Below are 142,091 nucleotides of genomic sequence, written 5' to 3'. Positions count from 1 at the left end.
CTCAAATCCTCCAAGCACATACCTGCTTTAGCACCTCTGCTCTTGCCCTCATCTCTGCTTAACATGTTTTTCCCAGATATCTGCATAGTTAGCTATCTCACTTCATCAGCCTGTCTCTTAAAGTTCATTTCTCTAATGAGGACTTTGTTGACCACTGTACATTCAACAAATATTGCCTACTATACTTCTGGCATTGTGCTAGGTTCCTAGGATGCAGCAGAAAACAAGAAATAGGATGGAATTCTAGTGGGTAGAAATAAATGAACAAGGAACATGACAGGGATGTCCACTCTCACCACTGTTGTTCAATATAGTATTAGAAGTCCGAGCCTCAGCAATCAGACAACAAAAAGAAATAAAAGACATCCGAATAGGCAAAGAAGCCAAACTCTCACTCTTTGCAGATACCATGATACTTTATGGGGAAAACCCAAAAGATTCACCCCAAAATGGCTAGAACTCCTAGAGGAATTCAGCAATATGAAAGCAGGAAGGGAAAAATGAAGGGGGGCAGAATCGGAGGGGGAGACGAACCATGAAAGACTGTGGACTCTGAGAAACAAACTGAGGGTTCTAGAGGGGAGGGGGTGGGGAGATGGGTTAACCTGGTGATGGGTATTAAAGAGGGCACGTACTGAATGGAGCACTGGGTGTTATACGCAAACAATGAATCATAGAACCACTACATCAAAAACTAATGATGTAATGTATGGTGATTAACATAGTAAAATAAAATAAAAGGATAGAAAATCAATGCACAGAAATCAGTTGCATTTCTATACACTAACAATAAGACAGAAGAAAGAGAAATTAAGGAGTTGATCTCATTTACAGTTGCACCCAAAACCATAAGATACCTAGGAATAAACCTAACTGAAGAGGTAAAAGATCTGTACTCTAAAAACTACAGACCACTTATGAAGGAAATGAAGACACAAAGAAATGGAAAAACATCCCATGCTCATGGATTGGAAGAATATTGTTAAAATGTCTATGCTGCCCAGAGCAATCTACACATTGAATGCAATCCCTATCAAAATACCATTGACATTTTTCACAGAGCTGGAACAAACAATGCTAAAATTTGTATGGAACCAGAAAAAGACCCCGAATAGGCAGAGGAATGTTGAAAAAGAAAAACAAAGCTGGTGGCATCACAATTCCGGGGTTCAATCTCTATTACAAAGCTGTAACCATCAAGACAATATGGTACTGGCACAAAAACAGACACCTAGATCAATGGAACAGAATAGCGAGCCTAGAAATGGGCCCTCAACTCTATGGTCAACTAATCTTCGACAAAGCAGGAAAGAATATCCAATGGAAAAAAGACAGTCTCTTCAACAAATGGGTGTTGGGAAAATCAGACAGCCACATGCAGAAGAGTGAAACTGGACCATTTTCTTACACCACACACAAAAATAGACTCAAAATGGATGAAAGACCTCAATGTGAGATAGGAATCCATCAAAAGCCTGGAGGAGAACACAGGCAGTAACCTCTTTGACCTCGGCTGCAACAACCTCTTGCAAGACATGTCTCCAAAGGCAAGGGAAACAAAAGCAAAAATGAACTTTTGGGACTTCATCAAGATAAAAAGCTTCTGCACAGCAAAGGAAACAGTCAACAAAACCAAAAGGCAACCTATGGAATGGGAGAAGATATTTACAAATGACACTACAGATAAAGGGCTGGTATCCAAGATCTATAAAGAACTTCTCAAACTCAATACCCAAAAAACAAATAATCCAGTCAAAAAATGGGCAGAAGACATGAACAGACACTTCTCCAAAGACAACCGACAAATGGCCAACAAACACATGAAAAAATGTTCCACATCACTTGGCATCAGGGAAATACAAATCAAAACCACAATGAGATACCACCTCACACTGGTGAGAATAGCTAAAGTTAACAAGTCAGGAAACGACAGATGTTGGTGAGGATGTGGAGAAAGGGGAACCCTCCTACACTGCTGGGGGGAACACAAGCTGATGCAGCCATTCTGGAAAACAGTATGGAGGTTCCTCAAGAAGCTAAAAATAGAGCTATCCTCTGATGCAGCAATTGCACTACTAGGTATTTACCTGAAAGATACAGATGTAGTGAAGCGAAGGGGCACCTGCACCCCAATGTTTATAGCAGCAATATCCACAATAGCCAAACTGTGGAAAGAGCCACGATGTTCACTGACAGATGAATGGATAAATATATGGTATATATGTGTATACACACACACACACACAATGGAATATTACTCAGCCATCAGAAAGAATGAATACTTACCATTTGTATCAACGTGGTTGGAACTGGAGGGTATTAAGATGAGCGAAATAAGTCAATCAGAGACAGACAATTATATGGTTTCACTCATGTGAAATATAAGAAACACTGCAGAGGATCATAGGGACAGGGATGGAGAACTGAATGGGAAGAAATCAGAGAGGAAGAGAAACCATGAGAGACTCTTGACTCTGGGAAATACACTGAGGGTTGCTGAAGAGGAGGTGGGTGGGGGATGGGGTAAGTGGGTGATGGACATTAAGGAGGGCAGATGATGTGAGAAGTACTAGGGGTTATACACAACTAATGAATTGTTGAACACTACATTAAAAATTAATGATGTACTATATGCTGGCTAAGTGAACATAATAAAAGATAAAAAATAAAGAGAAATGATCAAATGTGTGATGTTTCTACTAGATGGTCAGTTCTATACAAACACTAAAAAAAAATCAGTTGACCATAAAAACAAATATTGCAATATTGAAATTTTTTTAAAAAAGTAAATCAGGGTGAACCATAGAGAAAGGGAAGGAGATATTCTAGTTCTACATGGAGTGGTCAGTGGGAGAAGTGTCAAAAAGGTGGCATTTCGTAGCAATATAAGAGATGGCACATTCAGCCTCTAAGGGAAGAGAATTTGTGGTAGAGGAATTAACTGCAAAGGCTCTGCAGCAGGAGTAGGCTTGGTGGTTCAAAGACCTGCAACAAGCACAATAAGTGAATGGAGGAGTGGAAGACAGGTGACAGGGTTAACCAGGGTCACCCATGGTGAAATGATGCATTTTGAGACTGGAAGCCATTGAAGGTTGGAGGTCAGAGAGCAGAAGAGTGGCAAGATGGGGCTTAAATTGAAAACTAAAGTTGCCCTTCTACGCTCTCTTGCATGTAGCAGGCAAAGGTGGGGACAGGGAGAACATGTAGGAGGGTACTGGAATAGTTCAGATGAGCCATGATAAGGACTTGGTCTACCATGCACAGCAGCAAAGGGAGCAGGAAGTAGCCCAATGGATCCATCATGATTGCAGCCCTAAAAAATTTGTCTAAACCAAGACACATTTGGAATGCCTATATCAAAATAAACATTGAAAAGTTTGTTAGGAGTCTGAAACCAGGAGAAATACATGGTTGTAAATGTACATCTGGGAGTCTTCAGCATATAAAGCTACTTAATGCCATGGAAGCGGATGAGAACTCACACAATGAGTGGACAGAGAATAAGTTTAGGACGACTTTGAAACATCCTAATGATGTATGTAAATCAACTTTTTAAAAGATTTATTAGAGAGGGAGAGAGATAGAAAGCACAAGCAGGGGGGAGTGACAGGCAGAGCGAGAAGCAGGCTCCCCCCGTTGAGCAGGCAGCCTAATGTGGGGCTCGATCCCAGGACCCTGGGATCATGACCGGAGCTGAAGGCAGATACAACCAACTGAGCCACCCAGGAATCTATAAATCAAGTTTTTTAATTGTAGATTTTATAAAGCCAAAATCAAGTGTTTATGATGAAAATTTAGTACCACTCTGACAAATCTTGAGAGAGAAAGAGCGAGGGAGAAAAAGAGAAAGAGAGAAAAAGAGAAAGAAAGATGCCTGGGTGGCTCAGTCTTTTAAGCATCTGTCTTCGGTTCAGGTCATAATCTCAGGGTCCTGGGATCGAGTCCCACATCGGGCTCCCTGCTCAGAGGGGAGCCTGCTTCTCTCTCTGCCTGTGCTGACAAATAAAATCTTGAGGAAAAAAAAAACAAAACTCTGGTACTAAATTTTCTTAAGATTTTATTTCTTTATTTGTCAGAGAGCGACAGAAAGTACACAAGCAGGGGGAGCGGCAGGCAGAGGGAGAAGCAGGGTCCCCTCTGAGCAGGGAGCCCGATGTGGGACTCGATCCTGGGACCCTGGGATCATGACCTGAGCCAAAGACAGATGCTTAACCGACCGAGCCACGCAGGCATCCCATAGTAGAGATGGTCTATAAATGTAAAATACATTCTAGATTGTGAAAACTTAATAGCCCCTAAAAGGAAGGTAAAATATCATTCAACTTTTTACCATTATTTTTTACTGAAGTATAGTTGACATACAATGTTATGTTTCAGGCATGCATCATGGTGATTCAAGAAGTCTATATATTATGCTGTGCTTAGAAGTACAGCTACCATCTGTTACCATACAATGCTATTCCCGTATCACTGGCCATATTCGCTTTCATCCCTGTGACTTACTCATTCCCTAACTGGGAGCCTGTATCTCCCAGTCCCCTTCACCCCTTTTTGCTCATCTCCCCACCCACCTCCCCTCTCTGGCAACCACACCAGTTTGTTCTCTGCAATTATGGGTCTGTTTCTGCTTTTTGATGCCAATGATGTATTGATGTAATTTGGTATGTTAAGATATATTACTGAAATTAATTTTGTCTGTTTTTTAACCTTTTTAATGTGGCTTCTCAAAGGTTTAAAATTACCTCGTGGCTCTATTAGGCAGGCTGTAAGGTTTGATCAGGTTGGTCTATGCCCAAGAATGGGCATAGGGACAAAATGGTTAGAGAAATATGGGTCAAAATGAGAAGCCAAATTCTCGAAAAGATCATCCACATAGGAAGTGAAGTCATTCAAAATGACAGGGATAATGTTGGTGGGAGAGAAACAAGCTGTGTGCTAAAAATCTTCAAGGAGTAAGTTTCATCTTGGAGAAGTTGCAGGTGCTATTACGTGGAGAACACGTCTGCAAACCTACACCCAGCCATTCCCCTCATATACAGTCAACAGTCAGCTCAGCACTAACTCACCTCAGATGCTGTATGTTGGATTGCCCAAGACCTCATGCAGAAGTGAACACATCCTTAGGGAAATGGGCATCCAATTCAGGTTCAGAAATGTGATTCTAGTTAAGAACAATAGCCTCGAATACACTTAAATTTGGTATTGACTGGGAGATAGGTCAACCCGCAGGAGGTAAAATTAGTGGGAGAGTTACAGTCAAGGTCGCACACAGAGTATACACATCTCCTCTGTCATTTTTCCTACCTGCCTTGTTTCATGTTATATGTACTTAGAGGGGGGAAATGTACACATAGAAGCAATAAGCTAAGGTGCAACACCGAAGGACCAAAGACAAATTAGCCTTGATTCAGGAGCTCCATGAATCACCAGGAAAATACTTCCAATTAAATATAGAAATTTGAAATAGAGACAAGAAATTTAACATGGTTAAAATATGCAAAATATTGGCTAAAATATTCAGAGCAGTGTACCTTATAGTTCAGAAAAAGACAATTTTTTCAAGTAATCTGTAAAGCAGCACTGCTCTGTGGTCAGATGGGCATATAGATTATTGGTGTAAAACAGTGATATCCCTTTGGGAAAGTAGACAGTATTCAAAGCTTTTAACAAATTTAAGTACTTTAATTCCATTTCCTCTTTTAAGAGCCTATGAAGCAGAACCACTAGGTATAAAACTTGTCTAATACAGTATTAAGTTGTCCTATGGACTAGTATAAAACCAGAAACTGAAGACTGAGAGCAGAGCATGATTAAATGTATCTAGTTTATCGATGCTGCATTTTAGAAACCCACGTGAGTTTAGGCTTTCAAAGAACACTTAACAAGAGCTCCTATGGCAAGTTTTAGGAAAACTGAAGTAGTGTAAAAGACTAGTGTTTATAAAGTCTCTCCACTTTCTTAGACAAACATATCACTAAAAAGTAAATCTCTTCAACTGCTGTTTGTAAAACACAGATAAGTGCTTTTAAATCTTGGTTTCAAGGTGTTTTTCAATGAATATAAGTGTATTATGCAGTGAGGAAAGTTAAGTCCAATGAAACCTATTCCTTCCCCCTAAATCCCAAGTTATTTCCGTCCTTTGGCTTCTATTTTGCACCATCCCCTTTGAGCTGCCCCCTTGGGACTCAGACTCATTTTAAGAGTTGAGATGGGGTCCAATGCCCACACAAGGTTTCAACAAGGAAAGTCAATGCAGAAGTATCCTGACTGAGTCATGTGGCTGGATAACCAAGGACCCAGCCGGTTGGACGCTCTGAGGAGCTTTGATCAGACCTCAAGCACTGCTACCCAGAGGAATCACTTGAGTTCTTAAAAATTCTGTTCAAGTTGAATACAAAACAGAGACCACACTTGAAAATTCCCTGAGCAAATTCAGCAACACAAGAAACAGGTGTTGGTGAGGATGTGGAGAAAAAGGAACACTTGTGCATTGTTGGTGGGAATGCAAGCTGGTGCAGCCACTCTGGAAAACAGTATGGAGGTTCCTCAGAAAGTTAAAAATAGATACAGCAATTGCACTACTACGTATTTACCCAAAGAACACAAAACTACAGATTCAAAGGGGGCACATGCACCCCAATGTTTATAGCAATGTTATCTGCAATAGCCAAACTATGGAAAGAGCCCAAATGTCCATCTACTGATGAATGGATAGAGAAGGTGGGAGATATATATTATATATATATATACACACACACACACACACACATACAATGGAATATTACTCAGCTATAAGAATGAAATCTTGCCATTTCCAAGGATGTGAATGGAGCTAGAGAGTATAATGCTAGGTGAAATAAGCCAGTCAGAGAAAGACAAATACCATATGCTCTCACTCCTATGTGGAATTAACAAAACAAATGAGCCAAGGGGCAAAAAAAATAGAGAGGCAAACCAAAAAACAGACTTTAAATGATAGAGAACTGATGGTTACCAGAGGGGAGGGGGTGGAGGGATGAATGAAGTAGGTGATGGGGATGAAGGAGTGCACTTGTCATGATGAGCAGAGTGATGTATGGAAGTATTAAATGACTATTGCACACCTGAAACTAATATTACACTGTATGTTAACTGGAATTAAAAACTTTTAAATTTAAATTCAATTAGCCAACTTACAGTATATCATTAGTTTCAGGTGTAGTGTTAAATAAATTATTGGTTGCATGTAATACCCAGGGCTCATAATTTTTTAAAAAGAAATTCCCTGAACAGAAGAAACCATTTAAACCACATTAGCAAAACTAAATCTACCATATTTCATGAACGTAAGTGAAACTTGTTATTTCTTATAAATACCTGATAACCATAAAAGAAACAGATGGTGACTACTTACAGTGAGCACTTAGTTACATACAGAATTGTTGAATCAATATTGTACACCTGAAACTAATATAACATTGTACGTTAATTATATATCAATAAAAAAATGTGAGTTAAGAAACTTCAGCCATCTTCCTAAAAATGTGTAAGATAATCACTTTGAAACAATCCCCTGCCATCTGCAAACCTCCTCTGTAATAACCAACCATTGTGAAGATACACAACCTCCTTGTTTTCACTTTATAAGCCATCCTGTAATGTCATGCCCCTGAGCTTCATATTAGTTCACAAACCACTCTTAAATGCACAATAAGCTCTTACTAAATACTATTTTACTGATCTGGTGGTTTTAGTTTTGCTACTTCTGGGTTGTTTTGTTTTTACAGTCCCAATGCCCAGAAATATCCATATTTGTTAAACAAGAAACTTTGGAAGTTAGACCCTGGAATCCATGTTTTCTTACAATTCCCCCAAAGGACTTCAACATGCATCCAAAATTGAGAGCCAGTGCCTTATAACACTGTTGACCATCCCTAGAAGTAGAGAAGCTGTAGCTCACCCTTAAAACATCTTATTGGGGCGCCTGGGTGGTTCAGTCATTAAGCGTCTGCCTTTGGCTCAGGTCATGATCCCAGGGTCCTGGGATCGAGCCCCGCATCGGGCTCCCTGCTCAGCGGGAAGCCTGCTTCTCCCTCTCCCACTCCTCCTGCTTGTGTTGCCTCTCTCGCCGTGTCTCTGTCAAATAAATAAAATCTTTAAAAAAAAAAATCTTATCGGGGCGCCTGGGTGGCTCAGTCATTAAGCGTCTGCCTTCGGCTCAGGTCATGATCCCAGGGTCTTGGGATCGAGCCCCGCATCAGGCTCCCTGCTCAGCGGGAAGCCTGCTTCTCCCTCTCCCACTCCTCCTGCTTGTGTTGCCTCTCTCGCTGTCTCTCTCTGTCAAATAAATAAATGGGATCTTTAAAAATATATATATTAAAAAAAACATCTTATCTAACATTGCACACACCAAAGAAGGATAGTGTCTGTGACAAGACCACAAGCATAAGTTTCTGGTTAAGAAAGACAGCATGAGGGGCGCCTGGGTGGCCCAGTTGTTAAGCGTCTGCCTTCGGCTCAGGTCATGATCCCAGAGTCCTGGGATCCAGCCCCCTCCCTGCTCAGCGGGAAGCCTGCTTCTCCCTCTCCCACTCGCCCAGCTTGTGTTCCCTCTCTCGCTGTCAAGTAAATAAATAAAATCTATAAAATAAAAAAAAGCCTCCCCTTAAAATATCATGAAAAAAATTAAGAAAATAGAATTTCAGTAACAACATAAACAACAGGATTTTAAAATGAAAAGAAGCAAGTTGCCAAGAATGGTAACTCACCAACCCTGATACCAAGTCTCCAAGTCTCCTGGACCAGTTCCTAAAGCAAGCAAACCAGCAAGTGGGAAGGGAAAGCCTACACCCACCCCAGAGGGGCCATTTAAAAAAGGGCCTCCTTTTTATTGATTAAGGTGGGTTCTGGATGACCGTGTTTACAATGGAAGGGAAACACTGCTTCACCTGGGCTTTTGTGCCTCAACTGTTTTTCTCCACGTAGACCTTTCTTCTCGGGTCTGCTGATTACATAATGGTCCAGACCCAACTTGTGATGTTGGGGCTCCCGGAGTATCTGGCGAAGAACCCCCAAAACAAGTGATTGGGGGCAGTGCCAAAGGAAAAGAACTTCTCCCCTGAGAATCTTAACTTCAGATAATAATACGTACCATGAGCTATGTAAGGTAAACACTCCATGCAGTGCAATCTACATCAGGATCTGGCAAGAGGCCTTTCCAATATAAGTGATTGTGGAATGACGCAATCATGGGTGCTTTCGCCAGGTGATAGGATTCACGGAGGCACTCCTAGGTCCTAAACCCTGAGGTCCCCAGATTTGCTGCTCAGCTGGAATCACCTGACATCTCTCATGCTGATGACCTGCTCCCACCTGCAGGCACCTTGCTTTCATCAGCAGGGAGTGTGCTTTGGGTATGATTGGTAAATGTAACTTCATATTTCACAGATTACAGAAGAAAAAAATATGATCTCTTTATAGATGCAAAAGGGGTAAATCTAGAAGACTCCATGTCTATTCATGCTCTTAGATGTATCTTTGTAAATTAGGAGAGAAAGGAATTTCATTAACCCATTCCAAAAGAGCATTCTGAAAAGGTAGTCAAAACCTCATCATGGAAAAATGATGACAGAAAACCTTTTAGGATACAAGACAAACATGCCTTCTGCCACCAGTCTTATTTCAACGTAGTCCTGAAACAACAGCCAATTCAGTGGAACAAGAGAAAGGATTTGAACAGGCAAGTTTGAAATTATATGAAATAATTTGATATATCTGTGCAAACTCCCTCCCCCCAAATCTATGGCAAAAACTATTAGGATTAATACTATATAGTATGCTTGAAAGTTGCTAAGAGAATAGCTCTTAACTGCTCTCACCAAACACACACACACACTCACAGGAGGTATTTATGAGATGTAATGTAGGTATGAGCTAATCTTCTGATGGAAATTGTTCTGCAAAATATTAGTGTATCATCAACACCCTGTGCCTTTAAACTTACATGTCTTGTGTCATTTATATCTCAATAAAGCTGGGAAAAAAATGTTCCCAAGTTTTTAAAAGGTAATTTGATGAATATAAAAATCCATGTGTATTTCTGTAAATAGATCCAGTTAGAATTTGAAATTTAAAAGGATGTCATATGCAATAAAAGGCATCCCAACTGGTAAGGAAGAAGTAAAACTTTCACTATTTGCAGTTGATGTGATACCATATGTAGAAAATCCTCAAGACTCCACCAAAAAACTACTGAAACTGATAAATGAATTCAGTAAAGTTGCGGGATACAAAATCAATATACGAAAATCTGTTGCATTTCTATACACTGCTAACAAAGTAGCAGAAAGAGAAATTAAGAAAACAATCCCATTTACAACTGCACCAAAAAGAATAAAATACCTATGCATAAACTTAGCCAAGGAGGTGAAAGACCTGTACTCTGAAAACCATAAAACACAGATGAAAGAAATTAAAGATGACACAAATGGAAAGATAGTCCATGCTCATGGATGAAAAGAACAGATATTGTGAAAATGTCCCTACTACTAAAAGCAATCTACAGATTCAGTGCAATCCCTATCAAAATATCAACAGTATTTTTCACAGAACTAGAACAAATAATACTAAAATCTGTAAGGAACGAGAAAAGGCCCCCAATAACCAAAGAAATCTTGGGGGAAAAAAAGAACAAAATGAGAGGGATCACAATCTCAGATTTCAAGGTATACTACAAAGCTATAATAATTAAAACAGTATGGTACTGGCACAAAAATAGACACATAGATCAATGGAATGGAATAGAGAGGCCAGAAATAAACTCATGACTGTATCATGAATTATTCTTCAACAAAGGAAGCAAAAATATGTAATGTGAAAAAGACAGTTTCTTCAACAAATGGTGCTGGGAAAATTAGACAGCTACAAGCAAAAGAATGAAATTGGACCACTTTCTCACACCATACACAAAAATAAATTGAAAAAAATGGATTGAAGACCTAAATGTGAGACCTAAAACCATAAAATTCCTAGAAGAAAACATAGGCAGTAATTTTTTTCACATCAGCCATAGAAACATTTTTCTAGATGTGTCTCCTGAGGCAAGGGAAATAAAAACAAAATTAAACCACAGGGGCTACACCAAAATAAAAAGGTTTTGCACACCACAGGACACCATCAACAAAACAAAAAGACAACCTACTCAGTGGAAGAAGATATTTGCAAATGATGTATCTAATAAGAGGTTAATATCCAAAATATATAAAGAACTTATACAACTCAACACCAAAAAACCCCCAAATAATCTGATTAAAACGGACAGAAGACATGAATAGACATTTTTCCAAAGAAGATATACAGATGGTAATAGACACATGAAAAACGCTCAACATCACTAATCATCAGGGAAATGCAAATCAAAACCAAAATGAGGTATCACCTCACATTAGTCAGAATGGCTAGAATCAAAAAGACAAGAAATAATTAAGTGTGGCACGGATGTGGAGAAAAAGAAATCTTGGTGCACTGTTGGCGGGAATGCAAGCTGGTGCAGTCACTGTGGAAAACAGTATGGAGGTTCCTCAAAAAATTAGAAATAGAATTACCATATGATCCAGTAATTCCACTCTTTGGGTATTTATCCAAAGAAAACAAAAACACCAATTTGAAAAGATATGAGCACCCCTGTGTTTATTGCATTATTATTGTTGTTGTTGTCGTAATAGCCAAGATATGGAAGCAACCCAAGTGTCCACTGATAGACAAATGGGTAAAGAAGATGTGTTGTAGACACACACACACACACACACACAAACACACGGTGGAATATTACTTGGCCATAAACAAAGGATGAGATCTTGCTATTTGCAACAACATAGATGGATCTAGAGGGTAATGCTAAGTAAAATAAGTCAGAGAAAGGTAAATACCATATGATTTCACTCATATGTGGAATTTAAGAAACAAAACGAATAAACAAAGCAAAAAAAGAGACAAACCGGAAAAAAAAACTAAAAAACAAAACCAGACTCTTAAACATGGAGAACTAATGGTTGCCAGAGGGGAGGTGGGTGGGGGGAAATGGGTAAAAGAGGTGAAGGGGGGGCGCCTGGGTGGCTCAGTTGGTTGAGCGTCTGCCTTCGGCTCAGGTCATGATCCCAGGGTCCTGGGATCGAGTGCCGCATCAGGCTCCCTGCTCGGCGGGAAGCCTGCTTCTCCCTCTCCTACTCCCCCAGCTTGTGTTCCCTCTCTCACCATCTCTCTCTCTCTCTGTCAATTAAATAAATAAAATCTTAAAAAAAAAAAAAAAAGGTGAAGGGGATAAGAACACACTTACCGCAACGAGCACTGAGTAATGTATAGAACTGTTGAATCACTATATTGTACACCTGAAACTAACAGAACACTGTATTTAATTATACTTGAATTTAGAAAATAATTGAAAATTAAGAAAGGATGTCCTATGCAAAATGGCAAGAAATATATAAAGTAACTAGAAATAAATCTAATAAAAGATTATAAGCCTTATTGGACCAAGTATGAATTTTTATTGATAGACATATAAAAATGTAAGAAATGAAGAATTATGCTTAGTTCTTGTATAGGAATGATCATTATTATAAAGATGTCCATACTCTCCATATAGATCTCTACATTCAGTACATTGCTAATAAAACCCCAACAAAATTTTTATTTCAAAATATAATCCTAAAGTGTATGCGGGAAACAGAGGTGGTTAGTGTAAATCAAACTACTCCCACAGCACAACATAGTGTGGGGAGGGGATGTTGATTGAATTGGACCTACGTTACAAAGATTTCATTTAAAAGCTATAGTATTTTTCCTTCCCTTCCCCTATGTTCATCTGTTTTCTTAAATTCCACACGACTGAGGGCGCAGGGTGGGGCTTCGGGGGCGCCCGGGGGAGCCCAGGCCGTCGCCATGGACCCGGGGTGGGCAAAGGGGCCTCTGGGAGGGCAAGAGGTCAGGAGAGGCCGTGAGGAGCAGAGCTGCGCCTGCCCGGGCTCTGTCTCCCCAACGTGCGCTGCGCGGAGCAGGGGAGGCATCCTATCAAAAGGCAGATCAGGGGCGCCTGGGTGGCTCAAATGGTTAAGCGTCTGCCTTCGGCTCAGGTCATGGTCCCAGAGTCCTGGGATCGAGTCCCACATTGGGCTCTTGGCTCAGTGGGGAGCCTGCTTCTCCCTCTGACCCTCTCCCCTCTCATGCTGTTTCTCTCTCACTCGCTCTCTAAAAAATAAATAAATAAAATCTTAAAAAAAAAAAAAAGGCAGATCAGCTCATGCCACACGCAGGGTCCTCCTTGAATGCCCCCCATGAGCATGGAAGGAGATCCCAGGGCCTTAGGAGGCCCACAAGGCCCTGACTGGTCTGGCCCACCCACCCTCTGACCTCATCTCTGTGGAGCTGCAACCACAATGCCTGGTCCTGCCTCAGGACCTTTGCACTTGCTATTCCCTCGGCTTGAGATACTTTTCCCTTGGATGTTTATGCAACTGTTTCCTTCTCTTCTTAAAAATATAAACTAAGATGCCCCTCCTCACCAGACAGCCCTTCCTCAGTGACCTAGTTTCAAATATCTTCTCTGAAACATGCACATACACTAGCCACTCTCTATGACATCATCTCGATCCTAAAGCACATTTGAAGTAGCCTGGTTTATTTGCTTGTCTATCATCTGGCTGCCCCACTTAGAGGGTCACATCCATGAGCATTTCTCTGCCTGCTTTGGAGCTGTGTCTGTGGCATGTCAAAGAGTGGCTGGCACATAGTAGGTGCTCGATAAAGTTCAGTCTGTTACATGGTTGAGTCTCCATTCTGTAGACAACAGACATAAGCATGTACTTTCTCCCCACAAAATATGTTCTACCTGTTTGGCTCGAGTCTATTTTATCTCATTTTTTTAAAATGTTGGTTTTGACCACCTAAACCAGCGGTTCTCAACTGGGGATGATTTAGTCCCCCCTCCCCCACCCGGGGACCGTGTATGGTGACATTTTGAGTTGTTATAATTGAGGTGCTACTGGCGTCTATTTGGTAGAAGATAGGGGTGCTGTTAAACATCCTACAACACCCAGAACAGGAGCCCCCATGCACCGCCAAAACAGAAGGATTCTACCCCCAATGTCAGTAGGACCAAGGCTGAGAAACCCTGATATAAATTGATTTCAGGATCCACTAATGAGTCATGACCTGCAGTTTGAAAAGAAAACACCAGGCTTGCAGGAGCAGTGGGACCAGTAGATGAGAAATTAGGGTATAGTGATGTCGTGAGGGAGGAGAGGGTATTGGCTAAGAGATTGCTCTTGAAGGATAGGAAAAATCTCGGGTTATTCCCAGCCCTGCCATGTACAAACTCAGGCAAGTTTCACTGTCTTGAAGCCTGTTTTCTTATCTGTGGTGTGATAAGAGCAGGATTCCCCTCATTTGCAGGATCTCCAGAAATAACCCTACTAAATAAAGCACATAGCACTTTATCTAAAAACACTAAGACAGCCCCAGTGATCTTTTTTTTTTTTTTTACAAAATAAATCATATCATGTCATGTTCTTCTTCAGAATGATGATCATGCTGAGGGCTTGGGATCTTAATTTGTTTTATCCTAAGTGCAATGGGAAGTTATTTGAAGGTGGCAGAATTGTGGCAGGTCTACAAGGAATATTATGTATCCTTTAGAAAAGAATGGGGTCTGGATAAGCAGGATATGCAGGAGGCATTATGCAAAAGTAGCAAGTTACAGAGTGAGGAGGATGGAACCATACAACAGCCATCCTGAGCCATGCTGTACGGCATACGTGGATATAAATGCACAGAAAACGTAGGGAAGGACACTCACCAGTAGGAAGGGTGAGCATTGTAACTGGAGGCAAAAGTCAAGGGGAAATTTCAATGTGTCCCTTCTATGTTTTATTAAGAGAATGTATTCGTCAGTTCCTGCAAAATTAAACACTATGAAGTCTGATTTCATCGACTCTATGAAACTGCAGGATTGGACCCAGAGCCGTGTGCAGCAACAGAGTCCCTGTGTTCCTGAAACCCACACGCACCTCTCTGCCTCCGTTGGGTCTGCAAAGCACGAGTTTTCGCCATCGTTTGCTTTGCCAGCTACAATCGCTACACTACGAACAGGCTGCACCTCAGGGCTCGTCAGTGCTTCAGGCTATGCCTCTCGCTCCTTAAGTTTCCAGAAACTCAAAGACAGTGCAGATTGGCATTCTTTGCCACCGTGCGTTCCAAAACGAGGACTGTGATCCCCTAGCGGATCCTAAGTTTGGTAGGACGTGACCAGAGTTCTTTGAATGAAGTACAGTAGATTTTTAAAAATGAGATCATGGTGTTATACACAAACAATGAGTCATGGATCAATACATCAAATACTCGTGAAGTACTGTATGGTGACTAACACAACATAATAAAATTTTTTTTTACAAAATGAGATCGTGGTTTATGACAAGAGTGAGGACTGTTTCACGACACTTTGGTTTCCGTTGTTGTGTGTGTGTGCATGCGAATATGCATTCTTATCCAGGAAGTAAACTGTATTTCTTCCTAGAGCTCATTGTCAAAAGAAATTTGAGAAATACCCCTATAAAAATGGCCTCTTATTGGGCGCCATTGGTTGGTTCAGCGACTGCCTTCGGCTCAGGTTGTGATCCTGGAGTTCCGGGATCGAGTCCCGCATCGGGCTCCCTGCTCGGCAGGGAGTCTGCTTCTCCCTCTGACCCTCCTCCCTCTCATGCTCTCTGTCTCTCATTCTCTCTCTCTCAAATAAATAAATAAAATCTTTAAAAAAAAATGGCCTCTTATTTAAGAAGACAGGCACACTAGGACCTCCTTTTGTTGGAGCTACGTTTAAGGCTGGGAAACATTGCTTTAGAACATTGCAAAAGGTAACAAAACTCTGGCAGGTGCACAAAATCCCTGGCAGCTCATAATCGTATCGGTTTATATAAAGGACTCGGCAGTTTACCAGATTCCTGTCTGGGGGGGAGTCCCTTTTCTGGACTGTGGAAAGCTCCTGCAGGAAGAGAAGAGCAATGCCATTGGTTCCTCGTCCTGCACCAGTGGACTTCTGATTTTCTTTTTAATACAATCATGTCTGACAGCTTTGGTCTCATTTTCACACAACTTTGGGGAAACTCTCTTCCTTGTTCAATCTTTACCTCCTGGACCATCGCTAGCCTCCCCATCAGCCTTCCCAACTCCCCTCTCCCCTCAACATCCACAGTATCCACACTCAGCAAAATCCACTTCCCTTCCTGTGAAATTCTGTCATTTTCTTTGCCCTCCCAGGAAGGATACAGATAAAGCAGGTATGCCCAGGGAGAAAGAGAGGGACTGATCTCGTACACGCCAAGCACTTACACGGGACTTCGTACCGGGCAAAGTTGCAAGCACTTTACTAATGCACGGACTCCACACAACAGTCTTATAAACTAGGTGCTGCCATCCCCATGTAACCGTGAAGTAACAGCCCGTGTCCCCACAACTCACAGGGGGGACATACCAGCCAGTGTCTGAACCTTGGCCAGAATGATTCACCCTGGCTTCCCAGGAGGGTGTCCACCCTCTGTCAGGAGAGGGGGTCTCGCTTACAAACAATGGCTACCAGTCATAATGCATTAAACACAGAGATACAGACACAGGGACAGAGACACACAGAGAAATCATTAAAATCCTGCTGAATGTTTGGGGGGATGGTTAGGCCATACAGAGGAATTTGACCAATGGTCTCTTGCAACAGTAAGAATGTTTTTAATCTGGTAAAGGGCTCTCAAATTCTTCAGCGAGGCCCACGAAATAAGCAGAGTTCACACAAAACCTCTTGATGACTCTCTTTGAGGGCAGGGACCTTCTCTGCCGCAGTCGTTTTTGAACCCCAGTGCCTGACCTTGCACATGGCGGTGAGTTCTCTATGTGAGGACACCGTCTCTGGATTATTCCTCCTGCAATACGATTCCCAGACAATGGCTGTTAATGTCCCTCCGAAGCCCTCCCACTCCCCCTTCCCTGGCCATGTCAGGGATGATCGGAGCAGAGGGGGCAGAATGACGACTGCCTCCGTTAATGACCCAGAGCCTCCTTCCATGCAGCCCCAGATCACCTAGGATGCTCACCCCTGCACAGGAAAGGAACCTTCTGCCTTGAAGAAACTCCCCTAACTGAGAGGTTTCATGCAAACAGCACTAACAGTGGGATGCTTGCTATAGGAGACTGAGCTCAGAGCTGAGCTACCCTACCAAATACAGGGGTGAGAGCAGCCCCGAGTGAGAGCTCAAGGAAGCTGTGCAACCTTGGGCGAGTGGCTTAGCTGGGATGAGGTCTCCACTCCCTCTTCTACAAAGGGGGAGGGGGTGTAACAAAACCTATGGCTCAGGGCTGGTGGGAGGAGAAAGGCCTGGTAAAGAGTAGACACCCTAAATGTTTCAGGGAGCTGACTTTAAAGCCAGCCAGATGGCAAACCTGAGCTCTGCCATTCATACTGGCTGTTCCAAAACCTCTCTGAGCCTCTGTTTCCTTGCCTGCAAACTGATCGCGTCTACCCAATAAGACTGCTGTGAGAATTCACTGAGATCATACACGACAGTCAGGACACAGTGAGCATTCAATAACTGAGAGCAGTGATCATCTGCCTCGTCACCACGATTATCACCATCCTCTTCATCACCAACTGTCATCACCATCATCACCACCATCAACATCAACATCATCATCAAAGAACGATGGTCACAGGGAACCCCAGCCCTCTCTTCCCCTTGCAGCCTGGAGCCCTTCCTTTCACAGAGGACCCACTTACTTTCTGCTTCTTGGTCTGCCTGGAACTGAGCACAAAGCTCTGACTCTCCCCATTGACCCAGGAGCTCCCAGGGCTGCCCGGGATTGCAGGAACCAGAGATTTCAGTCTTTGGCTCTGGCCACACGATGAGAGCCCTAAGGACTTAACCCACAGAGAATTCTGCTCATTACCAAATTGGCACCTGTATGCTCCAGGTAAAGGCAGAGGGAGCTGGGGAGTGAGGAGTCTCTGCTTCTCTGAAGGCTGTAGTTCCCACTACATTCCCTCCTCCTGGGCTTCTCCATCCCATGTTCCTTCTGACCTCCTGCTTCCAGAATGTTCCAGAGGGGCTGGATACTGTCTGCTCCTACCACCCATGTATGCTCTTCATCTTAGCATCCAAGGCCCCCTGAAATCTGCCCCTGCCCACCTCCCCATCTTCATGTCTTACCATGTCCTCGCCACATGTCCCCCACAGCCCCATAATTCTTGGTTATGTCAGGGGACCCGAGATAAGCTCTGTGCTTCTGATCTGTGCTTTTTCCTGTATGGCCATCCTTCAATCACGGAAGTAAAAATAGCCATTTGAAGGGACTTATTTTAGGAAATGGAAATAGTGGGGCACCTGGGTGGCTCAGATGGTTAAGCATCTGCCTTTGGCTCAGGTCATGATCCCGGGGTCCTGGGATCGAGCCCCACATTGGGCTCCCTGCTGAGCAGGGAGCCTGCCCCTCCCTCTCCCTCTGCCTGCTGCTTCCCCTGCTTGTACTCTCTCTCTCTCTGTCAAAAATAAATAAAATCTTAAAAAGAAAAAAAGGAAACGGAAATAGTAACCCTTGTGTGTTTGGGTGAAGGGTTCGAGCCCTGGGACCCGCAGTTTCCCCTTCTGGAAACAGGGTGTAAAAATAGTGCTGCCTCCCAGTGTTGCAGCCGCATGTGATGACCGAGGATCAACACAAATCCTGCTTCCAAGGGACTAGCACAGCACCTGGCTCTTCCTGTGCCTGCAACAGACAGACGTTCTCTGGTCCCAGTACCACTCCACGTCTAACCACATCGCTGCATCCACAGGGCCCGCGTTAGTTCACGTCTCATTGTGTGCACTTGGTATGTGTTTGCAGAGGGAGGGAGTGAGCAGATGACTGTTGCCATTTGCTGAATCCTCACTTTTACGAGCTGTGAGTCAGCTGCGTAAGTCACAGGCCGCATTGAACACGGGATAGAGCTGAGAATATCAGCATCTCAGGAAACAAGGATAAGCAAGTTTCAGATATATCTGCATCCATGTCCCTTTCTACTTCCATCTCTATTTCTACAGACACATCTGTGTCACGTCCGTACTGGAATCAACGTTGGTGTATCTCTATCTCTATCTCCGTGTCTACATTAACTTTAGATTCCACAGATAAGTGAGATCCTACAGGCATGTGTCTTTGTTTGGCTTCTCTGATTTATCACCAAGCCCTCTGGGTCTACCCATGTTGTCGTAAATGGCTCTGGGACCTGACTGACTGCATGTGACCATCACACATCTCTTACTGGCTGTATGTTACCCAACTCGTTTGTGCTCCCACTTTGTCAGGTTAAGTGTGTAAAGTAAGGATCACAGTACTATCTACCTGATAAGCATATTCTGTAGCTTGAGTTACAAGTGTAAAGTCCTTATAAACAAACGCTATATGAAGTGTTATCTATCTATTGTACCTGGGTGACAATGAATGTTTACACTTGACTGGAATCCAAAAACAAACGAACAAACAAAACCCAAAAAACAAAACATGAAAGTCCATGCCTGACATACCTTATTTACTCCCTCTTTTTTTTTTTTTTAAAGATTTTATTTATTTATTTGACAGAGAGAGAGACAGCGAGAGCAGGAACACAAACAGGGGGAGTGGGAGAGGGAGAAGCAGGCTTCCCGCTGAGCAGGGAGCCCGATGTGGGACTCGATCCCAGGACCCTGGGATCATGACCTGAGCTGAAGGCAGACGCTTAACGACTGAGCCACCCAGGCGCCCTATTTACTCCCTCTTGACGATTGTATCGGGTCAGGCTTTTGCCCTGTATCAGAGGTTGGCAAGCTATGGCTCTTTGCCCATTACCTATGGCCCTCAAGCAAAAAAGAAAGGAAGAGAGAGACAGAGAGAGAGAAAGAAGGAAGGAAGGAAGGAAGGAAGGAAGGAAAGAAAAAGAAAGAAAGAAAGAAAGAAAGAAAGAAAGAAAGAAAGAAAGAAAGAAAGAAAGAAGAAAGAAAGAAAGAAAGAAAAAGAAAGAAAGAAAGAAAGAAAGAAAGAAAGAAAGAAAGAAAGAAAGAAAGAAAGAAAGAAAGAAAAAGAAAGGGAGGAAAGGAGGAAGGTTTTTACATTATTAAATAAATGGTTGGAAAGAATATCAAAAGAAGAATAATATTTTGTGACACATGAGCATTATATATAATTCAAATCTCAGTAAAAGATTTGGGGGGCACAGTCTGTCCCTCATTCATGTATTATCTGTGGCTGCCTTCGGGCTACGTTGGCAGAGCTGAGCAGTTACAACAGAGAGCACGGAGCTGGCAAAGCTGAAAATATTTACTATCTGGCCCTTTTTAGAAAATGTGGTAGGACCTCTGACCCATGCACGGAAATTGGTAGAGACAGAATGCACCAAAAGGTGCACAGAAGGTCAGAGAGAGGGAGTGAGGTGTGCAAGATCCCAGAGCTAAGTGTCCCCAGCTCTGTTTCCAACCCCTCCAGGTCAGCTGAGCACAGTGCCCGACCCCCCAGAGCCGGGCAAGGGCGTAGCGGGCTGCAGCTTGGACCTTGCGGTTTTGAAGGCTGTTGATGAGTGGGTTCAGGACCAAAGTGAGGATGCCATAGCTTGTGGTGCTGGGCAGGGAGGTGCTGGAGCCAGGGGCAGGGCACAGGGACATGGTGGTCACCGCGCCATATGAAAGAGCCGCCAGGGCCAGGTGGAAGCTGCAGGTGGGCAGTGCCGTGAGGCGGCTCTTAGCAGAAGGCAGGTAGCCCACGGCCACCAGAACGAAGGTGTGGGGCGCGAGGATGAAGGCCAGAGGCACCGAGAGAATGGGTGTGCCCAAGCTGAAGACCGCGATTAGCTGCAGGGTTTTCGTGCACCTGATTTTCTCTCTTCTCCCTTGTCTTTCCCTCTGTCCCGACCACTCCTGGCTCCCCAGAGTTCTCCTCTCCCCTCTCCCTGCCTCCAGCAGTCTTTCGCCACCTCCCCTCTGCTGGATTCTTTCCCTTGTGGGCCTGCTCTTCTCTCCCCTCGTCTTTCACCAATCTTCCCCACTTCTCCTCCTCAGTTCAGTGCTGGTGTCCGGGGCAGTGGGAAGCGGAGGCAGCCCTCTGGCCTCCGTCCTGGAATGGGCAAGCATGGGGCTGGCCCAGAACAGATGAGAAGTCTGACCTCCCTGAGGGAAGACCACTCCCAGGAAGTCTCTGCAGGGCACCCAGCCTCCAACAGTCCCGGGAATCTTGCTGGCCTTGCTCCCAGCTGACCACATCCCAGGGCTGACCCCAGAGCCTGGCATTGAAGAGGTGCCCAGATGTATGTGTTGGAAGAATGGAGGATCATGGCTGAGGGTGGAGGTCTCTGCAGTTGATTGCCCCATCATAGAGTAAGGACGTGGACTCTGCGCCTCAGTTTCCTCAGTTGTACGATGCAGACAATTACTGTACTGAACCCACAAACGATTTGAAGAATGTATAAACAGTGTTATAAAGCACTGTACTCGCAGATCACTGTTTCGATGGAGAATGAGTTCCCATCCCTACCGGGGACGGGTCTGTTGGGCTGTCTCTAGTGTGAAAGTTGAAATTGCTGAGTGAGGACCAATGAGACATTTCGAGTCTCTACGGAAGTGCGGCCAGATCTGCTGAAAATAATGTGGAAGCCGGCTGGAGGTGCTTGCTACAACTTTGTAGAAAGAGAAGAATTATGGGGCATCTGGCTGGCTCAGTGGGTCAAGCCCCACGCTGGGTGTACAGATTACTTAAAAATAAAATCTTTTTAAAAAGAGAAAGAGAAGAATTATATAAAGTCGACGTGCATGTCTGTAGTCACGTGTGCTCTTCTCTTTATTTAACAAATATATCTCGTGTGTACACGTCATGGGCTGGATTTGGGGTTAGGTGCTGGAGATACAATGATGAGCCAAATCCCTATACTGCTTTTCATTTAGAGTTACTTCATTTATCTTAAACATGGCCTAGATAGATTTTCAGATCTACCTATATGTCAAAATTCCTGATAAGCTGTTTCTTCAAAATGCTAAAATACCAGCTTTATTTTCTTTTCAAACTAACACTGGAAGATACGATCTCAAAACAACATCTGACAGTTTTCAACCTGTGAATGCCAGATCTCTAATTAAAAAGTGCCCGACAGTCATTTAGTTTCTTACTAAATTGTACGTGTATGACACAACATCCATATCTTAAAAAAATTAAAGGGCGCCTGGGTGGCTCAGTTGGTTAAGCGACTGCCTTCGGCTCAGGTCATGATCCTGGAGTCCCTGGATCAAGTCCCGCATCGGGCTCCCTGCTCGGCAGGGAGTCTGCTTCTCCCTCTGACCCTAACCCCTCTCATGTGCTCTCTCTCATTCTCTCTCTCTCAAATAAATAAATTCTTTAAAAAAAAAATTAAAAAGGCTTAGTAAGTTTAATTCATTTATTTGAAGGAAGGATGCGGATCAGAATCAACCTGATATAAATGATCACAGAGTCACCAATCCCTCGCCCTGCCTCCAACTAAGAAAAAATTAAATGTTCACAAAGATATCAGGTACAACTTACTTAAAAGAAATCTTTACTGTTACCTTAAGAGCATGATCATTGAGCCTTATGTTAATGGGAGAGGTAGCGGTACATTTTAAAAAGCCATTTTTTAAAAATTTTAATTCCAGTAGAGTTAACACAGTGTTATATTAGTTTCAGGTGTACAATATAGTGATTAAAAAGCAAATTTGTTTGGGGCGCCTGGGTGGCTCAGTTGGTTGGGCGACTGCCTTCGGCTCAGGTCATGATCCTGGAGTCCCGGGATCGAGTCCCGCATCGGGCTCCCTCCTCGGCAGGGGGTCTGCTTCTCCCTCTGACCCTCCCCCCTCTCATGTACTCTCTCTCTCTCTCTTTCTCGCTCTCTCAAATAAATAAATAAATCTTTAAAAAAAAAAAAAAAAAAAAAAGCAAATTTGTTTAAAATTAATTACTGTAGAGATTTAGTAATACTGTATTTGGCAAGGTTAGAGAGAAAACCTCAAAAGATTAAAAAGGAGATTTTTGAAACCAATATTATACCACATGCTAACTAGCTAGAATTTAAATAAAAACTTTAAAAAATGCATGTAAATAAAAGCATATCTTGAAAATGGAAAAATAAATAAAAAGGAGATTTTAAAGATCTTCAAATGATTGTGACAAATGCATGTAGAGGTTTTGAAGTTAGAAATTTGTTTTTTTTTTTTAATAAAATGACAAGTTAATTGGTCCCTCATGGAGGGGCGCCTGGGTGGCTCAGTTGGTTAAGCATCTGCCTTCAGCTGAGGTCATGATCCCGGGGTCCTGGGATTGAGCCCCATGTCCAGCTCTCTGCTCAGCAGGAAGCCTGCCTCTCCCACTACCTGATGCTCCCCCTGCTTGTGCTCTCTCTCTCTCTCTCCCTGTCAAGTAAATAATAAATAAAATCTAAAATAATAATAATAATACCTCACGGGGGAACCATTGACTCTCTCTGTGAAGTTTAATAAGCAAGAGTTGAAGAGATGAATATAAAATAGTTATTTGGACCAGCACCGATTCGCGAGGTCAGTCCATGACTATTGCAGGAGAGCACGAGAAACAGAGGAGGACGACCTATGGTGTCCATAAAGTTATTCCACAGATACGTTAGAAATTAAGGCTGTGTTTGGTAAGAGCTTATGCATAGCTCTTTAAGAGAGATCTTTTCTAGGACAAATACTGTATTTTTAAATTACCACACTGAGCTGAGATCAACAGTCAGATTCTCAACTGACTGTGCCCCCCAGGCACCCCTTATCTGGAGTCTTTTAACGGGGCCAGATTGAGAAGCCAGACCCTCCGGCGGCAGCCCTTAACTTACTCGAGTACGTACAGCCTAGTGTTGGGTCTTGGTGCTACTCAGTGTCACTCTCTGTGCTTCCGTGCTCCCCTCTGGCCACACGGGCCCAGGCTGGGGCGGACCGGAGGGTGGGGGTGGGGGGCGGGAAGCAGTTGTCACCGGGTCCCAAGTATCCACACAGATTTCCTACCGGGCAGGACAGCAGTGCCAACCCAACGACCCTCCTCCACCCGGCCACCTGTCAGGGCTGTGTTTGCTGTGAGAAACCCCGTAACGAGAGTAAACCCTCCAAACCCAGCATCCCTGCCCCAAAGCACAGCCCGCGCCGGGCAGCCATCCGCCATGAGCCCCTTGCTCGCCTCCCCGTGGGACTTGGGGCACACGGAGAACAGAACGACCACAAAGTACACCTTCAGCCGTGAGTCCTGACGCTCTGTCCCCGACCCAGAAGCCCCATGTCTTTTCCAGCACTTATCTAACACACGAGGTGCTGAGTAGGTACAATCCCAGGCTTTCGCAGTGCTGGGCAGAAAGACACGGCCCCGGCGGGAAGGTACGGCCATGCAGGGGTCACTGAGACAGCAGCCCCGCGCCTCTGCAGTGCACCAAGGGGTGCAGCTTCCTGGAGGGGCTCCCGAGGCAGCAGAAGCCGCTAGACACACCTCTGGCTGGGGGCTGGCCACCGGGTCCCGAACCAGCGGCGAGAGTCGGTCGACGTGGATCCATCCCTCCTCCCCTTCAGCCATCGAGAACATCTGGGACAGTCTCTTTTGTGTCCGCATCTCACACACACTCACACACACACGGAGAATTGACTCTTGCTTGACTTCCTCAGAGGAAATACTTTTTTAAAATAGGAGTCCGTGTGTGTGTGTCTGTGTGAGATACATCCTCCGTACAATGGTGGCAAAGAAGTAACTCACACTTTACAGCCCAGAGCAGGCAATCCAGAGTATCAATTTATTTCCCCCCTCCTCAGCCCCGCATCTTGGGAGTCAGCCTTTTTCCCCAAGAGCCTCCTGAAGGCGCCTTTCACGTCCTTGTTCCGCAGGCTGTAGATGAGGGGGTTCATCATGAGGGTGAGGACACTGTAGGACATGGAGACGATCTTGTCTCGGTCACAGACGATCTTGTCCTGAGGTATCATGTACATGGAGATGGCCGTGCCACAGAAGAGCGCCACCACCGTGAGGTGAGACCCACACGTGGAAAAGGCCTTGCCGTGGCCCTCTGTGGAGCGCATCCGCAGCATGGCCACCAGGATCCTTCCATAGGAGGCCACGATGAAGGCAAAGGGAACCAGCAGAGCCAGGGCACCGGTGCCCACCATGAGCAGCTCATAGAACTGCAGGTCAGAGCAGGTCAGCTTGAGCAGGGCCAGGAGCTCGCACAAGAAGTGAATGATGATCTGGCGGCCACAGAACTCCAAGGGCATGGTCAGCAGGGACCACGGTCAGCAGGAACGCCGCCGTCCACGAGGTCCCGGCCAACAAGCTGCAAAGCCGGGGCCCCGTACACACGGAGTGGCGCAGGGGGTCCACGATGGCCACACAGCGATCATAGGCCATGGCGGCCAGCAGGAGACACTCCATGACACCCAGATAGAGCCCACGGCCATCTGGGCCAAGCACTGTCCTAGCGAGATGGCAGGAACGGTCACCAAGCAGTTGATGAGGATCTGGGGCACACTGGATGTGGTGTAGCCCACGTCCAGGAAGGACAGGTTGCTGAGGAAGAAGTACATGGGCGTGTGGAGCCGGGGATCATAGCAGATCAGGTGCAGGATGAGGCAGTTCCCGAAAAGGGTGATGACGTAGGATAGGAGGAGCAAGCAGAAGAAGACGGTCTGAGCCCGCAGGTACTGGGAGAGCCCGAGCAGGACGAAGTAGATCTCCCCTGTGTTGTTCTGGCCGTCCATGCCCCTTCCGAAACTCCGGCTGGCTGGGAAAATGTGGATAGTCTTGAGAGGTTGTTCAGAAACTGGCAGCTTTTAATAAATAAAGTTGGGCTCTTTCAAGTCACCAACATTCACGTGATGACCCCTTTACCCCTGCGTTGCTGTGGCCCTTGCTGAAGAATGTTTGCTTAATACATTCCACCATTCAGAAGCACTCACGGACCCATCCAATTATACAGCCATTGATTGGTGGATTGGTGGATTTGTAGACTGGTGGATCGTGGAAGAGATTAGATCATTCCTTCAGTGATTCTTTTACATATTGGCTAGTGGGCTCTTTCATTCATTCATTCATTACCGAGTCATTGACTCATGAATCCCCTTATATGCATGGATTCACTCATTGTTTCTTCAATGCATTTATTCATTCATTCAACAAGCACTTCTGAGCAGCTTCCACGTAGTCCAGACTTGATCCCAGGCAATGAAGTTACAGTGGGGGACGAAAAAACAACAACAAAAAAAACAAGGCCTGAGCTCCCAGGAGGTGATAGACTAAAGAAAAATTTGAAAAGTAACACTAGTGCACTCAGTGCTAAGACCTTGCTCTGTTCCCACCACACTCCCTTCCCTGAAAAACTGTATCTGCACGTGTCCTTTTCCAAGTTCGGCAACTCTAGGAGTTTATCCTGCCAACGGATCACATGTGCAAACTGAGATCAATGGGATTATTTTCAAACAGATTTTTAACATTTTTTAAAATTTTATTTATTCATTTACTTAAGTCATCTCTACACCTAATATGGGGCTTGAACTCACCACCCTGAGATCAAGAGTCATATGCTCTTCCAACTGAGCTAGGCAGGCGCCCCTTAAATTCATGTTTAAAAACATAAATGCCAAGTTGTATTCCAGATGATGGAAAACTATCGCAATGTCTAGAAATACGGGACTGGGTAAAGAAATTGTGGCCCATCCATGGCAAGAACACTGTGTAGAAGTGAAACGAATAAGGAAACTATGTATACTGATATCTATCTATCTATCTAATAGGTATCTAAATAGATAGATAGACAAATTTCTAATACATTGTTAAACTAAAAATGTGGAAGTGAGTTTGGTGGAGGCAGGAATTATATGGGAACACTTGGGTACATGTCAGCGAAGGAGAGAACAGTAGGTACCATTTTTTTTTTTAATGGGAAAGAAAATACGTTTATACCTTTATCTCCTCCTTTGACCAGACACCCAAATTGAACTGTCATTTGAAGATGATGAGAGAGGACATGTCTGAAACTAGGACAAAGGAGCAGTTAGGAACACTATGGTACCCGCCTAGCGCTTGTAGGAATTTGAGTTTCTGACATGAGGGGAAGGGACCCTGTCCTAATGAGGGGATAAAAATGCTTCCTAAGGAAATGACGGGAGAGTGCTGGGAGGAAAAGGGACCTGATTAGCATGGCCAGGAGGCAGAGGGAATAGGACGGATGGATGGAAAGATGGACGGATGGGTGGGTGGATGGAGGGACAGATGGGTGGGTGGGTAGATGGAAGGGTGGAAGGAAGGAAAGACAGATGGAAGGATGGATGGACAGATGAAGCTGTATCAGGTTAAGCATCCTCTTCCCACGCTTCTCCCATACCCAGCCACACACGTGGTTCCAGCAGAGTCTAATCTGGGAACTTCACCCCTTCCTTCCATGAAGAGGCCACACACAAACAGGAATCAGGCTGCTCTCACACTTTGGGGAGAACAAGAAGATCATTCCAAGGAGCCTGTGTACAACATCTTGATCCCCAGCACGTTCCCAAGCAGGATCCCTGAGAATAAGAACGTCTGATCTCCCTCTGTCTGTATCTTTTTCTTCAGTCTCTCACAGAGTTTCCAGAAAGCCCGGTGGGGACGGGTGGAGCCGAGGCGGGGGAGAACTGAAGAAGCAGAGAGAGGTGAGTAATTTAAGTAATCTCTGCACCCAACTACACCCCTGCGGTCTCTGGAGGCTCCTGGGCACCACCTGGGGATGCTTGTTAGCAAAGCTTAGACTACGATATTGGAAAAACAATCCTTACGGATCTCTCAGAGCCATCGGAGGAAAAGTTTGGCTGACGGGATCGCTCCCTCCCTCCAGAATCTGGGCCGCAGATGGAGACTCAGGGTCTGGGTGTGCGGAGGTCGTCCCAGCCACACTGTGGATTGGCTCTGGGGCCTCCCTGAGAGTCACGTTCCCCGGGTGTGAAGTGGACAGAAGAATCCCAGCTGTTGTGGCCCAGGAAGGGGCTCACAGATGGGAAGGGAGAGCCAGACCCCTGTGCTCTCCTGTGGGACACCTGCAATTTCACGGCATACGCACCTCAGACAAGGCTGCTCTGCGACCACCAAGCAGTGAGGCAGAAACAAGACGACCCCGTAATCGTGCATGAACACAGACAAAAATGAGCCTTGGCCAAACAAAGACAAGGCCTCTCCAACTTGCGGGGCGACCCACCCATCCCAGCCTTCCCAAGACTGTCCAGATTTTACGACTGAAAGTCCTGCGTCCCACAAGTTTTCCAGTGCCAGGCAGACCAGGAGGGTTGTCAGGCCTGCTTCTGACCTTGAGACATATGACCTTGAGACAGCACATTGTTATCCTTAGGTCTTCAGTCCGTCCAAAGACAATGAGGGGTTTGGAGTCTGTCACTGATTTTCAAAGCCCCTTTCTATAGAAAGTAGGTTTTTTTGTTTGGTGTCTTGGCCCCAAAGAAAAAACGGCAAAGCTTTCTCAAAAAAAACTGCATGATCTCTGGATGCCTGGGTGGCTCAGTCAGTTAAGCATCTGCCTTTGGCTCAAGTCATGATCCCAGGGTCCTGCAATCGAGTCCTCCATCAGGCTCCCTGCCCAGCGGGGAGCCTGCTTCTCCCTCTCCCTCTGCCCCTCCACCCTGCTCTTGCTCTCTCTCTGACAAATAAATATTTTAAAAATCTTAAAAAAAAAAAAGATTGCATGATCTCACTTGCATGTGGGTCTGAAGCAGTTGAATACTTTGAAGCAGAGAGGAGAACGGTGGTGGCCAGGGGTGGGGAATGGGGAGAAACTGGTCAGCAGGGACAAAGTTGCACTTATACAGGGTAAATAAGTCTGGAGATCTCCAGAACAGCGGGACTACACTTAATCATACGAATACCGGAAACTTGTAGAGAGAGCTTTCGGGCGCTTGCGTCACACAAAACGGCAACTCTGTAGCTGGACTGTCCGAGTCATTTCACTATGTAAATGATTACACATCTAATCATCCCGCTGTGCACCTTAAATATATACATTTTTACTAACAACTAAATGAAAAAGAAGCATGAAAGAGGAACTACACAGATGGGAGCATGTTCTAAATTCAAGTAATCAATGATTTTAGGTTTTCTTTTTGACTGATACTAGTTTATAAATTTTGTGCCGCCTCAGTCTACATCCCACGAGTGTGCGTGAGTGTGTGTGCATGCGTGTGTGAGAAACTGGACAAACCAAATCTGAAGTTTACGTGGGAATATAAAGGAACAATCCAAATGGAAAGCAAAGCTAATCTCAAAGCTACGGAAATGAGCAATAAGGAAATCTGATCAATGAACTCGCAAAGAGAGTGAAGAAACTGACCAACACATACACCTTTGTTTAACTTATAGGAAAAAAAAGGACACTGCAGAAAAATGAAGAAAGAACAGTGTCTTCAATAAATGGCTCTAGTCCAATTCACGACTGTTAAGAGGGAGAAAAATAATTTTTCTCAGTCTCACACTATTCCCTTTTTTTAATGTATGAAAGTTGTTTATTTTTTTTTTTTAAAGTAAACCAACTAAAATACTTTTCTTTCTGAAAACAAAAACATCCTCCTTGGAGAAAACCAGAATAATACAATCACAAAGCAGAAAGTAAAAATTACATTTACTTCGAATGTGCAGAGATCTCCCCTATTTGCAGTCTGGCATGTTTCCCTCAAGTCTTCTCTGTCTTTTCAGTTGAAGTATCGTTGACACACATGTATTACTTTCAGCTGTACAACATAGTGATTCCACTATTCAACTTCTATACGTGGCTCGCGGTGTTCACCGCGGTAAGTGTAATCACTGACTGGCAGCATACGACGTTATTATATTATTAACTATATTCCCTGTGCTGTATTTTTTTTTAAAGATTTTATTTATTTATTTGACAGAGAGCGAGCGAGAGCAGGAACACAAGCAGGGGGAGTGGGAGAGGGAGAAGCAGGCTTCCCGCGAGCAGGGAGCCCGATGTGGGGCTCGATCCCAGGACCCGGGGACCATGACCTGAGCCGAAGGCAGACGCTTAACGACTGAGCCACCCAGGCACCCTCCCTGTGCTGTTATTTTTAATCCTTGAGACTTATTTCTTTTATAACTGTACTCTTAATCCCCTTTATGTATTTCACTCACCCCCACCCACCTTTCCTCTGGCAACCACCAGTTTGTTCTCTGTTTAAGTGCGTTCGCTTTTTCTTTCGTTTTTTTAGATTCCACATATAAGCGAAATCACATGGTATTTGTCTTTCTCCTTCTGACTTACTTCACTTAGCATAATGCCCTCTAGGTCCATCTGTGTTGTCACAAATGGCAAGAAATTCTTTTTTCATGGCAGAGGAATATTCCATTGTGTATATACACCACATCTTCTTTATTCATCTATCAATTGACCTTGCTTCCATATCTTGGCTACTATAAATCATGCTGCAATAAACATAGGGGTGCATGCATCTTTTTGAATCAGCCTTTTCATTTTCTTCAGGTAAATACCCAGCAATGGAATTACTGGATCGTAGGGTAGCTCTATTTTTAATTTTTTGAGGAACCTCCATACTGTTTTCCAGAGGGGCTGCACCAGTTTGCATTCCCACCAACAGTGTAGGAGGGTTCCCCTTTCTCCGTAACTGTCGTTTCTTGTCTTTTTGATACAACCATTTTGACAGATGTGAGGTGACCTCTCACTGTGGTCTCAAACTTAAGTTCCCTCTAAAGGAAAAAGTAAAGGTAAGGTAACAACAACAACAACAAAAACCAACTCTTGGAGGACAAGATGAGATCCATTCTCTGGGGTATGTGTAGACCTCTAACCCAGTGCAACTGATAAACTTGGCTACATTAATACTAAGTACTCTACCCAAAAAGGGGGAATGAAAAGTCAAGGTATCAGGCACCTGGGTGGCTCAGTCAGTTAAGCGTCTTCCTTTGGCTCAGGTCATGATCCCAGGGTCCTGGGATTGAGCCCCGCATCGAGCTCCCTGCTTTGCAAGGAGCCTGCTTCTCCCTCTCCCACTCCCCCTGCTTGTGTTCCCTCTCTCACCGTGTCTCTCTCTGTCAAATAAATTTTAAAAATCTTAAAAAAAGAAAGAAAGAAAGAAAAGTCAAGGTATGACATGGGAAGTTATTTGCAACACATACATTTGAAAAAGAACTCATATCCTGAACACAGAAGTGACTCCTATAGAGCAAGGAGAGAAAAAAAAAACTTGAGTAGAAAACATGGGGGAAGAAACTGAAACGAGTCAGAAAGGGAATATTGAACGGACATTCCATACACGAAAAAACCCACACATTTGTTAACACTCAGGAAAATGCAAGAGAAGCCTTATGAGACATTACCACAAACCCTCGTATGCAGCAAACGTCAAAACAGAGCTTCCAGCCACGGTTTGGGATGGAGGACATCCGGCAGCGTTCATTCACCACCGCGGGGGATGTAAGTCGGTCACCTGCAGCAATGCATTTGGCAGGATCTACGCGTAACGCATCCGGATTCTATGACAAAGCCCGTCCACTCCTACGTGCATGTTTAGTGGTCACGCACGGACTTGAGCACCGTGACACGCACCAGGTCTTAACAACAGAGCCAAACCTGAAACCGCACAAATGTCCTTTAACGTGAGAACACGCGAAACATTCACCCCCCAAAAAAGCAGGAAGAATGACCAAGTGATGCCCACACACAACACAATTAAATCTCACAAACGTGTGGAACAAAGTATCCAAGAACATCTAGTGTATGAATCCATGAATCAAAAGTCCAGAAAGAGGGGCGCCTGGGTGGCTCAGTCAGTTAAGGGTCGGCCTTCAGCTCAGGTCATGATCTCAGGGTCCTGGGATCCTGCCCTGTCTCAACACTCCCCTCGGCCTCTCAGCGTGCCCTCTGCTCCCCTCACCCCTGCTTACACCCAACCCCACCCCCACCCCTGCTCCCAGGAGCTCTCTCTTTCTCTCAAATAAATAAAATCCTTTTTTTTTTTAAAGCTTTTTTAAAAAGGAGCCTGTTTGCTCTTCCGTGATTCGAGACTGCCATCTACTGACCACACGGGTACTTGATGAACTCCGAGGCACCCCCTCAAATTAGAGCAGAGAAAATAAAGGAGATACTTTTATAACGAATGTGTTTACACTTGTGTGGGGTTTTGCTGTGGTTTACAGTAAGACTGCTTCCTCAGGGGCAATAACGGCGCACACACCAGGGTTTGGGCACAGCGGCGCGGGCCCCGCGTGGGGACCCAGCTGCGTGAGTCGTGCAGGCTGGATCCCACACCCGCTCATCTCCCCTTCGCTGCCTACCTGCGAAGTGCCACACAGCTGAGCCAGGCAGCCCTGGCTGCGAGCGAGGGCCCCAGACGGTCTGCACTTGACAGACGGGAACGCTGGGCTCAGAGGGCAGGTCTCCCGCCTGCCTGGCCCGGAGCCCGTGTGTCGCACATCCGCACCCCTTCCTGTCTCTGAACATCAGGGGACTGGGCATTCCAGGCCTGGCTTCTTTCTCTGCCCTCTGCTTGGGTCCTACTAAGGTAAAGATGGGCAGGGAAGGCGGCTTGAGACTGCAGTTTGGTTGATCATGGAGTCATCTCCAAATTCCCCGTCAACACCCACCACACACGCCATGAAGAGAGGCTTCCGGGCTCTGCCGGACTTGCACAAAATGGAAGTGATAATTGCATGACTCACGAAGTTTCACACACAACAGGTAAACAGAACTGTAAATGACAGTCGTTAAAAAAAAGTGTGTTACTTTCCCAAGAAGTGGGGCAGGCCTTGCCTGGAAGGGCCACGTGGGAAAGCATTGGGTGGGTCAGCAGGCGGAGCCTGGGCATGGGAGACGTGGGGCAGGAGTATTTACTGTGCTTTCGGGGGAGGTGAGGGCCGGTGGATGTCGTCCCACCCAGGAGAGCCTGACAGAGCAGAGGGCGGATGTGGGCTCTGGATTGGCTGGTGTGCGTACAAACACACACTCTCAGCCTCTCATTCACGATCTCTAGGCCCGGGCTGGCCCTGGTGAAAAAGGATCAGAAATACAGAAATATACATCTTCACGAAACTCCTCTGTTCCTTATAGGTCTGGACATGGACAGTCACCCTCAGCAAGACCACTTCCCCCGAATTCCAGCTGATCACAATACTCACATAGATGAATAAAAAAGCCACACACCAGCTCTCCTATTCTCAAACCTCTGACTCTAGTCACCATGCCATATGATTCCTTCTTCCCTGACAAAAGTAGCAAAACAAACAGAATATATATATATTTTTTACAAGAAGTTACTTTTGTTCTTTGGACTTTTACATTCCCCATTAACAACCCTGGCACCTGCAGAAAACCAGACCCTTAGCTCCGTTCCTTCTACCACGTGCCAAGGGGCTCCCATTCCGGTGGTGGGAGAAGCAATGAACAAGTGTGGGCATCAAGGAAGTATCAGCACCGTGATGGAAATAAGGCAAGGGAGGTGTGTGGAGGGTCTCTGAGGATGGCAGTCGGCGGGGGGGGGGGGGGGGGGGGGGGGGCTTCCCTGAGGGGGTGACCTCTGAATGGAGAAAGGGTGGAGCCCCATGAACACCCAGGTGAGGAGGGGTAGCAGGAACAGCAGGTGCAAAGGTCCTGGGGTTGGTTCTTTGTAGGTACAGAGAGAGGCCAGTGTGGCTGCAGCCTAGTGACCAAGGGGGAGATAAAATCAGTAGGACCATGATGATAGCAGGACCAGGCAGGCCAAGGGAAAATCTGGGTTTCATTCTGAGGGAACAGGGGGTCCCTGGGGCAGGGGTGGGTGTTTATTTGGGGGAGTGGAGTGACGTAACTGATTCACTCTTTGGTATTTCCCCCAGCTGCCCAGCAGAGATGATGTGAATGGGACTGAAGGTGCTGGGGGGACAGGAGACAAGGGGAGAGGGTCTGCGGCCTTCCAGATGGGGGTGACACTGAAGCTGGAAGTCCCCATCCAAGGACATGGGCAGCCTCTAAGCCCTGCCTCACACATCTGTGCAGGGAGATTACGGACATAAAGAGAGCTCAGTCTGTGGGGTCTCAGGCAGCAGCGGCCCCCCTGTCAATCAGTGAGGAGAGGTATGCTGGGGACCTCACCTCACAGCCTCCACCACCGGCCTCTGATGAAGAGTTAGGAATCCCTTATGTGAGCTCCGGGGGGTAGGGGGGTCTACCTCAACCCAAGAAATCACTGTGTATCTTCCTTCCTCAGAGCCTGAATTCCATTTTCTGACTGAGTCGGGCTTTCCGCTGCAGGTCCCCATGACAACGGGCCCTCCCCCTCCCCCTTCCTGACACTCTGTCCTGATTTTCTGCAGGAGGCGAAGCTGCAGGCATGGCAACTGGTCGGCTGGCTGATGGCGGAAGTGGCAGCATTGAGTCTCTGAATGAGTTAACACTCACAGAGCTGGACAAGACAAAGCCAGTGTTTCCACGAAGCACTGTTAAAACATCAGCCAGAACTGAGGGCTGCTGGAGTGGTGGGGGGTGGCTGGGTGATAGACACTGGGGAGGGTATGTGCTATGGTGAGCGCTGTGAACTGTGTAAGACTGATGAATCACAGACCTGTACCTCTGAAACAAATAATACATTGTATGTTAAAAAAAAAAAAAAGAAGAAGAAGAAGATAGCAGGAGGGGAAGAATGAAGGGGGAAATCGGAGGGGGAGACGAACCATGAGAGACCACGGACTCTGAGAAACAAACTGAGGGTTCTAGAGGGGAGGGGGGTGGGGGGATGGGTTAGCCTGGTGATGGGTATTAAAGAGGGCACGTACTGCATGGAGCACTGGGTGTTATATGCAAACAATGAATCATGGAACACTACATCAAAATAAATAAATAGATGTCCAAAAAATAAAAAAATAAAAATAAAAACAATAAAACATCAGCCAGCCATTGATTATTGTTGTAGGAAACTTAGTGACAAAAAAAAAGGCCCTTTGGATATTTTACACATGCGGGATGCACAGCAATATTCGGTATCTGTCTGACGCCACATGAACTGCTTACTCCCGTGGCTCACATTTTCAACATTCAGTCTCTCTACATGCCTTCCCTTAATGGCAGATCTTTGCGAGCTGGCTTGTCAGTGGCAGCCATTAAAAACTTAAAGTAAGCACCGCGTGAAAGTCAAGGTCAGGAAATGACAGTGAATTGTCCTAATTCCCAGGTTGGAGAAGTTGTGCAGTGCCCAACCTGCACACACATGCCGTTATTAGGTAATTGTCATTGTTCAAGATTGAAAGAAAATCACCATAACGTGAGTGATGCCTCCAATACCCTGATCTTCCTGAGTCTTGACCTCCTCCTTCCAGTGACCTTGTCCTGTAAACTACCTCAGCTGCTCCTTCCCAGGTCACCCCCTCCACCGGGGTGAGCTCCCCTCTCTACAACTTAATCCCAATAATGCCTTGACCCCACTCGTGCCTCAAATACAACGGTCCTTCCGCTTTTCCATTGTTCCTCACTGTCCTCATCTCTTGCTTCCCCTTGTCATTGGTGTACATCCACAGCCCATCTACACAACAAATTCCTCATGCACAACCTAGGGCCCTATCTCTCCTCCTACAAAAGTCCACCCACCCACACTTGAGAACAGCTCCCTGCCTTCTCCGTCCTGTCATCCGCACAGCTGAAGGTGGCTGGGCGAACCCCTTCTTTGGCTTGAATCGTGTCCACCCCCCAGAAGGGTTATGTTAAAATAGAAGTATAGGGTCCTGGCAGATTATCAAATTAATTAAGCTGAGAACGTCAGGCTGGGCTTTGAGCACTAACGGGGTCCTTACAAAAAGGAGAAATTTGGACACAGACACGCACAGGGAGAAGGCCACATGAACACTGGAGTTACACTGCCCCAAGCCCAGAGCACCGGAAGCTAGGAGGGAGGCCACCGAGCACCTGCTGAGGGAGCACGGCCCCGCCCACACTGTGGTCTCAGACTCTGGCCAACACATTTCTGTTGTGTAAGCCACTCAGTTTGTGGGACTTTGCATGACAGTCCTAAAACGAATAGTTTTAAAAATGTGTATGTCCCTGAGCCTCCTTCTCTCCTTCTCTGCTCTCCCCTATTTCTATCTTTAAAGTGAAATGTTAAAAAATATATATATATCAGCTTTGACCTTTTTGAAAAAGCGAAATTAAAATAAATGAATATTTTCTCAAAGATTTTATTTATTTGAGAGAGAGAGCGTGAATGAGGGGAGGGACAGAGGGAGAGAGAGAAGCAGACCCCCTGCTGAGCAGGGAGCCCGATGTCGAACTCAATCCCAGGACCCTGGGATCATAACCTGAGCTGAAGGCAGATGCTTAACAACTGAGCCACCCAGGCGCCCCTGATGTGATGCATTTTAATGGGAGACAGTGTGGTGGGGGGCATCCTATAGGAGGCATGTCCAGGGCCTGTGGATCCGTTTTACCATTTCCTATAGTTTCAGATTCTCTACTATGAGGATGTACTGTAAAGAAAGAAAAATTCACAGAATGTTTTGAGGAAGCACATTAATAAAAAAATCTTAGGAAAGATTCCGAATGAAAAAGCCTGTTTCCTCATCTCAATGAAGGCTTGTGGACTGTCTATAAATAAATACATAAATAAAAATGTTTTATGTCATTTATATTTCAATAAAACTGGCAAAAATCAAAATTTTAAAAAGTAGAAGTTTTCTAGACAACCAGAATTGGTACACAACTCTAGGAACACCATTCTTAGCGTGGCCTTAAGCAAACTGTAGAACCCAGTGGGAAATCATCCAGAAGCCTTGCCTTACACAGTTATTAATGCCTTCCTCCCCTAAATATTTCTTGTTTTTCAGAATATTCATTCCCAGAGTCACAGCTCTTCCAGTCCTCCCCCGCGAAGCTCAGACTCCCCCATTTAACTACCTTCTAGAAACTTCCAGTTGATGCCTGAAAGAGAACTTGAATGGAGCATACCCACTGAAGAGATCCTAAGGAGATCCACCCTACCTGCTTCTCCCACATTTTCTGGCATCTCAATTAACAGTGATTTAGTGGTTTGTTACTCGGTGTTGAAAACTTTGGTGTCATGCTTGCCATCGTTTTGGACGTGTAAATTATAGGCCAATCCTGTTGGCTTTTCTCTTCCAAAAGAGTGGAAATCAAAACACCCTTTAACGACCTCCATCACTGTCATCCTTGTCCAAGCCGCCATCATCCACACGTGGGTTACTTGCCCCCCTCATGCTTGTCACCTGCTACTTTCCTCTCTCACCTTCACTGTCATCTCAACAAAGTCATTCTATTAAAATGTCAATCACATTATGGCTACTCTTCTTAAGACCCTCCATTGGCTCCACATCACACTCAGAGTGAAAGCCAAGGCTTTAGAGGGATGTGGGAAGCCCTGCATGGCCCCAGCCCCATTAGATCTCCTACAATACAGCCGTCCACTCCGCCTGAAGTACACTGTGGGCTCCGCACCAATACTCCAAGGACTGGGTGTTCCCAGCTCAGCTACTCTGCCCCTACCGTACCTTCACTCAAAAACATTTTTCTCCTTCACTTCCTGTATCTTTGCCTAATTGACACCTCCTCAGTGTGGCATTCTCTGAAGAAAGTATTTATAACAAGAATATCCATCCAAAGCCAGCCCCTCCTACCTCTGGACTCTATTTCCCTTCATGGCATTTATCAATTTCTGGCATACTAGGTAATTAATTTATTCACTGGGTAAGAATCTGTCTTCTTCCAATGGAATGGAAGACCCAGGGGGACAGCCATTTTTATTTTGTTGGTAGATGTACCCCAGTGGCTAGAGTGGCTCTGGCACACAGCAGATACTATGAAGATAGATAGATAGATAGACAGACAGACAGACAGATAGATGGATGAGTGGATGGGTGACTAGATGGACGGATAGATGATAGATAGATAGATAGATAGATAGATAGATAGATGGATGAGTGGATGGGTGGATGGATGGATGATGGATGGATGGAGATAAATGAGTGGGTGGGTGGATGGATGGAGAGATAGAGAGAGAGATGAGTGGATGGGTGGATGGATAGATGATAGGATGGGTGGATGGATAGATGATAGATGAGTGGATGGGTGGGTGGGTGGATGCATAGATGATAGATGAGTGGATGGGTGGGTGGGTGGGTGGATGGATGGATGGATAGATGATAGATGAGTGGATGGGTGGATGGATGGAAATAAATGAGTGGGTGGGTGGATGGATAGACAGAGATGAGTGGATGGGTGGATGGATGGATGAATAGATGATAGATGAGTGGATGGGTGGGTGGGTGGATGGATAGATGATAAATAGATGAGTGGATGGGTGGGTGAATGGATGGATAGATGATAGATGAGTGGATGAATGGATAGATGAGTGGATGGTTGCATAGATAGATGAGCGGGTGGATGGATGATGGATGGATGGAGATAGATGAGTGGGTGGATGGATGATGGATGGATGGAGATAGATGAGTGGGTGGATGGATAGATGGATAAATAGATAGATGATAGATAATTTGTTGAATGAATGAATCACCTCTATAATTCTCACTATAGCCTTATGAAGGAAGTACATTGTTTTGTCTGTACTTCACCAATGAAGAAATTGAGTCTTGAGGCATCAGTGGTTTTCAAACATTAAATATTGTATTCCTGGGTCCAAAACTGATCTGGTGAATCTGCTTAGGCTCCATCATCACCATCATCATCCTTGTGGCTCTTATATGGCCCTTCTCCTGCGTCAGACACTGTTCTGGGTACTTTAAATGGCACCACACTCATAAGAGGCGGGCGCCATTCCCAGGATCATCCCCATTTTACACGTCAGAAAAACTAAGGCACGAGAGCTGACGTAGCTCGACCAGAGTCACACAGCTGTTATGGCTTAGCCAGGGGCCAAGGTACAAAAGTCTAGCTCCGCTATGGACACCTTTAACCACAGTGTTTTTCAGCTGTCTCTAAAGGGGACGGTCTATACTAGGAGTAGTGTAATCAGTCCCATTTATCCTGACCAGCATGTTTTTAATGAGATCAAATAGGACAGACTGGAATATAAAGACAGCAGTGTGAACTGCTATGGAGGATTTCATGCCTGAGGACCCCACCCTTTCCTCCCCGTAAGCGGGCAGGCACAGGGGGGCCAAATCGCTGGCCCTGGGACAGGGCGGGGGCGGTGGGGGGAGAGACTCAGCAGAAGCCGGTGAGGTCAAGGCTGGAACCTGGGCCTGCACGGAGCAAGCCAGGGAGCCAGGAAAGCCGGGGGCTTTCTGATCGCCTGTCTCACCAGCACTGCTAGGGTCAAAGACAAGGTCGCACCAGGCTGCGTGGAACCAGTGACACTCCTGGACTGCCATGGGGACACCTTTATATCCCCGGCCCTCCTGCCCACCGAGCCAGGCCCTGGAGAGGTGAGGGGGCAGCAACATATCACACTCCTTTTTGCTCCAACAAAATGTCATGCCCTGCACTTCCAGGAGCCTGTGTGCAAGGGGCTTTCCTGGGTACAGGGACCTAAAACTGCATTTCCTGGGGGGAAGGGACGGAGGACCCCAGCCCCGCCTCCCCCCACCCAGGCTCTCAGCACTGCCCCCCACTGGAATCTTATTTTCCCCTATTTTTTAAGGGAAAGGCTTTGTCTGAGCAGATTTTATCCTTCTTTCTGTGAGGCCACAGCGCCCCCAAGTGATCAACATGGTAGTTTGAGAAAAGAGGACAGGTGTATCTTACTGTGTGTCCTTGGAGGTAACTGCAGAACATAATTATATGTACCGCAGTTTACATTTGGCCTCTTTCCTTTTTATCTTTATAAGACTTCTTGGTGATTTCTCTAATTACACTTAGAACTAACATTTATTTCTGTCGCCTCTCTCTTTATACCCATGTCCTTCCCATTTCCTCTCGAGACTCCTGCCATGCTCAGGTTCACATGCGGGCTTGGCCAGGCTCCAGTCCCTGTGATCAAATCCGATGCTAATTCAGGTGTTTCTGTGCAGAGATCTGGTGGAGGTGGCTGCCATCTGCAGTCGGCACCCTGTGTGTGTGTGCCTCTGTGTTCAAGTGTCCCCTTCTTACAAGGACACCTGTCATGTTTGATGAAGGCCCTGCCCTAAGGACCTCATTTGAACCTGATTATCCGTAACAGATAAAGACTCCGTGTCCCACTAAGGTCACATTCTGAGATACTGGCGGTTCGGACTCCCATGCATCTTTCTTTTCTTGGAGGGGTGTGGCACAATTCAGCCCATAACAGTTCAATATAGCTTTCTAAAGAAAACAGCTTTAAAAATCATATTTAAAGGAAAAGTATGTGTGAGCTGTTTCCACTGTCCATTCTTTGAAGAAAATGTCTCCTTTCGTGATTTCAGAAAGGGTGGACGAGGGTCCTTAAACACTTACGCATGAAGCTAATATATCACTGTAGCGAAAGCATCACTGTCTTCCATCAGAGGAAAAAAAAAATTCCTCCTGGCATAAATTCAGACCATTTCTGCTTTTCTTTGGTAAAATTGCACTTGCTGTTGTTTTCTATAAAAAAACGAGGCGAATTTTAATTACGAACTTTAATTAGGGACTTCTGCTTCTGGCCAAGATGGAGTAATAGGGACCAGATTTCCTCTCTCTGAAACAACCATAAAAGGGGCAAAACACAGTGGTTTTTAAGACAATGGACATCAGGCTACGAAGGATAGTGATTACCGGTATGTGTGGGAAATGAACAAGGTGAGCCCTACGATTGCCCCAACTTACTGTCTTCAGAGAGTTTCCAGGTCATGGTGCAGGGGAGGAATCAGGCAGAGCCTTGTATATCCTGTGAGTTGAAGAGATGGAGCTGTGTGTCCAGGAGGACCACAGGGCCAGGGTTTATGGAAAAGAGTACTCAATAGAAGAGAGCAGCAGAGAGAGAGAAGTCAGGAGATCCATGGAGGGCCCCCCATGATCACTTAGCAGAGCAATGATCTGAGGCTCAGGAAAAGACCACCCAAAAGGACTGGAGTAAACAGTACCCAGTATTCACACTAGGCAGGGATGCATATTAACCTAAATGCAGACTCTCCCAGCTTTAAAAGAAGAAAAAGCACAACAGTGATTCCCAACTATCCTCAGGAAATGTTCTTACTATGGCCCACCAGAAACTGAATTACCTTCATCTTCAGCCTCATCTCTTGGCCCTGCCTCAGTCAGCTATGGCCACTAAGCTACTGTGTAACAAATAGCCCCTCCTCCATTCAGTGGCTTGCTCCTGGATTCCTCCTATTAAAGCCCTGAACCACCCTCTAAGAATTTCTCCTATTCTGTGCCCACTATGCTGTGAGGAAGCCCAAGCTAGCCACATGGAGATGTCTGGCCAGCCCATGGACAAGACACCACATGGACAAGAACCCAGGCCCCATACGGATCACCCTAAATGAGCCAGCCCAGCCATCTCCAGCTGTGTGGGTCACCTCAGATGAAGTCCCACTGTGGAGCAGAGGGGAAGCCTCCCTGCTGTGCCCTGCCCGACTTTCTAAACCACAGAATAATGAAATGAGCATAGTAAAATGTTTTTCCTCATGATATACATGTATTTGAACAATTCCTGCCAGCTTTTTAGTGGTTAAAAAAACAACAACACTTCTGCAGACTTCTGAGCTCTCAACATGGTTTATAAGGAATATGTGAGAGGTATTTTTTAAATCTTCAAATATAAAACTAAACCAGAAAAAAAAAAGCCTTCAGTGGCTTAAAACCACAGTCCTTTATTCTTGAGCCCACAGGTCGGTGCATTAACCTGGGAGGCTCTGCTCCATGAGTCGCAGGCTGGAAAGGACCCTGGGCTGTTCTTACCATGGCAAGGCCAGAAGCTTCCAGAAGGATAAGGGAAAACATGCAATCCCTCTTGAGGTCTACACATAAGATGAAAATTTGAAGTGTAAAGAAAGTGTGTGTGATGGTCTGATGGGCAGCCCTGGGGGCCCATAAAATAATGTGGCATCTCCCAATCAATGGCATGTTGATTTGGGTGAAATACATTTGTCTTCCCATTCTCTGTTCACCCGTTTCTTTGCTTTCCCAGTTACCTAAAGGGCCCGGTTAACAATTTCTGAATGCTAACAGAATTTCTTCATCGGAAGCACTTGAAAATACTGGCTGGCTAAGAGAACACGTCGATGTGCACGTTCGCTCTTACAACCGCTGGCCCGCATAGACGCACCTGTCACCTTCTCGGCTTTGGAGGGGAATTAGATCAAATTCCTCAAATGCTTTCCACTACTTCACGGCGAGCTGTGCGTGGTGAGCGGAGCTCCCGCCCTCGCTGCGCTGTTTGGCCTGTGTTCAGTGACTTAGCGTCTCTGATCCTCAGTTGTCCCCCCCCCCCCCCCCCCGCCGCTAAGCCTGTGGACTGCGCCCCGCCCCTGAGGAGGAGTCCCGCCCCCATGCCCCTGGCCCCGCCCCCACCCCGAACCCCAGGCCGGCTGCCGTCTCTCCGCGCGCAGGGCGGGGAGCTTCCGGGCTCCAGGCGCGGCGCCTCCTGGGAGTTGTAGTTCTGGGGAGACGTGCGGGGCCCCGCGTTGTCCCGCCGCGCACGCGCAGTCCGCCCCGGCCTGGCGCTCAGGCCCACCCGGGTGGTCGCGGCCTTGACCTGTGCGGCTGCTTTGTCCGAGCCACCGCGGGACGCGGAGCTACTGGGGTCCGCGCCGGCCGGGCAGGGCCGGAGACTGAGGAGAACCTGACCCGAACCCACCGAGATCGAGGGTAGCCGCCCACAGCCTTCGGAGCTGGTGCTGGGAGGCGAGGGCATTGGTGTGTGGTGTGCGCGTGCGGGTGTGCGCGCGCGTGTGCGTGTCGCTGTGTCGCTGTACGTTCGTGGCTCCAGCGCGGTGTGCATTTGAGTCCCACCCCGCCTGTCTCCGCATGTCTGCACGTGCATCACTGCAGAACTTTGTGCGTGGAGTCCGTCCCCGCATGTCACGTGTGTTTGCACCTGCGTGCCCGTGCAGGTGTGAGCCGCGCGTGTGAATCCGCCCCGTGTGTTTGCGCGAGGGTGACCACCTCAGTGTGTGCCCTTCAGGTGTGTAACTGTGGGGGCAACTCTGCATGTGAGTCCACCCCCACACACATCTGCCGGCAGGTGCCGGGTAAAGGGGGAACAGCGAGCATGAGTGAGCAGCAGGTGTGGGCACTGCGAGACCCGCGCCCGTGTGTGCCCGTGTGGGGAACCTGTTCTGGGTGTGGACCGTGTGACTCCGTGTCTGTCTGGGGGTGCTGCCATCTGTGGTGTTTTTCGATGGGCGTGGCTGCCAGCCTGAGCATGCCTGTGTCCTGTGTGCCTAAACAGGACTGCAAGTGGAGGTCTGCAGGGGTCACAGGGTGTGTAGGATTTGCTGTGCAAGCCTGGGGTCGCTGCATTTCTGCACACGGGCCAGCCCCTGCATGTGTGTGCCTGCGTGTGCCTGGGTGTGTCGCTGTGGGCCGTGTCCCCGTGCACACCTGTCTGTGTGGAGCACGGCAGCATGTGGGCTTCTGTGTGACCCCGTGTGTGTCCGCGTCTCCCCGATGGCTGCCTGTTTGTCTGCATGCCCGTGCAGGGACTACTCCGCCCTGAACCCACTTATCCTCCCACGCGCACCCAGAGGAAATGCCCTCTGCCCCAGCATCGTCCTTCACGGCTCCCATTTCTTTCTCTCACAGATGATCACTGGACCCACCAGTATGTGGCAGCCAGAGCAGGGGCCCCAAGCTGAGTGACGTGGACAGGACCTGATGCTCCCAAGACCACCAGGTGGGTACCCCTGCCCTCTCTGGGGACACAGGCCTGAGGGCTGCCTGTGGAGACGGCACCAGAACTGGGCCTGGCCCAGCCTGCCTCCCACCAGCAACGTTCTCACTGCTGCACACAGGACCCTGCTCACTCTGACCCTCACCCCCACCACACCTGATCTCCCCTGCTACCTGCCGCGGTTGTTCTGCTCTGCTCCCTCCCCCGATACCCAGCACCTTTGCTTTTCCTCTGTCATCCCAGCCATGGTCCTGCTCAGGACCTTGGCTTCTGCTGCACTCATGGCCCAGAACGCTCACTCCTTCACTTCTAGGTCTACACTCAGAAGTCTTCTCCCTGAGGCCTGGGCTCCGGGGAAGAACATTCCAGGCAAATTCAACAGCCAGTGCAAAGGCCCTGAGTCAGGAGCATGCCTGGAATGTTTGTGGAACGGGGGGAGGCCCATGGTTGGAGCAGTGAACTTTTGCCACACGTTCATAATTCCTAAAAGATAGATGGTTGAGTTCTCCTGTTTTTAACCTAAACAGCATCGTACCCGATCAATTCTTTGCATCTCACTTTGCTTGCGCACACTGTGTATCTGAGGTTCGGAGCTGGTACGGTGGCTGACAGGTGTTCGTGTTTATGCTGTGAGATACTCCACTGTATGAATATACCCTGTTCACTGGACTGCTCCCTTGCTCCTGGACAGCTGGATTGACTTCTAGTATTTGGCTGTTACAAACAGTCTTGGACAAGCCTCCCACGTACACGTGTGCAGTTTCTCCTGCTCACATTCCAGAAAATGTAATTACTGGGCTACAGGGGATGTGTGTCTTTAGCTTTCCTTGAAAATGCCAGTGATTTGTCCAGTGCCTGCTCCCACCAGCAGTATATTATGCATGGAGTTTGGGAGCTCCCTGTTCTTCTATGTATGATTTTTCTCCAGCAAAGAAAACTCAGCTCAGACTGACATAACCTAGTACTACAGACTCGGTGTCTTCGACAACAATTTACTCACAGTTTCGGAGGCTGGAAGTTCAGGATGAAGGCCATCAGCACAGTTGGGGTTCTGGTGAGGACCCTCTTCCTGGCTTGGAGATGGTTTCCTCCTCACTGTGGAGAGAGGGAGCTCTGGTCTCTCTTCCTCTTATGAGGACACCAATCCCATCATGCGGGGGGGGGGGGGGCTCATTATCACTTCAGGCTTTGATCTATGAATGGGGGGGGGCGGGCGGGGAGGAGACACATTCGAGCCTGTAGCACCAGGTTGCAAAGCTATATTTAAGAGCTATCAGGGGCACCTGGGTGGCTCAGTCGGTTAAGTGTCTGCCTTCAGCTCAGGTCATGATCCCAGGGTGCTGGGATTGAGCCTGGAGTCTGCCTCTTTGCTCAGCTGGGAGCCCGCTTCTCCCTCTCCTCCCCGCTCGTTCTCTATCTCTGTCTCTCTCTCTCAAATAAAATAAAGCTGTCAGAGTCTTGTTTTTGCAAGGATCTTTTAAAATGGTTTTCAGTTCGTTAAGTCAGTGGTTCTCAATGAGGGATCATTTTGCCCCCCAGGGGACACTTGGAAATGTCTGGAGACAATTTGGGGGTCACACGGTGGGGGGTGCTACCTGTAATCCACGGGTGGAGGCCCAGGGGTGCTGCTACACGTCCTACGGTGCACAGGACGGCCTGCAACAAAGAATGATCTGACCCCACCTGTCCGGAGTGAGGAGGCTGAGACCGTGCACAAAGTCTTTTCCAGCCCAGGACAAATGACCAACCTGTCTGGTTTTTCTCTTTTCTTTCAGGGCCAGTCAAGAAGATGCGAAAACAGGCAGTGGCTCGGGAAGCGGGGATGGAAGGACCCCTGCGCGAGGCTGGAGAAACCTGGAAACGAGAGGGTCAGGTCAGGGGCCGGCAGGAAAACCAGGAAAGCTGTTTGAAGCAGGAGGCCGTGGCCCACGGGGAAGACCCCGCCGGGGGCGGTGTGCGGGCGCAGGATGAACTGGGCGGGATCCCGGGGGCCGGGTCCAGCCCTCCCCGCGCCCAAACCGACAGCAGGCCCCCGAGGCGCCGGGCGCCGAGAAAGAACGCGAAGCAGAGGAAGGCCGGCTCGGGCGAGGAGGAGCGCGGGGGCGGCCCCCGGAAGCCGTGGAAGTGTGCGGACTGCGGCAAGGCCTTCAGCTACTGCTCGGCGTTCACCCTGCACCAAAGAACGCACACCGGCGAGAAGCCGTTCGCGTGCGCCGACTGCGGCAAGGCCTTCAGCCAGAGCGCGCACCTCACGCTGCACCGGCGCACGCACACGGGCGAGCGGCCCTACGCGTGCGCCGAGTGCGGCAAGGCCTTCAGCCAGGGCTCCTACCTGGCGTCGCACCGGCGCACGCACTCGGGCGAGCGGCCCTACGCGTGCGCCGACTGCGGCAAGGCCTTCGCGCGCCCCACGCACCTGGCCCAGCACCGGCGCGTGCACACGGGCGAGCGGCCGTTCGCGTGCGGCCGGTGCGCCAAGGCCTTCCGCAGCCGCTCGTCCCTGCGGGAGCACCAGCGCATCCACACGGGCGAGAAGCCGTTCGCGTGCGCGCGCTGCGCCAAGGCCTTCCGCTTCTCCTCGGCGCTCCTCCGCCACCAGCGCACGCACACGGCCGAGCGGCCGTACGCGTGCGGCCGGTGCGCCAGGGCCTTCACGCAGATGGCGCACCTGACGCAGCACCGGCGCGTGCACACGGGCGAGCGGCCCTACGCGTGCGCGGACTGCGGCCGCGCCTTCAGCAACCGCTCGCCCCTCGCGCAGCACCAGCTGGTGCACACGGGCGCCAAGCCCTACAAGTGCCTGGAGTGCGCGCTGGCCTTCAGCCACGTGTCCTCCCTCCGCGAGCACCAGAAGCGCCACGCGGGCGAGCGGCCCCACCGGTGCGGGGAGTGCGGCAAGGCCTTCAGCCAGGGCTCCTCGCTCTCGCTGCACCTGCGCACGCACACGGGCGAGCGGCCCCACGCGTGCCCCGAGTGCGGCAAGGCCTTCCGCAGCCGCTCCTACCTCATCCAGCACCACATCGTGCACACCGGCGAGAAGCCGTTCGAGTGCAGCGGCTGCGGCAAGGCCTTCCGCTTCTCCTCCGCGCTCGTCCGACACCAGCGCACGCACGCCGACGGGGAGCCCTACTCGTGCGGCCGCTGCGGCGCCTCCTTCACGCGGCCGCAGCACCTGACGCGACACCTGGGCTCCCACCGCGAGGACGAGCCGGTGGGCAGCCGCGAGCCTGCGGACGCGGCCCCCGGCCGGCGGGGGGACGAGAGCTGACGTTCCGCGGGGGCCTCCCGCAGCGCGGCGGCGCCGGGCGCGTTCACACCCCGCTTCCGGCCTCGCGGCGCCGGGGGCACAGCCGCCGGCCTCCCGGTGCTGCCCGTGAGGACCCCGAGGCTCAGGGAAGCTCGGTGACGCGCCCGGGCCCCACGGGAGGAAGTCCCCGCCGGGGCTCGACCCCGCGCCTGCCGGACTGGACGCCCACCCCCGCCACACACACTCACACACACACACACACACACACACACTCGACCCCACGCCTGCCGGACTGGACGCCCACCCCACCCCCTCCACACACTCACACACACACACACACACACTCGACCCCACGCCTGCCGGACTGGACGCCCACCCCACCCCCGCCACACACTCACACACACACACACACACACTCGACCCCACGCCTGCCGGACTGGACGCCCACCCCACCCCCGCCACACACACACACACACTCACACACACACACTCGACCCCACGTCTGCCGGACTGGACGCCCACCCCACCCCCGCCACACACACACACACACTCACACACACACACTCGACCCCACGCCTGCCGGACTGGACGCCCACCCCACCCCCGCCACACACTCACACACACACACACACACACTCGACCCCACGTCTGCCGGACTGGACGCCCACCCCACCCCCGCCACACACTCACACACTCGACCCCGCGCCTGCCGGACTGGACGCCCACCCCCGCCACACACACTCACACACACACACACACACACTCGACCCCACGCCTGCCGGACTGGACCCCCACCCCACCCCCGCCACACACTCACACACTCGACCCCACGTCTGCCGGACTGGACCCCCAGCCCCGCCACACACACACACACACTCACACACACACACTCGACCCCACGTCTGCCGGACTGGACGCCCACCCCACCCCCGCCACACACTCACACACACACACACTCGACCCCACGTCTGCCGGACTGGACGCCCACCCCACCCCCGCCACACACTCACACACACACACTCGACCCCACGTCTGCCGGACTGGACCCCCACCCCACCCCCGCCACACACTCACACACACACACACACACTCGACCCCACGTCTGCCGGACTGGACCCCCACCCCACCCCCGCCACACACTCACACACACACACACACACACTCGACCCCACGCCTGCCGGACTGGACCCCCACCCCACCCCCGCCACACACTCACACACACACACACACACTCGACCCCACGTCTGCCGGACTGGACCCCCACCCCACCCCCGCCACACACTCACACACACACACTCGACCCCACGCCTGCCGGACTGGACGCCCACCCCACCCCCGCCACACACTCACACACACACACACACACTCGACCCCACGTCTGCCGGACTGGACCCCCACCCCACCCCCGCCACACACTCACACACACTCGACCCCACGCCTGCCGGACTGGACGCCCACCCCCGCCACACACACACACACACTCACACACACTCGACCCCACGCCTGCCGGACTGGACCCCCACCCCCGCCACACACACACACACACTCACACACACTCGACCCCACGCCTGCCGGACTGGACCCCCACCCCCACCCCCGCCACACACTCACACACACTCGACCCCACGCCTGCCGGACTGGACGCCCACCCCACCCCCGCCACACACTCACACACACTCGACCCCACGCCTGCCGGACTGGACGCCCACCCCCGCCACACACACACACACACTCACACACACTCGACCCCACGCCTGCCGGACTGGACCCCCACCCCACCCCCGCCACACACTCACACACACTCGACCCCACGCCTGCCGGACTGGACGCCCACCCCCGCCACACACACACACACACTCACACACACTCGACCCCACGCCTGCCGGACTGGACCCCCACCCCACCCCCGCCACACACTCACACACACTCGACCCCACGCCTGCCGGACTGGACGCCCACCCCCGCCACACACACACACACACTCACACACACTCGACCCCACGCCTGCCGGACTGGACCCCCACCCCCACCCCCGCCACACACACACACACACACACTCGACCCCACGCCTGCCGGACTGGACCCCCCACCCCCACCCCCGCCACACACACACACACACACACTCGACCCCACGCCTGCCGGACTGGACCCCCACCCCCACCCCCGCCACACACACACACACACACACACTCGACCCCACGCCTGCCGGACTGGACCCCCACCCCCACCCCGACACACACTCACACACACTCGACCCCACGCCTGCCGGACTGGACGCCCACCCCCGCCACACACACACACACACTCACACACACTCGACCCCACGCCTGCCGGACTGGACCCCCACCCCACCCCCGCCACACACACACACACACACACACACTCGACCCCACGCCTGCCGGACTGGACGCCCACCCCCGCCACACACACACACACACTCACACACACTCGACCCCACGCCTGCCGGACTGGACCCCCCACCCCCACCCCCGCCACACACACACACACACACTCGACCCCACGTCTGCCGAACTGGACCCCCAACCCCACCCCCACCCCCGCCACACACACACACACACACTCGACCCCACGTCTGCCGGACTGGACCCCCACCCCCACCCCCGCCACACACACACTCACACACACACACACACACACTCGACCCCACGTCTGCCGGACTGCCCCCCCCCCCGCCGCACGCACACACACGCTCGACCCCACGCCTGCCGGACTGGACCCCCAACCCCACCACACACACACACACACACACACACACACTCGACCCCACGTCTGCCGGACTGCCCCCCCCAACCCCACCCCCGCCACACACACACACACTCACACACACACACACACTCGACCCCACGTCTGCCGGACTGGACCCCCAACCCCACCCCGACACACACACACACACACACTCACACACTCGACCCCACGTCTGCCGGACTGGACCCCCAACCCCACCCCGACAAACACACACACACACACACTCACACACTCGACCCCACGTCTGCCGGACTGGACCCCCACCCCCGCCACACACTCACACACACACACACACTCGACCCCACGTCTGCCGGACTGGACCCCCACCCCCACCCCGACACACACACACTCACACACTCGACCCCACGTCTGCCGGACTGGACCCCCACACCCCCCCCCGCCACGCGCGCACACACACACACACACTCGACCCCACGTCTGCCGGACTGGACCCCCAACCCCACCCCCACCCCCGCCACACACACACACACACACACACTCGACCCCACGTCTGCCCAACTGGACCCCCACCCCCACCCCCGCCACACACTCACACTCACACACACACACACTCGACCCCACGTCTGCCGGACTGCCCCCCCCCCGCCGCACACACACACACGCTCGACCCCACGTCTGCCGGACTGGACCCCCAACCCCACCCCCGCCACACACACACACACACACACACACTCGACCCCACGTCTGCCGAACTGGACCCCCAACCCCACCCCCACCCCCGCCACACACACACACACACACACTCGACCCCACGTCTGCCCAACTGGACCCCCACCCCCACCCCCGCCACACACACACACTCACACTCACACACACACACTCGACCCCACGTCTGCCGGACTGCCCCCCCCCCGCCGCACACACACACACGCTCGACCCCACGTCTGCCGGACTGGACCCCCAACCCCACCCCCGCCACACACACACACACACACACACACACACACACACACTCGACCCCACGTCTGCCGGACTGAACCCCCAACCCCCCCACCACACACACACACTCACACACACACACAATCGACCCCACGTCTGCCAGACTGGACCCCCACCCCCACCCCCGCCACACACACACACACACACTCACACTCGACCCCACGTCTGCCGGGCTGCCCCCCCAACCCCACCCATGCTACACACACACCCTCTGCCTCCCGGTGCAAAATTATAAATGTGACCCACAACAGTAGACCCAAAGAAGTGTCTGTGCGTCTCTAGCGAGCCTTTTAATGGTTGAAGGTTTTTATGACAGTAGGTATTTGTTCAATAAATTTAATTGGATAAAAGGTTCGGCTCCTTTGGTGACGTGGGTATATTAACTAAGGGAGCGGGGCCTGAAGAAGAAGTGTAGCTTCTTAGGACTGAAGCATGCTTCCCAAATTAGAACGAGCCAGAGAAATGCAGAGAAGGACAAGTTCTAGAAGAGACTTGCCTCTCCCCTGACAGACCTGCAAAGGGAGATTTTGAGAGTGGACTCCGGCCTTTTTCAGGGTGAGGACACACGTTCCCCTACTCCAGCTTTCTCCCCCCACCCCCCAACCCCAAATCCTGCCTTTAATGATCGTGTCAGCTTTTGCTGTGTAAGTCATGCAGAGCGCAGTTGTCTGTTTAATATTTCCCATGGTGGGTGTTTCTCTTGGTCTGGACCAGGCCCAGGGGATCTTGGCTGGACTCGATTATGCATCTGCGGTCAGCTGAGGTTCGGAGGGGGGCTGGCTGTCCCAGGACTGCTCAGCTGGGCCAACTTCACTGTCTTCCTCAAGACTCGCATCTAACCTGGGTATGCGCTCTTAGCAGTAGCAGGAGTTTGGGAGAGTGGACACACCCAAGCACAGTTTCAAGCCTTTGATAATGTCAGGTTTGCTTCTGGACCTATCAGCAAAGCAAGCACCATAGCTAAGCCTGGGGACAGTGTAGGAAGGGCCTTCCCAATGGTGTGGGAGACAGACGAGAGTAGTTACCCACTATCCCAGTGAGGTAATTTATAGTCCGACAGCACGATCGCTACAAAATTATGTTATGGGTAACACATTTCTTGGGTCCACAGTTAGCAATTAAAAAAAAAAATCCTACCCCTATCCTACTTCATCCCCTCTACCCACCAAGTCCCCCTCCCTAGGAGCAACCATTCTTGAGTTTCCTGGTATCTTTCCAGCATGTTCTATGCATATAGAAGCAAATATTTATGTGACTATTTAAAAAGGTGTACAGCATATCTTTCTACAGAATAGTAGCATATGGCATACAGTTTCCCACCTTGTATTATTTATATTTGGAAGCACTTTGTATCATTAGAGAAGAGAACAGATGTTCTCATTTCACAAAGTTTGGGCATCAGATTTCATAGGTATAGAATCACTTACAGTTGTTTTGATCTCACTGTGATGTGTCCAGCTCCAGAAAAGAAAAAAAATCACGGAAAAATATTTTTCAGTTAGGAATGTCTTTTTTACAAGGTTGACCAAAAAAACTGTCCTGTGTCATGGGACAACATTAACCCCCCCTCTGCATAAAAACGAACCCCCCACGTTAAAACATTTTTGTGAGATTTTTCAGTTATACAAAAAAGTGTAAAGTACAATAAATGCCCATATGCCCATCCAATTTGAATGCCTTAAAAAATATTATTTTAATAGAACAGGAACACAGTACTTAAAAATGTTTTCATAACAAAATCTACCATATTTTATGATACATATTTGCTTTTAAAATAGGTCATGAAAATATGCCTATGTTTTTTTCCTGGTCTATTTTAAAGTAACTTGCAGATATGATATCACTTTACTGCTAAATACCTTAGTTTGCATCTCTTTAAAAAAAAAGTATCTTCTGTACAACCACAATGTTATCACACCCCGTAAAATATTAATTTCTTGATATCATCCAGTGTCTATTCCATATTCAGATTACCTTGGCCCCTGAAAAAGTTTGAAAAAGGTATGTAATTTGTCAGAAAATAATGTCAAGCCTTGAAAATAAACACAAATTATCTTTAATGTGTATAAGGAGGAGGGAAGTTAAGACGGCAACACAGACACAAACACAAAGTCATCTGTCTTCCTGTCCACCAGCTTCCTTGGCTCTCAGTCCTACCAAGGAAGCTGGTGAGGGGCCAAGGAGGACACGATGTGTGCCTTTACTTTTGCCCTGGCATTATCTGCACAGGCCTTGGCACGCAGTAGGTCCTCGGGAAATCTCACATGAATAGACGAATGAGTGAAAAATCCCTGACCTGCCTTACAGAGTCAAGACTCGTGTCTGAGTCTTCTCCGTGCGCCAGACATCACTCAGGCCTCAGCACAGAGTAGGTCCTCATGAAGTACTGGGTGACTAGTTGTACATCCCAGCATCAGCCCTGGAGTCATTCAGGGTCAGAGACCACACAGCTGGTTCCTTCCTGTACCCCAGACATCACCCAGCCCAAGCATCAGCACACAATAGGTCCTTAGGAGATATAAATTAATAGGGCATGTAAATTAATGAATAAGTGAATATCCTTAGCACCAGCCCTGGATCAGAGAGCATGCATCCTGGTTCCTTCCTGTGATCCAAACTGTCTAGCCCAAGCCTCAGCACATAGTAGGTCCTTAAGAAGCTCTAGGTGACTGAACAATCGTACATACCAGCATCAGCCCTGGAGTCATTCAGATTCAGGGAGGACACAGCCTGTTCATCCCTATGCCCCAGACGCCTCCCAATTCAGGTGTCAGCACACGGTAGGTCCTCAAGAAATACTGAATGAGTGAATAGTTGAACATCCCCAGCTCCGACCCTAGAGCCATTCAGGGTCATGGGCCGCACAGTCAGACTCCTCCTTCTGACCTTCGCCCAGCTGAGGTGCTCTGCACACAGTAGGTGCTCAGGGAGTGCTGGGTGAATGGATGAATGAGTGGAATGGGAACCTAGTTGACAGACATGGGGCTGAGTTCCGTCACCGCAGAAGGCAGGGGAAACTGACCCTCTGCGGCGGAAGGGCTGGAGGTCGCTGGGCTCTGCGCGAGTGGGCGGGGCCGTGGGCGGGGCCGTGGGCGGGGCCCGGGGTCCACGGCGGGGGAGGAGCTGAGCTCCGGGAGGCGCGCTGCGGAAGACACCTGTTGCAGAGCTTTCGAAATGCCGGATGGGGTGAGGGGGAAAAGGAACCGGCAATCAAGGAACACCGCGGCGCCGCCAGCCCGCCAGCCTCACACCACGCATGCCAGGTTCCTCCTTAGGGTTTTAGATTGGCCATATTTGCCAACTTACGTGACGCCCCCCCCCACTGTGTTCCCCAGATACTATGTACAGATACCACCCTGGGTCGGTTCCAGGAGGGGACAGGGCAGCTTCAAGCGCATGGGGCAGGGGGTCGGAAAGGGTTGGGGCCCCACCAGCTGGCGTGGAGAGAGTTCCTGGGAAATGCAGGCTGAACTCTCCCCTCCCCCAACTCAACCTTCCTGGACTCAGTTCCTCCAGGGAGACCCGGCAGAGGAGGACAGACCAGAACCTCATGACCCCATAATGGTCAGGTGGTGATACAGTTATGCAGACAGTGACCAGCGGAGGGAGGTGCTGTTTGGGGACGGTGGGGGAGGCCTCTCTGAGGAGACGTTGGAGCGGAGCACTGCAGGAGGTGAGGGAGCCACGTCAGCTTCTGGGGGAAGAGCATTCCGGGCAGAGGTCCGTTCCGGAGGCAGTGCAAAGGTCCGGAGGCAGGCGCATGATGGGCTCGTTCAAACAGCAGAAGGCCAGTGCGGATGCTATAAATTAAGCCAATTTCATCCCGAACTGTGGTGGCGTAACATGAATCAATAATTAGTCACCAACGAGCTTAAGCTCATTTGAATTGAGCTTCTGTTATTTGCAACCAATAAATCCTAATGAATGTAGCAGCTGAGGCTTGTGTTTCTTTTAACTGTCTGTTGTTGCTCGTTGGATGCAATCAGCTGGAGGGAAGGATGGGGAGAGACAGAGTCCCATACTTCTCCCGGCCCTGATTTCTTTGGCAAACTCAGGAGAGGCCACTGGAAGTCCTATTAAAACAAAATGATACAAAGAGTCTAAATACACACACGTACACACACACACACAGATGAATTTAAAAAGAACAGGATGGAAATACCAAACTCTATCAGACAAGGTAAAATAAAAGCCAAAGGATTGAATTGGTTTAAAGACGATCATTTTCTATTTCACAAAGGATTCAGAATCAGGTTTTAACTAACATTTATTGCGTGGCTACCGTCTGCTGGTATTGTGCTTAGTGTCTTGCATGTATTCTTTAATTGGCAAAGACATAACAGTGCTGTAACTATGTGCAGCAGATGACACAGTGGCTGAATACATAAAGCAAAGGTTACAAAAATACATTGACAAACACAGTCATACGAACAGATTTTCACATAACCTTACTGGTTTTTGACAGATAAGGTGAGCCAGAATTAAATAACACATGAATCTAAGCAATATAACTGATAAGACTGAGTTAATTAACAGACATGTAGAGTTTCGAATCCTACAGACTGAAAATACATATTCACCTTAAATGTCCATAAAACATGTACAAACATTGGACGTGTTGCAGGCCACAATAAAAGCTTTTAAAAGGGTGTTGAAAGCAGATATATTAGAGGCCACATTTTCACTGTGCAGTAAATCATTAAAACAAAACTATTTTTAAATAAACCTGATCACTGAGTTTAAAGTACTCTTTATATTGTAGAAACACTACAATATAACATTTAGGCAACAACATAAACAAGAACACAAATTACCAAACTTTAAGATGTGGCCAAGGCTACAATCAGAGAAGTACATTTATTATTAAGTACACTAGTTTAGCAAATAATTTTGTAAGAAGAGATTATAAATGAATTAATTACTCAATGTAAAAACAGACAAGAGATAGAAATAATAAAAAAAAATAAATAAACCCCATACGTATTAATGGAAAACAAATTACAAACTAGAGAAATATGGATATAAATAAATCCCAATGCTAGTTCTTGGAAAAGTAATCGTAGATGAGGTAAAACTTCGATAAATCTAATAGTGGGCCAACCACAAACAGAAGTTGAAAGGAAGAAAGGGGTTAGAACAAAATAAAGAGAAGTTTTTCATTTAATTATAGAATAGTATTCATAATTCAGCCAATAATCTGAAAAGTTCAATGGAATGAAGAATTTCCTAGGGCATTAAAAAAAAAACAAAAACGCTATATAAATCACCAAAATTAATGAGGTAAAAAGTATTCATAAACCGATAACATGGGAAGAAACTGAGAAAGCCCCCCAAGAATTTAGCTGAAACTTTCTCCCCAGAGCTCCAGGCCCTGATTACTGGTAAATTCTTTCAAAATGTCAAGGAAGTGATACTTCTTAAGCTACGGAAACTATTCTAAGGTTTAGACAACAATAAAAGTGACGTCCTTCTATGATGCAAGTCTGGCCATGTTACCAAAACGTGACAAATATAGCACCAATCTTACATATGAAGAGAGAGGCGAGAGTCATACATAAAATATCATGAAGTACAATTCAGGGTCTGGAAAGACTGGTGCACCATGATCCTAAGACTACAAAGATGATGTGATATTAAGAAGTCTACCAGATTTCATCAATCCCAAGTTGCACATTTTTTCGTCCTCTCTGAAGCAGGGATGCATCTTCCGGTTGGTGGCATCTTACGATGAAGCAGCATATTTTCCTTTCTCAGTCGTATATAAAATAATATGTGTTTTACAATCAACAATGTCTTAAGTTCAATGAAATACCATAATGCAAAACCTCACCCCAAAAGGTTAAATACAAAAAAAAATTTTTTTTCTTGATAGATGTTTAAAAGGCATTTGCTAATAACCTATTCCTGATTTTTAACCAAGACATTTCCTTAACAAGAAACAGTGCATCTATTTCAGAACAGTCGTCATCACTGTAGTTAAATGTGGAACATCATAGGCATCCCTGTTAAAACCAGGAACAAAAACAGGACACACACTACCAAGACTATGGTCGTTTGTTGTGGAGCTTTCGACCACTCCACAAAGCCCTGGAACAGAGAAAAAAAAAAGTACAAATATTAGAAACAGAGGGGCCAGCACTGTTTCTTGCCTGGCACAGAGTATGAGCTCTGTAAATCTTTGTCAAATGAACGCAGGAACAGAAAGACATACCATGATGAAGGATGGGAAGACAAAACGGTTAATGGTGACAATTCTTCTCCAAAATAGTGATGAGTAGAGTGCAACAGGTCTTAAAATATCAGGAAAGTTTGGGGAATGGATATGACATAGGGAGTTATCTGGAAAGCCAGGCAGTGGCGACATGAAAAAAAAATCCTGAAAAAGAAGAGAAATGGATGGAGCATATACTATGAAATGTTCAACCTAAGCAGCTCTGAGACCTGGCAAAGCCTCTGAAAAACTTGGAGGATATTTTTCGAATATCGGGGCTCCTCCCTTGGATTTTCTAATGCAGTAGATCTTGGCTAGGACCAGAACATACAGATTTTTATGAAGTTCCTCATAATTCATGCTATAGAAAAATAGGACAACTTGACAAATATTTATTTTTCTGTGGCAATCACAACACCAAAATCTGACAATTCATCAGTTGAGGAAATGGGTATGACACAGCATACCAACCACAAAATATTTGGCAGCTGTAAAAAGTAAATTAAAAAGGGCGCCTGGGTGGCTCAGTCGTTAAGCGTCTGCCTTCGGCTCAGGTCATGATCCCAGGGTCCTGGGATCGAGTCCCACATCGGGCTCCCTCCTCGGGGGGAGGCCTGCTTCTCCCTCTCCCACTCCCGCTGCTTGTGTTCCTGCTCTCGCTATCTCTGTCTCTGTCAAATAAATAAATAAAATCTTTAAAAAAAAAAGTAAATAAAAAAATATATATATATAAATTAAATAAATATATATATGGAAAGTTATCCAGAATATTTATTATGAAGACACCAAATGGCAGGATAATAATTTTGCTATAATCTCTTTTTTGGGTTTTAAGAAATATATGTGAGTTATTGTAGGACTCTATTTATTCGAAGCTCAACAATAGGCAAAACTAATCTATATGAGCCGAAATCAGAAATGTGGTTGTCTTGGGGTGGGGGAGTGAGAGAGACTAGAAAGGAAGATGAAGGAATTTTCTAGGATAATGGCAGCGCTTGATATCTCCATCAGGGTGTTGGTATACATACTCACTGATCTGTGCACTTCATTAGAAATATTTATGGCAACTTTTTAAAGCAGAGTATAAAGTTAAGAAAGCATAATAAATACAGGTCATCTGCAATGCAGAAGTTTTACACACACACACACACACACACACACACACCACGTACCACTAATAATAGACCCAACCCTGCCTCACCTGGTTCCCCTTTGTCGCTCTTCCAACTGCTGTGCATATCGGCTGCTAACTATGGTTCAGCGCTTATATTTATGATTGCCCCCTTCCGGGAAATTCCCCTAGAGAATCACAGGGGAGGTCGTCCACACCAGTGAAGGGACGTAACAGGCTCCCCACCGGCTCAGAGGAGGATGAGGACTATTGTTGCTCCAGAGCTCCCCGTGGGATGGGGCCCAGGCTGGACCCCAATTAAACTCCGTCTCACTCTTTCCAGCTTCCTCACCACCTACAGGTTCCTCCTGAGAGCACAGCACCCTCAACAAATCCCTTGCACAAAAATCCCAACTAGTCTCAGTTTCCAAGGGGAAAAACGTCTACAAGGATATATGGCAATGGAGTGGAGTGACTGCATATGGATGGGTGGGTGGGTGGGTAAGTACACAGTAACTGGATGTATGCATGACGTGCAGGCGAATGAAAGGTTGGGTGGATGAGAGGACAGTAAATGGTTGATGGGTGTTCGATGAGTCGGTGGATGATCAGACGGGTGAGTGGACGGGCGGATCAGTGGGCGGATGGATAAGGAGATAGACACAGGAGGTACATGAATGGACAGACGGACAGAGGGAGGGATGGAATGCGTATATGGATGAGTAGGCAAATGAAAGGTTGGGCAGATGAATGAGGAGGCAGGTGAATGAATGGCTAATTTGAGTTTATGAGTGAAGGGTTGGCGGGTATGTGTGGAGGGAGATCCACATCACATGGAGACCCTCCACTCCATGTCTGACTACCACCAGACTATGTCCTGTTTCCCATGGGACACTGCTTGGTTGGGGAAATTCCAAGCTGAGGAAAGGAATGGACAACCCACTGAGATCTGTGGGGCGGGGCATCTGGGAAAGAGGAGGGAACCCCCAACTTACCTGAGAGTCTTCTGACTCGTCATCTCCCTCCACTGCGTTCCACTCCTGGGCCAGCCCAGGCTCTTGAGAAGACAGACCTGAGCACAGGAGACAGGACCACGAGTCAGTGACCAGGGCAGCTGGGGGGTGGGAGGGAGGGCTCTGCCTGCTCGTCCCACCTGCATCCTACCCTGTTCTCTTTCCTGTCACACTCACGTGCACACACACATTCTGGCCCACGTGGTTCAGGTGGTGCAGAGAGAATACAAGACCTGAATTCTGATCCTGTTTCTGTCATTACCCAGAAGACTTAAAGTGGGTCACCTGATGTGATCTGCCACCTGAGCCTCTGTTCCTTCACCTGTCAAATGGGTAAAACTGTCCCTTCTCTACGTGCCTCCTGCAAAAACTGAGTGAGGGAGCAGAGGAAAAAGTGTGGAATTAAGCCAGGATGAAGCAGGCTTGCCCAGCTTCCAGCCACCAGTGTAGACATCTCCCCATATTTGAACTTCAACAACCTTCTCACCCCTTAGCTGGATAGAACTAGGGGTCAGGCCAAAGATCGGCATTTTCCACTCCTCCTGCACCCAGGCTCCGCTAGGAGCCCCCCAACCTCCTCCTCACTACCAGAACTGACACCCATATCATCCACACCTCCGTCCCAGGCCTGCTTGTCCCCTGTGGGAGAAGGAAAGACCCCGCCCCAAGTAGAAGCTCCAGCCTTTCAGGGATCCCACCCTTGGTCCAGCTGTTTGAGCCCCAACCCCAGGAGTTATCCTGGGAATCTCTCTTGTCCTCCCCTCCGCACATCCATCTGCAAGAACTCCGATTCTCCCTCCCAGATGTGTCCCCAATATCTCTTATGTCCACCAACTGCCACATGTGGGCTTGGTCATCTCTCTCCCAGATGGTTGCAGGAAACTCCTATCTGGCCTCCCAGCTTCCACTCCGACCTCCTAATCCTACAGTTCATCCTCACACACAGCTGGATGCAGGCTTTCTCAACCTGGGCGCCATTGACCTTGCAAGCTGCGTAACTCCTCGTAGTGGGGGTGGGTCCCGGGCCTCGTAGGGTGGGTCCTTGTCCTCTGCCTAGCAGCATTGCCTCGACCCACTTTGTGGCGGTAGCACCTTCGCCATTCAGATAACCCAAACTCCAGACTTTGCCAAACGTCCCCTGGGGAGGGGAGGTGGGATGCAACATGGCCCCCGGTTGAGAGCCACTGAGTTGGCAGAATCTTCTTGAAACACAAATGAGATCCTGTCTTCCTCCTCTGCAAAACCGTCTGGCGGCTTCCCAATATTCAGCTAACATACGCTGTGCGGCGGTCTCCGAGACGCCCATCACTTGCTGGCCCCGGCTGGTCTCTACCTTCTTCCCCCGTGCCTCCGCCGGCTCTTAGAATAAACGACCCCTTCTCCTGCCTCTCTCACCCTCCCTGACCACACTTGGGTCCCTCCCCGTCAATCATCCCATTTTACTGTCTTTGGAACCCTCGTCAGACATTGCTCTTCTTTTTATTTCGTTGCTTGTTTATTGTCTGTTTCTCCACTAAAACCAGCTCTACTGGGGCCATCTTGTTTGCGGCTAGATCCCGAGCACCTGGTACATAGTAGGTGCTTGTGGTGGATTTTTGTTCCAAATGGCCTTCCACTTGTTCACCGATCCCTGTGTCCACACCCCTGGGCAGCCCCCTCCCTCAGTGATACTGAACTTGACCACGCAGCTCACTTTAACCCATGACCTGTGAGCAACTGGGCAGCCAGGACAGCTTAAAAAGTGCTTGCGAATTGAAGTTTTCCCTCCCTTTCCCTGCAACCATCCTCAGGAGAATACGCCTGGGCTCGCCTGCAGGAGACAAGGAGCCCAAAGTCAGCACCCTCAAACCAGCCAGACCCGCAAGTGAGGTCAACCAGCTGCCCCAGCCAGCTCACCGTGGATTTTCGGGCAAATGCAGGCTGTCCCCTGAGGCCGCGTCATATGCTGACCTGCAGAATCCTGAGCAGAGAAATGACTGTTGCTATAAGCCACTAAGTTTCGGGGCCACCTGCTACCCAGCAAAGGCTGATGGACACAGGGCTCCATAAATATCTGTCCACTGAACGAGTGAAGGGATGAGTGTTGTGTCTTTCCAGAGGCTCTGCCACAACCTTCCCCCCACCGCCCATGGGACGCCGGACCCTCACCTTTCTCGTCACCGTCACAGTTGGTGGCCCCAACCTCCACAGCCACCCAGTCTTTGGCGAGGGCGGCACGCTTCTCCCAGGCCCTGCTCTCCCGGGGAAGCAGCGTCTTGGCCCTCTCGGGCTCCAGCAGCCCCCGAATCTGCTCCGGCCTGAGGCTCTGCATCTTCCTGGGATGGAGAGTTTCCAAGGCAAGCCGCTCGTCCTCCTCCTGCTCGCGTTGGGTTCCCTGGGCACAGGATTCAGAACCTGGGGGGCTGACAAACATTTCGTCATTCCACAAATATTTACAGAGTGTCATCTGTGTGCCAGGCACCATCTGTAGGTGCCGGAGACACAGCAGTGATGGAAGCAGGCTCCCTGCTCCCGTGGGGGCTTGCATTCTAGCGGGCCCTGGGCGAGGAGAGACGGCATGCCAAGTGATAAGTGCCCCAGAGACAAATAAAGCAAGAAACTGAAGAGGAATTTCGAGGTGGGGGCCAGAGAACGGCACATTCACACACAGGTTCATTCCACAGCCCAAAGCACATAGCCAGAAGGTTTTAGGAAGACAGAGTTGCCCCCAGATCCCCCCCGGTTGCAGAGAAAAGGGTCACAGTCTTTCCACCAACCCCCAGCAGCCCCAACTTTCTCCTTTGTTGGCATAAAAGAAAACCGAGAAGCATTCCCCAGGTGAGGGGTTAAAAGTCTAATTTAAAACGAGATGTTCTTTAGTATTCTCATTCTAGATCTTGTCAACCCAAACTTCAGGAGGTTGTTTGCAAGGAGCTGTCTGGACTACACTGTGTTACCCTTTACCTTGAGACCCTAAATCTGGTTTATGTTCTTATTCTAGAGATCTGTCTGCATTATCAACCTTGCATTATATTAACCTACCGGCGGCCCTCGTGAATAGTGATCTTTTTTAAAGGAGTAAATTCTCTTGGTATAGGGAAAATAAAAGCTTTTTAAAGCATTTTCTTCTTTAGTTTTATACAAATAAAAATTGTTATATCAAATTTAGAAACCACAGGGCATATAGTCTAGAGTCAAAGAGACATTAGCGACTGAACAATCAAAAGCATGTGGGGACCATGTTTGGAGTCAGAGTCAAAGAAACCTGGTGTGAAACAAAACAAAAAAAAAACTTTTTAAAGACAATCAAGGGAATTGATTATGGACTGGGTATTCGATGACGTCAGGGCACTCTCATCGCTTCTGTTGGGTGTGGAAATGGTCTTATGGACAGGTAAGAAAATATCCATCTTATTTTTTTAGAGATGTTTTTGTAGTGTGTAAGGGTCAACTGACATGATGGCTGAGATTTGCTCTAAAATACTTCTGCGGTGGCGCCTGGAGGGCTCAGTGGGTAGAGCATGACTCTTGGTCCCGGGGGGCATGAGTTCAAGCTCCACATTGGGCGTGGAACCTACTTTAAAAATAGATTAAAATTAAATTAAATTAAATTAAATTAAATTAAATTAAATTAAATTAAATTAAATTAAATTAAAAAAATAAAATAAATAAAATAAAATAAAATAAAATAAAAAACACTTCTACAGTGAAGGAAAAGGACAGACAAAAGGGGGTCAGAGCAAACAAAGGATGATTTCTGAACCTGGAAAAGGGGGAGATGTGGCTCTCAGGGGTATCCCTGTGCCCGTGAGTAGCTCTGAAATGCTTTCATATCAGAAACTAACACATACACTACGGAGATGCAGAATGTGCTCATTGCTTCTACGTTACTCATCATCACGGAGGTCTTCCTTGCGGACAGGGGCAGCTCAAAACCCTCGAAACCCAAATCTGAATGCAATTCCCCAGACACCGGTGCCCTCTGTCCCCAGCCCCCAGCACAGCCTGCCTCCTGGGGCCCCTGCTCTTGACCCGGGCTCCACCATCGTCCCCAACAGTGTCCACAGGCATCACTGTCCTGATTTTTGTCTCGTCACCTGCACATCCAGCGGACCACTAAGCGCACCTGCTCTTGTCTTAGAAAATGCTGCCCCGCTCTGTTCTCCACCCTCTGTCTTCACCCTCTGGCCCACTCCGCCATTGACCCTGCCGATCCCCTTCCCTCGCCGCACTCCCCAGTCCATGCTCCTCAAGAGCCCCTCTGGTCAGGATGCTTTCAATGCTCCACACAGCGGTGCAGGGCAGGCTCCTGACATGGCCTCAAGGCCTCCACCACCACCATCCCTACATTTTCCCTCCTCCTGGACAGCCCAGGAGGTGATCCTAGACGCACCCGGGACTAAACAACAATGAACCCCACCGAGGCAAGGTTCCCCCGCTCTTCGGTACCCTCTTTTATTTCTTTCTAAAAATTGAGTTAAGGGCGCCCAGGTGGCGCAGTGGGTTAAGCGTCCGACTCTTCATTTCGGCTCAAGTCGTGATCAGGGTCCTGGGATCCAGCCCGGGACAGGCTCTGCGCCCAGTGGGGAGTCTGCTTGTCCCTCTCCCTCTGCTCCTCCCCCACTCACACCCTCTCTCTCAAAATAAATTAAATACTTTTTAAAATTTGAGTAAAAATACACCTAACACAAAATCCACCATCTTAGCCATTTTCCAGTGTGCAGCTCAGTGATACTGAATGAATCCATTCACAGTGCCCTGCGGCCACGACCACCATCCAACCTCCTAACTCCTGCTCACCTGAGACTCTGTCCCCATTGAACGCCACGCCCAGCCCCCAGCCCCGGGCACCACCATCCCACTTTCCATCTCTAGGAGTCTGACTACCCTAGCTACCTACATAAGTGGGATCACACAGTATTTGTCCTTTGGTGCCTCGCTAGGTCACGCTGCATAATGTCGTCAGGGTTCATCCACGGTGGAGCTCCTGTCTGAGGTTCCCTCCTTCTTAAGGCTGAATAACACATATTTGCTTGTCCATCCAATGCTGTAGCCACTGTGAATAATGCTGCTATGAATGTGGGTGTGCAAATATCTCTCTGAGACCCTACTTCCATTTCTTTGGGGTATGTGCCCTGCAGTGGAATTGCCGGGTCGTAGGGCAATTCTGTTTTTAGTTTCTTCCAGGAACCTCCACACTGTTTTCCAGAGCAGCCACACCAATTCACGTTCCCAACGGTGCACAAGGGTTCCCTTTTCTCCACATCCTCAACAACACTTGTTTTCTGCGTGTTTTTTTTTTTTTTAAGATTTTATTTATTTATTTGAGAGAGAGAGAGGAGAGCAAGAAAGCACAAGCAGGAGGAGCGGCAGAGGGAGAAGCAGGGTTCCCGCTGAGCAGGGAGCCTAACACGGGGCTCGATCCCAGGACCCTGGGGCCATGATCTGAGCTGAAAGCAGATGCTTAACCAGCTGAGCCACCCAGGCACCCTTGGGTTTTTTGATAGTAGCCATCCTAATGGATGTGAGGTGGTTCCGCTGAAAAAGGAAAAAGTCTGTGTTTGATGCAAATACACCTCACACCCTCCCCCTCTGTCCTCTCTCTCAAAGAGAGAGCAAGCGGCTTCCTGCTCAAAGTATCCAGACAGAAGGTAAGGATATTGGTTTGTTTTCCTGTGCTTATTTTCATGGTTACCCTCAATACTGTTAAAAAAAGGGGGGGGGCGGATAATGGCTTTCCATTTATAACAAAGTTTCCCTTTGAAAATTCATTGAGAAAAGACTTTAAAATTGCAGTGACTCAGGGGTCCTGGTGGGAGTGTATGTTGGCTCAGCCACTTGGAAAACTATCTGACAAACATCTACTAAAGCTGAACGAGCAATTTCCCTCCTAGATACTCACTCAAGAGAAAGGAAAACTCATGTCCACACAGACACTTGTACTCAAATGTTGCTATCAGCTGTATTCATAAAATACAGCTGTTCATATTCACAGACAACCCAGGTGTCTATCAACAAGAGAATGGATAAGTAAGCCACAGTTTATTCATATGATGGAGTATGACTCAGAAATAAAGGGTACAAACAAAAAGGATACATGCAATAACATGGATGAATCTAAAAATATATGTATTAAACTGAGTGAGAAAAGCCAGACACAAAGGAGAACACATGTGTGATCTTATTAATTTAAAAAAAAAAAAGTGTGAAGGAGCGCCTGGGTGGTTCAGTCATTAAGCGTCTGCCTTCGGCTCAGGTCATGATCCCAGGGTCCTGGGATCGAGACCCGCATCGGGCGCCCTGCTCAGCGGGAAGCCTGCTTCTCCCTCTCCCACTCCCCCTGCTTGTGTTTCTGCTCTCGCTATCTCTCTCTCTGTCAAATAAATAAATAAAATCTTTAAAAAAAAAATCTTATCGGGGCGCCTGGGTGGCTCAGTCATTGAACGTCTGCCTTCGGCTCAGGTCATGATCTCAGGTCCTGGGATCCATCCCCGCATCCAGCTCCTGCTCCGCGGGGAAGCCCGCTTCTCCCTCTCCCACTCCCCCTGCTTGTGTTCCCTCTCTCGCTATCTCTCTCTCTCTGTCAAATAAATAAATAAAATCCTTAAAAATAAAAAAGTGTGGTACAGGCAAAGAAATCAATGTTGGTATCAATTATTGGTTGTGTTGGGCTGGGGACAGGGGGAGGGGCAGGGGAACTTTCTCGGGGTGCCAGAGATGTTCTATATCTTGATCTGAGTAGTGGTCCCATGGGTGAAGACATTTGTGCAAATTCACTGAGCTCTCCCTTCACTGAACTGGACACTTCATGCCCATTGCTCTGTGTGTTTTAGACCTCACTAAAACAGAAAACGAAAATAAAATACAAACTGTTTAAATTTCATGGAACTTTATTTGTGGTTTGCTGCACATGCCTGTTTCGGTATATATGTAAATAAATGTTGGTTTTGAGAGTTGCACATTGTGTGTATTTTGTTGTGTTGCTTGAACCCGGTTCTGCGGTATCTTCAATATCAATGTTCATAAAGTTCTGACATTGAAAGGATGCTTTAGATATTGTATTAGTTTCCTAGGGCTACTGCAGCAAATTACCACAAATTGGGTGGCTTAAGACAATGCAAACTTATTATCTTATAGTTCTGCAGCACAGACGTCTGAAATGGGTCCCACTGGGATAAAATCAAGGTGTCTTAGGGCTGCATTCCTCCTGGAGGCTCTGGGAGAGAATCGATTTCCTTGCCTCTTCCAGGATCTTAAGCTACCTGCATTGCTTGGCTCCATGGCTCCTTCCTCCATCTTTAAAGCCTGCATTGGCCACTTGAGTCTTTCTCACACTGCATCACTGTGATTCTGACTCTCCTGCCCCTTCCACTTTTAAGGGTCCTCGTGATTGTTTTGCTCCCACACGAAGAATCCAGGATCACCCCCCATCCTCCAAGTCAGCTGATCAGCAACCTTAATCAGCCCTCACCCTGTATCAACACATTCACAGGTTCTGGGGATGAGGTCATGGGCATCTTTGGGGAACCATCTTTCTGCCTACCACAGGGATTAAATAAAAATGCTAGAAGAGGAACAAGGGAAGGGATGTGAAGGAAAAAGAATAGGGGAATGGTAGAGTGGGTGCTGCTGAGACGACTTACAGAATAGTTGAAGGTGGGGGAAGAATGGTGGTAATAGGATGCTCACGGCTGCCAGCCTGGCAAGGCGTGAATTTTTGGCTCTGACACGCATTCGCTGTGTGACCCTAGGCAGGCCACTTAAATTCTCCACATTTCAATGTGCCCATTCGTAAAGTGGGGGTGTCGACAGAAACGGCGGCTACCTCACCGAGTCATTGTGAGGCTTCTGCTGAGACCAAAGGAGACTTCATACACAGTGAGTACCTGACGAGTGGAGGAACACACAGGTTTTTCCTCTGGCTGGCTCATCCTTGCCCCTCTGTGTTGGCTTCTAGGAACCGTGCCCATACCTCAGGGCTGAGATGAGACATCACTTCCTGTGGGACCCCATTAGCACTTGCCACCCATGAGTGCTTGAACGTAAATGACTTCTTCAAAGCATTTCTCAGCCAGAACCTTGGGCGAGACCTGTGCTGAGTACTGGGGATTTGCAGATGAATTCAACACCTTCAGCGGCTCACATTCTCCTGCAGCAGGAGGATAGCAAGCAGAGAGGAAGGAACAGAGCCGCAGACCTGGTGCTGCCACAGATAGAGATACCAGCAGCAAGGTTCAACCTCCAGGAGCTCGGCAGATCACAAAATTGGGATAGACCTAAAAAGATAAAAGATGTCCCTCCCTGCTTTTACTTCACTGTTTGAAAGTGAAAATGAAATATGGGTCTAGAGAAATACTTCTCTATTGTAAGGAGGACGTGAGCAAATGCCAGCTGATGCCTGGGATGGGCAGAGGTGATAGGGTGTGGTGGGGACTGTGGCAAAGGAGAGATCCGGTCCCTGTCTGAAGAAGCCCAACCAATACTTGCCCGGTGAAAACGTGGGCGCATGGTCTATCTTCTGAATTCACGGGAGAACACTGGAAATCTACAGGTTTAGATGATCTTCAACATTTTAAAATACTTTCCGATGTTTCAAAGGAGGACACATGTCGGCGAGTCAACTAATGCAGGTTGTGGGGCTGTTAGTTTGCAATCTCGGTGTGCGCTGGGAAGTATGTAGAGGGTGCGAGAGGAGGCTGTAAGCATAAACATTTTCCAAGAAAAAAAAACCACTGGTCTTGATGGAAAAGTTCGTGAGGGAGCAGGAGTAGGGGGTTATGTTTTGTTTTTAACATGAGCTGTAATCGTGTGTTTAGACTGAGGGGAAAGAAGGCCAGGGAAGAGAGTGACCGACGGAGAGGACAAGAGCCTGGGGGTCCAGGTCGCAAGAGGCTGTATCTGGCTGGATGGAGAAGGGAGGAGGGGAGGGACAGAGAGAAACCTGAGGGGGCGGGAGGGGTGGGAAGGAATTCACGCCTCGCAGCCTCCGTGTTCTCGGCGAAATCGCCGACGGGTCATCCCCGGGGGAAGCGGCTGCAACAACGGGCCACCGCCACCGCAACGGTAACCCTGGCAGCCGCGTTCCCAGGAGCGCGCCAGGGTGTCGGGCCTCGCGGCGCACGCACAAGCCTTTCCTACTGTAACCCTCACCCTAATTCTCCGCGGCAGACCCTGTTCCGCCCATTCTACGGGCAGTGAGGGTCCTCACAGCCACACAGCTAATCGGAGCTGGGCGGGGGCGCAGCACGTCCGACCGCAGTGCCCGTGTGCCCGCGCCCGGCCGCCGCAGGGCGGTACGCGCGCGCCCAGACACGCGACGCACAGACGCGGCGTGCTGAACGCACCGGGAGGGCGGACGCGACGCCGAGACCCCCCGCGAGACCGGGGCGCACGTGTCCTCGGCGACCACGAGGGCGCGCAACGCAGGGTCACTCCCCTCCTCGCGCGGAGGCCGCCATTCAGCGGCCGTGCACGCGCAGCCGGGCAGCCCGCGCTGGGCGCAGGGCCAGACCCGACCCGGACCCAGCCCCGCCCTCTCCCAGCGGATGGAGTGGGGGACCCCCTCCCTGGACACGCACCGTGGAATGCCTCCGATCCCACCGCCAAACGCGGACGCGCTCGCACACATTTACGTGCGCGCTTCCCGGGTCGCCGCCCGCGCCCCCCGCCCTTTTCGAAGCCCGCCTCCCGCCCGCGGGGGTCCCTCGAAGGACTCACCCTCCCCAACCAGACCCAGTCCCGGCACTGCAGAGCTGGAGCCGCGGCGACCGCAGCTGCGCAGACGCGGAGGCAGAGGGGGTGGGGGTGGGGGGAGGTGGGGAGGGTGGGCGGCCTTCTCGCCGCCTCCCCTCTCCCCTCCCGGGGAGCCGGAGCCTGCAGTGGGGTAGGGAAAGGAGCGGAGGGGCACAAGGATGACGCGGCTGCGGTGAAGTTGCTGGAGGTGTGGTGCTGCGCCCGCCTTGGGTCAGCCGCAGTGGGATGAGCCGTCCGTCCCCCGCTGGTGGGCACGGAGGTTATGCCCAACTTCCCTAGCGGCAGATGCGCGCCAAGGCCAACAACTTTCTCAGGCTCCTTGGTGATGCCCTCTTCCGCAAACCCGGGTCAGGGTGGGAGGGCAGGGGTGTGGCAGCCCCTGGGACCCTGAGGCCAGACCGCCTGGGGTCGGAGGCTGGCTCTGCCATTTGCTACTAGTGTGTCCTTGGGTGTGTCGCTTAGCATCTCTGTGCCTCGGTTTCTCATTCTGCTTACCACCTCCCAAGACTGCTGTTAAGGTAAAAAATAAACCAGGCTTGTATGGTGCTTAGAACAGTGCCTAATTGTTGCTATTATTATCACTGTTGTTCAAGTTTTAGAGTGTAATCACTACCTGCCAAATTGCTCTCCTGGAAGCTACACCAAATTTTTAGATTTTTTTTTTCAGGGACCCACAAAGATCTTTATTTACAAATGAGCTGAGTGGTGGGTGGAAGGGCAGAGGGAGAAGGAGAAGCAGACTCCCTGCTGAGCAGGGAGCCCGACACAAGGCTCCATCCCAGGACCCTAAGATCATGACCTGAGCTGAAGGCAGACACTTAACCAACTGAGCCACCCAGGCGCCCTGGAAATGGAAATAAAATAAAAATTAATAAATCATAGCTAGAAGCTTCTACTTGATGTGGTAGATTGAATTATTGGCCCCAATTCACCATCACCCTAGCTGTGACACATCTTCACTCTTCATGGCGAGTTGAAGGGTGGAGAAGTAAACTCTGATTACCATGAGGCCACGGAAAGGTGAAGATGTGTCATGTGCATGAGCTTTTTCCCTTTGCTGACTGTGATTCATACTCTTCCACTATAATAAATCATCATCATGAGGATGCCTATATGATGAGTTCTGTGAGTCCTGCTAGTGAATCATCAAACCTGGGGGTGGACTTGGGGACTTGCAACACAGCTCTCAAACCCTGGACCAGTACCTATGACTGCTCTTTGATCAGGAGTTGAGTACTATTGACATCTCTTTGGGGATCCATGAGTAGCTGGGAAAAGACAAATTAATGCTAGGTGTTCACTCATTCACTCACTCACTCATTCAGCAATTCAACAAATATTTATTAAGCAGCTGTTATGTTGCAGATGCTGCTCGGGGTGCCAAGACAACAAGAAGGCCACTGTGACCAGAGTGGTCAGGCAAGGGAGAGAGTAATGGGAGATAGGATCAGAGAGCCTCCCATGGTCTTGAAAGCCACAGCAACATCTTTGAATGTTATTGGTAGCTGCACTGGGAAACTATGGAAGGACATTGAGGAAGGGTGTGATATAATCAGTTTACATTTTCAAGGCATGACTGAAACGGTTGTGTGGGAAAAACTCTAGAAGGGGCAAGAGGTAAAATGGGAAGATCAGTTAGGAGGTTGCTGGAATAAACCAAGCAAAACATGATGGTGGACTGGAGTGGTGTGGAGCAGTAGGGGTGGAAAGCCGTGGACAGATTCAGGATACACTCTAGAGATGGAGCTGAGAGGACTCCCTGATGGGCGGTATGTGAGAGGTAGGAGAAAGGAAAGAAGGAAGGAAGACTTTTGGACTTTGAGCCTGCACAACTAAGTGCCCTATAGTGAATGCAGTGAGGAGGACCCACATTTTTTGTCTGTGAGAAAATCCAGAATACCCTCTTTGGGGCATGTTAAGTATTTGATGTCTGTGCTTTTTGAGGTTAACACCAGGAGAACCTGTGTTACCCAGATATCAGCATTCAGAAACTCTGGCGGCGAGGGTTGTGGAGTGGGCCCAGGAATGCTCAGAAGAGCACACGTAGGGGCGCCTGGGTGGCTCAGTCGGTTAAGTGTCTGCCTTCGGCTCAGATCACGATCCCAGGGTCCTGGGATTGAGTCCTGCATCGGTCTCCCTGCTCAGCGGGGAGTCTGCTTGTCCCTCTCCCTCTGCCCCTGCTCCTGCTCTCTTTTGCTCACTCTCTCTCAAATAAAGAAATAAAATTTTTGAAGAAGAAGAAGAGGAAGAGGAAAAGGGAGGAGGAGGAGAGAAGAACACATGTATCTGGCAGAGCCAGCGGCAGAAGTGGGCTCCTGACACTGTCCGCGGTGCTGAACCGGTCAGGCCTGAGCTGTCCGTGGTGCTGAATCTCTAGGCGGACTAGCTGGAGAGGGCTCTTCCTCTCTGCCTCTCTCCCTCCCTCTCGCTCCCTCCCTCTGTCTGTCTCTCTGTCCGCCTCTACCTGTCTCCCTCTTTGCCTCTATCTCTGTCTCTGTGTGTGTCTCTCTCTGCCTCTTTCTATCCCTCCCTCTGCCTCTCTCTCCCTCTCTCCCTCCCTCCCTCTCTCTCTGTGTCTCTCTCTCTGCCTCTCTCTCTCTCCCTCCCTCTCCCCCTCCCTCCCCTTCCTCTCTCTCTGCCTCTATCTCTGTCTCTTTATGTATGCATGTCTCTCTCTCTGCCTCTCTCCCTCCCTTTCTCTGCCTCTCCCTCTCCCTCCCTCTTCCTCTCTACTTCTATCTCTGTCTCTGTCTCTCTCCCTCTCCCTCCTTCCCTCTCTCTCTGACTCTGTCTCCCTCCCTCCTCCTCATTTCCCTCTCTTGCCACCCTCACCCTCTCTCCCTCTCTCTCTTCTTCAAAGAACCAGTCTGCCTGGGAAAAGCCCTGCTGTTGGCTGAAACAAAGCTCTCTGGGCTGTGGGGAGCTCAGGATGAAAGCAGATGAGGGAGAAAACTGCAAAGTCATTTTTTTAATTAATATATAATGTATTATTTGTTTCAGGGGTACAGGTCTGTGATTCATCAGTCTTACACAATTCACAGTGCTCACCATAGCTGCAGAGTCATTTTTAAGAGGCAACTTTGGCTCTTAGGACAGCAGGGCCTGACTACAACCTGACTGGAATTATTAATGCAGAGTTTCCAGAGCATCTCTGAGGGGAAAAATGTACAAAAAGGAAATCAAGGGAAAAGTGCCCAGGATTCAGGCTCATGGTTACCTTGGGCTGGGGGGAAATGGGAGTGCTATATAAGCATATGTGAATTATTGGCAAGACCCTATTTTTATGTTATGACGTGGGGTCACAAGAAGGATATTACTGTAGATTTATATAAATACTAGCATGGCTATATTTTATGCTAACCTGAACTATAAACATTTGAAATCATGAGCATTGGGGGCATTTTTTGAAATGAGAAGAAGCTTTACAATTTAAAATTCCTTTAATAAAAAACCCATAAGTTTGAATATGACCAATTGTGTACATTGTAAACTATGCTTGTTATTATACTATCACTTTAGCTAGTGAAGAGACATGCCAAGAGCTTTTCTTAGGATTAATCTTGAATTATGTGAGTTTTGAATTGTCCAAAGTCTTCAACAAAGAGTCCCTGGCATAAAATCCAGCCACTGTGGGATGGATGAATGAATGAATGAATATGTTTGTTTTTCCCAAAGATCTGGTCATATCACTCAAGAGACAGACATTCATAAAGCACCCACTATGTGCTGGCCATTGCAGGGAACATCCAGGATGCCTGAAGCATATCCCCTTCCCCTAAGAGGATGATTTCCACACCTTTTCAAGAGGCAGGAAGGCGCAAGCCTCTGATATGAACACTTTGATCAGCAAGGGTCACTGAAGTCTGACTCTTACCTACTTTTCTATCTTCTCATGGAGTTGTTGGCCTGGTAGGTTTTGATATTCCAAATTCTCTAAAGAAGCTGGAACTCATTACATTATATATATATATATTTTTTTTTTTTTTTTCTTGCTTCTTGTCTGCCTCACCTTCTAGAATGTAGACTCTATGATGGGTAGGGACTGTGTGTTTCTATTTCATCCCTGGGCCTCTAGCACTTAGAACATTGTGTGACACATCCCAGATGTTCTATGAATGTTCTTTTTAAGGGTTGAGTGAATGAAAAGTGATGTTCGTGAACATAAAATATCCCAGTATCTTAATGATGGCAACTCATTAAATTAAAAAGATGAGTGAACTCATCCAACACATAGGTGGGCTGAATGCAGCCCATGGTCTGCACAGTTGAGTCATCTAACATCATGGAGTCATTATTGAGCAAAACTCTGCCATGAGACCATTCCATGGACCGCTGATCTGTTGTTCCGCACTCTGGTCCCTTGGCTGTGGCCCAGAGGACAGGACTATGGCATCAAGCAAGGAATCCTGTCAGCAAGGATCATCCCACAAAGAAAAGAATCTACTTACTCTTTTAAACAACTACAGAGAGAGAGCGCCTGGGTGGCTCAGTCAGTTAAGCATCTGCCTTCAGCTCAGGTCATGATCCCAGTCTCCCTCTGCCTGCCATTTCCCCTGCTTGTGCTTTCTCTCTTTCTCTCTCTCTGGCAAGTAAATAAATAAAACTTAAAAAAACTTAAACAACCACAGGGAATTAATCCCACTATGTGGCTACATGGTCTTTCCCCCAACTAGGAGACATTAAGGTTATTTCCAGAGAGTGATCATTTGGAAGCCTCAGATCTCTTGGAAAAGACCCAAATTCAACTTGTAAAGAGCCAGAATTTAACCCAGGGCAATCTGTCACCAAAGACCTTCTTATTTCGTTACTATTGAGAATTCTTCAGTTTATTCTGCAGGGGAAAAGACAGATGATTGAAGTGAGAAAATGCACCTAGTTGCCTAAAACCTTGAAGTATTTAGTCACTTGGGTGGGGGTGGGGAGGCCCTCTGGGGTGAAACAGAAAAATGGCAGAGTTGCCAAGTCTGCTTAGAGAAATACACGCCCTCCTGCATGCTGTTAGTTGGGTAATGTTCTTACCTTCATTTTACAGAACAAAATAGATCTTTGGGGACTGATATGGAAAGATCTTGAAGACACATCACTGCATGGAAAAAAAGCAAGCTGGAAAACCACAGACACAGTCTGATATCACTCATATGAAAACCCAAAAACATATAAAACAATGTCGGATATTTTCTATGGATGCATAGATGTGTATGTAAAGGCTTGGCAAATTTAAAACACGACTGGTGTTTAAGAGAAAAGGCTCACAAGATTAGCAAGTTTATCGAGGTTACATTTGTTCATTCATGATCAAACACCAGTAGTTGTGTTAAATGAGGATCACAGGGCGCCTGGTTGGCTCAGTTGGTTAAGCGACTGCCTTCAGCTTAGGTCATGATCCCGGAGTCCTGGGATCGAGTCCCACATCGGGCTCCCTGCTCAGCGGGGAGTCTGCTTCTCCCTTTGCCCCTCCCCCCTCTCATGCTCTCTCTATCTCATTCTCTCTCTCAAATAAATAAATAAAAATCTTTAAAAAAATAAAAATAAATAAAAATAAATAAATGAGGATCACAGCCAGAAGACATATCTTCAAGTCTCAGCATGGCAAAACTCAGGGATTAAGTTTTTTACCACGGATTACAGGTTTACAGAAGTATTTTATGATTGGGGGATCAGGACTAGACAGGGAGGCCCTGTTAGATTTGGTTAATCTCAGGGTGCAAACTAATTTTTCTTCCTGACTACGGTATGCCATGAATGTGACAGTTTTGCTCCCACATGCACTGCTTACAAGATAAAAAGTTAAAATCCTAAAATACTGACAATATGAAGGCATATTTTAAAGTCAGAGATGTTAGAATGTAAAAAAAAAAGTGCACTTTAGCATCAAAGAAATATGATACATAGATTTAATTATTACAACTTATTCAGTAATAATAGCGTATATATACTTATTACAACTTATTCAGTAATAATAGCATATAGTAAAAGACCTATATATATTTGGCATTGTTATTATGGGATGGGTAATATTAGCCATTGTTCTATGGATATCGTTCTATAGATAAGGAAAGTGAAGCTTAAAATCAATGCATTCCCAGATATGCACACAAAAATTGCACCTGTTTCTATGGGCACAGACGCATCTGTACATGAGAACAAAAAGCACCCTTCCAGGGTGCCTGGGTGGCTCAGATGGTTAAGCGTCTGCCTTTGGCTCAGGTCGTGATCCCAGGGTCCTGGGATCGAGTCCCGCATCGGGATCCCTGCTAGGCGGGGAGCCTGCTTCTCCCTCTGCCTCTGCCTCTCTCTCTCTCTCTCTGACTCTCATGAATAAATAAATAAAACATTAAAAAAAAGCACCCTCCCAGTGCACCCCAAAACCACCAGTTACTCACCTCTAGAGCAGAGGGCTAGGGTTGATGAAGTGAGATCAGCAGGAAGTCTTGCTTAATATGTTTTGACCTTTGACAAAGAAAATGTGTTTACTTATTAACTGTCCAGAAATAAAATAAAATAATACTATTTAAAAAGGGATTTGGAGAAGGTGAGTCCCCCTCCAAGAGATGGGATGTGAATGATCTTGCTCACCCCTGATTCCCAACACCTTCTGATAGCTATTAAACTGAGTCACCTGGCTCACACAACCAGTAAATCTCAGACTTGTGATTCAGACCTGAGAGACTGGCTCTAGAGCCTGCCCCTGTCCTGCTTCATGGGGCAGACTATTTCTGGAGGTTCTTCAACACCAGGAGAGGTGCCTCCCCTCCCCAGGCTCACCCCAGGATTGTCCATTACTGAGGGGAGGGGGGCTGGGCCATGGCTGGCTGTGTCTACTTTGTTCAGTCTTTGTTCTGGGTCTCCACAGCAGTCCTCTTCCCCCAGAGAGGATCCCAGATCCATTCGTGGGCAGCCAACCTGTCTTTTCTTTCCATCTGTAAAAGATGGTTGATTACCGTGGAAACCCTCCCTTGGATGTCGACCACCAGCTAAGGGAAAGACAGTCCTACCATTTGATTCCCTTCTTTGCTGGCCCTGTTAGGATCCGATGAGATGGGGGGGTGGGTGTATGTACATGGACAACATCTCTTGAAGGCTCCCAAGTAATGGTTGCCATAAGAGAACCCAGTGTTTGAAGACAGACCTTGCTTTTTTTGTCATATATTCTTTTGTTTCCTTTGAGTTTTGTATCAAATAAGCTCTTTAGTGAATAATGAGAAATAAAGTACAAAGGTAGGTAAACTGTTAAAGGATTAGGATAAAATGAAAAAAAGAACTGGACACAATGTCGACACGAGATGTATGGTGGCTTAAAAACTACTTTTTAAGTCGGGCTCTGCGCTTAGTCCGGAGTCTGCTTAGGACTCTTTCTCCCTCTCTCTGCCCCTCTGCCCTGCTTGCTCACTTTCTCTCTAAAAATAAATAAATCTTTTTAAAAATTACTTTTAAAATAAAAGTCATGTCCCTACATGCTAAAAAAAGAAATATGAGCAATAAATGCACGGGAGGCACACTGTCTTATTTTCTATTCTACCCTGTAGGCTTATATAATTCCATCATTACTTTTTTGAAAGGAAACATGAGGGTCCCAGTTTCAGGTAAGATAGGGTCAGTACCTCTGTTCTGTCTCTCCCACTAAAGAATTTCAATAAATCAGCAACCTGCATAGCAGTAGGAGCTAATCTAAGTACTTTAATCATGGACAGCTAGCACCCTTTTGGCGATCTCTAGGACGGGACAAGGCAGTAGGGTCAGGAGCCTCCCGTCAACTATTTACCAGCTTTCACAGAAGCATCTCAATAGATTAATAACCTGTACAGAAATCATGCTGCTACTACGTATATTTGCTCATCAAGGCTCTGCTCAAATGTCACCTTCTCAGAGAGATCCTCCCTGACTCCAAAGCCAAAGCAGCCTCCCCTCACTCTCCCCCTCATTACCTCTGATCGCACTCAGAAATTAGCACTAGTGGACCCATAAGACAAGGAGCCTTGGTTTGCTCACTGCTGAACTCCCAGCTCCTAGAACGTGTCTGGCACAGAGGAGGTGCTCAGATATTTCTCGAAGGAATGACTCCCAGCTCACCCTGAAGCCTCTGTCCCTTGAGGTCCCTGCTTATCAGCGGATGCAGTAAATCAAAGTACTTTCCTGTATTAGGCATCCACTTTCTTATTTCTTAGATGGCCTCTCTCCCACCGCTAAGGAGGAAAGAAGAAGAAAAAAAAAAAAAAACTCAGGCTCCTTCTTGACCCAAGTATCTCCTCCCCCTTTCCACACACCTCTGCTCACACCAACTTCCCTGTGTGACATTAAATTCGGCAGTGAAAAAATGCCACCTTCGCACCTGCCTCTCCTTCTCCTCCACTTCTTTCCCACCTCTCACCCTCTCTGTGAAGCAGGTGATCACCCTTAAGTAAACATCCCATCCCCATAGGCAGTTCTTTAAAGAAACTTGGGCAAAAGGAAGATTCTTCTTATGAATGTCCATGCTTTGGGAAATATTTACAGGGCAAGTGAGTATCCATGATGAAGGAAATGGAAAATCCATTGACCGCCTCCTCTCCCCGGAGTGGTGGTGCTGGGGGGGTGGGTGGTAGATGGATGGTACATGGATGGATATAATCCCCTCCCAATATTTCTCCCTGGTCTTGAGAGACCAATAAACACTAGGGAGACTTGTTCCGATAATAGGCATGGAGCGGGGTTGCACTTAAACCTTACATCAACCTTAGGAGGTGATAATAAAATTATTATAATGATAATGTGACCACACGGAAGAGAGCCTATGTGCCAAGACCTGCTCTAAATGCTTCGCCGTACGACTCCATTTGTCCTTCACAACAACACTGTAAGGTAGATACTATCCCTTATCCCCAGTGTACAGATGAAGAAACTAAGCTGTAAAGAAATTAAGTCACTTTCCCTAGGTTCCTTAACAAGGGAGTGGCAAGCCCAGAATCTGAATGCAGCAGTGCACTGCCTGAAAGCTCTCACCTGGGCCCACCAGAGGCGCCTCGATGGGCAGAACCTAGTCACAAGGCCACACTTAGCTGCAAGGGAGTCTGGGAAATGCAGCTAAAACTTAGGGGTTCTAACACTGTGGAAGAACTTGAAACAAGATACTGGTGGACAATGAGCAGTCTTCACCGCCACCCCCCCCCACACACACTTTGACCTTCTCACACTTTGACCTTCTTCCATGTAGTTAAGATCCCAAAATTCGGGAGCTCATGGCCACAGCCCATGATGGGCAGGGCAGTAATTAAGACAGGCATTCTTACACATTGGCAGTGAGAGTGCGAACAGGGAAATTACTTTGGGAAGATACACCAGTTAGCTATTTCAAACTGGCACCTCCTCTAGGTAGATAGGGTCTCCAACACCCAGCTAGTGTCAGAGAATTGCTTGGTGGTGTGGGGGGAAAAAAACCCACAGAATCAGAAGATCTAACTTGCAAAATCCTACGGCATCGTTTCTGCCACATTCTATTGGTCAAAGCAAGCCACACAGACAGCACAGATTCAAGGACTGGGAAAACAGAGTCTGGCTCTTGATAGCAGGTGCTGCAAAAAAAGAAAAGAAAAGAAAAAAAGTGCCATTTTTAATATCCAAAACGAGAAAAATTTAAAAGGAAAAGGGAAAGGCAGCCAAGGGGCAGAGAAGAGAAAGAACAATGAAAAACAAAACAAAACAGAACAAACAAACAAACACCAGTTCCTGGGAAGAGGTATTGTAGGACCACTCGGGTGCCCGTGGGGCGGTAGGCAGAGCCTCCAGGGCAGGTGAGTTCGGCTCTGCCCATCGGTTCTCCGCAAATTCCAGGATTTTCTAGCTTAGATCCAAGTAGAGACAAAAACACAACCACATGCTACCCGCATCTTGCTGACCCTGTCCTGTGGCCTTTCCCAAATTCATTACACCTAAGCCTCCTCCTCCTGCAGTTAAAGGACATTATATGGTGTCCAGAGTCTCTCAGGGGGCCTGGCACATAGCACGCGCCCCATCAGTGACAGCAGCAAAGTCATCCAGGTATACGGCAAGAGGCGCACCTGAGAGACACGCGGTAAGGATGCAGTGGTTAACCCCCGCCAAGTGCTTGGAACAGTCCCTGGCATTTAATGAACAGCCGGGAGTGCGGTCTTGCTGTTGGTGGTGTCGTTGCTGTGGGGTTTCATCTAGCGGGTCCTCGTAGAGCTCCCCTCTGAGAACGCCGCGGGCACGGACTCGTGTAACTCACTGAGCAACCCTGCGGGGTAGGTTCCCTTACTCGTAACTCCTTACCGGTGAGAAAACCGCGGCTGCGAGGTCCAACGAGTCCTGGCCGGGATCCGAACCCAGGCGCACCCGGGGCCGGAGATCCTGCTCCCACCCAGGTCTAACCCATCACCTCCTCGTTCTTTTCAGGATTGTTGACCCTGTTTCCCTTCCTTCCCTTCTTCATTCCCTCATCTTCCTCTTACCCCTCCCCCTCGGCTCCCCACCCCGCCCACCTCCTCCGCTCCCGGAGCTCCTCGCCAGCCCCCCTTCCCGCGGCCCTTCCAGCGCCTCCTTCCTCCCCCTTGCCCCCTCCGCTCCTCCTCCCTCTCACCCCACCTCCCCCCCCTGCTTTCCTACAGCTGTCCTGTCCTGTCCTTTCCTGCCGCCCCCTCCTTCCGCATCCGTCGTCTTCCCTACGCTCCCTTCCCTCCTCTCCTCCTTCCCTCCATCCTACGTCGCTTTCCTCCCGCTTCCACCTCTCTTCACTTTCCCCTCCTTTCTGCACCGCCCCTCCTCTCCTCCCCACAAGCCCCTCCCCGGCTGCCTTCTCCACGCCCCCTCCAGGCCCCGCCCCACCTCCCCTCCCTATCCTCCCCTGCTGCCCTCCAAGCCCCTCCCTCCCCTCCTCCCTGTTCCCTCCGAGCCCCTCCCTTTCCTCCTCCCTCCTCCTTCCAAGCCCTTCCCCTACCTCCTCCCCACTCCTCCACCCAAGCCCCTCCCTGCCTCCTCCCCCTTTCCTCCTCCCTCCTCCCCTTTCTCAAAGCTCCTCCCCTCTCTGCCTCCCTCCAAACTCCCGTTTCTCCCCCTCCTCCATCCAAGCCCTTCCTCGCCTCCGCTCCCTGTCCTCCTCCCTCCTGCCCTCCTCCCTCCTCCAAGCCCCCCCCCATTCCCTCCCTATCCTCCTCCCTTCTACCCTCCTTCCTCCAAGCCCTTCCCCTCCAGTTCACCCCTCTCCTCCCTCCAAGCTCCTCCCCTATTCCCATCCCCTTCTCTTCCCTCCTCCTCCCCTCGGTCTCCTCCCACGCTGAGGCTTCTGGGAGCGCGGAGGGGGGCGCGGTCCCTCGCGGTGCAGGGGCGGAGCGGGAGCCGCGAGGCGCGCAGGCGCAGACCGTGTGCTCGCCGGGACCGACCGCGGCCCGAGCCCAGCCGCCGCCCCGTGGCCGCCGGTGAGTCCGCGCCGCCCGCCGGGTTCACTAGTCCGCCAGGTTTTCGTCGTGGGGAGGATCACGCACCCCGGATCGCGGGAGGGGCCCGGAAGGGGCTCTGAATCCCGCCCCTCCGTGCCTCAGTTTCCCCGCCGGACAGTGGGTGTGGACAGCACCTGTGCCGGGGAGGTGCGCGGAGCTCCATCCGTCGGAGCCGCTCTCGTTGTTGCTGTTGTTGAGGTATAGTAACGGCAGCGCTGCCGCCAGCAGTTTCGGAGCGTCCACTTGCTCCGGAGCGTGCGTCCCCCTCCCACGGTGCCGGCGCCGCCCGGAGCTCATCGGAGGGTTCTGGGGGGCCGGGGGCTTCTGGAACTCCCGGGCGATGCTCATGTGGACGCCTGCGGAAACCGGAGAGACACCGTGTTATCTCCTTGAACCCCACAGGAGCCCAGTGCCGTTCGCACTAGGATTCCCCCCCATTTGCAGATGTGGAAACTGAGGCGCAAAAATGAAACGCCTCCTCGCCCCCACAACGGTGGGAGAATTAGTGCAACTTAATAACCACACTTAGGAACTTCACAACAACCCTACAGAGTAGGGGTCTTAGGTCCCTCACCTTCCAGATGACCAAACAAGTTAAGTGACCCGCCCAGGCACACAGCTAGGGAGCGGCAGGCAGCGAGTCCAGCCCAGGCAGCCTGGGCCCGGGGTCTGCGCTGTGTCAGGACAGTGATCTCCGACATGGGGTGTGCCAGGCCGTGCAGCGGGGTGAAGCCAGACAGGGGGAGAGCTTGCGTTCGTAGGTCGTTTCACGAAGGACAGCAATTCAACTTTAATTCTAAGACGCATTTTTCACATTTCCCTCCCATTTTAACATCTCCGAAAATAGGATGTGTAGGATGTGTCTTACCACTGATGGTATGTTGTGGTTTAATTGCAGACTTTTTCCCCCTTAGGTAAAGTCTTGCCTGTTTTCAGTGTATGGTCTGTTGGAGTCATTGAAATATGGTATTTAGTGGCATACACATATATACGGTATTGGGGTAGTTTTGTGTATTAGGTATTTACGGTATTTAATGTGCGTGTACATATACACCTATAAATGTAAATACAGTATTTAGTATATGTACATATATACACCTTATTTGTAAGTATCTATGGTAGTGTTTATACACCTTATATACATGTTTATGTGGTAAACCGTTTACATGCCCATGCATATGGTATTCAGAACAATGATATATGTATAATCAGTTTACATATGTCCTACACACGTGTATATGCAGTGTTTAGTGTGCGTGATTCCATGCCATATACGGGTATATACGGTACTTGGTACCACAGCACACAGATAAAAAGGTCACGTATATATAGGTATATGTGGTATTTAGTGTGTGATTGGACCACATACAATGTATATGTGATACTTAGTACCCATACCTCTTATATACAGGTCATGTATATCAGTGCATATATATGTTATATATGCGTACATATGGCATTTACTGTGTGATTATGTCTCACAGACACATATGGTAATATGGTCTTTAGAGTATGTGTGTATCTGATATACTTGTAAGTATGGTATATATATATGTATATATATATAATGTGTGTATGTGTGTACCTTATACACCTGTATATTTTGGTATTTAGTACTATGCATAGAGAGTACATATTTTATATATATAGTCTCTATTTTGTATCATAATATACCATGTTTTGTACTGTTGTACTTGTATATCATTTAGAAATAAACACCCAGGGGCACCTGGGTGGCTCAGTCGGTTAAGTACGTGCCTTTGGCTCAGATCATGATCTCAGGGTCCTGGGATGGAGCCCTGTGTCGTGCTCCCTGCCCAGCGGGGAGTCTGCCTCTCCCTCTGCCCCTCCCCCCACCACTCTTTCTTTCGCTCTCTCTCTCAAATAAATAAATAAAATCTTAAGAAAGAAAGAAAGAAAGAAAGGAAGGAAGGAAGGAAAGGAAGGAAGGAAGGAAGGAAAGAAGGAAAGAAAAGAAAGAAAGAAAGAAAAAGAAAGGAAGAAAGGAAGGAAGGAAGGAAGGAAGGAAGGAAGAAAGAAGAAAGAAAGAAAGAAAGAGAAAGAAAAAGAAAGAAAGAAAGAAAGAAGTAAACACCCAGAGGTTGCTGCTGGGCTCCGTTTTCTATTTTTACAGATTGGGATTTGGGATCACAAGAGTTTGAAGGGGAAGCTGGAGCCATGTCAGGGTCCCTGGTGAGGAAGAGGACCAGTTAAAAATGCAGATTCTGAGACCCTGTGGCCCCAGATGACCTAAAAGACCCTTGTCTCCTCCACTTTTGTATATTCAGAGTTTCTTCTAATTTAAGGCCCATTGTTGCTGTGGAAAATCAGTTTGGTGGTTCCTTGAAAAGTTGAACACAGAATTCCCCCATGACCCAGCAATTCCACTCGGGTATACACCCCAGAGAATTGAAAACAGGGATTCAGATAATAAACACTTGACCATGAATATTCACAGCGGCAATACTCACAATGGCCAAAAGGGGGAAACAACCCAAACGTCCATGAGCAGATGAACGGATCGCAACAGTCTGTTCACACAGTGGAATATTATACGGCCGTGAGAAGGAGTGAAGCCCCGATACACTCGATCACATAGGTGAACCCTGGAAACCTCACACTCAGTGAAAGAAGCCAGACAGAGCCATGCAGTGTAGGATTCCGTTTATAGGAAATTTCTGGAGCAGGCAAATCCATGCAGACAGAAAGCAGACTGGTGGCTGCGAGGGGCTGGGGGAGGGAGGGCGTGGGGAGGGGCTGCTTCGGGGGTACAAGGTTTCCTTTTGGGGTGATGAAAGTGTTTTGGTTTGGAGCTAGACAGAACTGATGGTTGTACAACAGCGTGAATGTGCTACCAATGCCGATGAATTGTACACTTTAAATGGTAAAATGGTAAATTTTATGTTATGTGTATCTGACCATAATAAAATAGGGAAGCTTGCTGTAGACCAAATCCTATGCAGAGTCCTGGGATAAAGGCGAATAAAAGGAATCCCAGTTAAGGGGGGGATGTTATATATACAGATGGTGATAATTAAATAAAATTAAAACAGGGTGCCTGGCTCCCAGTAGAGCATGTGGCTCTTGATCTGAGGGTCGTGAGTTCAAGGCTCACGGTGGGTGTAGAGATGACTTAAAAAAAAAAAAATCTTTGGGGCGCCTGGGTGGCTCAGTCGTTAAGCCTCTGCCTTCGGCTCAGGTCATGATCCCAGGGTCCTGGGATCGAGCCCCACATCGGGCTCTCTGCTCGGCGGGGAGCCTGCTTCTCCCTCTCCTACTCTGCCTGCTTGTGTTCCCTCTCTCACTGTCTCTCTCTGTCAAATAAATAAATAAAATCTTTAAAAATAAAAAATAAATAAAAAAAATAAAATCTTTAAAAAAATTAAATGAAAACGTTTCTACATTCTTACCATATGGCACGTGCTACCTTAAGGGATTTGCTTATACTCACCTCTTGAAACCTCGTAAGGACCCTGTGTGGTGGGTACCTTATCCTCATTTTCCAGATGACAAAACTGAGGCAGGCAGAGGTTAAGTCACTTGCCCAAAGGTACACAGCGGGTAAGTGGCAGAGCTGGGATCTGAACCCAGGTATCTGGCTCCTGTGGCCTCACCATCAATTCAGCCCAGGGTGACAAGTGTCAAAGGAGACTTGTGAACAAGGTCTGGGTCAGCACGGAGGAAAGAGCCCCATGAGCTGGGTCAGGGAGGGTGGGGATGTGTAGGCAGCGCGGGCCTGGGTCTGATCCTGCCTGGGAGACATGTCTCCACTGCCCATTTCCACCACACCGCGGGTGTCTGCCTGGTGTGAGCCCCTGTGCTGTCTCTGGGTGTTCCTGTGGATGAGAAAAGGGGGACGGGGGTGTGTGCATGTAGAGCAGAGCTAGGCCTAGTTCCTCACTGTCTCCCTCTCTCTCGCTCCCTCCACCTCACCCCAGCAGCCCCCAGACTCAGCCACCAGTCCCCCATCACCGTGGGCAGTGAAGGGATGGCCGCCCAGCTGCTGGCTGACGAGGCCCTGGTGAGTACTGTCATCCCCTCGCCCTCCTTCTCATGGGTGGACAGAGAGTCGAATGAGCCCCTGACCGCCTGAGTCCCCTCCAGGGCCCGTCTCCCCAACACCTGGGGCAGGGCAGTCACAAGTATGATTTTATGTAGTCCTGTGTGTCTTCGTAAAGAATCATCAAACCCAGGGTCTCAGCCTCAAACTCCAGCCCTGTAATAATAATGGTCATCATAATCTCAGCTGATGTCTCTTGAGTACCTACTATGTGCCCTGCGCTGGGCTGGTGTGTAGGGGGTCCTCCTGGGGATGACCCACTGAAGCCAGCTCCCTGCCCCACCTTTCCCACGGGCCTGGGTGCACCAGATGAATTCGTGGTTGCAGGAGTTGGTGACCTTCAAAGACGTGGCCGTGGACTTCACCCAGGAGGAGTGGCAACAGCGGGAGCCGGCTCAGAGGGACCTCTACAGAGATGTGATGCTGGAGACCTTGCAGAACCTGAGCTCACTAGGTAAGACCAACCATTCTGGGAGGGCCCTCTTTGCGGGTTCACGGCCAGTGACTTCTTGTGTCCTCGCAGGGAGGCAGGCTGGAGGAACTCTCTGGGGCCCCTTTTAGGAGGGCACTAAGACCATTTATGAGGGCTCCACCCTCCTGACCTACTCACCTCCTCAAGGCCCCACCTTCTAACATTACCACCTGGGGTTGAGGATTTCAGCATATGAATGGGGGGAGGGAACACTGCACCCGCGCATCAGGCCTTATTCTAGAACCGTTGGGAAGTGCTTGAGGGGGCTTCTCTTGGCTTTCCTAGCTCCCAGCCCTCACCTCTCCTCGCTCTGGGAGCAGGCTACGTGGGTGACATTCGTGGTTTGGGTCTCTTTCAGATTTGGAATCCAGGCCTGACAGGGACGGCCCACAGGAAGCCCTGCCTGCAGGAGCGTCCCCGGGCTGGCCCTGGAAGAGCTGGGAGGGAGCCGCCTCTGGCGCTCCGGGGCGGGAGAGGCCCAGGGGCCTCCAGGAGGGGCCCCTGCAGAGCATCAGCCCAGAGCCGCCCAGCCAGGAACTCCAGAAGGGAGGGGCCCCCACGGTTGTGCCCCGCGGAACCCCGCCTGGGAGGGCCCCCGGGGAGCCCCTGGCGGCGAGGAGCCCTGCGTGCGCAGGGAGGGCGGGGAGGCCTTTGCGCAGCGGGCCCAGCTGGCGCAGCATCAGCGCGCGCACGCCCTGGACAAGCCCTTCGCGGGCGGCGAGTGCGGCAAGCGCTTCACCAAGCGCTCGTCCCTGCCCGGGCACCAGCGGGCCCCCGCGGGCGCCAGGCCCCACCAGTGCCGCGTGTGCGGGAAGGCCTTCCGCAAGACATCCGACCCGCTCACCCACCCCCGCACACACACGGGCGAGCGGCCTCTCAAGTGCAGCGAGTGCGGCAAGGCGATCGCGCAGAGCATGACGCTGGCGGAGCCCCGGAAGACGCGCACCGGCGAAAAGGCGTACCCGCGCCCGCAGTGCGGGAAGCGCTTCACCAAGTCGTCCGCGCTCATCCTGCGCGAGAGGATCCACACCCGCGCGAGGCCCTTCCGCGGCGCCGCCTGCGGCAAGGCCTTCAGCCGGAAGGCGCACCTCTCCATCCACCGGAGGATCCGCACCGGCGAGAAGCCCTACCGCTGCGGCGAGTGCGGGCGCAGCTCCCGGAAGATGTCCTTCCTGTCCCAGCACCAGGCCATCCACAGCGACGAGAGGCCCTTCCGGTGCGGCGTGTGCGGCAGGGCCTTCGTGCGCAAGTCCACCCTGGTCCGGGACGGCAGGATCCACACGGGAGAGAAGCCCTATCGGCGCGCGCAGTGCGGGAAGGCCTTCCGGCACCAGCCCTCGCTGACGGCGCACCGCAGAATTCACACCCGGGAGAAGCCCTACGAGTGCCAGGCGTGCCAGGCGTGCGGCAAGGCCTTCAGGCGCATCGGGAATCTCACCTGCCACCAGAAGACCCACCTGGCCGGGGAGGCGGCCCCGCGCGGGCCCAGCTCAGGCAGCAGGCCTTCCTCCCAGCTAACCAACAACTGAGCCTCGTGTGATGGGCCTGATGGCCAAGTTTCAGCCTTCTTTCTCTTTAGGCTTAACTTAGGGACCTCAAGAGATGCCCATAAGGCTGGTGCCACATTCCTGAGCATCTGGGAAAGACAGGTGACAGCAGGGCCTGCTTCATACAGGGCGTGCGTCGGCTTCATGCTCTGCTGTCACCGTGGTGAATTTGCCAGTCCCAGCGAGGAGATCAGACCAGGGGTTGAGAAGCCACAGCCCACAGAGCTGGACATGCTTTCGCACGGCCCGCAAGGCAAGAATGGTTTTTACCTTTTGGAAGGGTTGTAAAATGAAATGAAAAGAGTCTGAGAAGAGAGCTCCTATGACCCGCAAAGGGTAAAATATTTTCCATCTAGGCCTTCACACACAGTTTGCCAAGAGTAATCTGTGGGAATTCTGGACTCTCTTTCACCATCTAGGGCAAGTCCCTGCTTGGTCGCAGGGTCTCCCTCCCTGGTCCCTTCTGGGTGGGGGGCTCCACATCAGGTGGCGGGATGCTGAGATGGGATGGCTCCATTCTTTCATCTCAAGGCTTCCTGTGGGCCGGACCAGCCACTGTCCTTGGTGCTGAATCCTACCAGCTGCCCGTGTACCTGGTACTTAGTCCAGAATAGAATAAATATGATTCTCTGTTCAGTGGCTGCGTGTTTGCAGCAGGATCTGGGTGTCTCGGGCAAGGGAAGTTTGCCCAGCGGGAGCTTTTTGTAGCTCTATTCATTGCATCGGTTTGCTCCCACTACCATAGCAAAGCACCACAGACCGGGGGGCTTAAACAACAGAAATCTATTTTCCCACGGTTCCAGAGGCTGGAATTCTGACATTGAGGTGTCCTCAGGGTTGGTTTTTCCTGTGGCTACTCTCCTGGGCTTGCATATGGCAGCCCTGTGTGAGGCCCTGGTGTCTCTCTCTCCTTCCAAAGACACCAGCCATAGGATTAGGGCCCACCCAAATGACCTCATTTAACCACAATGATCCCTTTAAAGCCCTGTCTCCAAATACAGTCACATTTTGAAGTGACTGGGTATTGGGATTTCAACATCTAAATCTGGGGGGACATGTTCAATCTATGACATCCCCAAATGGCTAAAAGTTTGACCTTTCGTAACTGTAGCTGACGTCTACATGGTATGCGCAAGCATTACCTGAGCACCCCCTGTGCTTTGTGTGGGTGGCGGGGAGGGCCAGCAACCCTTACTTCACAGTGTGGAGTTGGTCCGGGAACACAGCTGTCCTGTCAGAGACTGCATTTCCCACTGGCATCCACGGCGGGGGGACACGGACTACCCCTCACCTGTAGAAAGTGAGAGAGGGGTGTGTTCAGAAATGGCTGAGTCTTTGCCACTTGCCCTTCCCCTACCTGTCCTCTGGATCCCCACTCACGGGCATCTCCAGGAGCAGTGGTGCAAGAGCGTGGAGGGAGCCCCCAGGAAGCCCATCCTCCTCCTAACTGGCTGTGAGGAGTAAGGTCCCAGGCCTTTGGGGTTGTTTGCTGCATTTAGTGCATGCTGCCCCAGGTCCGTGACCTCAGCCATCACCTCCACCCTCATGGGAGGTCAGGTACCATCTCTGTTTAACAGACAAGGAGGGACCAAAGGAGCTCAGCAATCACTACCCAGTAAGTGTGGGGGCCAGCAGCAGTATCCGGGATCCGCTGACCCCGCAGCAAACCTCATCACGCTGCCAACCACATGACCCAGGCCACAGGCCACGGGGTCCCGTGTGGTTCTTCCCCCACACATAGGTTGTCCGTGTTCTGGCCCAAAGAGCATTTCTTAAATAAATATGGAAGTTGGGTACCATTTAAAAAACAAACGTTGCACAAAGAAAGTCTGTCTTTTCAGCTCCCTGATGTCAAGCAAAGTATTAGTCCCCCGAGCCTCCGTTTCCTCCTTTGGAAAAGTGGGATAATAATAGCAGTCTGGATACTAGTTATTTCCTAATAAATATTTTATTATTGATAATAATAGAGCATAATTATATTTATATTATATATTATATTTATTGTTTATAATTTATTATTGACAAAATAGAGCATAATTATTATCAATAATAAAATACTAAAATATTAAGGTTGTGGGTGAGGTTTGTACTGGATAATGCGCCTGCTTGACTCAGAGTACCTTATGTTCACAGGCATCCCATCCAGGGTGTTGGGGTTCACGGCAGGGTTGGGTGGGAGCAGTGATTAGTCTGTGATGTGAGAAAGGATCGTTCTTCTGTAATTCCAAAGATTCCAAGACATTCCTGCTTTGCCTGGAAGCCTCGCCACTGCCTCGCTGGGTTTCTGCAGGACCAGCCTCCTTCTCCCCAATCTCTGAGCTCCCGGTGTGACCACTCCCAGGCCAGGAACCGGGGCTGTGAGGGGGATCTGGCTGATCCAGGAGACCCCTTCCTCATATTCTGGGGCAGGTGTGTGGGGTCCCTGAGGTCCCGGTGGGGTCCCCAACAGTGGGGCAGTGTCTAGGCAGGTAGAGCAGAAGGGCCACCTCCCTCTGGCCACATCGTCCGCATGCTGCTGCTTGGCCAGAGGCCCCAGAGGTCTGCGGGGAGCCTTGTCCAGCCCCTGCTGAGGCTGAGCGAGGGAGACTGGCTCTGGCTAGGTCAATGATGTAGTCACCATGCCTTTTATTTTCTGCCGCTTTGACCTCTTGGGGCCTCCTGGCACTGGAGAGACCGCCCCTCCCAGAGCTAGCTAATTCCTAGAGACAGGAAACAACTCATCTGTAAATATGCTTTTCAAATGCCAAACAACCCATCCAGAGCGCCCACACCCCAACAACCTACTCTATTAGGTTCTGTTGGGCTGTCCTCAGCCCCCCAACCCCCCAGGGCAGGTACCAAACAACTGGCAGCCCCCATGTGCCCCGCGGCCCACTGAGAGGATTCAAACCCACAGATCCTCAACCCGCTCACCCTGCCTCCCCCGGGGACGAAGGGACACAAGCCGCAGCCAGGTCTCCAGGAACTGTGTTAGGTCTGGAGTGGAATGGCCTGGGGCCTGGGAAGACTCACTTGCTTATTCATAATCCAGCTGGCTAGCATTTATTGAGCGCTATCCTTGACCCATTCATTCAGCATTTACCGAGTGCCTACTGTGTGTACCAGGCACTGTTACAAGTCCTGGGGAAACAACAGTGAGCAAAATTGAGCAGATCCACAGCTCTGCCCTCACTCTAGTGAAGAAGACAGATGCCAAGAGAGGGGGCCCTCCCGGTATGTGGATGTGTTCACCAAGGGGAAGCTCTCTGAATGCTGTGCTTTCCGGATTTTGTGGAGGCTTCCTCACCTGGGCAGGGCCAATCACTAACTCCATTTCCAGCCTCTCTCCCCTTGCTAGAGAAGGGGTGGGTGGGGGACTGAAAATCCCAGCTTCTAATCATGGCTTTGTGTCTCCAGGGGCCCACCCAGAGTCACCTCATCAGAAGAAAAGACACAGTATCAGCAAGGAAATTCCAAGAGACTCAGGAGCTCCGTGCGAGGAACAAATGTATACAGAATGTTCCTATTACCTCTCAAGGGGACACAAACCATTCAGTCCACAGCACTGTTTTCCGTGGTGTACATACATCCTCTCAGTTATTCCCCACAACTAATGCACAAGGTGAGGACTGGTATTACCAGGAAACGGGCTCAGAGAGATTAAGAAACTTGCCCAGAGTCACACAGCAAGGGCAGAGTCTGGATTTGAACCCAGGCAGTCTGGCTTCAGGGCCTCCGTTCCTCCTGGCTCCATTATTCTGCCCCCTCGCCTTCACTTACGGAGTGAGGGCTTGCTTCTCATGGACGGTGACCGTAACAGCAGGTGCTCGCTTTGAGTATGGAGTCCTGTGTTCTGTTCTACATTCGTCCAAGTACGAACTCATTCTGATGACTCCAGGAAGTTATATAAAATGATGAAAATACAATTTGTCTTCCTCTCGGGCGTCTGGTGAAGGCTGTGTGAGGGGCTGGTAACCGTGGGGGCGGCCTGCATGGGGTCAGGGTGCAGGCTCTGCCAGGATGCAGCCCACACACCGCCCCCGGCGCCCTCACGTCCGGGCTGTGCGATCTACTCGAGCCTCTGAGCCTCCCTGAGCCTCGGCTTCCCCACCTGCGCACCGGATGACGTGGAGAGAACACCTGTGTCTGCGTCACGTCCTGGGCACGTGCGCGGTGCTCGACACACACTAACTATAGTGACAGGTGCTCCCGCCGCCCCCTTATGATAAGGATCGGTGGTGAACTTCGGATCCCCTCTTCTGGGCCCTTCGGGGGGATCTCACCCGCGTTGCTAAAGGTCCCCCGGCGTCTTCGGGCCTCTGTCAGATGTCCGCCCCTGAGCGGCCTTGCTGACCACCCAGCCTGAACGGGCCTCGCACCTCTGCTGGCTCTGCGGCTTTCCCGCCGCCATGCGCTCCCCCGCGGCCTAACCCCGTGTCTCAGGCTTCTCTAGCCTGTGCGCTGCTGCCTGGTGGCCCTAGAATGTCAGCTCCAGCATGCGGGGAGCTCACCCCTGCTCGGGGCTGCACCCCCATCCTCAGCTCCTTCAGGAACTGCGCCCAGGTGCGCGGGACCTGCTGTAGAACGAGTGCTGCTGGGGCCCGTCCCTGTCCCGGGCCTCAGTTTCCCCCCTCCCATCCCACTTTCAGGGACGAGGTGGCAATGAGTGAAATGGGAGCTGCCGCTCCTTGCCTCACCCCTCCGCTCCCTGCCCTGCACTGTTCCAGGAGAGCACAGGGCCGGGCATGGGAACACGGAGCAGGAAGAGGTGGACGGCCTCCCCCAACCAGCAGGGTAGGATGCCAGCAGAGCGTGGACCGAGGACGACGCAGGGGATACGACAGAAGGAAGCACAGGGGCGTGGAGACAACAGCTGCTGGTATGAGCCCCCAGAAGGGCCGGAGAGGCGACGAGCTTCCCCACGCCCCTCCTGACCACACACACACACAGTCACCACCACGTGAGGCTGCGTCTCTCAGCTCCTGGGGGCGCCCCTGGCTGACCCCCTGCTGCCCCTGCCCCTGCCCTGTGGCTGGGTTAAGGGAGTACAGACGATGACAGAGGGGACTGAGGGCCCTCCTGGTCACCATGGTACTGACGGCATTTCCCAAAGGAAGGGCCACATGCAGCAAGACCTCACGCTGATTAAAGCCGGGGCGGCCACGCCATTCTAAGCCCCGTCCACCCGCTGTGGCATGACGCCATGGGGCTGCCTTCTCTGTATCCTCCCTCTTCCCCTGGACTCTGGTCTGGACGGAATGACCCCCACGGCCACGGCAGGCACACAGCAGCTCGGGCCCTGGGCCACTGCCACGATTTCAGGGATGAGGGAGAGACCCAGATCTAGGCCCATGCGCACACGGAGTTTCTCTGGTCACGGCAATCTGTTCGTGGGTGAGCCCACAGAATGAAGCTTCGGGCCTTCGTGTCACTGTCAAGAGGTCTGCGTCCACCGGGACGTGTCTGAGACAATGTGCTGGAAACCACCAGGGAACCCTGAGGGAAGCCAGCCTGAGGACGAGGCCGGCCCAGGATGGGAAAGCCCGAGAACCAGAGCACCAGAGCTACGCTCCTGATGCCGCATGTGGAACAAAACTACCCTGATGCCCACCTGGCTGCCAGACATCCATCCGAAAAGCCATCGCCTCGATTATGCACTCTCGAGCAGCTGCTTTTCCTACTCACAACACGAAGTGCTTACTGATATAAACGATTTCTTAAATGAATTGTTTACTCCTTGTGGACACCGGTGTTGGAAACACCGGGACATTTGCGACAAGTAGGATCGAATGTTAGAACAGAAAGGGCGGCATCAGCGGCCCTGAGAAAGGAGACTCTGGGGGAGATCCCTGTGTAAACCAAATGTCAGGTCAGCCTTAGGAAACTCCCGTGGAGCTGCCTTCAAACTTAACTGCAAAAGTCACTATAAAAACGGACAGTGTGCGCTCAGATACGCAAACTTACTAAGCTAGGCAAGTACTTAACCCTGAGTATCAGGCCTGCTGGGGTTCGCCTGCCCTCCCCCTCTCCCACAGGCACCGAGGCGGATTTTGGGGACCACCGGTGCCTGGGTCTTTTGCACCTGACAACTATTTAAAATTACACCAGTCTCTCTTAATTAAAAGTTTTATTTTTATTTATTTATTTATTTATTTTTTTAAAGATTTTATTTTTTTTATTTATTCATGAGAGACAGAGAGAGACAGAGGCAGACGGAGAAGCAGGCTCCCTGCAGAGCAGGGAGCCCAATGTGGGACTCGATCCCAGGACCCTGGGATCATGACCTGAGCCGAAGGCAGACGCTTAACCGACTGAGCCACCCAGGCGTCCCTAAAAGTTTTATTTTTAAAAAATTTAACAGACTCTGAGAAACTTCGGCATCTGAAGTGCTTACTGTTGTTTGCTGATGCTGAAAACCACCTTTTCCGCCCGCTTACAACTTGCCAGCTTATCTGGCTCGGTGGCTTGGGGATGGACGGAGGGAGGGCCCCTCTGGCTTCCACCCCAGGAGGGAATTCGTGGAGGGTGAGACCTAACATCTGGACCAGATCTAGGGTCCAGAAATGTCCCCACGTTCACTTATCGAGTCCACCTCCGCCCCCAGCCCCCTCCTGCATTTTCCTACTGAGTGTCGCCCCAGAGACACTAAATAACCTTGTGCCACCTCTTACAGTTCATTCCCTCGGCCTGGAACCCTGATGCCCGGGCTCCTGGAGCTCCTGCGAGTTTCCAGCCACAGTGCCCCTGAGCATGGTCCCAAGTGCGTTAGACACGAGGGACTTGCTCTGCTGTGGATGTGCAGGTGCCCCGTAGGGAGGGGCCTGTCCACAAGTCCCCATCCGTAAGGCCCGTCCGGGGCGGGACTTCTCTAACCCCTGGTGCTACCCGTGGGCGACCCTGTCAGAACTTCTCGTGCTGCCGGCGGGTGTGAAGGATCCCACCCCTCCTGGTGTGGACTCGGAGGCCCCTGAAGGAAGGCCCCAGGACGAGGTGCCCCCCAGGCCGCCCCTAGGTGTGGATCCTCAGGTGGCGCGTGAGGTTGGTGTTCCGGCTGAAGGTTCTCCCACACTCGCTGCACTTGTACGGCTTCTCCCCCGTGTGGATTCTCTGGTGGACCGTGAGCGAAGAGTTCTTGATGAAGGCCTTGCCACACTGGCCACACTTGTAGGGCTTCTCCCCGGTGTGGATCCGCTGGTGCTCGATGAGGTACGCGCTCTGGCTGAAGGCCTTCCCGCACTCGCCGCAGGCGTACGGCTTCTCCCCGCTGTGGCCCATCTGGTGCACGATGAGGGACGAGCGCCCCGTGAAGTGCTTCTTGCAGATGTAGCACTCATAGGGCTTCTCCCCGGTGTGGATCCGCTGGTGCTGGGTGAGGGACGAGTTCTTGCTGAAGGCCTTCCCGCACGCGTTGCACTCGAAGGGCTTCACGCCGATGTGGAACCGCTGGTGCTGGATGAGGTAGGAGCTCTGGCTGAAGGCCTTCCCGCACTCGCCGCACACGTAGGGCTTCTCGCCCGTGTGGTTCCTCTGGTGCAGAGTGAGGGACGAGCTCTTGTTGAAGGCCTTCCCGCACTCCTTGCACGCGTAGGGCTTCTCGCCCGTGTGCGTCCTCTGGTGCTCGGTCAGGTGCATGTTCTGGCTGAAGGCGCGGCCACACACACCGCACACGTAGGGCTTCTCGCCCGTGTGCGTCCTCTGGTGCACGATGAGGTGCATGTTCTGGCTGAAGGCCTTGCCGCAGTCCCCGCACGCATAGGGCTTCTCCCCCGTGTGGATCCGCTCATGCTGCGCGAGCGACGAGGTCTTGCGGAAGGCCTTCCCGCACATGTCGCACACGTAGGGCTTCTCGCCCGTGTGCGTCCTCTGGTGCACGATCAGGTTCATGCGCTGGCTGAAGGCCTTGCCGCAGTCCCCGCATCGGTAGGGCTTCTCTCCGGTGTGAACTCTGCGGTGGATGGTGAGGGACGACCGCTCAATGAAGTGCTTCCCACAGACGTCACATTCAAAGGGCTTCTCTCCCGTGTGGATCCGCTGGTGCTTCATCAGGGATGAGCTCCGGCTGAAAGCCTTACCACAGGCACTGCAGTCGTAGGATTTCTTCTCCACGTCAAGTCTGGGCGGCTGGCTGAGGTCCGGGGCCCTCAGGAACGTCTTCCCATGCATGACCAACGGCCGGGTCCCCTCTTCCCTTGGGCCTTCCGACCGTGGTGGGACCGGGCCGGAGCCCTGGCGGGTGAATGCCTTAAATTCCCGGCACGCGGGGGTGAGCTCCTGGGAAGCCTCCGACTGCTCCAGACAGGTCCTTCTGTTTCCCAGCTGCCCCTCCACCCAGTCACCCTGTGTCCACGCTCCTTCAGAGGCCAGACCGCGGGCACCATTTCTCGGGGGTCCCTCCACGACCACCCCAATGGACGGTCTGTCTTCCGCACTGTCCTCCTTTGGACCCGACTCCTTCATTTCAGGTCTAGTCTCCAAGTCTGGGGGGAGGGGAAAGAGAAGACGAAATGCATGGAGTTAACAATGCTGGGAGTAAGGAACCTCCAAAGCCAGGGATGGATGAGTACACGAAATCAGAGACACAGCAGGGCACGGATGGAGATGCAAATGACAACCTGCTGATCCAAGGGGAAGCAATGAGCTGGTGACAAAGGTGGCTGAAGGAAGCAGAAGCAACAGGAGGGGAGCAGAGGGAACAGGAAGTGTCCCTCCGGGAGAGTGGTGAAAAGGACGGCGGCAGATGGGAGCGAGCGGGAGCGCCAAGGAGAGCCGTCTGAAGAGAGACGACAGGAGGTAAGCCGGCTTGGACGGAGCGGACCAGAGGCTCTTGCAAACCCGAGCAAGGACTTACTGCAACGGGTTCCCTACTTCCAGGGTTCATCCTGAATATCCCCCACCACTTAGGCTTCCCAAAGCACCAATTTTTGTTAGAAATGGTAAGATGACAGCCGACATCTGGGTGGCACGTGCTGGTCGTCCTCCGAGGCCAGCCAAGCTCCGTCCTCCCCTGTCCCGCCCAGTGCCCCTCACTCCCCTCCCCCGCTGCCCAGTCCCGGAGCTGCAGGTGTCCCTTCGAGCTGGTTCCACACCCTCTTGCCTCTGCACATCCGTCCCTGCCTGGTAGTCCCAGCCATGCTGCAGCTCCAATCCCCTCCTTCCTACGAGGAACCAGAAGCAGGGGTAAGGCGGCAGCGGTTCCTGCTGCCCCATTTAAACCCCGACCTAGCCCACAACCCCTGGCATCTGAGACCCCTCCCCTAAGTCACGGTGGGCCATGCCAGGGGAGTCTGGATTTCAGGATCTTCCACATGCTGACGCCTCCCAAATTTGCACCTCCAGCCCAGACCTCCTCTGGGCTCTGCTGACGAATATTCGAAAGCCCACTTGGTGTCCCTCTTGGATACTGCGAGCCTAGTACGTCTCATTCAGAACCTGTGGTTTGGGAACCCCGGCCCCTTCCAGAATCAACAATACAAAGAGAGCCTCATCAAAGAGCCTTAGCAAAGTCAGTCAGACACAGAAGGCCCAATACTGTATGACTCCAGTCCTTGTGAGGCCCCTGGAGTCATCACATTCACAGAGACGGAAAGCAGACCATGGCGCCGGGGCTGGGTGACAGGGTGGGGAGACGGTGTTTTAATGGAGACAGAACTTCGCTTTTGCGAGATGAAAAGACCTCTATGAATGGATGGTGGTGGCTGCACATCAGTGTGAGCGTACTCAATATCACTGAACTGTACACCTAAAAATGGTTAAAATGGTAAATTTTAGGTCTATCTTACCACTTTAAAAAATTAAATTAAAAAAAGACGGAGCAGTCCCCCTTGATTCACCCCTCTTCTCCCGCCATCCGGACTGCTAGCAAGTGCCACTGGATGCGCACAACAGCTTGGACTAGATCAAATCTTGCCATCACCCCTGCCAGTGATCCAGTTAGCACCCCAGATTTCCTAGCCGAAATGCAGCAAGACCGACCACCCTCACCCCTCTATGATGCATTTTCCACTCAGCAGCAAGAGGATCTTCTTAAGAGTCAGACCAAACCCTCCAGTGTCTTCCTGGTGTGCTGAGAATCAAAGCCAGTGCCTTCCCCGGCCTACAGTGTCCTCAGCACAGAGCCAGGCCCCCCTCTCCTAACCTGTCTCCCACCACCCAACCCTGCTCACCTGCTGTCAGCCAGACTTGCCCTGTGGTTCCCTTTTTCTTCCCTGACAAGCTGTCCATGCCAAGTGCTTCCTGCCTCGGGGCCTTTGCACGTGCCACCACCCCACCCCACCTTCCCAACGGTGCTCATCCTTCAGCCCTGAGCTAACATCCTCCACAGGGAGGCCTTCCCTGTCCATCCCACAGTGGAAAGGAACACCCCTCCTGCTACTCTCTTGCCTGTTTCATTGTAGGTGCTCATTATGATCTGTGGCAACTTTCGTCTGTCCCTGGATCTGTTTATTGCCAGCCTCCCTATGGAAAGGGAGCTCCGTGAGGCCACGGACCTTGTCGGGGCCCAGCTCCTGCAGCACTGCCTGGCACACAGAAGCTGTCCAATGAACATTCACTGGGCAACGTGCCTGGTGCGGCGCTAAGCCATCTGCATGGATCATTCCATGCAGCCCTGACAACAACATGCGAGTTAGGTACTCTTAAGGTTGTGCCCATTTTACAGACGAGGGAACTGAGAGTCTGAGAAGCAAGTGACAAACTCAAGGTCACAGCACATTCGAGGCAGAGCTGAGATTCTAGCAGTCTGATCCCAGAGCCATACGCCCTGATGAGTCACTGTTTTGCTGTGAGTTGCGTTCCTATCCCAGAGGAAAAGATTTGAGAAATACTGAAGGTAGGGGAATGATTGTGGCTTAGTCACCTTGGGGTATGCGTGATGCTCAGCTGTTACGGCAGATGATGGCATGGGATGTGAAGGCTGTGGGGTGGGGACGGGAAGGGGGATGGCAAATCGGGGTGGGGCCAATGGGGACTGAGAGGCGCTGGGATATCAACTGGCCGTGGCTGCAGAGATCAAAGCGGGCAGTCTCAGCTGTGAAAACAGTTGAAAGTCCTTTGGAGCAAATACTAACTTGAGAAGTCAGGAGATCGGAGGCAGAATGCCAGCACACCCTGCAATCTAAGCGGGCAGGGGAAAGGAGACGGCCTCCCTTTCATGGATTAAAAGCCGTCAGGAGAGATCGTTTGCAGAAAAGCAAACACTCGGGCGCCTGGGTGGCTCAGTCGTTAAGCGTCTGCCTTTGGCTCAGGTCATGATACCAGGGTCCTGGGATCGAGCCCCGCATCGGGCTCCCTACTCAGCGGGAAGCCTGCTTCTCCCTCCCACTCCCCCTGCTTGTGTTCCCTCTCTCGCTGTGTCTCTCTGTCAAATAAATAAAGCAAAATCTTAAAAAAAAAAAAAAGAAAAGAAAAGAAAAGCAAACACTCAGCTCTTAGCCGTGAGAAGCTGTGAATACACAGCTCAACGTCAGCCAAATTAAACCAACCGGCCACATGGCGTTTCACCAACAAGACTGGCAAACAGCAGAGCACTGAGGACGTGCGGCTGGTGCAGGGTGGGGATGTGGGCATCCTTGCTGCAGTCGAGGGCAATGCTAACAGGACGATGTCTGCAGAGGTCACTTTGGCAAAAAGCTACTCACGTACAAAACGCTATTCATTCCTTTTGGTCTAAATAGGGATGTTTTTGTGGTACTAGATTTCTTGTCTTTTATAGTTTCTTTTCTCATATTCTGTATTTCTACGATTGTTTTGGATCACCAAGTAATTCACACTTGTAATTAAACATCAAACATCAAAAAATAACAAAATGGAAGTCTCCTGCAATCTCACCTGTGTTAACCGTTAGGTGTGTATTTTTAGAACTTTCTCCCCAGTATACACCTTTTTAAAAAAGTGCATACAACGCACTTGTATGCACACATACATATGAATGCACACTTTTTCCCCCTCAAATGGGGCTTCTGGCCCAGATAGAGTAACAGGGGTCAGATGTCCCTTCAACCTACAGCCTAAAGCAAAGGGAGAGGGTACGGGGGAGGACAAAATATATAAAACAAAAGTCGTAAGACATCTGACAATAAAGGGCAATGTTACCTGAGAGGTGGGATCAGAGAGGCAGGCCCTAGGACCACCCAGCTTACTCATGGGAAAGGCTGCAGGCTTCGGGTGGGGCCGTGGGGAGTGGGGAGGGAGGACAAGGCAACGCCCAGCAGATGCCCTGAGCAGAGAGAGCGCTCTGGAGATCTGTGAGGTCCTTCCCCCAGCATCAGATTCCTGGTCAGGATGCAGACATGGAAACCACCCAAGCTTGGGAAAAAACACCCAGAAGGATTTGAAAATGGACCCAGAGCCGATCGAGGCTGGGAACAGTGCCTTCTCACACCAGCCAGCCACGAAACCCATACCATGTAATTCACAGGCACTGGGTAGGACACTCCAGGGGGTCACGAGGACAGCAAGCTACCTGAGCCCAGGTCATAAAGGCAGAAACTGAGAGCAGATCAAATGATAGAGTGCTGGTGTCAAAACAGACACAGATGGAGGAGACAGAACACAGCCCAGAATGAGACCCACACATACATACATGGACAACTGATTTTTGACGGACACGCAAAGGAAATTTTTCCAGGGGAAAAGTGCAGTCTTTTCAACAAATGGTGGTAGAACAACTGGATATTTGTTTGATGGAAAAAAAAGAGCTTCAATTAACACTTTGTGTCATTATAAAAATTAACTCTAGAGCGATCACAGAACAAAACACATAACCTAAAATTATACGACTTATAGAAGAAAAGCTTTGTGGCCTTGAGATAAGCAGAGATTTCTTAGATATGACATCAAAAGCATGATCCCAGAGGAAAATGACTGATAAATCGGACTACATCCAATTAAAACCTCCGGCTCTTCAGCAATTAGTGCCGGGGCACTTGGATACCCACACGCAAGAGTGACATTAGATCCCTTTCCTACACAATTCATGAAAATTAACTCAAAATGGACCAAAGACCTAAATGAAGAGCCAAAATTACAAAAGTCTTAGAAGAAAACATAGGAGTGAATCTTAGTGGCCTTGGGTCAGGCAACAGTCTCTCAGACAGGACACCAAAAGCACACACAACAGTGCACATCCCCGAGAATGGCTAAAATGACAAAGACTGAGCATGCAAAGCTTTGACAATCACATGGAGCACCTGGAGCTTGCGGGCTCTGCTGGCGGAAATGTAAAATGGTACCACTGCTTTGGAAAAAAGTCTGGCAGTTTCCTGAAAGGTTAAGATACGCCTACCATGTGATTCAACCATTCTACTCCCCGGTGTTTGCTCAAAAGAAAGGAAAGCATAGGTCCACAGTGAACGCTGTACACACGGGTTCATAGCAGCTTTATTGGTGGCAGCTCAGAACTGGAGACAACCCAAATGTCCATCAAGAAGTGAATGGATAAGCAAATCATGGTCTATCCATGAAGTAGAATATTACTCAGCAATAAAGAGAAGTGAACTACTGATACATACAACATGAGTGAACCTCAAAATAATTATGCCGAGTGAAAGAAATCAGACCAAAAAAAAAAAAAAAAGAGTACATGCTGTATGAGTGTGTATATGTAAAATTCTAGAATATGCAAATTAAACCACAGTGCCGTAAAGCACTTACACATAAAGTGGTTGCCCGGGGAAGGGAGGGTGGGTGCAGGAAGCACACGGAGATACTAAAAGGGGTAATGGATATGTTCATTATCTGGATCATGGTGATGGCTTCCCCCTGGGTGTATACAGATGTCAAAATGCATCAGATTGTCCATTTTAAATACGTGCAGTTAACGGTCAATTATACTTCCATGAAAGCTGTAAGAGAAATGGGACATATTCTCGGTCTGGAAGTTAGTGGTTTTGACCTAACTGTATCAAGGGATATCTTTCCATGTCAGCGTCTACAAAGAGTGCTCATCTTTGAAGACCTACATGGTTTCCATCATCCTGGTATGATTTGATGTGTTTAGTCAGTCTTGTGTGGGTGGGCATTTAGGTCATTTCTCCTTTTCTTCCTGTGTAAAAGTTTGCACACTCACAGGAAGATATCTAAAGGACAGATCCCTAAAAATAGAACCGTTCAAAATTTGGCTAATAATGCTCAAACTGTCCTCCAAAATTGCTGTCCCAATTTTATATTCCTAAAATGGGGAAGTCTTTTTCCCTACACCCTCACAATACAGGCTATTATCATTCCTTACGGGCCAAAACTGTACTTCTTTGACTTGATATATATTTCTTTGACTATTGGTAAGGTTTAAAAATCTTTTATAAACTGTGATTTTTGTGTACTTCTACATTTATGAACGGCCAGCTCCTATGTTTGGTCGACCTTTCTATCATTGTTTCTTGTTTCATTCCTGTTTATTCCTAGGAGCTCTTTATATAATTATAATCCTTTGACTATTACACATGTGGTGAATATTATTCCCCCATTTCATTACCTATCAACTTTATTTTTATCTTTAAACTTTCTACATAGTCAAATCTGTCCATCCTTTTTCTTATTTCTTTGTAGTCCTCAAGTGACAGGCCGATGGTGAGTAATTCACTGAAGCTGCCCCCTTACCCAGAGAGACCAGGTTCCTGTAGTTCTCCAGCATCACATCTCTGTACAGGTCCTTCTGGGCAGGCTCCAACTGCTGCCACTCCTCCTGGGTGAAGTCCACTGTCACATCCCTGAACGTCACTGATTCCTGTAAGAGGAAACCCACAACCACTCACCGCAGGGCCCTGCTCACAGAGGTCTCGACAAAAGGCCAGAAAAGCCAAGAGGATTTAGGGGAGGCAGACGGGATGTCTCTGGAGTGATTTCAAGAAGGTGCGGAGTTCTGAAGGGACCAACCCCTCAGTGTTCTTGGTGCCTACTTATAGTGGGATGGTCCTCTGACAGAGAAATAAAACAAATATAAGACTGTTTAAGCAGAAAGTCACACACTTTGGAAACAGAGAAGGAATCAAAGGTATAATGACCATAACCCTGTGAATGGACATGTGCATTAGTTGCCCGGTAAAGGCAGAATCCTAGATGGAATCCAGTAGTTCCACACACTGTCCTGAGCCCCTATGGAGCTGCAGGCACTGAGCTAGGTGCTGGGAAATGACACAGAAAGTTCAAGTACTAGCTCCTCATGGACGAGGTACATGAACACATACATGACTGACCAGCAATCTGGTCAATACCACCGTGAAGGTACGAACAAAATCCTCCAGGAGCCCTGAGCAATGGCAGCTTTAGGGGGTGTCTAGGAAGACTTCAGAAAGGTGACACCGAATGTAGTCTGAGGGGACAATGAATGGTTGGGTCTGTGGGGGGGAGGCTGGATCAAGACCTGAGGCTTAAGCTGCAGATTAGGCCACGGGGAACAGTGGAGAGTTCCTGGGGTGGAAGCCTCGGTGCCTTCCCAACAGATGCTGTAAACCCTGTGGATAAAATGAATATTCTGTAGCACGGTAGGTAATGATGATGGTGATGACGTCAACCACACGGCGACAAGACCTATCACTTACTGTGCAGTTGCTGTGGGCTGGGTCCTATTCAAAGCGCTTGCTGTAAGTTGAATTATGCCCACCCCCAAGTCCTATGTGGAGTCCAAACCTCCAGCACCTCAGAATGGATGTTATTTGGAAACAGGGACATTGCAGATGTAATGAGTGAAGATGAAATCATACTGGGGTCGGGTGGGCCCTTAACCCTACACGACCGGTGTCCTCATAAAAAAGAGATATTTAGACACAGACACGCACACAGGGAGAATGCCGTGTGAAGACTGGCATTATGCTGCCACAAGCCCAGAACTACCAGAAGCTCGAAAGAAGACCTGGAACGGCTCCCTCTCTTAGGCCTTCCGAGGAAGCACGGCCCTGCCGACACCTTGACCTTGGGGACGTCGTCCCCCAGAACTGCGAGAAGACAGATTTACACTGTGACCCCCGGTCTGTGGTACTTTGTTATGGCAGCCTTAGCAAACCAACACATCCATCCTGCTCACTACGATATCCCCAGTGCTTTGTACAATGCCTGGCTTCTAGCAGGCGCTCAACAAATAGCTCTTGAATGAATAACTGGATCAATGAATAAGGAGGGCCTGAGAATTAAGTTAACCCATGTTTGCTGCTCAGAACAGTACATACATACAGCAGGTGCTCAATAACCATCAGATACGGTTACTGCCGCCCACAGGGCCTTGGCTCCCTCCAGTGTGCTGAGCACCACCCCCAGCCCGGACCCTGAACCACGGCTCATCCTCCCTGGGAGGAGACCTCATCTCTTGGCCAGTTCTTCCATTGTCCCCAGTGCCTGCCCAGCGCCCCGGGCTCACACTGGCCTCCCTGTCTCAGGGGCCACCATCGCTCGATGCAGATGCAGCATGCAGCGGCGGCTAAGGGTTTGGACTTGGGAGTCTGGTAGCCTGCAATGAAATCCTGGCTCTGTCGCTCCTAGGCTGTGTTTCCTTGGGCTACTGTCTCAACCTTTCGGAACCTCATTTGTTCAGGGGGCTTCATAACAACAATGTCCCCCTCCGTGGCTGTCAGGGGTGTTGAGTGAGGTAATGCATGTATGCTTCCAGCATGGTGTCCCGTACAGCTGGAGTAAGCTCTTGATGAATGCCAACTTTTGCTAATCATCATTTGATTAATTTTGATGTTTCATATATATCTTACATACTTTTTATTATTAATAATAGTTATTATTATATGATATTATTATTTGATTTTTGACCTAATACAACCTTTGACCAGTCCTGCTAATAATTCCTTCTTTTTAAAAAAACCCACTTTATTGAGGTATGGTTGCCATACAAAAAGCTGTGAATATTAATTAATACAATTTGGTAAGTTTGGAAAGTATACACCCATGTAATCACCACCACAATCTTTTTTTTTTTTTTTAAAGATTTTATTTATTTGACAGAGAGAGACACAGCGAGAGAGGGAACATAAGCAGCGGGAGTGGGAGAGGGAGAAGCAGGCTTCCTGCTGAGCAGGGAGCCCAATGTGGGGCTTGATCCCAGGACCCTGGGATCATGACCCGAGCTGAAGGCAGATGCTTAACGACTGAGCCGCCCAGGCGCCCCCACCACCACAATCTTAAACTTATCCATCACTTCCACAAGTTTCCTCCTGCCCCCATTTAAAATTTATTTTAATTTTTTATGTAGTAATTCTTTCAGAAAGTCTTGCCTAAGCATGTTCCATCTCAACTCACTCAATAAATCAACTATTTACTGGGCATGTACCATACACCAAGCCTGGCTGGGGGTGCACAAAAATACACCCAAACCACAATGGATGGTCTTGGAAGTCTTGGAGTCCATGCCTTACCGCAAAGGATGCTGGGAGGGCAGACAGCGGGGGGTCGAGGAGACCTCCCCTAGAAGTGAAGCTCAACACCAAAGGCACCCAAGCTCTCAGAGTCCTCCTATATAATATAGGTAAAAGAACAAATCGAGACAACCACCACAGATAAGTTAAAAATGGTGCAGCCGCTTTGGAAAAGAGGCTGACAGTTCCTTCAATGGTTAAACACAGCAACCCCACTCCTGGGTCTGTACCCAAGAGAAATGAGGACATGGGTTCAAACAAAAAAACTTGTAATGGTCACTGCAGCATTACTAACAATAACCAGAAAGTGGAAACAACCCAAATGTCCATCAGCCGATGAATGAATGAACAAACATGCTCTCTCCACGCCATGGAATATTACTCAGCCCTGAAAAGGAAGGAAGCATTCGCACGTGCTACCACATGAAGGAACCTCAAAAGCATCATGCTGAGAGGCAGATACAAAAGATCACACAGTGTGTGATTTCATTTACATGAAACGTCCCAAATATGAAAATTCGCAGAGGAAGAGAGTAGATTAGTGGTTGCCAGGGCCAGGGGACCAATGAGGGAAATGGGAACAAGTGTTAATGGGCACACATTTCCTGTTTGCCTTATGAAAATGTTCTAGAACTGACTGCGGTGACCACTGCACAGCTCTGTGATTAGACCATAAACCAATGAACTGTATATGGTGTGGTAGGCAGAGTGCGTCCCAATAAAGGGGTTACCTAAATGAAGACATGACAAACCGAAAGTCACAGACAAGTAAACTGACACGTTCGTACAGCAAATTAAATTTCACATAGACACAAAAGATTCAAAAGTCGCAGTTATTATCCAAATGATAAATGGAAAAAAGGAAGAAAATACAGGTCATGTATGACCTGCAAACGGAGAGACCTTTAAAGTCAACAATGTCACCACGGAAGGAGAGGCAGATTTGGTTTTAAAGATCTGAAATGCTTTTGTAATTTAAAAATATAGAATAAATGAAGAAACAAAGAGCGAGCCTGGGAAGAATATTTGCCATGACCATTTACACACACACACACTCTTAAAATTTCAAGGATACTGAGAGTCCTGTAGACTGGTAAAGCACAAGACAGATATCTACCCGCCTGCAGAAATGGCTAACAAACATTTCCTGAAAATAGACCCTCACCCATAATACAGACAATGCTACTCAAGCTCAGCCATCATGCTCAAGGTCAACACCATGTGTCATTTATATCCCACGTCCAGACCGCGGAAACCTCTCCTCCAGCCTGGCGGGGAACACACACATACTGCCACCACCAGTGGGAAAAGCGCTAGCAGCCTCATGGAAGGCCTCCGAAACATCCAACCCGGGATTCCTCCTCGAGGAAGCACGCCTAAGAAATCACACGAAATGCACAGAAAGACTTACGCGCCAGCCGTGTCCCTCCTGACATTGTTCGTAACCACGAGTAATTGGAAAGAAATAAACGTCCCACAGCAAGGGAACCACAAAGGAAGCCAGCTACAGCTCTTAGACGAAATTCTTACATAGCCATTAAAATGGATGTTACAGGGAGCCTTTAACTACGAGGAGAAATGCTTAGGATTAAATCTTCAACAACAAAAAAACAGGATATAAAAACTGCTTAGCCAGGGTGATTCTCATTTTTGCAAAACATGTATCCAGGGAAAGAAAGACACCCAAACATTCAAGAGTGGTTATCTCCTGGTACAAGATCGCAGGTCAATCCCATTCTCTCCACTGTGTTCTTCTGGACTCTTCTAAGCTCTTTATAATGATTATGCATGTCCTTACCTACCAGGAATTTTCTTTTACTTTTATGATAGACTATTTACGGCATCAAAATTTTTTTTTAAAAAGTCAAACTCACCGGATGACTATGCAGCCAAACAAGCGATGTTTGCAAAGCTTATGAAGTTTCAAAATAAGGGAAATCCTTATCGATTAAAGTTGGCATGGGGAGGGGGGGAATCTCAATATTAAAATGGCAGAGCCAATACTTGGTCAATTTTTTAAAATAATAATCAGAGAAGGAAGAAAATAAATGAATACACAAATATCCATATGGTTTATCTATGGGGAAAGGGACTATGGGTGAATTATATTGTCTTACCTACAGTTTACTGGGTTTTCCCAGTTTTCTAGAAGGAATATTTACATGTAATTTTTTTATTATGAAATATTTCTGGCATAAAAGGAAATTTAGAGAAAAACACAACAAACAACCATACACTGAAGCATAAAACCTACTAGCGAGAGCCGCAGACGCCCAGCTGCCCTACCCCGTGGTGTCCTCCTCCCTCTCCCCAGAGGCGACCGCTGTCCTAAGTGTGCATGTGGGCCTTGTTCCAGCCCGTGTTTTGTCCTTTCACCACGCATGTGGGTGTTCATAAGCGACATTCACGCGTCTGGTACAGCATGCTGCCCAGGCCCCTCTGCAGGGGCCTTTTTCACACTTGATGTGATGTGTTTAAACCACCACTTCCCAGTTGCCCATTTGTCTCCCAAAAGCCCCCGAGGACAGAGCCGGTCCTTCCCAAGCTGCCCTGTCCCCCTTGGCTGACAGAAGCCAGTGTCAGGGGCAGGCAAGGGGCTGCCGAGCCCGGAAAGGGCAGAGCAGAGGAGAGCAGCACTCATGCATGTGACCCTCCCACCTCAGGGCAGACACAGGCCCCTGGAGACAGCCCAGTAGGTGAGCTCCACAGGGGCTTGGGAGTCAGAGGGTCATCCCTGGGCAGGAGTCCTGCCCCTTGGGCTTGAGCCTCTGGAATGGAGTGTGAGAGGGTAACATGACTTACCAGGGCCTCGTCAGTCAGCAGCTGGGTAGCCATCCCTCCAGTGCCCAGGGTGACGGGAACGGGCAGACTACGGTTGGGAGAGAGAGAGAGGACACAGTGAGAGACCAGGCCTGGGCCTGCTTCACACAGCAGACAGGACAGACAGACACATACCCACTGGGAGGCAGGCAAGGAGGGACACACACACACGTGAATAACAAACACAAAGCACGACTCCTCGTGCAAGGTCCTGGGCGGGCATCTCTCCTTTAATCCTCTTAATGCCCCACAAAATAAGTCCTACTTCCACCCACCCCATTTCACAGATGAGAAAACTGAGGCCCAATAAGCCACTGGCCCAGGATTACACAGCTGGGAATGGAGTTGGGCAGAGTATGTCCAGGTCTAGGTGCTTGCTGCCTCTCAAATGCACAACCAGACACCCCCACACCAGCATATCCATTCCCACAGAATGCTGGGAGCAACAGGACCCTCTGCCTTCTCCCAGCCACCCTGCTCAGACCCCCTCCCCAGGTCCGAGTGCTGGTCTGAGGCCCCACTCCCCACCCCTGCAGGCGATCCCCCACATCTCCTGGGGGTAACCGTGGGGCTCAGCTAACAGATACACAGAAGGAACTTGGGGCCTTATAGCACACAGGAAGAGCTCAACACATAGCAGCTGTTATTACTGTCGTTGGTTGTGTATGTTCCGAAGAGTGGGATACAGTCAGCTTTGTTCTAAAGTGTCTCCTTTCTTACAGCAGTGCCCCGCTCCTATTTATGGCAGTCACACAGAATGCCCCCCCCCCTTTTTTTTAAAGATTTTATTTATTTGACAGAGAGAGAGGGAACACAAGCAAGGGGAGTAGGAGAGGGAGAAGCAGGCCCCCTGCGGAGCGGGGAGCCCGATGCGGGGCTCGATCCCAGGACCCTGGGACCATGACCTGAGCCGAAGGCAGACGCCTAACGACTGAGCCACCCAGGCGCCCCTCCAAACGAGTTTCTTAAAGTGTAAGAACCATGAAGACAAAGAAAGGTCTTTTTGAGGCCAAAGGGCCCCCCACTTTTACAAGCAAAAAGTTGCGATTTTAACTCACACATAAAGGACAGGTGGGCAGAAGCCTTTAGAACCCCAGTTCTCCCCTAGGGGGTGATTTTGGCCCCAGGAGACATTTGACAACGTCTGGAGACATTAGTAGGTGCCACAGCTTGGGGGAGCGTGCTGCTATGGCATTTGGAGGGCGCAGACCAAGCATGCTGCTCAATATCCTACACTGCACAAGACGGCCCCCACAGCAAAGACTGCCAATAGCGTGGGGGCTAAGAAGCCCCAGTGTTGCTCACAAAGGCGTGGGCTGGGGTCTCTTACCACTTCCTTTCCACAGACTCCACAGCACCACATCTGGCCTGCAGCAAGCCCTCAATAAAAATGTCCTCCAGCTTAAAATCCTCCTATGGCTTCCCTCGGCATTAGAAATCATCCAGTCTTCCCAGCTGCCCACGTGGCCCTTATGGTCTGCCCCTGCTGGCCATCCCCCTTCCACTCCGCTGTCCCCTCCAACACTTGGCCCCAGGCGCACTGGCCTTCACATCTGGTGCTCCCTTTTCAGGGATGCTCTTCCCATGGCTAGCTCCATCTCCCAGTCAGCTTAAGAGTCACCTCCTTGGGGAAGTAAGTCCCCACCCCCAGGCCCCTGAGCTCAAGTGGCAACCCCCACCCCTTCCACCATCTCCCTATAGCACACATGATCGTCGACAACGGTCTTTTTAAAGAGGTGTTCTCAAGTTCCTCATCTGTCTTCCTTCCACCAGAATGCAACGCCCCGGGAAGCAGAGATGATCATTTCTGCACAGCGTCTCCGGCATCTTGGACAATGTACGGCACACAGGAGGTTCCCGAACACAGAGGGAACGAACAGATAAGCAAACTTCTAGTGTTGGCAAAGACACAAAGAAATGGGCCCTCTGACACACAGCTGAAGGAATGGGAGTCTCTCACCTTTCCAGAAAGTGAGCTGGCAATATACGGACCCCATAACCCAGAACCCTGTCTGAGACTCTGCCCATAGCAATAAAAGCTCTGCGCAAAAGGTTGTAACATAGAAAAAGACGTTTATCGTAACACAATTCCTAGAGGCAAAAGGCCAACCAACCAACCAACAAAAAGTCCTGGAAACAATAAGTACCCATCAGTAAGGGAGAGGCCGTATTATGAAGGATCAGGTCATCTCTACAAAGGAGGAGTTAGTTCTGCGTCTACTCACATCTGTAATGTCACTAAGTGAGAAACACAAGTTAGACGAGAGTTTTATACCTAACTTTAACCTCTCTGCGTAAAGACAAATCTCTGCGTAAAAACACGGTGGGGCGTGTTTCCGTGCAGCATTTCTGAGCCTGGGGAAGGCCATGGAATGATGGACACCAGGTGGTGCCTTGAGGGGACAAAGTGGGAATGAGAAGGAGGCGTTATTCGTTGTCTTCCTTCGTATTCTTTTGTTTCCCTGGATGCAATAATTTCTATTACTGTCATAATGTTTGAAAAAAGATTCAACTTTTTAAATGTTACTCGTTCTGGACTGGCAGCCTCTGACTCCTAGCCCTGCACTGTGAGGTCGGCGACGCTGGCCCCTTCGGCTGGACGTGGACAGAGCCAGAGCCAGCTCACCCACGAGGCACGGTGAGCCGAGGACCCCTAATATCAGAAAAGGTGAACGTAATCCAACCCAGATTATATGTGTCCTTGCAGCAGTGGAATCAGAGACTGTAATTAAAAAAAAAATTTTTTTTTTAAAAGGAGTCCATGAACTCACGGTGGCCCTGTAAAGTGACACATACACAGGGCTGGTGGCTGTTGAACCCAGCGTGGCCCGAGATCTGTGCTCCCTCCTTCCTCCTCTTCCTCTGAGCTTTCTGGTATTTCCTTCCTTCCATTGTTTCTAGCGCAGAATCCCAAGGGGGAAGATCCTGGAGCTTGGTCTCGGATGAGTTGAAAGGAAAAAAGAATTTCCCATTTGTCTGGCAGCTAGGCGTGGGGGCTCTGGAGCCCGGATGCCTGGGTATAGAGCTGGGTGACTCAGTCTCTGTGCTCAGCTTCCTCATCCGTAAAATGGGGGTGATGAGGGCTTCCCTCCTGAGTTCCTGGAAGGCCTCTAAACGAGGCAGTCCCAGCAAAGTGCCCAGAACAGCACTCTGAGTGCCCAGTACACAGTCCCTGGTCAGGACGCGGCAGGGGTCAGGACCCCCTTAAGAAGGCCCTGTGAGAGGAGGCGGGAAACGGAGGAGCACCCCCAGCCCCAAATGCCGACACCCACACCCTTCCTGGCCCTCCAGGGCCTTCTACGCGCCAGGCAAGTCTGGGAGCGCCTGGGAGGCGCTGGGGCCTCTGGGGGCCCCAGGCCAGGCCCGCCTGCCCAGCCAAACCCGGCCCTCCACACACGCTTTTGGGAGGGGCACACGCTTACGCACTCGCACCCAGCCCGCAGGGGCCGGAGACAGACACGGGTGGGCACGCCGCCAGCGGGGGGCCTCAGAGACGCGCCTCACCCCCAGAGGCCAGGAGCGGACGCAGGCGCGCCCGGGCGGCCCCGCGGGGACCCGCGCGCGCACGTGGGCCGCCAGGAGCGGACGCAGGGGCGCACCCACACACACCGCGCAGGGGCCGCCCGACTCGCTCGGACTCACACACGGGCACGAGGGCAGGGCCGGCGCACACGCGGCCGGGGACACCGACGCGCCTCCGCTCCGGCCGGAGCCCCCCTCCACAGCCCTCCAGCCCTCCCCTGCCCCTCCCCGCCCGCAGCCCGCACGGCCCCTGGCCCGGGCGAGGGTCGGCGCGCGCCGGGGAGCGGAGGGAGGGGCCCGCCCCTCCCCCTCCTTCCGCCCCGCCCCGCCCCGCCCGCCCGCAGCCGGACTCACCGCGCAGCTCCGCCAGGACAATGCCCCGCGCCCGCCGGGCCCGCCCGGCCGCGCTGCGCCTGCGCCGTCGGACGGACTACACTCCCCAGAGGCCCGCGCGCCGCGCCTCCGTTCGGGCCTCCCGCCGAGCGGAGCCGAGCGGAGCCGAGCGGAGCCGAGCTCGCCCGAGACCCGATCGCGCCCTTCCATCTCCCGGAGGTCCCCGCCGCCCCGCTACAAGGAGGCGGGGCGTGGGGGGGAGGAGTGAGGGAGAGGGCGGGGCGAAGGGTCAGGGAGGGGAAGGGCGGGGAGGGGAGGCCTGGGAACGGGGGGGAAGGGAGGGGGAGGGGGAGCAGGAAGGGAGCGGGCGGCAAAGAAGTTGGCAGGGAAAATCCCAGAAAAGGGGGGGTCCGGGGTAGAGGCAGAGGAACTCGGCTCTGTGCCCCCCGCAGCCCGGCCTAAGGACCGCTGAGGGACGACTCCGGAGAGCTCGCTAGAACCCGCTGTTCACGCTGATCGGCCCTCAAGCAAAGCAGCAACTGGCCACAGGGAGAGAAAACACTGACCCTTCGTTCGATGCCTCCTCTGTGCCGGCTTCCGTCCACGAACGCAGTTCAGGCCTCCCAACCAGGCTCCTTGCCGCGCGAGGAGGGCGATGCGGACGCAAGAGCCGAGTGGGGCTGCTGGGGGAGGACCAGGTCTCCTGGCCGGGACCTGGAATCCAGGTCCGAAAGCATTTGCTGAATGAGTGGCCGCAGAAATATAAAAATCAGCTAGATAATCCTAGGTGGGGACTCACGATTTCTTAACTGGATATTTCATTTTGCGGTAAATGTAGATTCACGTGCACTTGCAAAAAATAAAATGGAAACCATACAGAAAGACCCCCTGTATCCTTCATCTGGTTGTCCCCAACAACGGCATCTTGCAATATCAGAATTAGGACATTGATGTAGATGTTGCCAAGATACAGAGTATTTCCATCACCGCTGGGTCCCTCCATTCTTCCTCCAGACCTCATCCTTCCGTAACCCCATCGATAATCTGTTCTCTGCATCCATAGTTTTCCCAAAAATGTTATACAATAGGCTTTTTATTTCCCATTCAGCATAATTCTCGAGATTTATCCAAGTTGTTATACCTGTCAGTTTATTACTTTATTACCAAATTCTATCTCATGGTATTGACATACCACAATTTGGGTATCACATCTGGGATGTTTCCACTTTGGGGCTATTCCAGATGTTTTTTGTGTTTTTTTTTTTTTTTCTTTTCATTGTGGTAATATTTTGGATATTAACCCTTATCAGATATTTGGTTTGCAAATATCCTCCCATTCCATAGACTGCCCTTTCACTGTTGTTTCCTTATGACAGGTTTTGTGTGAACATAAATCTCTATTTCTCTGTGATAAATGCCCAGGGATCCAATTTCTAGGTCACACGGTATTTGTATTTTTAGTTTTTTCTTTTTCTTTTTTTTTTTTTAAAGATTTTATTTATTTATTTGAGAGAGAGAATGAGACAGAGAGAGAGAGCACGAGATGGGGGAGGGTCAGAGGGAGAAGCAGGTTCCCCACTGAGCAGGGAGCCCGATGCGGGACTCGATCCCAGGACTCCAGGATCATGACCTGAGCCGAAGGCAGTCGCTTAACCAACTGAGCCACCCAGGCGCCCCTTTTAGTTTTTTCTTATTTAAACAAACTGCCACACTGTTTCCCAGAATAGCTGTGCCATCTTACACCCCTACCAGCAATTTACGAGATAAGAAGAGGTTAGGGCACAGACAGCACAGAGGGATGACCACATGAAGACACAGAGAGAAGGTGGCCATCTACAAGCCAAGGAGAGAAGCCTCAGAAGAAACCTACCCTGCCCACACCTCAATTTTATAGAACTGTAAGAAAACACATTTCTGTAGTTAAGTCACCCAGTCTGTGGCATTTCGTTATGACAGCCCTCCCAAACTAAGGCACCTAGGGAGGTGGTCTGACTAGAGGCTCTTCCAGAGCTGACCAAGCCCTAAGGCCCTGAGGGTCTGAAGTTCCTCTTCTGGGCACAGTCACCATCCCGACCTCACCCAAAGGCTGACAGCTGGGGGCTAACACTCTCTGCCTTTCCTCTTCCCTGAAGGAGAAGCTCTGGGAACCAGATGGTACCAAGGCAGGTACCTGGCTCCTTCAATGCAGAAATACCACTGTCTTTGTGTGTGTGTGTGAAGAGTAAATGGATCCAGGAGAGGGTAGCCTGGGAGGAACTGTGGGGGTTGCAGGCTGAGCCTCTGTTTCTTGCAGAGCCCCTGATCAGGATCCACACCAGCCAGCAGGTGGGACTCTGGTGATGCTCAGGCAGGTCTGTGGGTCCAGGTGCCCTGCACCTCTGCCCATACCTTAGGATGTCTTATGCATTCCTAACTCACGAGTACTGGTTCCATGATGGGGTTCATTTTTATTTGAATAATCCACAAATGACCCAGCCCCCAAAATGCAGGAGGAGATCAGAGCCAATCTGTCTTTTGGGGGATGCCCTGAGCATCAGAGATGCCAGATAGGGGACATCCTACTTTCAGGTAGAGAGAGAGAGAGAGGACCTAATGTCAGACAGCATTACCAATATTACAGGCTCTCAGTGCACACGCCAGGTGTGGAGTTGGTTTTCAGGAGGACACAAGGACGGGGTGTGGCCCCCTCTGCTCCATGAGCTGGGGTGGCATCCCATTCATGAGGACTCTGCCCTCATGACCTAGTCACTTTCCAAAGACCCCCTCAGCATCATATACACTCTTTGGACTCAGCATTCCTCTTTCTCTTTAAGCTGCCATAATCCAGGATCCTGACCTCTACTCATTTCAGGTGACTACAAATAATAATTTACTTCTATGTTTACCCAGGGCACACCATGAGCTCTCACTTTCTTAGGCTAGAAAAGAAACGGGAGTCTTACTTGCTCCACCTCACCTAAAAACCAATTCCTAATACCTCAAATTTTCCAAAGATTCTATGGCCTATCACCTAATCTTCATACCAAACTCTGTATTGGTTAAGCTTCTTTAACTGCAAGCAAATGAGTAACGTAGGTAAAAAATGAAGTACTGGAAGAATGGCAGGTAGTTCGAGGAATTACAGCCTTAGAAAGCACAAAAACTAGAGTGACCCCAAAGATCTCAGCCATGAGAACACCAGTGTCATCCCTTTAGGGAGCTGCCATTGGATGATACGGACCCAACTGCCTCTCAAACTCCAGAGAGAATCTGATTAGCCAAGACCATCAAAGCCATATAGTACAGTATGTCAGCTGCTCAAAGGAAAAGAAGAGATGGTGTACTCAAAGGGAGGAGGCACGGAAAACAGGGCAGAGAAAAACAGGAAAATACATATTTTAAGTTTTATTTTTGATATTACAACTATGAGTTTATATTAGAACACAGACTGAAAATGTTTTTCATTTAGTGTAATACAACTATCCTTCTATGGCTATATACACATTTATACTTCTTTTTTCAACAGCGGCATGTAATTCTATTGAATGCATACACCATAATTAACTTACCCATTTACCCAGTACCCTAATAGTTTCTAATAGAGTTGAGTTCACCATTAAAAATTATTTTTGCCATTATACATTTACCTACCTTTGTACACTTTGGTTTTTGAAGAATAATGATTCAAACGGCATATACACACATAAATTTATATAACCGACAGTGGAATTGTCTTGTTTTTGACACAGTCACTAGATATAATCACTTTTCTGTGATTTAAAATCATTGGGGGAAAAAGGTAGATTGACATCACTTTATTTTGCATTTCCTTGATTACTAGTGATACTGGGTCATTTCCATTAGCTGTTTTTTCATCTTCTTTGAACTGGCCATTAGCTGTGTCCATTTTTTCTACTGAATTCCCGGTGTTACTATTTATTTGTAATAATGCTTTCAATATCAGGGATTATTATCCTTTGTTATGTTGGTTTGCAAACATATTCTTTCAATCTCATATTTGTATATTTGACTTTGATATTTTCCACACATAAATGTTATCTTAATGTCAGCTCCTGGGTTATGGGTAATACTTAAGAAGGTCTGCCTCAAAGTTATATTGTTTTTCTTGTACTTTAATATTGTACTTAGATCTTTGATCTTTCAGAGCTTCATTAGTGTAGAAGGTATAGTCCTGTCTTTCCATAGAGCTAAGTGTCCCAACACCACTTGATTAATCCATCTTCCCCCCACCGCAATGAAAAATCCTTTTTATCATATGTAAGGGGAGTCTAATAGGACGACCCATCCCCTCCTCTCTATCCCAAAGTAAAGAAAGCCCCAAAGCTTCATCTTCTAGCACTCATGCCCTCTGGATAAGAGGTCCCCTCAGATGGCCTACTTTGCTGTCACAGGTAACAGTCAAGAGAGAACCCCAAAAGCACTGTATGCTCCAAGTAAGAGTACTCCTCCACGGGTGGGGGTATTCTTTTTTAGGTAATGAAATGTGGTAATGGTTGCACAAATCTGAACATACTAAGTCACTGAGTTGTATACTTTAAATGGGTGAATTGTATGGTATGTGAATTATATCTCAGTAAGGCTGTTACAAAAAAACATAAACAAAAAACCCTCCACCAGACCCAAAATCACTATTGATAAAGAGTGAAGAGAACTCTCATGATCCTTCTTAAACACTCAATTCTCTCTTCCTGCAACACTGAAAGCATAATTATCTACCTTAGGACTAAAATGACTATTCTCATTATGCCCGCTGTATCTGACAGTTCCCTGCTTCTAATGCCCATATGTTCTGGGAATAGTAAGGCACTCCTTGCCATCACTCCCTAGCTCCCTCTTTCAGTGAGTTCTCATCGTGGTACATGTTGCATACTTATCACATAGTATGTATTTCAACTTTGTCTGTCTTCCCCCACTAGGTCTGTAGGGGCAAAAACTTGCATATTTGCACTCTGCTGTATCCCCGGCACCTAAAAACACGGCCTGGCACGTTAGTCAATGCTCAGTTAATGTTAAGTGAGTGAGTACTACATTCCTTACTATACCACAATTCTATATTCTACAGATGGTCAGAATCAGCTCGTCAACTTAAAAATAGATTGGTATTTTTATTGGACTATCGATAAATTTACATATTTAGCACAGGGAGGAATATCTTTGCCAGACTCTTTCTATACAAAGACAGGTCTAGCTTTCCATTTACTCTACTTTTTAATATTTAAAAAGTGAGTTTAAGTTTTAAGATCTACATTCATAAGCTAACTGCAGCATATGTTTTTGTTTTGGTACCAGTCTTGTCAGTTTCATAGAGTAAGATGGGCAGCTTTACTGTATTTATTTTATGCTCTAGAAGAATTCAAACATCACAGGAATTGTCTGTGCTTTCCTACAGGTGAAAGTGTTAAACTACCTTTTTCTGGTTATTTCATGGCTATTAATCTACTCAAGTTTTCTAGCTTGCTGACTTTAGTTTGTTCTTAGGATCTGGCTAATCCTACATTCTACCAAATGCCTTTGTTCTAAGTGGCTTATTCTAACTTCTAAGCACCAGGCAAAGTGAGAGTCCCTCATCAGCAATGCTACAAGTCCTTGTATTTAGTCATACACAGGGCGTGGTAAGCCAACACGTGACCTTGTTCATCACAGAATCTTTCAGTTCTGAATGTGTTCATTTTTCTACCTCCTGGGGAAGCAGAAGAGTCCTTTGTCTTCTCTAAAATGTACAGGTTTCTTAGTCTTAACCTACTAGATTTTACAGGCAGCTGAACATGACAGCAAGGAAACCTTTACCTTAATGGCACTAATTATATGTCAAGGGTTGTGTGCTAAGCCCTTTAAATGGACTATCTGACATATTCTTAAAGATAAATGTTTTAAATGGGAAAGTAAAATAGATTTTTATTTTTAAAAGGTTAAGCTGGCTACAGTGTTAAAAATGCACTTGAGGGGAGCAAGAGGGATAATGGTTAACACTATGGTAAGAATAAAAACGAGATGGGTTCATCTTGGACTATGATGATGGGACATACACTGGACAAAAGTGGACAGATCCTAGAGGCATTTAGAAGACTGAATCTAGAGGACTTGGTGGAATGGGGGTGAGGAGGAGGGAATAATAGAGGATGACTCTCCAGTATGAATTCGCTGATGATGAGCAAGATGTACACTCTGCCTGAAGGCTTTCCCACATTCCTTACATTCATAGGGCCTTTCTCCAGTATGAATTCTCTTATGAAGTGTAAGATGGGCAATCTGGCTGAAGGCTTTGCTACATTCCTTACACTCATAAGGTTTTTCTCCTGTATGAATTCTTTGATGTAGAGTAAGGGATTTACGATGGCTAAAGGCTTTCCCACAAACATTACATTCATAAGGTTTCTCGCCTGTATGACATCTCTGGTGACAAATCAGGGATGCTCTCTGTCTGAATGCCTTTCCACATTCAAGACACACATATGGTCTTTTGCCAGTGTGGAGTCTCTGATGTTGAACAAGATAGGAACCATCACTAAAGGCCTTCCCACATTCAATACATTCATAAGGCTTCTCACCAGTATGAACTCTCTGGTGTTGAACAAGGTGTGCAATTTGACTGAAGGCCTTACCACATTCCTTACATTCGTAAGGTTTCTCTCCAGTGTGTATTTTCTGATGTTGTGCAAGGTGTGCATTTTGGCTGAAAGTTTTGCTGCATTCCTTACATTCATAAGGTTTCTCTCCAGTATGAATTCTCTGATGATGAGCAAGGTGTGTGCTCTGCCGAAACGCTTTCCCACATTCTTTACATTCATAGGGTTTCTCTCCAGTATGAACTCTTTGATGAAGAGTAAGTGAGCCACGATGGCTAAAGGCTTTCTCACAGATACTACACTCATAAGGTTTCTCTCCTGTATGAATTCTCTGATGTACAGTCAGGGACGAGCCATGGCTAAAAGCCTTCCCACACACATTACATTTGTAAGGTCTCTCTCCAGTATGAATTCTCTTATGCTGAATAAGGCCTATGTGATCAGTGAAAGCCTTCCCACAATCAATACAATCAAACGGTTTCTCTCCAGTATGATAATACCTCCGATGGCGTATAAGAGAAGCATTCTGCCTGAAAGCCTTCCCACAGTCAATACATTCATATGGTCTTTTTCCAGTGTGAATCCTTCGATGATGAGCTAGGGATGAACAATCACTAAAAGCCTTCCCACATTCAATACATTCATAGGGTTTCTCTCCAGTATGAACTCTCTGATGTTGAGCAAGATGTGCAAGCTGGCTGAAGGCTTTATTACACTGCTTACATTGATAAGGTTTTTCTCCAGTATGAACTCTCTGATGTTGAATAAGATGAGCATTCTGACTGAAGGCTTTCCCACATTCAGTACATTCAAACGGTTTTTCTCCAGTATGTATTCTCTGATGTTGAGCAAGGTGGGCACTCTGACTAAAGGCTTTCCCACATTCAATACATTCATAGGGTTTCTCTCCAGTATGAATTCTTTGATGAAGAGTAAGGGTTGAGATTTTGCTGAAAGTTTTCTCACAGTCATTACATTTCAAAAGTTTCTTTTCTCCATAGACTTGCTTGTGTTTTTTAACAAATGAATGTGTTTTTAAACTTTTCTTATCTGTGTCAAAATTATATATTCTCTCTTCGATGGGAAATACCTGCTTTAGATAAGATAATCTTTTCAGATGAAAAACTGTCCCAGATTTGTTAAAGCGGTCTCTTTTCTCAATAAGGGTATCTATATGAGTGACTGTCTCTTGACTAAAGTATGTCTTCTGACTTACCAGCTCCCTCGTAAACAGGTCTTCACATTTCCAGTTTACCCCTAATGTGGAACATTTAAGGTCATAGCTTGGAAGTCTTTCCATTATCATTGCCTGGGATAATTTTTCTTCATAAATGCCCTGGTTTGGAGATAATTCCTTGGTCATCCAAGTATATTCCAAGTCTGAAAGATATTAAGAAAGCAAATGTCTCCTTTACTTAAGGCTAGAAGAATGGAAACTTCCAAAGTGAAACCATGTGAATCAGTTATTGAAGACCACAGAGATTTTTGACAATAGTTATATAAAGTCAGGCAATGCAACTATCTTTGCATTTTTGGAATAAACCCTCCTGGCCTCTGGTGTATTATTTCAATATGACTTTTTATTTAAAATTATGTACCAATATTCATAATTGAGATTTGTCTGTATTTTCCTTTTTTGATGCTATTTCAGTAAGATTTTGGCATCAAGTGTTATGTTGTCTTCATAAACACAATTTTTTAAATTTCTCTTTTTTATTTTCTGTCATGGAACATTTTAAACAATGTTGATGATATTTTTCCTTACGGGTTTTACAGAATTTATTTGTGGAACTATTCGGCGTTGTTGCTTCTGTTCTTGGGGGAGGCAGTTCTAAGATAACTTTCTACATTTCTTCAATGGTAACCAGTCTGTTTAAATTTTCTCTCTCTTCTGGTGTCAGTTGCAGTAATTTATATTCTCCTAAAACATTACCCATCTCATCCAGGTTTTCAAATTATTTACAGAAAATTGAGGAAAATAGATTCATATTTTTTTATATATGATTCTTTTAAATACATATGCATCACTGGTTACTATTATTTCTTTTGTTTTCTCTCATTTGTTTATATATTTGACAGTTTATATATTTTATTGGTTTTCTAAAAAAGCACCAATTTGATTCTCATTAAATCTACTATTTTCTAGTTCATTTATTCCTATTTTTATCTCCAGCAGTGTAAGTCACTATACATAACTTATTTTAGTTTTCCTTAGACTCTTTTTGTTCTTTTTCTAATATCTTGAGTTGGATGCTTATTTATATTTTTTCTTATTTCTTATTTACTAATGTACACCATTAGGGCTATAAGTGACCTACCAACATCCTCTTCTTGAACCTATGAGAACTGGAAGCAGGAAAAATCCATACTACAAGCTACAGAATAAACTGTAGCCATCTCACTTGAGGCTGATTCCACTGTAATATATAATCTATAAACTCTTATCTAGCTTTCATACCAAAAAAAACAGCTTTCAAGCAAGGCAGGGAAAAAATAAATTAATTAAAAAAAATAAACTGGGCCAAAAATCCCAATGAGTACAACAAAAGTGGGGAGATGATGAACAAAGAGAAAGGAAGTAATGTTAGTTACCTAATTTATTCATCTTTTATATGAGAATCAAATGACGATGTTTTGAATGGATGCATTTTATTTTATTTGAGACAGAACATGGAGGAAGAGTGAGAGGGAGAAGCAGACTCCCTGCTGAGCAGAGAGCCTGATGCGGGGCTTGATCTCAGAACCCTGAGATCATGACCTGAGCCAAAGGCAGATGCTTAACCGACTGAGCCACCCAGGTGCCCCAAGTGGATGAATTTTAAAATACAGATTTAAAAATATATCAAGACATAAGGGTTGTTAACAACTTGTAGGACTAAAAACCTTTTCAATTCAAGGACTGAGATGGTATGAAGGGGAAAAAAAAACCAGACATAAACAACAAAGCAAAAATCAGTAACAAAACAAACACTAAAGACAAAAATAATTAAAAGCAAAGGGAAGAGCATAACTATAATAATTGTTAACCTGATAAGCTCACATTTTAAAGAAAATATTTAAACCAGTTCAAAAAACTAAACATAAATTTATCTGAAGAATTCAGAAATATTGAACATCAGAGATGATTATACATGGTACTTGAGAACTAGGTAAGCTTCATAGAAGATAACAGAGTTCACAAACAGATTGTGGTATCTGCAGGAAATTAGAAAAGGTAAAAATGGCATGTCACACCAGTGGCGAATATCTATTTAAAATATAGTGTTAGAACAAAAAGTTGCAATTTGAGACGGATTTTGAGAGGTGTTTTCCAACAAGTATCAGAGAAGGAACATCTTTTTTTTTTTTCCAGAGAAGAAACATCTTGAGAATAGTTTCCCCAACTCTAGTTATCTGCACTTACCTGGACAGAGGCCTCCTGTCATCTCTGCTTTCATCATCCAAGGCTCTTTACCTTGCTCCAATAAGGCAATCACATCTGGTTTAGAAATGCAAAGACCTGCATATAAGAAAAGATAAGAAAATTGGCTAGGTTGTGGATATTGCAGAGCTATGACCCAATCCAAATGGTATTGAGAGAAAAGGGATATTGTAGGGAAGTGCTGATAAAGGCATAAAAAAGACTACTGAGGTGAAAAGACTCCAAAATGGGGAGGAGGAAGATACTCTTACCCAATGAAAGCAGGTTCCTGTAGTTCTCTAGCATCACTTTCTTATACAAAGTCCTTTGAGCAAGATTCAGCCATTCCCATTCGTCTTGGGAGAAGTCTATGGCCACATCTGTGAAAGTCACTGAATCCTGAAATGACACAAAAATAATCTTGCTAAATCTTCATGCCATTACTTAGCTGGCTTTAGGGGTAAAGGGCTATGCTATTCACACTATGGGGGGAAAAAAACCCCAACACTGTGCATAAGTAATTACACCAGGGTATAAATCATCCAGCTCATACAGTTAGCTACTGGACAACTTTTCTGCCTAGTTATATCATACATATTAGGAAAAAGAAAAAAATATGAGAGACACTCTCTGCTCTTCAAACATTTACAATTTTATAGTGGTGAGAAGATACTCTAAGAAAAAATGTTGACTGAAGACAGAATATCAAGTACTAAATTGCAGTTGACCCTTAAACAACACAGGTTTGAACTTCACAAGTCCACTTACATGTGAATTTTTTTCAGTAAATAAGTACAGTATTGTAAGCATATTTTCTCTTCCGTATGACTTTAACAAATTCTTTCTCTAGCTCACTTTATTGTAAGAATATAACATATAATACACATAGCATATGAAATACGTATTACTCAACTGTTTATATTTTAATCAGTAAGGCTTCTAGTTAACAGCAGGCTATTAGTAGTTATGTTTGGGGGGAACAAAGTTATATGTGGATTTCCAACTATGCGGGGATCAAAGCCTCCAACCCCCATGTTGTTCAAAGGTCAACTATATTTTATCTATGTTAGGAGCTAGACCACTTTTCTTTAACTCCTTTGGGACAGTGAGGGAAAGTTTCAAGGAAGGATGCTGACCTGATGAACATGATTTCAACCTCCACAATATATTCTAAGAAATCCTAGTATTCTGAGATGTTAAGAGGTACGTCTAAAAAATGAAAGAAAAAAAAATGACTAGCAATACTTTTTCCTTGTCACATAAAAATATATTTGCATTAGGAAAACACATTTGGAAAGTTGGTTTTTTTCTAATCTGCTGAGAAGTACCAGAAGAGATCATACGAGATGAGCACAACCTGTTTTGTTATATGGGCTGAATTTCCTAACCAGGAAAAGATACCAGTCATCCATTTTGTGGTTGCTGGCAGATTTTCCATTTCTTACTCTGTGATTTCACTTATATCAACATTTAAGAATGAGTTTTGAATAAACACCAGTTGTAAATAAAACCAGAGAAAAAGCTCAGATTATTCCAAAGAATTCAGGCTCTGGCACTGACTAGCTAGGTGATCTTGGCAAAGTTAATAACTGCACATGCCTCAGTTTCCCCACACACAAAAATGGGAATAATTTTGGTAGCTACCTCACAGCTGCATTGTGAGAATTAAATAATGTAACAGTCACAGTACCTGGCTAAGTGCTCAAGTACTGTTACCAAAGACAACAATGAAGGAGGGATAGGAAAGAAGGAATAGAAGGAGGAGGAGGCCAAGCACAGCTGAAAATACTTGGTTTAATATTTCAACAAAAGTTTCACTTATGTTTTATTTTACCTAATTTCAATATACTATAGTAGTTAAGAACATGGTCTCTGGGGCGCCTGGGTGGCTCAGTCAGTTAAGCGTCTGCCTTCGGCTCAGGTCATGATCTCAGGGTCCTGGGATCGAGTCCCGCATTGGGCTCCCTGCTCTGTGGGGAGCCTGCTTCTCCCTCTCCTCCCCACTTGTGCTCTCTCAGTATCTCTGTCTCTCTCTCTCAAATAAATAAAATCTAAAAAAACAAAACAAAACAAAACATGGTCTCTGAAGCCAGACTATGTTCAAATCCTGTTCTGTTCAGTAAGCTGAAGATACTAGTTTTGCTTTCAATCTTTGGAGATTTTTTTTTTTTTAAGATTTTATTTATTTGACAGAGAGAGACACGGCGAGAGAGGGAACACAAGCAGGAGGAGTGGGAGAGGGAGAAGCAGGCTTCCAGCTGAGCAGGGAGCCCGATGCGGGGCTCGATCCCAGGACCCTGGGACCATGACCTGAGCCGAAGGCAGATGCTTAACAACTGAGCCACCCAGGCGCCCCCTTTGGAGATATTTTAAATAACTCAGAAGAACAGTGTACTGTATCTACACATATATGTTTACCATTTCTGTTGTACTTTCTTCATTCCTGATGTTCCAGTTCCCTCCTTATAATTTCTATCTAAAGAACTTCCTTTTGTAATTCTTTTAGAAATCTGTCAATGAATTTTCTTAGTTTTCCTTCATATGAGAAACTATTTCACCTTCAATTTTGAAGGCAATTTTTGCTTGACATATAATGCTGGGTTGACAGTTCCTTCCTCTGAGTGCTTTTTAAGTTGTTCTACTTCCTTCTGCCATGATTTCTGATAGAAAATCCACAGAACTGAAATCACTGCTGCCCTATATGTTTTTTCTTTTTTTTTAAGATTTTATTTGACACATAGAGCAGGAGAGAGATCACAAGCAGGTGGGAGGGCAGAGGGAGAGGGAGAAGCAGGCTCCCAGCCAATCAGGGAGCCCGATGTGGGGCTCGATCCCAGGACCCTGGGATCATGACCTGAGCTGAAGGCAGACACTTAATGGACTGAGCCACCCAGGCGCCCTGCTGCCCTGTATGTTAAGCATCATTTTTCTCTGGCTGGTTTCAAGGTTTTCCCCCTATCTATAGTTTTCAGCAGTCATTATAAAGCTCCCAAGCAAGGATTTCTTTTGAGTTTATCATGCTGGAGTTTGCTGAGCTTCATGGATCCACAAGTTTATGTCTTTCACTAAAGTTGGGAATTTTTCAGCCATTATTTCTTCAAATATTTTTTCTACACTTCACTTTCTCCTTTTTGGGACTTAAATGATACAAATGTTAAACATCTGGTATTGTCCCACAGGGCCCTGAGGCTCTCTTCAATCTTTTATCTATTGTTCAGTTGAGATAGTTTCTATTTACCTTCAAGTTCACTAACTCTTTCCACTGTCATCTCCATAATGCCACTAAGCCCATCCAGTGAGCTTATTTTGGTAATTATATTTTTGATTTCTTACTGATATTTTCTATTTCTTGGCTGAGACAATCTATTTGCTTCAGGAGTGTTTACTTGCTCAAGCATTTTTATAATAGCTGCTTTAAAATCTTTATAATTCCAACATATATGTCACATCAATGTTAGTATCTGGTGATTTCCTTTTTCCCTGGGAATTGAAATTTCCCTGGTTTTCCATAAGCTGAGTAATTTTAGGTAGTATCCTTGACATTTTAGATGTTACGAGACTCTATGTCTTGTTTAAATTATATGGAGAGTGTTGATGCTTTGTTCAGGCTCCATTTCCAAAGCCTATGAAGTGACATTCACCTCTGTCCTACTCGTGTACTACTCGGTGGCCAGCGATCTATCCTGAGTTCACTTCTCCTGGAGTATGGTATGCTCTTCAGGGCCAGACACATGCATGAGCAACTTAGAGTGAGCCCAGGAGTTCATCAACAACTTCAAATAGTTGATTTCCAAAGCTCCTCCTTCTCTGTGGTCTCTCCAGTGTTTTCTACTTCCTAGTGGTCCCCTTTTTAGTCCTCTGGCCAGATAACTGAGGCTTATTTATTCTCCTCTACTGTGTAGCTACCCTAACGTACCCAGCCCTGGGGCCAAGCAAGGAAAGAACAGAAGCAGGAAACAAAAGGCAGTAAGAGTTTACTCCACCCTCTGGGGAACACAGCTTCTTCAATTACAGAGAAAATTTCTCCTCCTTCAGAGTTTTAGACTTCTGCAGACCCCACTGCTACTGTCTCAGGGCACAAGAAAACAGAGAACTTTTTTTTAAGATTTTCTTTATTTATTTGACACAGAGGGACACAGTGAGAGAGGGAACACAAGCAGGGGGAGTGGGAGAGGGAGAAGCAGGCCTCCTGCAGAGCAGGGAGCCTGATGTGGGGCTCAATCCCAGGACCATGGGATCATGACCCGAGCCGAAGGCAGACATTTAACGACTGAGCCACCCAAGTGCCCCAGAGAACCTTTTTTTTTTTTTAATATTTTATTTATTTGACAGAGAGAAACAGCGAGAGAAGGAACACAAGCAGTGGGAGTGGGAGAGGGGGAAGCAGGCTTCCCACAGAGCAAGGAGCCCGATGCGGAGCTCGATCCCAGGACCCCAGGATCATGACCCGAGCCGAAAGCAGACACTCAACCGACTGAGCCACCCAGGTGCCCCGAGAACTTTTTTTTTTTTAAGGTAGATTTCCATCCACCCTCTCTGAGCATTAGATCCCCTTCCTACTTCTTGAGCCTGAACTAGGTTTTCTCCTGCAGTTCTTTTTATCCATGACAAAACCCCCTTCTGGGTTTTGTGCTTTGTTGAATCCATGCTACGAGATACTGGGAGGGGGGAGAAAAAAGGTAAACACATCGCATTTTGGGTTTCTTCCCCAATCAGCCTGCTACTATTTACTTTTTAGAGACCTCAAATTGCTGCTCCATGTATGCTGTTCTGGTTCTATAGCAACTTTCAGTGGGAAAGACAGGGTAATAAAGTATGCTCAGTCCATCTTACCCAGAACAAGGACTCTCCCAAATTCAGTGTAAGTTATTATTAGTTTTAAAATTAACATTCCATTGGATATAAAAAGCCTCGTTATGTTTAGGGTTCCTTGTGCATCAAACATCATATTGTAGGTTTTTCACATGTTTTACTGTGTATATGATGTGTGTATTATATATATTGTATGAAGAACTACATGGGCACATAGGCAAACAGAAGCATACAAAGCTAACGTTTATATAGTGCTTATTATGTGCCAGGTACTTTTCTAAATACTTAAAATGCATGAACTCATTAATGCTCAGAACAGTACTATAAATGAGCTACTGGTATTATTCCCATTTTATGGTTGAGGAAACTGAAATTAAGGTAATACATCTAGCTCCACTGTATACCAGGAACTGTACCCAGGCAGTCTGCTGCCAGAGTCATGTTGTTAATCTTTATGCCATGCTCTGCCACCCTCAAAATATTTTCCTCTCACAAATAACAACACTGCTTACATCTGAAATGCTTAAATGCTTAGGAAACAAGTTCCATTGGTACTGCATGCTTTGTGGCATTGTATCTGATCAGAAAAGGTGTTTTGCTTTAAGTTGCTCGTTGTGTCTTTTACATAAAATAAAGACAATTTTACTACCCTGTTACTTTTTATTTGGTAAGTTTTTTAAGTTTATTAATAAAATTTTATAATTTCTTACAATAAAATTTGCTGATGACACTCATTTAGCAGTTCACTTTAATCAGAACATGAATTACAGTTCTTAAGTCTACTACTGGTCGTAAAAATATTAAAATTGTTCTGGAGTAAAGTTTGAGAAACTCTAATCCACAAGAAATTAAAAATTAGAATTTAGTCCAAGAAAATAATCAGTGATGAGGGCAAAAATTCAACAACAAAGATGATGACTGCAGTAATCTCAGTTAAGTAATAAAACATTGGCGATAATTTAGCTTTGGAACAAAGGTCTGATTAAATAGATTATGGAATTCATCCTAGAAAGAAAAAAGGATATAGAACATTACCTGGCATTTTAAGATGCTCATGATTCCAAGTCATGCATACGCTGGCTCAAATGCCGGCCACCTCACCTATGCGTGCAGGTATCTTCCTCTTCCTTCAAGATACAACTCAGGAATCACACCTCCCAACCCCTCCTCCCTCCAACACGGAGTATGACTGTGTAGGCTCTATGCCATTCACGGATCTCTCACCAAGGAGGCAAAAAGGAGCTAAAAATAAAGTAGATTTCCTCTTGCTAGACTGTGGCCTGTCACAGAGCTTCACCACTCTAGAAGAAGGGACACCTTTTTCTAACTCACCCAAAGGTATTCACATGGCCTATGAATGGTCCTTCCTCACTACTCCAGAGGAAGTCTAGTCTATACCTACAGCACTGATCACATTGTATAAATAAATGTTCGCTGCCTTTTCACTTCTCCAACAGATTATAAGCTCTATGAAAGCCAGGATGGCTACTTAGGAAGTAAGCAGATCATGGCTCTCAAATTTTCTCAAAGGACTGTATTTCTGTGTTGTCACATACTTATGAAAAAACAGCACATGGAAAAGCTCAGAGTGGGTCATTTCTTAAATGAAAACTAAACAGCTATAGGAAGAAGAGGAAACTCTTGAGAGGGCACTAGGTTATTTGAGTCTATCTCTATGGCCCCCATCACTCCCCAGAAAGGGAGGAAATAGGCCCCAGGGTGAACTCTGAAGCAGACAAACTTCAGAAGGAAATAAACATTACCAAATCCTGGAAAGCAAGACTGTATTTTAAGAAGGGAAGAGGGAGGGCGCCTGGGGGGGCTCAGTTGGTTAAACGACTGCCTTCGGCTCAGGTCATGATCCTGGAGTCTTGGGATCGAGTCCTGCATCGGGCTCCCTGCTTAGCGGGGCGTCTGCTTCTCCCTCCCTCCCCCTTCTCATGTGCTCTCTCTCTTTCTCTCTCTCTCAAATAAATAAATAAAATCTTAGAAAAAAAAAAAAAGGGAAAGAGGGAATAGTAACTCACCAGGGACGAGGCTTTAAGAAGTTCAACTCCCATCACCTCCTCCTCTTCCTGGTTCCTCATTAGAAGGGCTTTACCCTGAGAGGGCAGAGCTGGGAGAGGAGAAAGGAGTACTGAGAAGCTGTGTCGCTCTAATAATTACTGCCTAGAAACTCTTTCCTCCCTTCAGCTCCTTCTGTTCTCACTCCCCCACTCCCACCCCAAAATCCCCTCACAATCAGGCACTCACAGGGACACCTATAATTTACAGCTGGGGTCCTTCTCTGCTCTGAGTTTTCAGGCTGAGCACAACTTCCCTCTCTCTCAAAGTCACCCATTCATTAACATTTGGAAAAAGCCATCTCGCCCGGAAGAGAAGTATTACCTCTGTTACAACAAAGAGTCCATGTGGCTTACAGAGACTGGACCCCCCCAAAAAAAAACCATCAAGAGACCCATTTTGCTTTGTGAAAAACTTTAGTTTTAAAGAAGTCCCTTGTCCACTCTGAGCCAAGTTTCTTTAATCAGAAAGAGTTTGAAAAATAGAAACTTGCTCAGTGGGGGTTTCGGGATCTCAACCCTTGGGGATCTCAACCCCTTCCCCGGAACTCTGGACAGGTCAGCTTCGTACTCCGGCTCCAGGGACTCCCCCCATGACTCTCTGGACAGGTCAGCCTCACACTCTGGGCCCAGGGACATCACCCCCCACCCCGACTCTCTGGACAAGACAGCCTCACGCTCCGGGCCCAGGGACCCCAACCACTGGCTCTCTGGACAGGTCAGCCTCACACTCTGGGCCCAGGGACCCCATCCACCGGCTCTCTGGGCAGGTCAGCCTCACGCTCCGGGCCCAGGAACCACCCCCCTTCCCTGACTCTCTGGACAAGACAGCCTCACACTCCGGGCCCAGGGACCCCATCCACCGGCTCTCTGGGCAGGTCAGCCTCACACTCCGCAGGAACCCTCTCACAGTCACTTTTTCAGCTGTCCGAAGTGGTTAAGGATACTGACCTCAAGCAGCTGTAGAGGGGATTACATGAGAGTCAGTACAGAAGGGACTCGGGAGTCAGCCAGTTCCGCATCCGCATCCTGGCTCCTCCACTCACTGGCGATTACTTGTCCTCTGCTTCAGCGTCCTATCTGTGAAAAGGAGGTAGTTTCCGCTTTGTGATGTGATACATTTAGGGGATATTTGGTGTTACTCAGCAAAATCAGCAAAGAACAGCATGGCTGCGAGCAGTGCTTCCTCCCACTGTCTCTCTCTCCTCACTCTGGTAGCAGGGAGAGGGGTGCAGCAGAGAAGAGCCAGGCAGGAATGGGAAGAGTTCTGTAACCTTGCCCTGGAAAGGCAGGGTTCCCTCCCCATTTGCAGAGGAGGCTGTGACCATCCCCTCACCTGCCAGCCCCATGCCACAGTGACCTGGGGGCCAGGGCCTTAGACCTGGTCAAGGGACTCTGGGCAGGTCAGCCTCACGCTCTGACACCAGGGACACCCCCTCTCCCCCGGCTCTCTGGGCAGGTCAGCCTCATGCGCCGGGCCCAGGTACATCCCCCCACCCACCCCGACTCTCTGGACAAGACAGCCTCACGCTCCGGGCCCAGGGACCCCATCCACCGGCTCTCTGGGCAGGTCAGCCTCACAATCCGGGCACAGGAACCACTGCCCCCCAACTCACTGGGCAGGTCAGCCTGACGCTCCGGACCCAGGGACATCCCCCCACCTGCCCCGACTGTCTGAACAGGTCAGCCTCACAAACCGGGCCCAGGGACCACCCCCCTTCCCCAACTCTCTGGGCAGGTCGGCCTCACGCTCCGGGCCCAGGGACACCCCCTCTCCCCCAACTCTGTGGACAGGTCAGCCTCACGCTCCGGGCCCAGGGACACCCCCTCTCCCCCAACTCTGTGGACAGGTCAGCCTCACGCTCCGGGCCCAGGGACCACTGCCCCCCAACTCACTGGACAGGTCGGCCTCACGCTCCGGGCCCAGGGACCCCACCCACCGGCTCTCTGGACAGGTCGGCCTCACGCTCCGGGCCCAGGGACATCCCCCCACCTGCCCCGACTGTCTGAACAGGTCAGCCTCACAAACCGGGCTCAGGGACCACCCCCCTTCCCCAACTCACTGGGCAGGTCAGCCTCACGCTCCGGGCCCAGGGACATCCCCCCACCTGCCCCGACTGTCTGAACAGGTCAGCCTCACACTCCGGGCCCAGGGACCACCCCCCTCTCCCCCAACTCACTGGACAGGTCAGCCTCACGCTCTGGGCCCAGGGACCCCACCAACCGGCTCTCTGGACAGGTCGGCCTCACAAACCGGGCCCAGGGACCACCCCCCTCACCCCAACTCTGTGGACAGGTCAGCCTCACGCTCCGGGCCCAGGGACCACTGCCCCCCAACTCACTGGGCAGGTCGGCCTCACGCTCTGGGCCCAGGGACCCCACCCACCGGCTCTCTGGACAGGTCGGCCTCACGCTCCGGGCCCAGGGACATCCCCCCACCTGCCCCGACTGTCTGAACAGGTCAGCCTCACACTCCGGGCCCAGGGACCACCCCCCTCACCCCAACTCACTGGGCAGGTCAGCCTCACGCTCCGGGCCCAGGGACATCCCCCCACCTGCCCCGACTGTCTGAACAGGTCAGCCTCACAAACCGGGCCCAGGGACCACCCCCCTCACCCCAACTCACTGGGCAGGTCACCCTCACGCTCCGGGCCCAGGGACCCCACCCACCGGCTCTCTGGGCAGGTCGGCCTCACGCTCCGGGCCCAGGGACACCCCCTCTCCCCCAACTCACTGGGCAGGTCAGCCTCACGCTCCGGGCCCAGGGACCCCACCCACCGGCTCTCTGGGCAGGTCGGCCTCACGCTCCGGGCCCAGGGACACCCCCTCTCCCCCAACTCACTGGGCAGGTCGGCCTCACGCTCCGGGCCCAGGGACCCCACCCACCGGCTCTCTGGGCAGGTCGGCCTCACGCTCCGGGCCCAGGGACCACCCCCCTCACCCCAACTCACTGGGCAGGTCAGCCTCACGCTCCGGGCCCAGGGACACCCCCTCTCCCCCAACTCACTGGGCAGGTCGGCCTCACGCTCCGGGCCCAGGGACCCCACCCACCGGCTCTGGACTCCCGGGTCCGCCGGCCCCCGCGGCCGGGGACGCCCTCCTCCCGCACTCGCGCCGCCGCGCCCCCGCCACCGGACACCCGTACCTGTGCACTCAGCCCCGGGCCGCGCCTCCAGCCTCACCGCCCCAACCGGGCCCGCGCCGGGCTGGCCTCCCTCGGGGGGCTGGCCTCCCTCGGGGGGCTGCCCGGGGCACGCCTCGCGCCGTCATCCGCTCCCGCACGCCCCGCCCCCACGGGCTGCCGGACGCGCGCGGCCCCACCGCCCAATCAGGCCGTCGGCTGCGGCTCCCGAGCGGACCGGCTCTCTCGGCAGCCGCCCGCCCGCCCGCCCGCCCGCCCGCGGCCGCCGGCACTCCCGCTCCCGCCGGAAGTGGGCGTGTCCTCCGCCGCCACGGCCCCCGGGGAGGCTGGTCCAGACCGGGCGGCGCACTGCCCGGCTTGGCTCCCCCCAGCTGCGGGCTGGGGACCGCTCCCCTCGGCCCCCTATAGAGGCGCGCCGGCGCGGAACAGAGCCGCCCAGAAGCCTCTCAGCGCCGGCTCTGGGTGCCCCAAATATGGCGTGCCTCCCGGAAGCGAGCTGGGCCCGAGGATTCTGGGAGCCCCGGCCAGGCTCCGAGTGCGCAGGCGCCGCCGTGAGGCGCCCCGGGCTGAGGCCTGGGCCCCCCGCCCCCGCGCCGGTGGGATCGCAGGAGGCGGCGGCGCGCCAGCGCGTGGCCCGTGCGCGGGGCTTAGGGAAAGGGGGAGAGTGAAAACTTGGGCTTTGCTTGGTGTTTTGTGCACTAGTGAGTGTGAGTGAGGTGGGTGAGTGAGGTGAGGTGAGTGAGGTGGGTGAGTGAGGTGAGGTGAGTGAGGTGGGTGAGTGAGGTGAGGTGAGTGAGGTGGGTGAGTGAGGTGAGGTGAGTGAGGTGAGGTGAGTGAGGTGAGGTGAGTGAGGTGGGTGAGTGAGGTGAGTGAGGTGAGGTGAGTGAGGTGAGGTGAGTGAGGTGAGGTGGGTGAGGTGAGGTGGGTGAGGTGAGTGAGTGAGGTGAGGTGAGTGAGTGAGGTGAGTGAGGTGAGGTGAGTGAGTGAGGTGAGGTGGGTGAGGTGAGGTAGGTGAGTGAGTGAGGTGGGTGAATTGAGGTAGGTGAGTGAGTGAGGTGGGTGGGTGAGGTGCGTGAGGTGAGGTGAGTGAGGTGAGGTGAATGAGGTGAGGTGAGTGAGTGAGGTGAGTGAGGTGAGGTGGGTGAGGTGAGGTGAGTGAGGTGAGGTGAGCGAGGTGAGTGAGGTGAGGTGAGTGAGTGACGTGAGTGAGGTGAGGTGAGTGAGTGACGTGAGTGAGTGAGGTGAGGTGAGTGAGTGAGGTGAGTTGGTGAGGTGAGTGAGTGAGGTGAGGTGAGGTGAGTGAGGTGAGGTGAGTGAGTGCGGTGAGTGAGGCGAGTGAGGTGAGGTGAGTGAGGTGAGTGAGTGCGGTGAGTGAGGTGAGGTGAGTGAGTGAGGTGAGGTGAGTGAGGTGGGTGAGTGACGTGAGTGACGTGAGGTGAGTGAGGTGAGTGAGTGAGGTGAGTGAGTGAGGTGAGGTGAGTGAGGTGGGTGAGTGACGTGAGTGACGTGAGGTGAGTGAGGTGAGTGAGTGAGGTAGGTGAGTGAGTGAGGTGAGGTGAGGTGAGTGAGGTGGGTGAGTGAGGTGAGTGAGGTGAGTGAGTGGCGTGAGTGAGTGAGGTGAGTGAGTGAGGTGAGGTGAGTGAGTGAGTGAGGTGAGTGAGGTGAGGTGGGTGAGGTGAGGTGAGTGAGGTGAGGTGAGCGAGGTGAGTGAGGTGAGGTGAGTGAGTGACGTGAGTGAGGTGAGGTGAGTGAGTGACGTGAGTGAGTGAGGTGAGGTGAGTGAGTGAGGTGAGTTGGTGAGGTGAGTGAGTGAGGTGAGGTGAGGTGAGTGAGGTGAGGTGAGTGAGTGCGGTGAGTGAGGCGAGTGAGGTGAGGTGAGTGAGGTGAGTGAGTGCGGTGAGTGAGGTGAGGTGAGTGAGTGAGGTGAGGTGAGTGAGGTGGGTGAGTGACGTGAGTGACGTGAGGTGAGTGAGGTGAGTGAGTGAGGTAGGTGAGTGAGGTGAGGTGAGGTGAGTGAGGTGGGTGAGTGAGGTGAGTGAGGTGAGTGAGTGGCGTGAGTGAGTGAGGTGAGTGAGTGAGGTGAGGTGAGTGAGGTGGGTGAGTGAGGTGGGTGGGTGAGGTGAGTGAGGTGAGGTGAGTGAGGTGAGGTGGGTGAGTGAGGTGAGGTGAGTGAGGTGGGTGAGTGAGGTGGGTGGGTGAGGTGAGTGAGGTGAGGTGAGTGAGGTGAGGTGGGTGAGGTGAGTGAGTGAGGTGAGGTGAGTGAGTGAGGTGAGTGAGGTGAGGTGAGTGAGTGAGGTGAGGTGGGTGAGGTGAGGTAGGTGAGTGAGTGAGGTGGGTGAATTGAGGTAGGTGAGTGAGTGAGGTGGGTGGGTGAGGTGCGTGAGGTGAGGTGAGTGAGGTGAGGTGAATGAGGTGAGGTGAGTGAGTGAGGTGAGTGAGGTGAGGTGGGTGAGGTGAGGTGAGTGAGGTGAGGTGAGCGAGGTGAGTGAGGTGAGGTGAGTGAGTGACGTGAGTGAGGTGAGGTGAGTGAGTGACGTGAGTGAGTGAGGTGAGGTGAGTGAGTGAGGTGAGTTGGTGAGGTGAGTGAGTGAGGTGAGGTGAGGTGAGTGAGGTGAGGTGAGTGAGTGCGGTGAGTGAGGTGAGGTGAGTGAGGTGAGTGAGTGCGGTGAGTGAGGTGAGTGAGTGAGGTGAGGTGAGTGAGGTGGGTGAGTGACGTGAGTGACGTGAGGTGAGTGAGGTGAGTGAGTGAGGTAGGTGAGTGAGTGAGGTGAGGTGAGTGAGGTGGGTGAGTGAGGTGAGTGAGGTGAGTGAGTGGCGTGAGTGAGGTGAGTGAGTGAGGTGAGGTGAGTGAGTGCGGTGAGTGACGTGAGTGAGTGACGTGAGTGAGTGAGGTGAGGTGAGTGAGTGAGGTGAGGTGAGTGAGGTGGGTGAGGTGAGTGACGTGAGGTGAGTGAGGTGAGTGAGTGAGGTGAGGTGACTGAGGTGAGGTGAGGTGACTGAGCTGGGTGAGTGAGGTGAGTGACGTGAGGTGAGTGAGTACGGTGAGTGAGGTGAGTGAGGTGAGGTGAGTGAGTGAGGTGAGTGAGTGAGGTGAGTGAGGTGGGTGAGTGAGGTGAGGTGAGTGAGTGCAGTGAGTGAGGTGAGTGAGGTGAGTGAGTGAGGTGAGGTGAGGTAGGTGAGGTGAGGTAGGTGAGTGAGTGAGGTGAGGTGGGTGAGGTGAGGTGAGTGAGGTGAGGTGGGTGAGGTGAGGTGGGTGAGTGAGGTGAGGTGAGTGAGGTGAGGTGGGTGAGTGAGGTGGGTGAGTGAGGTGGGTGGGTGAGGTGAGGTGGGTGAGTGAGGTAGGTGAGGTGAGGTAGGTGAGGTGAGTGAGTGAGTGCAGTGAGGTGAGGTGAGTGAGGTGGGTGAGTGAGGTGAGGTGAGTGAGTGAGGTGAGTGAGTGAGGTGAGTGAGTGAGGTGAGGTGAGTGAGGTGGGTGAATGAGGTGAGGTGAGTGAGTGAGGTGAGTGAGGTGAGGTGAGTGAGTGAGGTGAGGTGAGTGAGTGAGGTGAGGTGGGTGAGTGTGGTGAGTGAGGTGAGTGAGTGAGGTGAGTGAGGTGAGGTGAGTGAGTGAGGTGAGTGAGGTGAGGTGAGTGAGGTGAGGTGAGTGAGTGCGGTGAGTGAGTGAGGTGAGTGAGGTGGGTGAGTGAGGTGAGTGAGGTGAGGTGAGTGAGTGAGGTGGGTGAGTGACGTGAGTGAGGTGAGGTGAGTGAGGTGGGTGAGTGAGGTGGGTGAGTGAGGTGAGTGAGTGCGGTGAGTGACGTGAGTGACGTGAGGTGAGTGAGGTGAGGTGAGTGAGTGCGGTGAGTGAGTGAGGTGAGTGAGTGAGGTGGGTGAGTGAGGTGAGTGAGGTGAGGTGAGTGAGGTGAGTGAGTGAGGTGGGTGAGTGACGTGAGTGAGGTGGGGTGAGTGAGGTGGGTGAGTGAGGTGAGTGAGTGCGGTGAGTGAGGTGAGTGACGTGAGTGAGTGACGTGAGGTGAGTGAGGTGAGGTGAGGTGGGTGAGTGAGGTGAGGTGAGTGAGGTGAGGTGAGGTGAGTGAGGTGGGTGAGTGAGGTGAGTGAGTGAGGTGAGTGACGTGAGTGAGTGAGGTGAGGTGAGTGAGGTGAGTGATGTGAGTGAGTGAGGTGAGGTGAGTGAGTGAGGTGAGTTGGGTGAGGTGAATGAGTGCGGTGAGTGACGTGAGTGAGTGAGGTGAGGTGAGTGAGTGAGGTGAGTGAGTGCGGTGAGTGAGGTGAGTGACGTGAGTGAGTGAGGTGAGTGAGTGAGGTGCGTGAGGTGAGGTGTGTGGGGTGAGGTGGGTGAGGTGAGTGAGTGAGGTGAGTGAGTGAGATGAGGTGAGGTGAGTGAGGTGGGTGAGTGAGGTGGGTTAGTGAGGTGAGGTGAGTGAGGTGAGGTACGTGAGGTGAGTGAGTGAGATGAGTGAGTGAGGTGAGTGAGCGAGGTGAGTGAGGTGAGGTGGGTGAGTGAGGTGAGTGAGTGAGGTGAGGTGAGGTGAGTGAATGAGTGAGGTGAGGTGAATGAGGTGAGTGAGGTGAGGTGAGTGAGTTGAGTGAGTGAGGTGAGGTTAGTGAGGTGAGTGAGTGAGGTGAATGAGTGAGGTGAGGTGAGTGAGGAGAGGTGAGGTAGGTGAGGTGAGGTGGGTGACTGAGGTGAGGTGAGTGACTGAGGTGAGGTGAGTGACTGAGGTGAGGTGAGTGACTGAGGTGAGTGAGTGAGGTGAGGTGAGTGACGTGAGTGAGGTGAGTGAGGTGAGTGAGGTGAGGTGAATGAGTGAAGTGAGGTGAGTGAGTGAGGTGAGTGAGTGAGGTGAGTGAGTGCGGTGAGTGAGGTGAGTGAGTGAGGTGAGGTGAGTGAGTAAGGTGAGTGAGGTGAGGTGGGTGAGTGAGTGAGGTGAGGTGGGTGAGTGAGGTGAGTGAGGTGAGGTGAGTGAGTGAGGTGAGGTGAGTGAGGTGAGGTGAGTGAGTGACGTGAGGTGGGTGAGTGAGGTGAGGTGAGTGAGGTGAGGTGAGTGAGTGACGTGAGTGAGGTGAGGTGGGTGAGTGAGTGAGGTGCGTGAGGTGAGGTGAGGTGAGTGAGTGAGGGGAGTGGGCGAGGTGAGGTGAGTGAGGTGAGGTGGGTGAGTGAGGTGAGGTGAGTGAGGTGGGTGAGGTGGGTGGGTGAGGTGAGGTGGGTGAGTGAGGTAGGTGAGGTGAGGTGGGTGAGGTGAGGTGAGTGAGTGAGTGCGGTGAGGTGAGTGAGGTGGGTGAGTGAGGTGAGTGAGTGCGGTGAGTGAGGTGAGTGAGTGAGGTGAGGTGAGTGAGTGAGGTGAGGTGAGTGAGGTGGGTGAATGAGGTGAGGTGAGTGAGGTGAGTGAGTGAGGTGAGGTGGGTGAGGTAGGTGAGTGAGTGAGGTGAGTAAGTGAGGTGAGGTGAGTGAGGTGAGTGAGGTGGGTGAGGTGAGTGAGTGAGGTGAGGTGAGTGAGGTGAGTGAGGTGAGGTGAGTGGGTGAGGTACGTGAGGTGAGTGAGTGAGGTGAGTGAGTGAGGTGAGTGAGTGAGTGAGGTGAGTGAGTTGAGTGAGTGAGGTGAGTGAGGTGAGGTTAGTGAGGTGAGTGAGTGAGGTGAATGAGTGAGGTGAGGTGGGTGAGGTGAGGTGAGGTAGGTGAGGTGAAGTAGGTGAGGTGAGGTGGGTGACTGAGGTGAGGTGAGTGAGTGAGGTGAGGTGACTGAGTGAGGTGAGTGAGGTGAGGTGAATGAGTGAAGTGAGGTGAGTGAGTGCGGTGAGTGAGGTGAGAGAGGTGAGGTGAGTGAGTGAGGTGAGGTGAGGTGAGGTGAGTGACGTGAGTGAGGTGAGTGACGTGAGTGAGGTGAGGTGGGTGAGTGAGGTGAGTGAGGTGAGGTGAGTGAGTGAGGTGAGGTGGGTGAGTGAGTGAGGTGAGGTGAGTGACGTGAGTGAGGTGAGTGAGCGAGGTGAGTGAGGTGTGAGTGAGTGAGGTGAGGTGGGTAGGTGAGGTGAGTGAGGTGAGGTGATTGAGTGAGGTGAGTGAGGTGAGGTGAATGAGTGAGGTGAGTGAGTGAGGTGAGTGAGGTGAGGTGAGAGGTGAGGTGAGTGAGTGAGGTGAGGTGGGTGAGTGAGGTAAGTGAGTAAGGTGAGTGAGGTGAGGTGAGTGAGGTGAGGTGAGTGAGTGAGGTGAGGTGGGTGAGTGAGGTGAGTGAGGTGAGGTGAGTGAGTGACATGAGTGAGGTGAGGTGAGTGAGTGAGGTGAGGTGAGTGAGGTGAGTGAGCGAGGTGAGTGAGGTGTGAGTGAGTGAGGTGAGGTGGGTAGGTGAGGTGAGTGAGTGAGGTGAGGTGAGTGAGGTGAGGTGATTGAGTGAGGTGAGTGAGTGAGGTGAATGAGTGAGGTGGGTGAGTGAGGTGAGTGAGTGAGTGAGGAGTGAGTGAGTGAAACATGTCTTAGTTCATCCCCAGTCCTCTCTCTGATGGAATCTACGCCGCCAGCCCATTTTTTCTCACCTTGCGAGAATGAGAGCCCCATGAAGACACACAGCGTGTAGGTCCTGTTGAGGGCTGAGTTCCCAGGGATGGAAAGACTAGCACATAGTAGGTGCTCAGTAAAGAAATAAAATTAGAGTGTGCTGAGACTGGTCCACCACACGTTAACCCCAAGCAGCATAGCCCCATGTGGAGCTGGATTTCCAGGACCCAGTCTCCCTGACCTGGTGAACCCCAACACGAAGTGAATTCTAGCTCTGAGGATGTCATCTCTAAGAAATTGCCTATGGAATCTTAGTGTTTGTGATACTTTGTGGTTAGAATCGGATAAAAGCTATATCGATACCTTCCGTTTTATTTTATTTTATTTTAAAGATTTTATTTATTTATTTGACAGAGACACAGTGAGAGAGGGAACACAAGCAGGGGAGTGGGAGAGGGAGAAGCAGGCTTCCCGCTGAGCAGAGAGCCCAATGCGGGGCTCGATCCCACGACCCTAAGATCCTGACCTGAGCCGAAGGCAGATGTTTAACAACTAAGCCACCCAGGCGCCCCGATACCTTCCATTTTAGAAGTAATGTAGAAAGAGCTTGGAAACCTTTACTCACATCTTCACAAAAAAAAACACTCAACAAACTGAAAATCAACTTTTTTTTTAAGATCCATCAGAGAATTGAAGTCACAAAGGAAACCACACCCCAAAATTTGGAGAGACAGGCTAATACAGAAAGTCATAGCAAGTATAAGCTCTGAAGCAGAAGGTGCTTCTGATACAAACTTAACTGGTAATTTTGATGAACTGGAGGCTTAGCATGGACTAACTTGTGCATTAAAAATTCCTGGGGGCCTAGTCTTAGAGGGCCACATTTTCATGGATCTTACCTCCAGGAACTCCACCATGTTCTAACATTAAAGATAGGGGTGGGAGGAACTCCTTCAGTTTGGGGCAGGGAGAGGGAAAAAGTAAACATTTTAGAGGACACTCAGAACATTCTCCATAACAAAGTCCTGCACTCTTAGAAAAACTACACACCAGAGCCTTTTTGAAAGAGGAGGAAGGGCAATTGGGCAGCTCCAGCCCCTCTAGCCTTCCTGTCTCAGTAAGAGCTAAGAAGCACTTCTGAGGATCACAGCCCAAGGACTCAAGCCCATTGAAAAGCTGAGATTTAATCATAAGATCATACAATAGTTCCCCTTTCCAATATTTGACTACCACACCAACAGGGCTTCAGTATAATAACAGCGGATTACAACAAGCTTCAAGACACAAACTCTGTATAAAAAGTCCTTCTTATAGTTAGGAAAACGCAAAGATTTCAGGGAGGAAAAAAAGCAAACTAAAGAAAACCAAAACCTCTGGCACCAACAGCTACAGCAAACATTAGACACAAGCCTAGCCAAATTAACATAAAACCTTACACTAAAAGTCTAATTACCTTAGTTACTAGTATCTAGTACATCATGTCCAGCTTTCAGCAAAAAATTACTAGGCATGGGCGCCTGGGTGGCTCAGTCGTTGAGCTTCTGCCTTCGGCTCAGGTCATGATCCCAGGGTCCTGGGATCGAGCCCCACATCAGGCTCCCTATTCGGCAGGAAACCTGCTCCTCCCTCTCCCACTCCCCCTGCTTCTGTTCCCTCTCTCGCTGTGTCTCTCTCTATCAAATAAATAAAATATTTTAAAAATATATATTTTAAAAAATTACTAGGCATGCATAAGAAAAAAACAGTCTGAGGAAACAAAGCAGGCATTAGAGCCAGATTCAGACATGGCAGAGATTTTGGCATTATCGTACCAGGAATTTAAAATAAATATGATTAATATGTTAAGGTGACTAATGGGAAGAGTGCAAAAACTTACAACATGCAAAAACAGAGGGATAATGGAAGCTCTAAGAAAGGGCCAAAAGGAAATGCTAGAAAGTTAAAGCACTGTACCAGAAATGAAGACTGCCTTTGATGGGCTCATTAATAGACCAGACACAGCTGAGGAAAGAATGAGTAAATTTGAGGATATGTCAATAGAAACTTTCCAAACTGAGATACAAAGAGAAACAAAGAATGAAAAAAAAAAAACCACCCCAGAATATCCAAGAACTATGGGACAATTACAAAAGGTATAACATATGCATAATTTTAATGCCAATAAATTAAAGGAAAAGAAATTTGAAGTACTAATGGCTGAGCAGTTCCAAAGTTAAAATGACAGACACCAAGCCACAGATCCAGGAAGCACAGAGAATACCATGGGGGACACACACACACACACCAGGCACACACACACACACACACACCAGGCATATCCTATTCAAGATGCATAAGATCAAAGATAAAGAAAATCCTGAAGGAAGAGGGAAAACCCTAAGAGAGGAAAGAAAACAGAATAATATAAAAGTCTCAATCAAGGGCACCTGTTCACCACCTGCCGTCAGCTTGGGTCATGATCCCAAGGGTCCTGGGATGGAGTCCCATATCAGGCTTCCTGCTCAGCGGGGAGTCTGCTTCTAACCTCTCCCTCTGCTGCTGGTCTCTCTCTCTCTCTGTCAAATAAATAAAATCTTTTTAAAAAAAATCTCAAGGGGCGCCTGGGTGGCTCAGATGGTTAAGCGTCTGCCTTCGGCTCAGGTCATGATCCCGGGGTCCTGGGATCGAGTCCCGCATCGGGCTCTCTGCTCCTTGGGAGCCTGCTTCTCCCTCTGCCTCTCTCTCTGTCTCTCATGAATAAATAAATTTAAAAAATCTTTAAAAAAAATAAAAAAAAATCTCAAAACCAAAGATGGCATAAAGGGGAAACAAAATATTGATTATGTAAGTTGACTTGTCAATCTGGCACCCTTGCTAATGCTCTTACAGGTTGATTTTTACAGGTAGATCCTCATATCTACCAATAATGACAGTTATATCTACTCTCTTCCTATCAGTACATCTCTTAACTCCTTCTTAGAGGATGGCTGGACCTCCAGTACCATGTTAATCAGTAGCAGCAATACTGGATGTACCTGTCCTATTCTTAATATCGAAGTGAGAGGGGCGCCTGGGTGGCTCAGTCGTTAAGCGTCTGCCTTCGGCTCAGGTCGTGATCCCAGGGTCCTGGGATCGAGCCCCACATCGGGCTCCCCGCTCCGTGGGAAGCCTGTTTCTCCCTCTCCCTCTCCCCCTGCTTGTGATCTGGCTCTCACTGTGTCTCTCTCTGTCAAATAAATAAATAAAATCTTAAAAAAAAAAAAAAATTGAAGTGAGAGCATTAGGTACTATTGTGCTTCATGTAATTGCACCGTTATGCATAATGTTTATTTGTGGTCTGTTTGACACTTTTCTACATTAAGGTAATCATATAATTTTTCTCTTATTAATGTGGTAAAAGACTAATTGATAGATTTCCTGATATTGAGCCATCCTTGCATTTTGTGGAAAAAAAACACTGATCATGATATGTTAATGTTAATTGATAATGGTATGTTAAAATTATGTAAAATTTTAACAGTCATGTTCATATGTGGAACAGACCTTTTCATTATCATATGTTGTTCCTGTTTTGGAAATAAGATTATATGAACTTTATAAAATTAGCTGGGCAGCTTTTACTCTTTTTTCCTTTTCTGGAAATAGCTTATAAGATAGGAATGAACCATTTATTGATAGTTTGGTAGAGTTTGCTTTCAAAGCCATCTCAACGGGATTTTTCTAGGATAAGAGGTCTTTGACAACCTTTAGCCTTGATTTATTATTCTCTATATTGGCACGCCTGAGTGGCTCAGTCAGTTAAGCGTCTGACTCGATTTCGGCTCAGGTCATGGTCTCAGGGTCCTGAGATCGAGCCCTGTGTTGTGCTCTTTGCTCATCAGGGAGTCTGCTTGAGATTGTCTTCCTCTCCCTCTGCCCCACTTGCTCTCTCTAAAATAAATAAATCTTAAAAAAGTAATATTCCCTATATTTCCTCATGCAATTATATATTTCTCAGTTTATCCCCTTCATTTAGATTTCAAGTTTAATAACTATATAGTTGGTGTTCAATTCTCTATCATGTCTAAAGTCACTGCCCTTAGTCTATTCTGCATTTTTCTCTTATCTTTTTGTTCTTGTTATTGTTGTTGTTCAGTTGGTTTAAAAAAACCTCCTTCCAGGGTGCCTGGGTGGCTCAGTCGTTAAGCGTCTGCCTTCAGCTCAGGTCATGGCCCCAGGGTCCTGGGATCGAGCCCCGCATGGGGCTCCCTGCTGCGGGGGAAGCCTGCTTCTCCCTCTCCCACTCCCCCTGCTTGTGTTCCCTCTCTCGCTGTGTCTCTCTGTGAAATAAATAAATAAAATCTTTTAAATAAATAAATAAATAAATAAACCTCCTTTCTTCAGAGGCTTGGATGCATTCTGCATCTTTTCAAAGATAGAGCTTCTGGTTCTGTTAATCTTCTGTCTTCTGCACCTTATTGTTTTTCTCTCTTCTTGTCTCACTGCATTGCTCTTTAATACATTTTGGTAGGTGATTCACTTGGCTGAACTTAATCTCCAAACTGCCTCTCTGGAGATAGGTAGTCGCTGAAGCTGTAATTTATTAAGTTCTTTCAGCCTTAGCTGGATGCCTGGAGTTTGTCCAATGCTTGCATAAATAAAAGATTAGTCAGAAATTTTGAACTTTTAAGTGCTGGTGAAGGCTTTAAAAAAAAGTGAGGAAAAGCCTACAGAGGTCTGCAGATCAAGAGGGACTGTCCTTAAGAATCTGCACCTTGCTAGCCTCATCAGCACCCAAACCTAATTCAGAGGACAAGATTCTTAACTTTGAGCTGGTACTATAAGATGAGACTTTGTGGGTGGGGGGGTTTGGAAGGGGGGTGAGTGTTTTTCAAGTAAAAGGACATGAATCACCAAGGAGTCTGCCAGAACAGGCTGTGGGAGGGAGCCATAAAGATGGCTCCCAATGATCTTGCCTCCTGTGATTCGTACTCTTTTGTAATCCTTTCCCCTTGGAAATGAGCTGGACCTCATGACCACTTCTAATTAACCGAATACAAAAAGAAGGGATGTCACTAGTAATAATAGGTTACAAAAGGACTTTGGCTTCCGTCTTAGGTACCCTCTCTTGCCTGCTCACTTTCAAGGAAGGCAGATGCTATGCTGTGAGCTGCCCATGTGGAAAGAACTGATGTGCCCAGACAGAAGCCAGCAACGACCCCCAACCCAGTCAACATTTTAAATAAGTGCGTTCGGAAGATGATTCTCCTCCAGTAAAGCCTTCAGATGACTGCAGCATTGGGCAACAACTTGCCTGCAGCCTTGTGGGAACTGAGGCACCCAGGTA

At 49.1% G+C, this 142,091-nt stretch overlaps 5 protein-coding genes and 1 pseudogene across 27 annotated transcripts; 2 read left to right on the top strand and 4 right to left on the bottom strand.

Annotated features, from left to right (window-relative positions):
• Positions 1-24,803: 24,803 nt before the first annotated feature.
• On the bottom strand, positions 24,804-26,056 carry LOC123855122 (olfactory receptor 13H1-like; annotated as a pseudogene).
• A 16,508-nt stretch (positions 26,057-42,564) lies between these two features.
• On the top strand, positions 42,565-47,168 carry ZNF835 (zinc finger protein 835). 2 transcript variants are annotated; one of them, XM_045870889.3, is made up of 3 exons: positions 42,565-42,736; positions 43,673-43,763; positions 45,536-47,168. In XM_045870889.3, the coding sequence occupies exons 2-3, from the start codon at positions 43,745-43,747 to the stop codon at positions 47,026-47,028; spliced, it is 1,512 nt and encodes a 503-aa protein (XP_045726845.1). In that variant the 5' UTR covers positions 42,565-42,736; positions 43,673-43,744; the 3' UTR covers positions 47,029-47,168. The 2 variants fall into 2 exon arrangements, with proteins under 2 accessions (XP_045726845.1, XP_045726846.1); XM_045870890.3 differs by having other exon boundaries at positions 42,565-42,784.
• A 7,774-nt stretch (positions 47,169-54,942) lies between these two features.
• SMIM17 (small integral membrane protein 17) lies at positions 54,943-80,494 on the bottom strand. 9 transcript variants are annotated; one of them, XM_064580569.1, is made up of 7 exons: positions 78,835-79,233; positions 75,184-75,250; positions 73,820-73,903; positions 61,217-61,470; positions 59,051-59,127; positions 56,945-57,109; positions 54,943-56,820 (listed from the first exon to the last, which is right to left on the bottom strand). In XM_064580569.1, exons 4-7 carry the CDS (start codon positions 61,377-61,379, stop codon positions 56,710-56,712), a joined length of 516 nt encoding a protein of 171 aa, XP_064436639.1. In that variant the 5' UTR covers positions 61,380-61,470; positions 73,820-73,903; positions 75,184-75,250; positions 78,835-79,233; the 3' UTR covers positions 54,943-56,709. The 9 variants fall into 9 exon arrangements, 8 of the variants coding, with proteins under 8 accessions (XP_064436639.1, XP_064436637.1, XP_064436634.1 ...); XM_064580567.1 differs by having other exon boundaries at positions 73,820-73,883; XM_064580564.1 differs by having other exon boundaries at positions 79,067-79,233.
• On the top strand, positions 79,651-92,286 carry LOC123855121 (zinc finger protein 79-like). Of its 5 annotated transcripts, XR_010408027.1 has the most exons (5): positions 80,289-80,427; positions 84,168-84,250; positions 84,617-84,743; positions 85,120-86,561; positions 89,705-92,286. XR_010408027.1 is itself a non-coding variant. In XM_054511706.2 (4 exons), exon 4 carries the CDS (start codon positions 85,676-85,678, stop codon positions 86,288-86,290), a length of 615 nt encoding a protein of 204 aa, XP_054367681.1. In that variant the 5' UTR covers positions 80,289-80,427; positions 84,168-84,250; positions 84,617-84,743; positions 85,120-85,675; the 3' UTR covers positions 86,291-87,457. The 5 variants fall into 5 exon arrangements, 1 of the variants encoding a protein (XP_054367681.1); XR_010408030.1 differs by lacking the exons at positions 80,289-80,427; positions 85,120-86,561 and adding an exon at positions 79,651-80,208 and having other exon boundaries at positions 84,171-84,250; XR_010408028.1 differs by lacking the exon at positions 85,120-86,561.
• Positions 92,287-92,459: 173 nt separating this feature from the next.
• Positions 92,460-110,407, bottom strand: ZNF71 (zinc finger protein 71). Of its 5 annotated transcripts, none has more exons than XM_064580536.1 (4): positions 109,230-109,363; positions 106,441-106,507; positions 100,883-101,009; positions 92,460-94,764 (listed from the first exon to the last, which is right to left on the bottom strand). In XM_064580536.1, the coding sequence occupies exons 1-4, from the start codon at positions 109,250-109,252 to the stop codon at positions 93,296-93,298; spliced, it is 1,686 nt and encodes a 561-aa protein (XP_064436606.1). In that variant the 5' UTR covers positions 109,253-109,363; the 3' UTR covers positions 92,460-93,295. The 5 variants fall into 5 exon arrangements, with proteins under 5 accessions (XP_064436606.1, XP_045748382.2, XP_045748383.2 ...); XM_045892426.3 differs by lacking the exon at positions 109,230-109,363 and adding an exon at positions 110,335-110,400 and having other exon boundaries at positions 92,461-94,764; XM_045892427.3 differs by having other exon boundaries at positions 92,461-94,764; positions 109,255-109,321.
• A 3,275-nt stretch (positions 110,408-113,682) lies between these two features.
• ZNF470 (zinc finger protein 470) lies at positions 113,683-130,777 on the bottom strand. Of its 6 annotated transcripts, XM_064580517.1 has the most exons (8): positions 130,300-130,777; positions 128,106-128,234; positions 127,119-127,207; positions 126,127-126,333; positions 121,416-121,488; positions 120,552-120,678; positions 120,283-120,378; positions 113,683-118,259 (listed from the first exon to the last, which is right to left on the bottom strand). In XM_064580517.1, the coding sequence occupies exons 6-8, from the start codon at positions 120,583-120,585 to the stop codon at positions 116,386-116,388; spliced, it is 2,004 nt and encodes a 667-aa protein (XP_064436587.1). In that variant the 5' UTR covers positions 120,586-120,678; positions 121,416-121,488; positions 126,127-126,333; positions 127,119-127,207; positions 128,106-128,234; positions 130,300-130,777; the 3' UTR covers positions 113,683-116,385. The 6 variants fall into 6 exon arrangements, with proteins under 6 accessions (XP_064436587.1, XP_064436583.1, XP_064436586.1 ...); XM_064580513.1 differs by lacking the exon at positions 121,416-121,488; XM_064580516.1 differs by lacking the exon at positions 126,127-126,333.
• Between the last annotated feature and the right edge of the window lie 11,314 nt (positions 130,778-142,091).

This window comes from Mirounga angustirostris, unplaced genomic scaffold, assembly GCF_029215605.1.
Source record: "Mirounga angustirostris isolate CCGP_5_RB_7025 unplaced genomic scaffold, mMirAng1.0.hap1 SCAF_16, whole genome shotgun sequence".
NCBI classification, from domain to species: domain Eukaryota; kingdom Metazoa; phylum Chordata; class Mammalia; order Carnivora; family Phocidae; genus Mirounga; species Mirounga angustirostris.
Note: the sequence above shows the minus strand (reverse complement) of the source record. Positions and strands in the feature narration are given on the sequence as shown.

Coding starts and splice junctions, on each gene's coding strand:
- LOC123855121 (XM_054511706.2), top strand. CDS start 85,676: ATGACGCTGGCGGAGCCCCGGAAGACGCGCACCGGCGAAAAGGCGTAC.
- ZNF71 (XM_064580536.1), bottom strand. CDS start 109,252: ATGTGTCACTTTACAGGGCCACC. Junction 106,508..109,229: donor TGTCACTTTACAGGGCCACC/GTGAGTTCATGG, acceptor TCCCAACCGTAG/TCTGCCCGTTCCCGTCACCC. Junction 101,010..106,440: donor TGCTGACTGACGAGGCCCTG/GTAAGTCATGTT, acceptor TTCCTCTTACAG/GAATCAGTGACGTTCAGGGA.
- ZNF470 (XM_064580512.1), bottom strand. CDS start 127,178: ATGAGGAACCAGGAAGAGGAGGAGGTGATGGGAGTTGAACTTCTTAAA. Junction 120,679..127,118: donor TTCTTAAAGCCTCGTCCCTG/GTGAGTTACTAT, acceptor GTGTCATTTCAG/GATTCAGTGACTTTCACAGA. Junction 120,379..120,551: donor CAGGAACCTGCTTTCATTGG/GTAAGAGTATCT, acceptor TCTTATATGCAG/GTCTTTGCATTTCTAAACCA.
- SMIM17 (XM_045870634.3), bottom strand. CDS start 61,724: ATGAACCTGTGTGTGAATGTGCCGTTCTCTGGCCCCCACCTCGAAATT. Junction 59,128..61,216: donor CTGTGACGGTGACGAGAAAG/GTGAGGGTCCGG, acceptor TCCTGTGCTCAG/GTCTGTCTTCTCAAGAGCCT. Junction 56,821..56,944: donor TCTTCCCATCCTTCATCATG/GTATGTCTTTCT, acceptor TCTCTGTTCCAG/GGCTTTGTGGAGTGGTCGAA.